At 35.9% G+C, this 121,896-nt stretch overlaps 2 protein-coding genes across 3 annotated transcripts; one reads left to right on the top strand and one right to left on the bottom strand.

Annotated features, from left to right (window-relative positions):
* Positions 1-11,743: 11,743 nt before the first annotated feature.
* IFT57 (intraflagellar transport 57) lies at positions 11,744-61,167 on the bottom strand. Of its 2 annotated transcripts, none has more exons than XM_081759084.1 (9): positions 61,030-61,167; positions 50,354-50,580; positions 46,174-46,336; positions 39,869-39,987; positions 34,539-34,704; positions 28,250-28,364; positions 23,499-23,695; positions 20,376-20,520; positions 11,744-12,054 (listed from the first exon to the last, which is right to left on the bottom strand). In XM_081759084.1, the coding sequence occupies exons 2-9, from the start codon at positions 50,524-50,526 to the stop codon at positions 11,882-11,884; spliced, it is 1,251 nt and encodes a 416-aa protein (XP_081615210.1). In that variant the 5' UTR covers positions 50,527-50,580; positions 61,030-61,167; the 3' UTR covers positions 11,744-11,881. The 2 variants fall into 2 exon arrangements, with proteins under 2 accessions (XP_081615210.1, XP_081615209.1); XM_081759083.1 differs by lacking the exon at positions 61,030-61,167 and adding an exon at positions 60,899-61,026 and having other exon boundaries at positions 11,745-12,054.
* Positions 61,168-61,236: 69 nt separating this feature from the next.
* On the top strand, positions 61,237-98,936 carry LOC145686114 (uncharacterized). Its single transcript, XM_081759081.1, has 6 exons — positions 61,237-61,461; positions 68,377-68,528; positions 73,247-73,533; positions 74,827-74,994; positions 79,221-79,444; positions 98,237-98,936. Exons 1-6 carry the CDS (start codon positions 61,386-61,388, stop codon positions 98,767-98,769), a joined length of 1,440 nt encoding a protein of 479 aa, XP_081615207.1. The 5' UTR covers positions 61,237-61,385; the 3' UTR covers positions 98,770-98,936.
* The last annotated feature ends 22,960 nt before the right edge of the window (positions 98,937-121,896 follow it).

Raw genomic sequence — 121,896 nt, 5'->3', positions numbered from 1 at the left:
CACTGTGCTCAATGATTGAAGCAAGTCAATGATAATAGAAGAATTAATGGAATGAAATGTGGAAGGAAGCGGGAGTACCCTGACAAAATCCACGGATACGATATTGTCCACCACAAATATTTCAGGCAGGGGATTGAAACAGAAAGGACCCCACGCACCAGAGGAAGCGTTCTACCACTGAGCCACCGTAACCAATGATTGAATCAAGTCAATGATAATAGAGTTGCTGGAATGAAAAGTGGGAAGAAGCAGAAGTACCCTGACAAAACCCACGGGTACGATTTTGTCCATTACAAACTTACCAGGTACTTGGCCCACCAGAGGAAGCACTCTACCTCTGAGCCACCGCGCCAATGATTAAACCAAGTCAATGATAATAGAGGAATTGGTGGAATGAAATTTGCGAGGAAGCGGGAGTACCCTGAAAAAAACCATGGATACCATCTTGTCCACCACAAACTTAACTAGCCAACCATAGGAAGCGCTCTAGCACTGAGCTTCTGCGCCCGATGATTGAAGCAAGTCAACGATAACAAAGGGGTGCAATGAAATGTGGGAAGAAGCGGTATTACCCAGAAAAAACCATGGTTACGATCTTGTCCACTACAAACTTAATTGGCCCACCAGAGAAAGCGCTCTGCCAGTGAGCCACAGCGTCCAATGATTAAAGTAAGTCAATGATAATAGAAGAATTTATGGAATGAAATGTGGGAGGAAGCGAGAGTACCCTGACAAAACCCACGGATACAATCTTGTAAACCACAAACTTGTTTGGCCACCAGAGAAAGCGTCTTACGACTTAGCCACCGCGTCCAATGATGAAAGTAAGTCAATGCTTATAGAAGAATTGGTGAAAAGAAATGTGGGAGAAAGCGAGAGTACCCTGACAAAACCCAGGGATAAAATCTTGTCCACCACAAACTTACTTGGCTCACCAGAGGAAGCGCTCTACGACTGAGCTACCTCGCCCAATCATTAAACCAAATCTATGATAAGAGGAATTAGTGTAATGAAAAGTGGGAAGAAACCGGAGTACCCTGAGTAAACCCACGGACACGATCTTGTCCACCACAAACTTAATTATCCCACCACAGGAAGTGCTCTATTATTGAGCCACTGCGCCCAATGATTGAAGCAAGCCAATGATAATAGAGGAATTGGCGGAATGAAATATGGGAGGAAACAGGAGTACCCTGAAAAAAAACATGGATACGATCTTATCCACTACAAACTTATTTGGCCCACCAGAGGAAGCACTCTACCAGTGAGCCGCCGCGCCCAATGATTAATGTAAATCAATGATGAGAGGAATTGGTGGAATGAAAAGTCGGAAGAAGTGGGAGTACTCTCATAACAGCCACGGATACAATCTTGTCCACCACAAAGGTACTTGGCCCACCAGAGGAAGCGCTCTACCACTGAGCCACCGCGCCCAATGGTAAAACCAAGTCAATGATAATAGAGGAATTGGTGGAATGAAAAGTGGGATGAAGCGGGAATACCCTGAGAAAACCCTTGGTTACGATCTTGTCCACCACAAACTTACTTGGCTGCGGCTGGAAACAATAAGGACCCCACGCACAAGAGGAAGCGCTCTACCACTGAGCCACCGCGCCCAATGATTAAAGCAAGTCAATGATAATAGGGGGATTGGTGGAATGAAAAACCGGAAGAAGTGGGAGTACCTTGAGAAAACCCACGGATACGATCCTGTTCATCACACAACTTACTTGGCTGGGGTTCGAAAAAATAAGGACCACACGCACGAGAGGAAGCGCTCTGCCACTGAACCACCGCACCCAGTGATTACAGCAAGTCAATGATAATAGAAAAATTGATGGAATGAAAAGTGGCAAGAAGCGGGAGTACCCTGAGAGAACCTACGGATACGATCTTCTCCACCGCAAACTTATTTGGCCTGGGATCAAAACAGTAAGGACCTCACGCACCAGAGTAAGCGATCTACCATTGATCCACCGGGCCCCACAACAAGAACAAGAAAATTGGAAGTTACTAGTAAACATTTTAAGAAGCAATATCTTTCAATGGTAAAGAGCACTACCCGATGATCGTCTTTTAATAACTCCATGAGCAGTAAAGACTGATACGTCCTTCTCCTATATTGTCTTTTTTAAAACTATATACGTTATCCGGATATTATCCTTTATTTGTCATCCGGATGTAATCAGTTATCCGAATGATCTATTATCCAGATATTACCGTTATCTTAATTTTACTAATTATCCGGATAAATCCATTATTCGGATATTATCCGACATCCGGATATTATCCGTTATCCGTCATCCGGTTATAATCCGTTATCCGGATCTTATCCGTCATCCGTTAACCGGATATTATCCGTCATTCGTTATCCGGATATTATCCGTCAGCCGTTATCCGGATATTCTACGTCATCCGTCATCCGTTTTGTTAGCCGGCAACCGAATATTGCAAATCCGGATAAGTTTCTATCCGATATCAGAATAAAACATTATCCAGATGTGGCTATCCCTTATCAGCATCGTCAGGAGCATACACGAACTAAATGTCTTCAAAGTCTGCTACACAAGAGCAGGGCGGGATCCAGGGGGCGATCATGGCGATTGCTCCCCAGAAAGGGAATCTTTCTTATTTTATATATAAATAAAACCCATTCCAGAGTTTGGAGCTCTAAGTAGGAGTATTATTGACCACTGAGCCCCCAGAAGTCCATCGTAGATCCGCCTCTGGACAAGAAAATGGGAAACATTATTCACATTCAGTTTGCACATCTCAACAAATAAACAATATTTTCATTCACTTCCATCTACTACTGCATTCTACTGAACTGTAACGACTTTTTATGTTTAAAAATAATTATTCATTTTTCAATAATTGTAAATGTTTATAAGTTCAGTAATTCACCATGAGTAGAGTCAACTAGAAGTGTTTTTGTAACGAATAAATAACAACATGAACTGCGAAATATCTTCTCAGAAATTGTCGAGAGTTGAGAGTCGACAAACTTTACTCTTTCGTTTACTGATTACCTCGAAACCGCGGTAGCGAGAACTAGCCCAGCATAGGGGACTTATATTAAGAAAATGAAAATCTCAGGAAAATGCAGAAGTCTTTTAGTCTGAGAGAAAAAAGGAATGAAATCTCTAATTTCTAGTTCTGTTAGTCTTGTAGCTCAGTCCGTACCAAAGTACTGATAGAAATATGGCCAATGAATTATGACTATTTTGTAGAACATTCCACTTTAATATCACAGGAAATTCATCTTCCGGCTTGCTTGGTTGTGAAAAGTTATAGAGTGTATTGGTATACTATGTAAAGTATGTGTACTGTCGCTGATTTGTGATAACAATCAGAAACAGAAGTAAAAGGTAAATTACAGTAATAGTTTTCTGTTAATTTTTGTATTCTAGGGGAGACGGAAAACCTACTTTTATCTTAACATTTGTTTTTTCTTAAAATTTCTATTCGGGTTCACACTCTTCCCCCTCAACATTGAATACGGAAATGGAGAACTTATTTAGGATTTGATTGTTGATTCCAGTATATTTCAAGCATCACTTCTCGGACCTGGGCCTGTGATATGTCGATACATCGCTATCGTCGATATCTATATTATCATATATCAATATTCGATATCGCGAATATGTGGACATGAATATATCATTCTAAATTTTCGATATTCGGGGGGGGGGTCGAGGTATAAGGGGATCCTAAAACTTGCGATGGATGAAGAAATTAGGGTGCGGTGGGGGAAAAGAGAGAAATGCTTTCTTCTTATATCTGTTTCTTACCATTCATCTTGTTTGAACTGCTTAAGTCCTTTTGTAAGTTTTGATGTCATCCAACTCCGTCACAATAATAAAATTGTCATTCTTAACAATTTGATTAATTCTTATTTGCAGTTTTCCACACTGATATATTTGTGACAAAATTGAGGTTTAGTCCAACGCCTTTCGAATTTGCAACCAACCCAACCGCCGAGCTTTTTGGGTTGCCTGCTATTACAGGAAAAGGAGAATTACAGGTGGTAATGCACTTTTTGGAGTCGTGTATACAATTTCAGCTGAACGATCTGGTACAAGTTGTGGTACCTTATTTCGGCTGCTGTGAGATCCACTTCTTGAATCTGTAACAATAGTGATTCATCTTCCTATCGAATAGGTGATCCTTTAATGGCATGTTCAGCTGTCCTAGTAACACATGTCATAGTGTGTCCCATGAAACATCCTTTCCCCTTTATCATGAGATCCTCATTTTAGCTCTATTTTTGGTAAAATACGCGCTGCTCATCGTTAAACAGGACGTCTGCTACATACTGTCGTGCGCTCCTAAAATGGTGAATTATCAACTAAGAGTGTACAATCCCCCCCCCCCCCCACACACACAGATGATGAAGCAGACTAACTTAGCAATCGTGGTAATTTTGTGAAACTTTAGTAGTCCCAGCGATAAACCGTGTTTGTTTGTATCGTATTCTGTAGGAATTTGGATGCAAATTGATGTTAAGTGGTGCACTTTTGTAGTGTCAATCTCTTGCCGTAGTTCTTTGACCTGAAAGTTTTTATAGAAGCTTTTTCCGATGTAATTTGACGTCCTTATGTCAGTTTCGTTTTATGCGTAGTGTGTTACACAGAGTTTTCGATTTTTACAGCAGCAATCCCTTTTCTTGTTGGAATTGTCTGTCTGACTGGCTTCTTCTTGTTTGGTATTCTTCTTCAGAGTAACTGAGAACACGTTGATTTCAAGGTGAATGTGCTACTATTATCAACTTACAGACAGACAAGAACACAATGAATATAACTGAGATGCAATTTGACTAGACTTCAACTTAACTTCCAAACCTGTATGGAAATAGTCACTTTTTGAAATGCTCTTTTGCACTACGGTTTAAAAAATATATACTTAATAATGTGGCCTGGGTCGCCACCACGCGTTCTGACGTGGAAAGAGTCTTCACAGAAGATTCAGGTAAGTGCCGAGATACTAAGTGTAACAACAACCAGGAAACAATCACATCGCGCGAGACACTGAACACTGCGACTTCGCTATTATCTGTGAATTATATATGTATTCATTAATTAAACTAATAAACATTAAAGAAATCAAATGTCACAGTAACAGTGAGACAAATTTATGTTCTAATAGAATTACAATAGCTTCTTGTAGAGATAGATATAAATTTACAGATTTCATGATAAATGTTCTGAGATTATATTTTGGCATATAACATCTTCGAGACTTCACTATAACCATTTCTCAAGATATATTTCAACTCAAATTTCCATATTTTGTATATATATATATATATATATATATATATATATATATATATATATATATATATATATATATATATATATATATATATATATATATATTATGCGTTTATTGAAAGTTATTCCTTATGTGTACAGCTATTTGTGTAAGCAATTATCGGTATATAGATCTCATTTCTCTTTGTTCAACTTATTAACAGATATCACTGTAGTATTCCGGAATTATCACTTCGTCATTGTACAGCAGATCTACCGGGCGTTTAATATATTCTATCCTCATCATATTATACTAGGGATGGCCAGATCCGGATATTTTTGGATCCGGATCCGAGATTTCGGATCTTGGATCCGGATCCGAAATTTCGGATCTTGGATCCGGATCCGAAAAAACGGATCTTGGATCCGGATCCGAGAAACCGGATCTTGGATTCGGATCCGAAATTTCGGATCTTGGATCCGGATCCGAAAAACCGAATCTTGGATCCGGATCCCAAAATCCGGATCCGAAATTTTGGATTCGAAACTCCGTGTCAGAAAATTCGGGTGTTCCGAATCAGCAAAATTTTCGAAATTATTGACAAAGTGATTTTCATTCCTATGCTTAAAATAAGATTTTAAGACACTTTTGGTATCTGATCGTGTGACAGCCTTGCGTTCTCTTCATTCTGTTGATATTTGGTTTTCGTGCCTTAATATGTCACAATTACTCCAAATTTGATTGAGTAAAACTGTCGACTTAGGTGAGAGCAATCTCATTGTCAGATTCTAGTGGAAATACTTGACCGAAAAGGTAGTAAATCTTTTTTAAAGCGGTCGTCCTGATGAAAATTTGTCCTTTGTTTTCTGTAACACTAGTCAAATGCTGGGAAGAAACCTTAGTCTCAAGCTTCTTCATTAGGCTCAGGCTGCTTACTTTTCTAATTCTTTCTGAGTTATTGTGGTCACCTAATGAGGCCATTTCCTAGTCGTGATGGGCTAGGCCATTGCTAATGGAACAGCCCATAAAATATAGATCAAATCAAATTAAGGATCAACTTCCTTTTCTTGCTCTTGATGAGCTTTTTTTTTTCCTTCTTTAAAATTACGTTTCTCTGTGACCGTACCACTCCAGTTAGAATTAAGAATTGTAGTAGAGATGAAGTTCTAAATGGCAATTAATGTATCAAAATCAATGTATTAATGTACTGTATGTGTATACAAAATACCATATGGAGCCTCGAGCAGTAACACGTATCTTTGTAATTAGTAATCCACTACTATTAACTCTGCATAGGTTGTATAAGGAGCTATATCATTCATGTAAACACATAGGCGGATGCAGGGGGAGGGCGTAAAGTCGTTCGCTCCTACCCAGCGCCACCATTAACAGTGTACTTTAGTAGTAATTTGTGGAAATTTCAGATCATCTAAGTAATTTTTCACTGCTAGCATCCCCAACCAGCCCCTAAGAATCCATCCCCTCCTCCAGGAGTCCGTTCTGGATTCGCCCATGCGCAAACATAATATACAACTCATTCAAGAGTACATTTTGGTAGCTTTTTAAAATTTTTATCTTAAAGGATTGTCATTTCTCGTGGCTACTTATGCAATTTTGTCCACAGGCATACATGCAATTTCCAGTCATTACGCAAATACATTTATATACTTAATAGACCTCGGCTAGTTGGGGGCTTCGCCACTAGACCCCCGTTACTAGGGCCTCGCACCACAAAAGCCTCTAATCATAATCAATTTAAAAAGAAATGTCTGGGGATTTGCCCTATCTCATTTGATCGGCCTATGACCTCGTACCTCGTAAACCTACAACCATACCTAATCTCAGTTCAAATATCAAATTGTATGTAATAACATTCCGGTATTCCGAGACATACCGAATTTCAGTGCGAGTACATGGGGGCTTTTCCCCCAGCCCACACATTTGCTCGGTCTACGGCTTCGCACATCATACGCCTGGAAACATAACGAATTTTTAAGGGGCCGCGGTGGCTCAGTGGTAGAGCGTTCACCTCCGGTGCTTGGGGTCCCTGGTTCGATCCCAGATCGCGCCGTGTGGACTTTGTGATGGACAAACACTGTGCTCGTGGGTTTTCTCGGGGTTTTCCCGTTTCCTCCCACTTTCTTCATTTCATTTATTTCTCATAATCACCGTCTCCTCTAGCCTAACCGGCATAAACGTGGGACGTAAAACTCAAGGATTTCATTTCATAACGAATTTTTGTTCAATAAGTTTCATTTCTCTAACATTCCAGGATTCCGAGATATAAAAGTCTTTTCTCCCCGCCCCTTTTCTCCTCTAAGACATACATCAAAAAACGCTTAAGAACATACCTAATTATTTCAAATGTAAAGTCCAAATACCAAATTCTATGCTCCTAACCTTCAGAGGTCCCCAGATATCGACATGTTATTATAATAATTACAATCCCCACCCTCTTTCCTTTCCATCTCTTTTCTTTTCCTTTTTACTAAAACGTCAAAAAACATTGAAACACATGTCAAATTATTTTCAATGAGAAATGCAAATACCAAATTTCAAGTCTCTAACCTTAAAGGATATAACATATTAATACAGTAATTGTAATCCCCACTTAATTAAGCTTTGCTATAAACTTTAAGCAATCAACTGACTGATCTGCGTCTATATGTAGGGTCTATTATGTAAAATACCGCTTATGATATATATTTTGCTCGTAATAAAAAAAATAGAAATGATGACGAAAATTCAAAGGCATCCATGATTTTAGCGTAATGCTGCAGGACTTCAGATCATTGAATTAATCATAAGAGCCGACTGTATAAGATAGACTACATTAAATTCCAATGTGGCACAAAGAAAATATGCAGCATTACTATGTAGTTTTTCAACGTTATAACTCATACTGAAAATATTATCATAGGTCTCACAAACAATCGAATTTTAATCCTAACTCGATTAATATATAACAAAAGGCAGATATATACAACTACTGACTTGAGATGAAAGTGGCATACTTGTAGTACGTTTAAAGATATACTAAAGTCTAAATGATGGGGTGTGCGCAACAATGGTCTAACCCCGAAAAATGTGAAAATGACATTTTGATGTAATCTTTTGTCATTTAAATTGAATTGTCTTCCCACTGACTTAGATAAAATTCACCTAGTAAATTTTATACATATGGATATTTTAGTTCTGGGTCTCAATCTAAGGCCTAAAATATTCAAAACAGGAGTCCGAATCTGAACTTCGAAATTTCGGGTGTGGATCCAGGAACCGGATATCCGGATCCGGATCCAATATTCGAAACTTCGGATCCGGATCAAAGATACAAAACTTCGGATCCGGATCCAAGATCCGAAATTCCGGATCCGGATCCAAGATCCAAAATTTCGGATCCGGGTCCAGGAACCGGATCCAAGATCCGAAATTCCGGATCCGGATTCAAGATCTGAAACTTCGGATCCGGATCCAAGATCCGAAATTCCGGATCCGGATCCAAGAACCGGATATCCGGATCCGTCTGGCCATCCCTATATTTTACATCCATAGACATGGTCGGGTGCCGTTTTATGAAATCATTATTTCATCTAATATCATAATCAATATCTTCATTTAAATATTACATACTTATTCATATCTCATTATAACATTATCATTCATAACAATAATTTTAATTAATATAATCCTGTCTAGAATTCTCGTATCGTAATTAGAATAATATAATCATATTTGTCGCCTCTAAACCATGAATACTGCTGTTCACAAAGTCAAATCTGATATCCCGTACGAAAGAGGCAAATTCTAAGCTCATTAACATTCATTGTTTTATACCGATAGTTACTTATAGTAGTTTGAACTGTTACATAAGGAAACTATGCTCTAAAGATATGAAATTTGTGTATAAACGGCCTCTTGAAACACACAAATTTTGATTTGAAGTTTAAATTAAGTATTATGGATTATTTCTACATTTTTAATTTGTCTAGGTGGACTACGATATGAAAGAGAAGGGCCTAAGCCCCTAGAAAAAACTTTCTAGTGTGTCATGTTGATTGCTTCTTTGTCTGTCATCGTAATTAATTATAAAATTTCAGCAATATTCATCTTTACGTTCGGACTTTGAAGATTGACTCCTGTCTGTTGTTTTGTATTAAAATTGGCTTCGGCATTTGAATTATTTGACACCATTGACACAAAGTCATACTCGTACTTCCATGAAAATCAATTATTATGAACCCTGTGAAGACTATATATATATATATATACTAGCAGCGTTCACCCCGCTTCGCTGCGGTCACCCCGGAACGCAATAAACTTTGTTACTTAGATAATTTTTACTTTTTCGCTTTCAAGTGATATGATAAAAACCATAGAAGATTGCAGTAAATGTTAACATTATATCGCCTGTCATTTATGTTAACCCGCCCCGCTTCGCTGCGGTCACCCCGGAACGCAATAAACTTTGTTACTTAGATAATTTTTACTTTTTCGCTTTCAAGTGATATGATAAAAACCATAGTAGATTGCAGTAAATGTTAACATTATATCGCCTGTCATTTATGTTAACCCGCCGAGTGACACGGTCATGCGGGTTGCATATAAATACGTTTATTTTTACCTATGATGAACTAACAAAGGATTTGTACGTTATGGACACTTGAATGGTCAATTATCTCAAGACACTGGTAATTAAAAATTAAAGTGATATGATAAAAACCATCTAGGGTCCAAATCCTAATAACCCCCCAAAAATGAAAGAAATTGGTTCAGCCGTATTAGCGTGATGAGGGAACAAAGGATTTGTGCGTTCTCTTTTATATATAAGATATAAAAAAACATATTTCCTCTGCTGCTATTTGAAGGCTCTAGACGAAATTTTCAGTTGAAGTTGAACATAAAATAGGACACATAAATGCATTTTTATTATTCATCTAGTTTGCAGTGTTGCCACGTAATAACTAAAAGAATCGCGAGAAGGGACTTTTTCTAGGGAAATTTTCTTAAATATCCCTCACTTAGTTTTCCTTTGTACACAGAAATGTCCGGTTCATTACGTAAACTGAATGCCTACAATCTTACAAATCGATCGAGGTATAACTTGTTCCAGTGTTCCACTAACGGTCTGATCTACAGTCATTTAAAAAGATTCCATCGATGTCTGTATATATACACGGGTGCTAAAGGGTTAAGGGCCCCAGGACCCAGGTGTTGCACTTATATGTTGACCAACAACTATTTTTTTGATTCTAAGGACCCTAAGGAACATTTCTAATATAGTATCAAAAGTTCCCTAAGGGGGGAGTTATCACCCTCTTGGCCCTTGGTCTAATATGTTTCGATGAGTCTATTTCGGATAGGATCAAGTTCCTTTATCTTGACCATGCATGCCCGTCTTTCTATAGGACGTTTTAAAGCTTTCCACTGCGTACTGGAGATCCCAAGTTAGAAGCAGCACTTTGGAATTCCTTCAAAAACTTAATTTACTTCCCTCCATATTGCTTTTTCTGGATGGTCTGAACGAGAGATGGTAGCATAGTAATTAATGCACGTACAGGCAAACGGTAAACACTGCCTCGATTTTCGGTAGTCTCGCATTTAGATTTATTCGAACACTGTTTTATCCTCAATTTCCTCCAAGTTTCCCAATGTGAAAAGGATTCGAAGACGTGACGAAAACACAAGACATCTTAATCTGCCTGGACTGAACCATGAAATGGTGTTGCGGTATAGAACACAACTGGAAACCTTAACGGCTCCAATCTATTGATACACTTTTTGACAATGGTCAAAAGCAATAAAGACTACCACAGTTTGCTGTATGTTTGGAGAAGTTACTTTCAATGAATAAATCTTACTCATTCTCCCTTCAGTTTACTGATGTCCTCAAAAACTCAACAGTAAACGATATCCTAAGAAATTATGATCTTATGGGTGTTAAACATACATAAAAGAACTTAATATTAATGACTCAAGAACAGTATTACTTCAATGCGGCCAATTTCCAAGATAGCTGTCAACTTATAGGATAATAAATAATGTATGTCTTATGGGAAAATGCAGGTTCTGTAGGAAAGAGGCCAACATAGACAGGCGGTCAAGTTTAAAAGGTTTCAAAGTTAACAGGTTTTATACTATAGTAGTACAGCAAAGGAAGCTACATTTTTTGTAGCACTCCTAAGGCACTGTACATCAAAAGTGATACGCTATATGTACTGTGAGTTGGCTATCCCAGTATAGCGCAACGGATGGGACGTGGATTGGCTGGGCTGAAATTTAGCGTTTCTTTCAATAGCGAGGTTATATTAAATGTGGACCTATAGGTTAAATGGGATCCGAACCACATGAGCTCATTGAATTCGGATCTCCCGCCTCAAAGGCGAGTACGCTAACCATATAGCCACAAGAATGAGACACAGTTTGCAGGATTTACAAAGGATGCACCATACAGTATATATAAAAGGTTGAGAATCCATGTTTTAAAGTAAAACATATTTATTTGATTTTAAAATAAACAATATTTACACAATAAAACTTGCATGAAGGCACAAATGAAATATGCACAATAGTTTCACCTGCGGTGCTGTGACAATAAATAAATATGAGCAAAAAAGAAAACTTAGATTTTCTAGTAAACACCAGGAAACACTGGAATCGGTGTGTTCATATCCTGTTGCATATGTGATTTGTCCCTCAATCGAGATTGAAGTAATGTATGTTCCACAACTCCTATTCTCACATCCATAGCTATTATTTCGCTCTTAATTCTTGCCAAAGCCTTCTTAATGTTCACCAAGGGAGCTGAAACAAAAAATGCAGACATACAATGATAGTTGTTGCTAAAATATTTCTGAATAAAAATGATATTCTATGTCAAACTAATAAAAGCTCACTAGTATATCCTTTCCACGGGGAGTTCACAATGAAATTAAATCACTAACGTCTCACGATTATGCACTTTAGGTTAAAGGAGATGATTGATGACAGAGCAAATTTATGGAATGATAATGTGGAAAGAAATGGAAGAATCCCGAGAAAACAAACGGACCGTTCGTACCAGAAGTGGGTGTTGTACCACAGAGAAAGATTTAAATTGACAAGAAAAGAATAAGATTCTGAATTAAGTCTATGTTTAGAGTATGTAGGTTTTTATTTTTTTTTCCTTCAGAAATTACTGATTGACCTGAGTGCAGGATTTAATCCTGAATATTCCTAAATTCGAATGATTATCGCTCTGTGTATACGTGGTGTATTAAAAGTCCGGGGCCACACGCCAACTCAGTTACAAGCAAGTACACAGAGAAATTAAAAGAGAGGAATGTTGTTGGGAATTGGTGGTTTTTAATTCAAAACAACGGAATTTTTCAAATCTCACCTGCCGTTTGAGTTCCACATTAGCAAGACGCCCCATGTTAAATGAATGAAAAAAAAATTACCAGTTTAGCAGGCTGTTCCCTTGGGCTCTCACCATATTAACAATACAGTATTGCTGGAAAACGGATTCGAGATTTCCAGGTTCCCTTACACAATAATGTAAATGTTCCTCGTGTCATTTTTTTGGTCTCCTTATGTTCCGTTCGAATAACTTTTTGAACTGAAAATCTCGCTTTTCATTTACCATAGGGCGCCTTACCGGTGTGATACCAAATGGTTGGTGCAATTGGAAAAATTCCACAATTTTAAATTCAAAAGCACGTATTTCCAACAACATTCCTCTCTTTCCATTTTTATTCATAACGGTCTTGGCCTATGGACTCAGACTTCTGATACACTCGATATTTGTAGTATACAAATACTTCTATTCTTCCTCACGTTACTAATTGCTTTGCAAAACCGGACCCGACCCGGACCGAACACCGGAAATTCAAAGTCATCATTCTTCAGAAAAGGCTTACAGGTGCGTTCATTTTAGCTCACTGTTAGAGCGCGGGATTTCTTATCGTCAGGACTTGAGTTCAAATATCATAGAGATTTTTCCTTTATTAGCAGAATTTGACAAAAATATGATACAAGGAGTGATTGCTACAATAATTTTTTCAGAAGAGTTTAGGTAGCCCTAAAATGGTCTGTTTTTGGGAATTGAGGTGAGGACACTAATAGTGTGTCCCACACTCTTCTGCATTTATTACACGTTCCATTCTTCTGGGCATGGAATATATTAGATAATCGACAAATATATATCCTTCTCCTACCTCCAACCATGATTCGGAAACAAGAACCCCACAAGTCATCCCGAATTCTTCGTGGATCTGCCTCAGGTCAACTGTCCCTTCTATAAATTACTAGTCTGACCTCTGAAGATTGTAACGATCTCTGTACGCTATTATTACAATATACGGGATCTTATTCATGCAATTAATACACGTCATAAAGAAATCAATTTATTCATATCCTATGATGCAGCTAATAATGTATGCCTAGTAAATCATATCAACAAGGAAGTCCAGGTTTCTGTACAATTCTCACAAATGTTAATATAATTCTTGGATCTGAACAGAAAAGTGATTTTAAAGATACGCAAAAGGGACAATATATTCCTGATATACGATTCAATTTACCATACAAATGTATGTCTACTGTGACATCATTGAATCTGTCATCGTTGGAGATACAATGGTACCATTACTGTTGACTGTCAACATGGATCCTGTCATTCATATATCTGAAAGTCACGCAGTGCAAATATTTAATCCTGCACATTATGTCCCGGTGGAAAAATGGATTTTGAGCAAATATAAATCGATTAAGGGACAGTACAGGTATTGTATGTCATATGCACTCTTGGAACTATTTGTACAAACCTACACTTCCGTCGTCATCGTCATGACAGATTCGTATTCACAATACTACCAAAAACAAGCGTTATCTGGCATAGGAAACGTCTACGTGGGAAGTTCTTATCAAACAGGACATGTTATTGGTAGTCTCCTTGGTGGCTTATTTCGTTCAGTATCAGTACTAGTGAAACAACGAGCTAAGGTTGCAGAAAAACAATTATTAAAATCAGGTGCAAATATGATTAATGATACTGTTGTACCGAATCAATCATTGAAATAATCGTTTCATCAATGTATGCATGCATCAACATACATGCAACAGGAAAAATTAAATTTACAAGAAAAAGCTAAAAACTAAGTTGAGAACCATGCTGGGAAGTGGATATGATAAACGAAAAGTGGGACGACTGCTCTCAGTTTGAGGTTGACCTTCCAACAATCAACAGCAGCTCCAATCATATTAAGAGAAATAAGTTATCACATAAGAAGGAAAAACAATTAACCCCATTATCGTCACCAGACATTTTCGATTAATTCAAGAATAGCTTTCCTGCATCATCAATTTCGTTAATGTGTAAAAAATGAATTGGACATTTTTTTTAACGTTACCCAAATGCAAACAAATGCTCTCGACAGTCATATTATTGGTTACAAATCAATTAGTTCGGTAGATGAAAATTTACCAATAGAATTTGTGGTGAGTGATAGCAGTGGTGAATACATTGATTTGCCACAAATATTATTATACATCCAAGAACAAATTTTGAAATTGATATTTCCCCATTCACTGAAACGGATAAGCCAAATGTCATGTTTAGTGAAGTACAAATCTACCTGCCCAACAAACTGATTTAATTTCCGTCACAAAATCATACGTATTGTTCGTATCTGGAAAAACTGCTATATTATGATGATGAAGCTCAAATTACACATTTACAAACAGCAATGTGGTTCCAAGATGTTGCCAGTGATATGAACGTAACCACCAGTGAGAACAAAGGATTTTACCAACGTTATAAACTAACAAAGCAGATTATAAAATTCGATATGATTGGATATGTTCATGTGACACTTTTAACCAAGATACATTTTTAATTCATGGAGTAGAATTACGTGTGAAACTTATCCCCGCGAAACCAAACTTTTGTCTCATGGTCAGTGAAAGGGGTGTCAGTGACAAAAATAAATTCCTAGATCAGGATTCCTACTGATCTAGAGAAACCTCTTTCCCTGACTTCTCCCTGACCTTTGGCAGGAAATTCCCTCACTTTCAAGAGAGGTGTCGGATCACGTTGACCTATAAATAAAGAATAAATAACGGTGAATATTTATATATGAGAACATTTATTCTATACAGACAAATAATAATCAATTGTTCATACGTACATTCCACTTACCACCCACAAAATCTTAGATACGTTCCATACTGTGATCATTAGTGGTTGGCTAAGCTGAAAATGGTGGACAATTAATATTAGAAGAAATATATTTTATAAAATTTCCCTGACCTTCCCTGATTTCCAGTCTTTTCTCCTGAGTTTTCCCTGACTTCCCTGATTTACCTGACCAGTAGGAACCCTGTAGATGCATTGTTGCAAGTAAAAATATGTCAGCATTAGTCCTAGTGTTCAGTTGGCACAGTAAAATTCCAAAGTTCTCTCACAAGAGTTCAAGTGAAATCATTTACCACCCCGAAAGATACACAATCCAAAAGTTCAAAAGTTTTGATGACCTGTTTATGGGAACATTGCCAAATCGTATTATTGTGGGATTTATATCAAATGAAACATCCAGTGAAACAATTACCGGAAATCCATTTGAATTTAGACATCTGAACATTAATTCCTTTACATTGCACGTAGATGGAAAAGCTGTACCTTCAAAACCATTGCAAATCAGCTTTGAAGAGAATCTCTACATTTCAACTTATCACATTTTGTTCTCAGGATCAAGAATACATTTTATTAATACTGGAAATACAATTTCAAGGAAGGACTACAAGAATAGATATACATTGTTTGTAGTCGACTTTACACCGGATTCTTCTGCTGAAGATTGTCATTTTTGGAATTAACGACATGGAGCCATCCGATTGGAAGTACATGTCCAGGAGAAATTAGAGAGTCTGCAAACTGTATTGTGTATGAGGAGTTTTCATCACAACTAGAAATCGACCACTAGCACAACATTATTCTGCATTTTTAAATATAAGATACATACACGTTATTTGTCATTTCAATTCATCATGTTAAATACATTATAATAGCTAGTGCCTTAAACGGAAGTCCATTATTTAGAAATCATTTTACAGGAGTGTTTGTTATAGCACGGCCAACAAGAGATGGTCTCTGACGTTTCTTATCACATGCAGTGGGACATTGCACTCCCTACTTTGATACCAGTGTTACCAATCACGATCACTCTGTCTTATACCATTAATTAAATTGCCACTACAGTTGCACCGAAAAAAACCTTGATACGCGTGTAGTGGCAATGCCACTGCGAACTGTCAGAGACGTTCTCTTACTGGACGCACTATAGTAATGAATTGCTCCTACATATTTCTCTCCTGTCAATCACTGTAAATAAATATCCATCAACAAAATTAGGGAGCCATTGGATTACGATTTATATTGATAACACTAGTTGTGGAGAATATTTTGATAGCTACAGTCTTCCTCCCTACGTACGACAACGCGTTGTATTCTTAAAACTTCATTACATTTTTTATAAATATAACAATATTCAAATGCAAAGTCTGGGAACAACAGTATATGGCTATTATGCTTATTACTATTTATGCTGTAAAGCCCAAGAAAAATCCTTTCCTGAATTTCAGAACATGTTTACAATGGCCCCCCTTGTGAATAACCGTAGACTACTGCAATATACCTTCCAGGTACATTTATAATATATATCTGTGAGAGAGCATTTTTATATGTTTTGTTTTTATATAAAAATTCACAACTGTACTGCGGGCATAATGTCTCATTCCTGGTTGAAGCTTTTATATATATATAAAAGCCGTTTGAAAAGTCTAAAAGTACAGTAATCCATGGGACCAGTATCTGGTCTCTTAACGGGAATGTCCTTGATTGGAATGGTATAGACACCAATTGCAGCTCCATGCGTCAGCAGGTTATATCTTCATCATCATAGGTATTCTGCCATTGTTGGCAGGTCAATTGCCGCAACTGAGAAGCATCCACGCTCCACGGTCTTCCACTAACCTCTTTGTTCTTTATGTTCATCAACTGTAGCCTCCTTCGCCTCCTCCCTCTCTCTTTCCTGCTACCATACCCTCTAGCACGACCCTCATGATGCAGTTCCTTCTTAGTCAATGTCTCAACCAGTTTCTCTTCTTTTTTTCAATAATATCTAAAATTGTTCTTTTCTTCACCATTACATCTAACATCCTCATTCGTTTTCTGCTCGACACAGCTAACTTCCTCCATTCTTCTCCACATCCACATTCCCAGTCTTTTTTTTAAATATCCCTTTTGCGTAATGTCTATGTTTCTGCCTTATACGGTACAATACTCCACATGAAATATTTTATGAGTATTTTTCTCAACTCTTCACTGAAGATCCTACAAAATAAACTTTTCTTCCTCCTAAAGGCTACTTCTATCATTCCTAACCTTGTTTTTATTTCACGCTCGCACTTCATATAATCACTAATAATACTACCCATAATAATATTAATAAAACTAATAATTTATTTTCTCCCCTCCTACTTTTATATTTGACACCAACTGCTTCATTCCAATTACCATGGCTTTTGTCTTTCTAGTATTTATTTTTATACCTTATTCTTCACAGCCCTTCCTCAAGTTTTCTAACACCTTATTAATTTTCTTTCAGGTTCCGCAACAAACGCCATATCATCTGCAAACCGTATACACCTAATGATTCTACTCCTACCTATATTCCATCTTCATTATGAAGGCTCTTTTTTACTATCTCTTCTAAATAGATATTTCATAATGTAAGCGAGAAGCATCATTCCTGTCGAACCCCTGTTTCAATTGCACTCTCCTTTGTCACATTCTTCCCTATTCTAACATTTACTTGTTGGTTCATATATTAAGTTTTTTATAGGTCTTCGATCTTCCCATTCCAAACCAACCTTCTTTAGAACTCCCAACAACAACTCCCAAATCACGCGGTAAAAACTTTTCCAGATCAATAAATACAATATACACGTCTTTCCCTTTTCCTATAAACCTTTCAGTCTACCCTTAATGAGCCAATTGCAACTTGTGTGCCCTTACCTCTACTGAACCCGAACTATTCTTCCTCAACTTTTTTTCATTTGTTCTTCCATATAGCCTTTTGTTCAATATTCAGAGGAAAATTGTTCCTGCTTGCGATATGGGACTAAGTTTTATAATCCTCACATCTTTCTGAGTTCGATTTCTTAGCCATCGGTATCATGATCGTCTTTAGGAAGTCTTTCGGCCACTCTCCTGTTTTATATATTTCATTGGAGAGTCGGAACAATTATTTCTTGCCCTCGTCTTCCATATTCTTAATGAATTCGATTGGTATATTATCTATCTCAGCTCCCTTTTCATTCCTAATCTCGGATATAGCTTTTTCAAACTCATCCTAAAGAATATTAAACCCTTTATCATTCTCTCGTACTTCGTTTTCCACTTCAACAAGGTCATTTATCTAGCTCTACTCTCATATAAGTCTTCAACATATTCTTTCCATCTTCCTAAGACTTCACTTGTCTCGCTCACAACCTCCCCATTCTTATTTTTTACTGCCATCATAATATCCCCTTGTTTCCTCCAAAGTTCTATAGATTTCACCTCCTTGTACTTTTCCTAATATTTTTCAACTTTAATTCTTCTGTCCTCACATTTTCTTATCTAAAACTCTTTTCTTTCTCTGTCTGTTTCCCGTCGGTAGATCAATGATATTTTGGCCGTGTGATTTAAAGTTTTGTTCTGGTGCAGTTCCGCATGATATACGTCATACCTCTGGTAGTTGTATTATCTGCATAAACTGGGAACAGAACTGAAGGGTAAGAGGAAAAAAAGAAGGAATGTCACAAAACTGCATTTTCGAGAAAACGGCGTTTTAACATTGAAAACCGCGTACAATATGAATAGGGTTAGTCAAATCTTTTGCCCCTTTTATATGGACATTTCTACATCTACTGATGCATGGCATATACAATTAAATAGTACCAAGAGTCATCAACAGATAGAACAAAGCACCCGATAAAGCACACACATGGACATTCCTCGTTTTTTCCCCTTACTCCTTCAACTGTTCTTTCTGGTAATATGCAGCGCTGATTTAGACTTTTTTTTCGACCTTATGAATCTTGAACTATCCTCTGCATCAAAGGCCAGAAAGAAAAAATCCAGAAATTTTCTTTCCATTGACAGAAAGTTACGTCGGTCTTTTCCATGAATACTTCTATAGCTGATGGCCCAAACTTTAGGATTGCCAAACGTTCTCTTTTCTCTGGACGTATTTCAGGAAAAGATAGTAGTATGTCCGGGTTTTAACGAAAAATAACCAGAAGAAGGTTATTTATTACAAGTAATATCCTAAATGAGCTTGCGCAAGTGCCGAATACAAACAGACGCGTGTTTAAACAACTAGTGGACTTGCTGTCTTTTGAGGTAAGTACTATTGATGACGTCATACGACATGTTTTATCTTTAGTTTCATATTATTTTTGTTGAGTTCAGTGTTTCTATACTGAGGGATAAATCTCACGGGCTAGGAGTTTTTCTAGTGAAGAAGAATTGAGGGATTATATAATGAATAATTATTTTACATATTTATCAATAAGCGATACAGAGCATGCTTGAAAATGAATTAGTCATTCGCGAAAAATGCTGCGTTAGTTAAGATTAAAATCTCCCAGTTTAACCTGGCATATTATCGTCCTTACATTGCTGGACATACTATAAATATATTGAGATTATAATTCGTTGATAAAGACATGTGTTAACGGAATAGTCAATTTCTATAGCTTTTTTTTTTTTTTTTTTTTAATCTTGGAAGTACTCTTGCCAAAGGAATAGTAACATTGGTTATGTCTGATTTAATGCTTCTAGGATGCCAGGATCTTAGCATATCACATGTTTATGAATGTGAAGTTCTCAAACAAGCATAAGACTATGGAGAAATATGGGACGTAATAGTCGTACTAATCTGTACTCTCTATTTTTTTTTTTTTTTTTTTAAATACTGGCGTGGAGATGGAGAAGAATATTAAGACGACTCGTTATTATCATAACAATCCTAAATTCTACATTACTCTACTTTTTATTTTATCTTTTGTTACATCAAAGAACGATAGGGAATATAACTTACTTCCGTCCGTCATACTGGAACCTTGTTCTTCCATTTCTTGCTTTACCGATTCAAGCTCTTCTGTAATTTGAGACAGAATTTTTGATCGTTCAGTCACTCCTCCACTCACTTCACGGTAGTGCTCCCTCGTTCGAGCTAGTTGGTCCTTAAAATATAATAGAATAAAAGTAACTACATTTCAGTTTCTTTTTTTTTTTAATGAGGTCTTTTGTAAATATTTTTTGTTACATTTAACACACAGAAAATCACTCCAGTAAAAAATAAAAATTAGACGTATGACAATAACTTACAAACCAATGTCACTAAATCAAATTCAAGCCAAGTGAAGGTATAGAATTACAAGAAGGAATATTACGTAGTACGTTAAGAATCGTACTTTTAGTCATACTCTACATGCTTATATATGAAATAATGTGTGTATCTTTTTTGTGTGAGAGTATTATCAGATTTTCACATAGAGAGGAGTAACCTAGAGCCATGAATAGATAGATCATCACCAGATCTAATTCTGTACGAAGCCCTTTTTGACTCAGAGGGGGAGATTTAAGGAGGAGTGAAGATGTATCAGTTTCTAAGAATGCCTTGTACATATGCACCTCATATTACATCACGGCCATGCATGTTTACATGACACCAGGGGACTGGTGAATGGAGTAAAACTATTTTTTCTCCTCTCTTTTATTTGATGTTCTGAATAAAAATCCGACTATGACAGGTGCTTACAGCTATTAAAGAATAATACTTCTTATCTATTTACTACGAAAATTTAATTTATTCTTCGTAATATTTCGGTTGCATATTCTACCTTAAACGGTAGATTGAACAACTTGTTACATCTTCCTGATTGTCTTTTTTTTCTCTAACTATGAAGTGCCCTTTACAAGTAGCATGGAGAAATCAAACAATAACTGGGAGCCGCAGTGGCTCAATGGTAGACTGTTCACCTCTAGTGTGTAGGGTCCTTGGTTCGATCCCAGCTAGCGCCAAGTGGGCTTTGTAATGGACAAACGCCGTGTGCGTGGGATTTTCTCGGAGTCCTTCCGTTTCTTCCAATTTTCCTTATTCCCTCATTTCTTTCATTTCTCATCTTCTAGGTTTCTTTTAGCCTACACGGCACAACCGTAGAAAGTAAAACCACATTTCACATGCAGTACACAAATAAACAAATTAATTATTCCAGCAAAATAAAAACTATCAACTGTATCTGAATGGCAATAAAAACGTACTTTTTAATGCCATAAAAATGACTTTCTCGAAAACTACGCATGAGAATTTATTCTCAAGCATGTCACTTTGCTTAGTTTGATAGATCTATCGATAGATATATGTCTTGTCTTTGGACAATATTATAGTTCAACAAAAATCAAGATTTACGAGTTAATCACAATTTTCAGCTGTATCAGTATAGTCGTTTTTGGAGTATCAAAATGAAATACCTAATCAGTGTATACTTCAGTATCAGTTTCATTTTAATAAATGGAGTGGTGGTGGAGTTTTAATAAGTGTGTACAGCAATTACAAAAAAAAAAAAAAAAAGTTTTTTCTCGAAAACTACACATGAGGTTTCACATTCACCCATATCATTTTATTAAGATTGATGCGACTTATCGATTGGTATTTGTCACAGCTTTGGACGATTTTTTCCTGTTAACCTTTAAACCCCCATTGACGCTACTGCTGCGTCAAGGTTTTAAACCTCAATAGTTCAGCTCCTAATTACGCTAGGAAGATAATTTTGGTATGAATATATTCTTGAAGGATGAAGCATTCCGCCGATATGCATTTTATACATGTGGGGTACCACAGCAGAGAGAGGAAGGTTAAGTTCTTGTTTCTAGCTTTTTTGTATCAGATTTTATGGGGGGCCATTCCCCGCCCTTGGGGGATACACTCACAAAAATTGGTATGTGAAGCAATGCATTAGTCCACTATATAGTAATACCTTGTATGAGTACTTGTTGTTTATATGGTGGGAGAAGGGGCGTCAAAAGCATCTCAGTTTCTTGACGTAAATTGCATTTATTTTCAGGACGGTTCCATATAAGACAAGATATCTTTTCGTTGGAATCTGTGTTATCTCGTTGGAATCTGTGTTCCATAAACTTTTGAACAATGTACCACTCATGACTCTATGATAATAGGGGGTCAATAGAGCCGCCAACGCGAAGGTCTCCAACAGCCCTTAAAAATGCTATAGAGGGCGTTTTTATAGGAATTTTGTTCTGAATTTTTATCTCGCTTTGTACTGCAGCAATGACTACCATTTTTTTATATTATTGTCACAAGTGGGTTGCCTACACGTTAGCATCACTTTGTCAGAATAGGGTGACTGCAAGGGTTTCCACAGAACTCCAAATTCTATTTTTTTCATATCTTTTAGGACTTTTGTTTCATCTTCTTCTTCTACGAATAGGGCGGGAATTGCATAAATATTATCTCTTGGAATCTGTGTTTCATAAGCTTTCCACGGGGCGTCAGGGCTCTCAACGTGAGAGTCTACGATTTCATTCAAATCCCTAGCGAGCGTAGAAAGGTTAAATATCAATGTTGTAGAATTTACAGATAATCTAAAGAAAATTACTATGACTAATAAATATAAATTTTTTTAGAAGAAATATTTTTAACACACTATAAATATCAGCAAACACTGGGCAACATCTTACTTTACTTCAGTGATATTTAATACTTATAAATTATACTAGTTTTCTTTAGGTTATCTATAAATAAAGAACGCTTCACAATTCAAGAAGACGTAACAAGTTACTTGTTTAATCTACCTTTCGAGGAAATAGCCTGCAGATGGTTGGAGAATACTCGACCAAAGTATTACCAAAGAGATATTAAATTTACGCTTTAAACAGGTACAAAAGAAAATGCTCTTTATTACAAGAGGGATTACAGTTGTATGAGCACAAACTCCTGTAGTACAAAATCGGTCTTCTCGGAATACAATGCTAGTATAGCACAGCTTTTATACTCTAACAAGAAATATAGAAGAATTCAAGTGTTCGAAAACAAAACTTTCAAAATACAATTAGAAATTAAGATCCATACATAAGTCATAGAACTCTCTCAATGGAAATAATACATTGAACATAAAATATCACTTAATTTTCTTCTTACCTGCAAGCCTCTGTACTCATTCAGTAGTGGCTCCAGTTGTGCATTTAAATATTTCTCCCTACTTCCTATCTTTTCTAGAGTTCGAGCAATATCCGTATGTAATTTGTCCAGATGGCCTTTTGTAGTGGTTAGTGATTCTTCTATTCCACTCCGGTGTTGATGCATTTGTTCTAAATGAGAGCGCCAATCTCTTGTGTCTGATAAGAAAAAAGAAAATAATATTTTCACTATTTAATAGTTTAGCCTATAACTCCATTGAAAAATAACAATAAAGAAGAAAGGCTCTCTTACAAGTATTGTGAAACTTTTCGCAGACATTATTACAAAGAGTACTAATAAGTGTAAGCCTATATATAACAAATTATAACATCCAGCATATTCATTATGCATTCAAGAGATACACACAATGCGCCAGTTCCCAGACTGATTCTTTTTGCAACCGAGCCTATTACAGGAACAAGTGCCGCGAAAGCACACATCTGTCGACTAGTTGGAGCAAGTTTCAACACTTTCTGGCTAGCAGTCGTGCAGCAGAGTTTCACATCACTTCCATGTTGCGCAGTAACTAGATCATTTTTTCAGCATGGAGCAGCGCATTGCAACCAAGCTTTGTGTATAAAATTGAAAAAAAGCAGCCACAGAAAACCACGGTTTGCTACACAATGCTTATGGAGATAAGCCATTGTATAGAACAAGCACACTTGAGTGGCACAAATACTTTATTGAGGGCAGAAAGTTTCTGGACGATGGAAAGAGGACAGAACGTCCATGCACAAGAATAGATGACGAAAGTGTGGACTCCATTAGGAATCTCCTTGCTGATGACAATCAACTTACAGCCTCTTTGCTTGATTTCTGATCCATCGTGCTTCACGTTACCGCATGTCATCTCGGCGATTCCATACAATCCCGTTGATCTCAAAAACGACATCCAAACAACGCTAGTAGGCTGTCGCAGTACTATGTGTAACATGTTAGATATCAGGACAGCTCTACGTCGAGCAATATAAGCGACCTCTACGAAGAACTAAAGCTTTGCCCGAGTAGTTACTACTGAGGAATTTTCAGGTAACAGGAATATGTAACAGGTTCATCGAAAGACACTATCGCCCAGGGTAAAGAAAAGTAGATCACATCACACACTCTAGTGTACCGTGTCGAATTCGCAAAACTCGTTAACGTCGCATAAGAATTTCAACCCATGGACATTTCTGGTTATAAAGGACGTCTTTCCGTTATGTAGATTACTTCGAAAATAAAAAATTAGCATTCCATAAATGTTGCAATATGCTGGTACACAACATATCTGTATTTATTAAAGTACAACAACAGCTGGTTAGCATTCAAAGTACAACTCTTCGTGTTGGACTGTCTGCAGCCACTTTCCAGCAAGTTCCTCGATTCCACGTCGATACCACATCTTGTCCTTAGAGGCAAATAAGTCAGTTATTGCTGTTTTCACCTCCTGATGGTTGGTGAAGCACTGTGATTTCAGAAAGTGCGCCATGGACCGGAACAGATAGTAATTATAAGGAGCAAAGTCAGAATTGTAATCTGAGTGTGACAACAGTTCTATACCATCACGTCCCTTATTTTTTGTTGCATTTTTCGAACCGAGTGTGGTAATGTGTAGCAGGACATGCTTTCGCTTCATCAATGCAGGATATAGTGCAGCATACATTCGGTCCAACTGTTCAGAATAAAGGACGGCATTGATGCTACGATAGTTAGGAACGAAATCGAATTATCCTCTCGTAGTTCCACCACGCACGCTTTATCCTCGAAATGTCTCTGTTTGATGACCGGTTCTGAAGTTGGTCCTTGCTCAACCATTGTTTTTAGATATTTGGCTTTCGGAAAAACACTGACTTTTCGTTACATGTAACAATCCATTTCAGAAAACGCACATCACACGAATTTTGCAGCAGTTGTCGGCACACATCTGCTCTCCTCTGGGCCTGAGCTGGAGTCAACTCATGTGGCACAATCTGGCACCTCCTGAAGGTTTTCCCGAGTTTCTGAAGGTGTTGCATTGCAATAGACTGGAACATGCCGAGTAGGTTTGACAGTTGTCATATACTAGTGGGTGGAATTTCCTCACTGGCGTGTCATACATCAGAATCTGTTCCGCTGGAGCGACCATGGCTGTTCTTTGCATTTTCACAACATGCACGAAACTTCTGGAACCAGTGGCGGCGATTGACGTTAAAAGTAGGGGGGGGGGGGGGAGACATGGTCTGAATATTTGTATATCATTGTTAGTTTTCCTGGTTGTCTCGAACACTTTGTTTGACGAAAGGTTGTATAACTAATACGATACTATCTTTATCAGTTAAAATACCGTATGTCGTATTTCATATTTTATTAATAAATTGATAAGAGCAACGCAAGTAGGTACTAGCCCTTTGTACTCTTAAACAACGAAAGTGTAAGAAGAGATTTGATTTCTTGCTCTTGAACATCTTAGAATTCTGTGATCAGATTATTTAGTAACAAAGTTGCAAAACAAATAAATATAAAGGACAATATTAATCATAGTGATGAATAATGAGGCTTCTTTTGTACAAGTTACATTGAAACTGGGGATTAATGGACAACTTATATTTTTAATTTCACACATGTCATTAAATGTATGCTATTATTGTTAGAAAATGAAAGACAGTAAATACTAGAAGCATATGATACGACATTTTAAGAAACACGCAATTGCCATATTAATTGCTTTGAATTGCAATTAAAACGCAATTCCTGTAGCTTTCTTAACTTCATGGAAAAACAAATAACCAATACATACTCACGCAACGGCAAATATTATATGGCACCATTTTTTCTATGAACCAGTAATGCAAGAAAAAAACAATTGCTTAATTCACGAAATCGACACATCTATTACCCGACACAAAGGAGTCAAAGCATAGAAGATCCCAACTCTTCGAGCAGAGCTTTAATATGCAATCAAATTCACATAAATTTTCGTACCTTACATGTACAGCCGAGTTCAAACATTTTGTCCACCTATTTCTCTTTTAATGGCTTTCTACTCACAATCATATATCTAGTATTTTTATACCTAAGGTCTCAAAGATTTATAAATGATAAGTATTTAACTTGATTCCACTTATGAATAGCAATACAGGAAATATCGAAAGGAGAGGGTTGATCAGGAGTTTCTGAACTGGATGGTTGGCAATAAACTTTACATAACAGAGAACAACTACATTTACATATAAGTTTTTGCATCATTCAATTCTTGTTGCTAGAAAGTATAAAAACCATAACAGTATCAAAACGTTACGAAGCTACTTCCTCCACCACCATCATAATCATTATCACCATATTATTAAGCAGATCGCCAACAGATGACTGCACGTGAACGTGTGCGACATGGTTGGGACAAGCGCCTCCTTCACTTACTGCGCCAAATAGCACTTACTGTGTGAACACTGAAAATTGCACAACGTAAGTGTTCCTGACTACGTGCAAGTCCACATTTCTAACCTCAATATGGACGTGAAACTAAAACAGAAAGCAAAAGTAGAGTTTTGCATGAAGATCAGTGTATCTGCAGCAGAGAGTTCTGAACTAATAAGACGTAGGTAAGAAAATGTGGGCTGGAGTCAGACAAGGTATTTTCAGTAGGACGCGCGCTTCAAGAAAAGCAGATGACTTGAAGATGACGAAAGGTCAGGTCGATCTTTCACGTACTCAATATCTGAAAATGTACAAACAACTCGGCAGATTGTACATGAGAATCGCTGAAAAACTATTAAAGATTGATACAATCGTGCAGGCAATCATCCGCATGATTTGAACAGGAATCGTGTTGGTATAAAGTTCATGCTCAAGTTTCTTTTCCATGAGCAGAATAATTATCGTACTGAAGTTTGTCACGACCTTCGTAGTGTCCTTTTTGTCAAAAATCATCATTGGGGACGAGAGATGGGTACGATAAAAAAGCACAGTGACAGTCTTCGCACTAGATCTCAGGATCCTCAAAACTAAAGAAGGCTCGCAAAGCCGCAGGCACCAGCAAGAATTTTTTTTCCGATATTCAAGGAACTATGAATCACGAATTCACTCCCGAAGGTCACACCTTGAATGCTGAGTTCTACTGCAATTTTGTCGCCGTCTTGGAGAGGAGATTTAACGAAAGCGACAACAATGTATTCTCTCATTGAGTTCTCACAATGCTTGAGTTTCTCGCTCGCAACAGCATTACCACATTTTTATAGTGCACATTCAACTTGGGGTCAATACCTTGACATCCAACGCTATTGGTTTAATCTATCTTGAACAACAATCTGTTATTTATTTATTCTACTAACTTAACTTTCTACTTGTTTTCATATTGTTTTGCAAATACTAAAAAACCTTAGGCAATAGCTGGAAATCAAATCCAGATTGGAAGCGTATGTAGTATATGAGTGATATTATTCAAGCAATTAATTTGCATTTAAATAGACAAAAGTATATTTTTTAAAACCCAATATTCCTGTTAAATAATTGGGCTTTTCATGTCAACTTAATGATTTTCTTTTTAAGCGTAAATGGAAGGTTAACAGTCCCTCTAAAAAATTTTCTCAAATTACAAACGAGAAAATGGTATATTTTTTCTTTCTTTTGTTAATATGCTTTAATTGAATTTAACACTTAAAGTGTCAATCACTCACTTAAAATAACAGAAAATACTTAAATTAATCCATTAACTGACAGAAGATTATATTATTATGAAGATTGTAACTATTTCTTACCTGTTTTAATAGTGACTTTCAGTTGAGGAAGGACACGCTCTAATTCCAGTTTCCATGCATCTGCATTCATTGTGGATTCTAGAATTTCTTCTGGTTTTTGAGACTCCAGCAAATCCTATAAGCATACAGAGCACAGATATACTGTCTTATTTCTAACAACAATTTTACAAGCTGCTAGAATACCTTTCACGATTTATCTTTTAGTTAGTACTTTACTTTTATAAAAGGGTTACTTTAAAAAAAAAAAAAAAAAAAAAAAAAAAAAAAACTTTTAATATTTCTTTTAAGTATGTATGTTTTCCACCTTAACTAAGTGATTCACTTTTTAACTGTGAATAGATGCTTTTACTGAGTTATCTAGAGATGGTTATTATGGCTACCTTATGCTCCCAAGCAACGTACAGAACAAGGCAGGATCAGATCCAACTCAAACTTCGCCCAGAGGACACATAATAAAAAAGAAGAAAAAATGCTAAATTTTAGCTGCCCATATCCAGAAACACCGGAGATATGCTCCGCAACATAACGCACCACGCGACAATATGATATAAGGTAAACGTCGCAAGATACCCATTTATGCCGAAAACGGAAAGCATGGGCAGCACCAAAATGATATCAAGATATTTGATATGTTACAACACTGACTTGGCAGCCAACTTGAAAACCGCGATCTTGGATATAGCGTAAGGTATTGAAATGAGAAGCGAGATGTGTGATATATCAATGTATGGTAAAATGCAAAAGGAAAACCAATGATGTAACCGCGAAAAAAATATGTGTAATGGTGTGGACGGGACGAAGTGTGGAAGACTCGGGCAAAACAAACGTGTATTCGAAGGACAGAATAATAGGGTAAAACCCCTACGACAATGATACGCGACAAGTAACTGCAACAGTGTCTGTGCATGAAAGTGCATCCGCCTTGACAAATTATGCCTTTCGAGGATATTGGGATTCCGTTTGGGACAGTGAAAACCACAGTTACAACCCGCGATACGAGCGCTCGTTTGGAGACAATATAAACTACAAAAGACTATATCTTATGGAACAGTAATTCGGCAACTCGCTCCAGAGTGTAGAAGATATCATCTTGGATTGGTGATCAAAAGCACGAGCTATCTGGGATTGAAGCCCGCTCCTGGACAACGTTTTGTATGTTTCTTGTTGAATTTTCTTGCTGTTTCGTGTAAACAAGGTACATTTCGGCCCACATATTTTTAAACAACACTATCTGAAGCAAAGTGTGTACGAATGAGAAAGCCCAGCCATGTTCTAGCTTACATTTCTTTACGAATATTTCTTTTTCTTTGCGCGGTTTGCTACACTGTTTCGCGACAGTCCCAAACAGTCAGAATATCAGGGAAAGGCAGCGTTCTGCATTGACTCGATGAATTCCATGAGTTGTTGCAGTCTCGCACTAGAAGGCTAGTTTACCACACAATGAGACGACTCGAATTGTGTCTACTGGTTTCACTTGCACATATGGAACGAAGTGATCGTGACAGCAGGGGCCGGCCAGTGAGAAGTGATAGTGTGTTTGTGGCATACACAAGCCAAAACGCGTAATATTCTATGTAGTGAATGTGTCCGTAGTATCGTTCATCTACAAACACCAATGTAGAGCTGCAATGGCGAACCCTCTCAATCTCGTGTTACTGATGCAAAGTGTACTTCCAAAACAAGTGTACGTCCAATCGACAGAACCGACAGTGGACGGACGACAAGCAACTGAACACATGCTGGAGATTTTGAACAACCACGATGTAACAAAAGTGAATGTGGATGAAACTCTCGAAACCAGTAGACACAATTCGAGTCCTTTCATTTTGTGGTAAAAATAGCCTTCTAGTGGGAGACTGCAACAACTCATGGAACTCATCGAGTCAATGCAAAACGCTGAATTTACCTGATATTGTGACAGTTTGGGACCGTCGCGAAATAGTGCAGCAAACCGCGCAAAGGAAAAGAAATATTCGTAAAGAAATGTAAGCTAGAACATGGCTGGGCTTTCTCATTCGTACACACTTCGCTTTAGATAGTGATGATTACACAAACGTAGGCCGAAATGTCCTTTGTTTACACGAAACAGCAATAAAATTGAACAAAAAACATACAAAACGTTGTCCAGGAGTGAGCTTCAATCCCAGGTAGGTCGTGCTTTTGATCACCAATCCAAGATGATATTTCCTACACTCCGGAGCGAGCTGCCGAATTGCTGTTCCATAAGAAATAATCCTTTGTACTTTAGGTAGTCGCAAAACGAGTGCTCGTATCGCGGGTTGTAATTGTGGTTTCCACTGTTCCAAACCGAATCCCAATATCCTCGAACAGCATAATCTGTCAAGGCGGATGCACTTTCATGCACAGACACTGTTGCAGTTACTTGTAGCGTACCAAGTCGTGGGGTCTTGCCCTATTATTCTGTCCTTCGAATACACGTTTGTTTTGCCCGAGTCTTCCACGCTTTGTCCCGTCCACACCATTACACATATTTTTTTCGCGGTTACATCATTGGTTTTCCTTTTGCATTTTACCATACATTGATATATCACACATCTCGCTTCTCATTTCAATATCTTACGCTATATCCAAGACCGCGGTTTTCAAGTTGGCTGCCAAGTCAGTGTTGTAGCATATCAAATATCTTGATATCATTTTGGTGCTGCCCATGCTTTCCGTTTTCGGCATAAATGGGTATCTTGCGACGTTTACCTTATATCATATTGTCGCGTGGTGCGTTATGTTGCGGAGCATATCTCCGGTGTTTCTGGATATGGGCAGCTAAAATTTGGCATTTTTTCTTCTTTTCTATAATGTCCTCTGGGCGAAGTTTGAGTTGGATCTGATCCTGCCTTGTTCTGTACGTTGCTTGTCAGTAGATATTATAGAGTCGATCTGTTTTGCGCCCTTAGGTCGAACTATTTTGATGGGTTGTTAACAGCCGTAATCTCAGTTTCATCTTGGTTTCAATTTTTTTCTGGGAAGGGCGGGGGGAGGTCCATAGCGCTTGTGAACTACTTCTAAGTAATCAAAAAATGTGTCATTTTTTCTTTCTTTTTTAAATTTTATTTTTAAACTAGTCGCACGAGCAAGACTAGTTTGTTCCAGTTTTCTTATTGAAATGGTTTTAGAATGTTTTAAAAACAGTCACATCCACTCTTCACCACCAAGCTTAATTGGGTCCAAAGTTGGTGGGTACTTCTTATTGACAACAGTGAATTTAAATGCTAGATCTCTACCCTCTTTCTTAGTGAGTCCATAGTTCATTTTAGCGGTAATTTTAGAAATAAAAGCAAAGATAGGAATGGCGAAACAAGCATTTAGGAGGGAAAAAAAGTCTATTTTGTGGGATCTTGACTAAAGAACTGAGAAAAACTTATAAAATGCAACTGTATGAGTCAGAGACATGGACAAACGATGAAAAACGACAGGAAGCTTTCGAAATGTAGACGTGGAGAAGATTGAGTTGAGTTGATTTTAACTTTAACGTCCCTTTCAGCAGCGAGGCTATATGAGACAGAACCTACTGATTAACGTAGAATCCGAACCACAAGAGCTCCGCCGGGAATCGAACCTGGGTCTCCCACGCCAAAGGTGCGTGCGTGGAGAAGAATGGAGAGAATTAGCTGGATCGTGCAGAAAACGAATGAGAGAGTGTTAGAAATGGTTGGGGAGAAAATAACAATTTTAGATATTATGAAGAGGAAATGAAACTGGTTGGAAGACTGGCTGAAAAGGAACTGTATCATGAGTGACGTGCTAGAGGACATGGTAGCAGGAAGGAGAGGGAGAAAGCGAAGGAGACTACAATTAATGGACGATATCAAAACAGAAAAAAATCGTATGATAAGACAAAGAAGTTAACGGAAGACCGTGGAGCATGGAAGCTTCTCAGCTGCGGCAAGTGACCTGCCAATAATGGCAGAATACCTATGATGATGATGATTTATGTATTCCACTAAATTAATTTCTTCGTCTGCGAATACTCTTTTAACATCATATTGTACTGTATACTCATATTGTTCCATGCCAGAGACTTTGAAAAGCATTTGGGTTTCGAACTAATGTTGCAAATTTTACATTATACACCTTGCACATCTCTCTTATTGCCATCTTTTTTATCAGGTGATGCTGTAACTGTTTGAATAGCATTTTTTATTGCTTCAGGATCTACAGGATTACTTTTTCCCCATTTTACTTCATGGCTTTTTTTCTGTAACAAAGGGAAATAAATAAATGTAATATTATGTTCCTATAACCAGTAATCAGTGGTACACGACGTTATTGTACAGGAAGGTGCATTTTTGAAATCAACGCTTTTTTCCAACTCCAGGAAATTGACTGTAAAATAGTTAATGCTGTTTCCTGGTGAACAAAGCTTAAATTAGTGTAGCTGTTATTCCAGAGGTAGCAATACATGTAAAGAAACCATTAGGTGATCACATCAAAACCTTACTTGATAAACGTCCAAAATTAAAAATAAAAAAAACTAAAGTTTTATATGTTATTCTTTTTTACAGGATATTATTCCGTATTTTAAGAAACATGGAAGGATTGGGTAAAATGGATTAACGTAGCTGTTGACTTAAAAACCATCTGTGGCAACCAGCTGTTGACACATCCAATACCAAATAGCCACGTGGTGTTTAAGATTAGGATTAGGAATTAGATTTCTGGGCTTTCGGCATCTATGGCTATGCTTGCTCGTCACGTATTGAGGGATGACGTCCCTCGGCGATCACACTATCGGAGGAAAGGGAAGGAAGGAAGTGACCTGGGAGCTTTATATGAGGTACCATCCCGGCATTTGCCTGGTGTGAATAAGGAAAACCCACGAAACTCTTACTCAGAATGGCTGGCCTGAAAAGCTTTTACACTTTTTCGACCGAGTGTCCCTACCGGGGTCGAACCAGGGATCACTCGCACCAAAGGCGAGAGCGTCAGCGACTACGTTACGCGGGGGCATCACGTGCTTCCCAGTTAACAATCCAGGCTTATCTTTAACAGCAAATCCTTCCTTGTCTCTTCAAATTTCGATAATGTTTCCCGACGAAGATCGAAATCAAATTATTATTTGAAAGTAATAATATAAACCATTTAAAAATTAAGATATTACCATCACTGCATTATTATCATGATTTTTTAAGTGACAGAGAACACTACACATCAATAAAAAGGGGCTCAGTAATTAATTTCAGTTCAAAAATGAATGCTAAATCAGACTTTTCCTACAAATATTTACATTAAAAGGCTAATGGAAATGTTTAGAAATACAAATGAAGAATTTCAGTAAAATAATTAGTGGTAGGTAAAACTGGAAAGAAACTCCAGTTAAATTTTAGGAAGTATCTTAAGTGCAGAATGAATATTCCGATAGAGACCGTTAATTGTTTCAGTAATTCTATATGTACAATGTCAACAGAATAGCAGCTAAATCATCAAATAAAGCAGTATGGGAAATATTCAGTAAAGCGGTGCTCAATGTTTTCGAATCTATATATTCAGTAATGTTATTCATATCATGTCAACCATGGCATTTTACTTAGCTTTCCGGCATTTATTAATCTAAGTGTAATTACTTAAATATACACCAGGCTTCACAATTCATATACACCAGGCTTGACACAATTTCATGCAATTTCTTTGCAGTATCATACAAAACGCACGAGCATGACATTTTGTAGATTGTCATTCAAACTTCATAGATTGATAGCAAACTGACTTTTCGCTCCAAATTTAGCACTTTTATCACTACATCGCCAAAACTTACGTACTTTACAACAAGAGATTATTTTGTACATTCCATAATTTATATCAGACTGATGTTCAAAAATTAACTCCAATTCACTATAGAAAAATAACAGGCCGTTTTTGAAACGTCTAACTCTTAAAAAGGAAACAGAGGGGACGGATGAGAAACTTTTTGCCGGAAATAATTTTCCCCTAGATCTCGGCTGTAATAAGGTGATAACCCACATATCACAAAAATTTTAGTTCTATGAATGAACAAGATGACAAGCCTCTTCTACGTCTGTTCAAGGTGAAAGATTTTTGATTTTCATATATAGATGGCAGGGAAGGGCATGGTGACATGCCACTTTGGCGAATTTTACGCACGTATAAGGTGACAACCTGTAGTTCATTCACAGAACTAAAATTTTTCTGATAGGTTGGTTATCATCTTCTACATCCGACGTCTTTTAGCATTTTCAATAACCGTATTGAAGTTCACGCATAACTCATAAGAATAATGTTACTGAAATAATCACATATTAGTGTTGTTATATACCTTCCTTCCTGTTTCGAGAGCGTGAAGATCATTTATATGCAGCAAATTCTCTTCTTCTTCGTCTGAAGAGGCAGCAAACATCTCTTCTTCCACCTTTTCCAACACAAGTTCTGCTTCGTCTTCTTCTGGCTTTTCCACTTCATCAACCTCCTGTGGTGGAACGGGTCTAGGGACGAAAAATAAATTATTTTAAAACTCCTGCCTTGGACATGTCCACAGTATACATAATATACATAATGCAACTGTATCAATATTTAGTATTAGGTTCAATGTTTTCTAATCATAATGGAGAAATTTACAAAAGTTTTTCTGTTATATATAACTTTGTGCACGTTTCTATTTACTCACAGGTGCATTAAAATAGAAATCACCCACTTCAATGGTTTCATGGTCATTGATCATTGTGCCATTGGATCTTTCATATTCTATGGAGTTATATTAATAAGCACCTTAGTAAACAACTATTGCCAACCCTGCACTTATTAACGAAATTGCACACTGTGTTTATACTTAAAGATACATGAAGATATTTCATATATAACATGAAATTAACTATTCAACTTGTGCTCTTATACTTCATTACGTGTTTTCATTATAAATTATAGCTTTTTGTACACAGGAAAATTATTTGTAGCCTCTTCGTATAACTATTATTATGGTCAAACTAATATTATGCTTCACGCACAACCCCGTGTGGATTTACTTTCCTTTTCCGTCGCCTCTAGAGCATATACGAAGTGTCTGTTGTGAGAAAAACACAATTGAAGGGGTAATTTGGATAAGGGCGTATCGACCTATTTCCGGTAAAATGAGATATACATATTGTCTGCAAGTTTGAGCATGTCCGTATGTGTCTAGGTGGTGTTAAGGTAATATCTCTACTCCGTAGCGATCGCCTGTTTCCAAAAATGTTGTGTGAATATGTTGGTTAAGTGGATAAGGGTGTTTGTTTTTGTGCTCTCCTGAAAAATTGAAAAATTGCTAGTTACGCCCTTATCCAAATTTACCCAATTTATCTGCATCTTGCACGTTGCACTTTAAGCTTATAAGCTTTTTAAATTAAAACCTTCATTTTCATTTACCTTGTTATTGCAGAGGTCCCTTAAAATGGCAATGGAACACTCAAGTAAAGATAAAAGTCATATATTTGACAATTAGAATAGAAAGATAAAATCAGTAATAATTACAGGATTAATATTCGAATATTGGGAAAATAACTCAGGAATGTACAAGTAATTTGTTGCGTCGTAATGACAGGGGATCATAGATTATTGACTGCAGACTTCAAGAGGGAAAAAAGTAGCATAGTACCAAACAAAAATGGATAATACAAGATCAGAGACGAGTTCATAGAAAATATAAGTTAGAAAAAAAAAACTAAATCGGTAAAGAGAAGGTGGAATACATTTAAGAAAACATTAAGATTAGAGGTGGAAGAAACGTGAAAGAAAGAAAAGAAAACGAAATTAGGTGGTACAATGAAAGAAATCGACAGGTAATGAAAGATAAAAACAAAAACAAGACCTGAAAAATATAACTTAGGCCCCTTTCAGACTATGCGGCTTTTGCCGCGTGCCGCAAACGGCACGGCGCCATGATTATTTGATTACCATATGAGGCTTTTCAGATTATCCGGTCACGGTGTTTCGCCGCATGCGGCCACCGTAAACATCACCGCGCCCTTCAAGACAGCACGCGAAGTGCCGTACACGGCGTGTTGATTACTATTGTCGTTTATGCTTCACTGCAGACTAGACGGCGTGCGTCTGACAAAATTCTATACTTTAATCTTATAATATTGATACTTTGGAGAATGTGATTTAGATCCTGTTTTTTTAAAATTAAATTTGATATTGTATTACTTGGGATATATATTTTCAAAACCAGTTACAACTGGATACAAATGTGTAAATATGAACATCAAACATTTTCGAAACGTAAAATTTCCAACTATACGTAAGAGCTACGGCAAGTCTTTCAGCCAGTGAAATGGCATGTCTTAAGTGGGTATTTTGCCTTAAAATTTGTCCTTTTATTTTCTCTAAAACTCATCAAAGGTTGCTATCGACATACGAAAATAATTTTAAAATTTCGTTTCATCACTTCTTAAGTCACTAAATAATAGCACAAACGCACCAGCTACAGATCTTTGAAAATGAAATGAAATCTTTGAGTTTTACGTCCCACGGTTATGCCGGTTAGGCTAAAGGAGACGGTGATTATGAGAAATGAGTGAAATGGTGGAATGAAGAAAGTGGGAGGAAACGGGAGAACCCCGAGAAAACACACGCACACGGTGTTTGTCCACCACAAAGTTCACTTGGCGAGAGCAGGGTTTGAACCCGGGACTCCATGCACCAGAGGTGAACGCTCTACCACTGAGCCACCGCGGCCCCTACAGGTCTTTGAATATTCAAGAAATGAACCCATTTTCTTCCTCTGTGCCTTCGTCTTTTAGATTTTAAATAGAACCAGTACAAATATAATAACTTATCTCGATCATCCATACTGCCTCTATCGTAAAAACGACAAATCAGTTTGACTGAAAAGAAAAAGCTGTTGATATGTTCAGGATAAAAGCCGTATGTTTCACGGCACGATCTTTGTACACACGGCGCGGCGCCGTTCACAGAACGGCGTGTGGTGTGAAAGAGGCCTTACAAACACAATCCCGAGTACTGGCGACAATAAAAGCAATGAAAAAGGAATGTAAGGCAGTAGTAAAAAAAAGACACGGAAAGGAGTAGCCTGAATTCAGTACAAACCTGGAAAGAGATATTGAAGGAAACAAGAAAATACTATATGGTTTTTGGGCAGTCTAAGAAGACCATGGGAGCATATACCAGTGTATCAACATTCCAAGCCATAGGTCAACTCCGTTATGAATAAAGATATGAAAAAATGGAAAGTTCCTGGAAATAGGTAGTTTTTAATCTAAAAAGGGTGGATTATTTCCCAATCATACCATTTGTTTGGACTCCAAGTTGGTACGGAGTCCTATGTTAAATGTACCGTAACGTTTCCAGTTCAGCAGAGTATGCAAAAATGACATGAGTAATGTGCACATTGTTGTGTGACGGAGCCCAAGAACACCTCAAAACTTTTTCCCAACAATACTGTATAGTTAGTATGGTTAGGGCCCAAGGAAACATCCTGCTGAACTGGCAACTTTGCTTTTACATTCAACATGCGGAGCTTTATCAGTGTGGCAGGTAAATGGCTGGTGTGAATAATAATCTATATTATAAAACTGAAAAGTGACTATGTTTGTGACTCTCAATCTCTTGAACAACCTGATCGATCTCGATCAAATTTTTTTGACGTGGATGCGGTTCTGGCCTGGGAGTGTTTTAAGCTATTTACTTTGACGGTAGAACTTAGGAGTAGGGGAGGGGGGATTATAACACAATAAATAAAACTCAATAACTCTTGAACCAAACGACCAATCTCGATCAAATTGTCAACATAGATGAGGTTCGTGCCTGGGATGGATTTTACCATTTCACTTTGACGGAACAACGTAGGAGAGGGGGAGGAGGAGGAGATTTACAAAAATCAATAAATATAAAAATAAAAGTGAACATTTTCGTAAGTTGATAAGTCTTGAACACAAATCGATCTCAATCAAATTTTCAACATAGATGAAGTTCGAACCTGGGAAGTTTTTTTATTATTTCATTTTGACAGTAGATCTTAGGGGAGGGGGAGGGGAGATGTTTGAAAATGAATAAAACTTAATAATTCTTGACCCACCTGACCTATCTCGATCAAACTTTCAACATAGATAAGGCTCGGATCTGGGATTTATTTTTTTAATTTTACTTTAAGGGCACAATGTATGGGAGGGGGAGGGAGGACATATATGTAAAAAAGTGAAAATAAAAGTGATTGTCTTTGTGACTTCATCACGTTTAAACCACCCGACCAATCTTAATCAAATGATTAACATAGATGAGTTTCGGACCTGGGGTGGTTTTTATCATATCACTTTGACGGTAAAGCCTAGGGGAAGCGAAGGGGAGGGGAGAGATACATAAAAATAAATAAAACTTAATAATGAAAATGAATAAAACTTAATTCTTGAACAACCCGACGATCTCGATCAAATTTTCAACATAGATGAGATTCGGTCATGGAGTTTTTTTTAAATATATATATATATATATTTACTTTGACGGTGGAAACTAGGGGATGGGGAGGGGGAGGGAAGATTAATATATAAAAATAAATAAAACTTAACTCTTGAATCACCCAACCCATCTCGATTAAATTTTCAACATAGATGAGGTTCGGGCCCGAGATTTTATTTATCTATTCAGTTTGACGATAGAACTTAGGAGAAGGGTAGGAGTTAAAAAATAAAACTTGGTAACTCTTGAACCAAAAGTTCAATCTCGATTAAACTTTTAAAATAGATGAGGTTCAGGCCTGAGATATTTTTCATCATTTCACTTTGACGGTAGAGCTTAGAGGAGGGAGATGGGAGGGGAGATATATAAAAAATAAATAAAACTTAATAACTGTTAAACCATCGGACCGATCTCGATCAAATTTTTAACCTAGATGAAGTTCGAATCTGAGATAGTTTTTGTCATATCATTTTACGGTGTAACTTAGGGAAGGGGAGAGACATTTGAAAATGACTTACATTAGTGTCGAATCTATAGTTTTTGGGGTCGCTGAGATGAACAGTGACACTTCTGATGCCGTTTAATTCCAAAATCAGCCCCGTAACTTGGGGAAGGGGAAGATATATAAAAATGATCGAAAAAAACTATATGAGTGTCGAATTCATAGTTTTTGGGGTCGTTGAGATTAACAATGATACTTCCGATGCCGTTCCCCGCAACATGGGGAGGGGAGAGGAATATATAAAAATCGTCGAAAATGACCAATATCAAAGAGCGCTTTAGTAATAGTAAAAAGTGCCTAACTAATGGAACATATCACTTTTTATCTTAATTTAACGGAGCGAAGCGAGTAATTGATGCTAGTAATAATAATAATAATAAAAAAATAGATTGAAAACCATAAAAAAATCTTGCAACGTGTCCTACCTCTCTGTAGAATTTACAACAGATTCCGAAATAGACGTTTTTCTGCAGTCGACCGCGTGAAGAGACACGATTTAGTCGTTATATAGGTACTCATCTCAAGTGGAATTAACAGACTAATAGTAACATACATATTAATGCCTGAACGCTAATATAATGCAGGTTTCATAATGATAAAAGCAATAAAAAAATATTTTTACTACTAGCTGTATTTTGCAGCCCTGGACAGCTGCACATATTGCACATGCCTAAATACGACTCTACAGCAATACTTACTTATGCCATGTGAAGTTGGTTGACCTGAGTGCTGCATCGGCTAATCGATCAAGAACATACACAACATGTTCTCCGAAACCCTGCTTTAACTTGCTTGGTGGAAAATCCACAGAAACACCCTGAAATAAAAATCCACAATTTTTAATAATATAACAAGCTATAAACTTTAAATACACTTTCGTAAAGAAATTCTAACATTACTCTTTCTAAATTTGTTTTCCCTAAATTTAATTATATTACGAACTGTAATAAGTAACTATCAAAGACTCAATGTTACATGAGAAACAAGCAAAAAGTCTAATACTCACAGCAAAAATAGCAGTTTTCTTATACATGTAAGAGGCGCTTTCGGAAGAACCTTCTTCCATCATCAGCTTGCTTAAAATTCGAAAAGGATTTAAAACATGAAGGAAAAAAAAAATGATTAAAAGGATTAAGAAATGTAAAACACAAATCTCTTGTCAAAAATTAAACATATGGGAATAGGCACTTACTGTCATTGTACACTGCAGTTCACTTTTTTCTTTTCTTGCTTTCCAAATGGCGAAAGTATGTAGCGAAAAGATTACTCCAAACCATATTAATTTTTCTCATATTTAAATTAAGTATGGGTTTCTCTTTATGGATGTAATACGATTCTTTGATTTTTCGTTTCGTTGCTGTTTTCGTTTTCTCAATTAAACATGACTCTGCGATGTTATGGTTATAATCTCTAAGATGTGTTGCTAAACCAGACAGCTATTGCGGGCTCCGAGACTTCGAAGTACGAACATATTCAGTTATTCTAATACAAACATTCCTCTTTGTTTGACTTATGTACACTTTATCACACTGACATTTCACCCGATAGACGCCACTGCTTTGTAAAGGGTTAGTAAAAAATGCCTTAAAATTTGTTATGTATTTGTCTATGGATTTAGGAGGAACTTCTGAAATTTTGATGTTGTGTCTTTGCAGAATCTTTTTAATTTTTGCCAAGAAATGTGGAATCAGAGGAACACCAATCCATTTGTCAGTGACGGCATCTGTTCTTGGTTGATGGTGGGTGCTGACAATTCCCTGTTGTACCTGTTTGTACCATTTTAATAATAAAGATTTTTTGGAAACCATTTTTCTGTCCAATTTCTAATAAATATTGGAATTCCTTATTGAAATCATCAGGGAGGTCTGAAAGTAAAAGAGCTCTCCTAAAAACACATCACAAAATATGGAGAGCTCTCCTTTTACTTTCAGACTTCCCTCAAGATCTCAATAAGGAAATCCAATATTTATTAGAAATGGTTTAAAAGATATTTATTATTAAAATGGCACAAATAGGTACAACAGGGGATCTTCAGCACCCACAATCAACCAACAACATATGCCGTCACTGACAAATGGATTGGTGTTCCTCTTGTTCCACATTTCTTGGCAAAAATTACGAAGATTCTACAAAGACACAACATCTTAAGTCAACATTTAAAAAGATAATAAATGCTACGTTGCTAAATATCCATAAGGAAAGTGAGAAAAACGACAGAACCTGAAATTAGGAAACTGTTCTCTACAGATAGAAATAACTACTAACTCTTGAAAGATAGAAATTAATATGTTAGTAAGAAATTTTCCCTGCAGTAACAGGCAATTGCTGATATATATTAATTTCCAGTTTTGTTATAATCCTACCAAGCGAAATATTGACACATTTCGACAGTATGATCTTACCGATTGAGATCTTCTCGATAATTTCTACAGAAAGGGAACTTCAAGGGGTCAAAACTCGGAAAAGTCATATATTTCCGGCAACTAATTTATTCTGCTGATAAATCACCTTTAAGACAATGGTAGAAAAAGGATATTAGTAGGGAATTGAAAAAATCTGTAATTTTTGTTTGTAAATTTTAGTAAATATATACTTAATGAACGAGGGCCTCTTCAGATGTTTTACACAATTCAACATTTTAAAAGTACACTGTGCTGTGATTGAAATATACGATACAGCATGGAGTTTGGAAGACATTCTACATAAAAAATGTTTCGTTCAGGAATAACGTCGTGATGCATTACATTTCTAGGCGACTATCACATACATTGTGTTAAAATCGGACAAAGACGCCTCAAAATAAAATACGAAAAATTCAGGCCCGAAAGATTTTCCACTATGGATTTAAATTGGGACATGATTCGCCTCAAATAATTAAAGCAAGGATTTTCATCAGCCTAAGGAAAGTGTATTATAAGGTTTTATTTCGTGGGCACTGAAAAAAAAAAAAAAAGTGTTCCGAACGCATACATCTGTGGAACTCAACATATGTATGATGGATGTAGAAGGAGCTCTCTCATAGCTAAGCGGTCAGCGCACCCGCGTTTAGTGTGGGAGACCTGGCTTCGATTCCTGGGGGAGCAGACGTAGTTTCGATCCCACGTTAAGCTGTAGGTCCACGTCTCATATAGCCTAACTGCTGAAAGGGACGCTAAACTGAAAATCATATCACATTAAATGGGTGTAGGACAGGAGTAAAGAGCGCGTGTGGAATAACAGAAGAATTCACAGTGAGTAGGGCTTCGTCAGGGATAAGAGTATTAGCCCATACTTTTTTGCAGTTGTCACGGACGAGCTTACAAAGGATGTCTAACAGTTAGCACCTTGGAATATGTATTTGCGGACATTGTTTTGATGAGTGAGACTAAGGCAGTATTGCACGGGAAATTAGATTCTGGAGAGAAGTATTGGAGACCAAAACGCTTACAAGTTTAAAAACCAAGACAGACTATCTACATTGTCCATTCAGCAAAAATGTATTCGAAAATATAATACATTGGATGAAGAAGAGGTGCTAATGACGGAGAAATTTAAATACTTGGGATCAATACTACAAGAAAATCCAGTAATAGAAGACGTAAACAGCAGAATTAGCAGCGGGTGAATAAAATGGAGAGAAGCGGCAGGAGTATTGTATGGCCGTAGTGCACCAACATGATTTAAACGAAAAGTTTACAAAACAGTAGTGAGACCGGCTATATTATATGAAGCGGAATGCTAGACGACGAAGAAGAGAGGGGAATGAAGATGCTGCAGTGGATGTGTGGAGTGACGCAGAAGGATATAATTAAGAATGAAGTGATCCGAGGAATAGTAAAGGTGAAATGAGTAGTAGAAACACTGCAAGAAAGTAGATTTAGATGGTTTGGGCATGTAAGAAGATCTTCAGAATACGTAGCTGAACATATGGACGCTATAGAACAGAATGGAAAACGAGCGCGACGATCAAAGTGGGGAGATTGTGTTAAAGAACGATATGATGCAGTGTGATGTCAGTGAATGAGACACAAGATAGAAATAGGCGGATGACCGTGATCCGAAAAGTAGACTGCAGCTAACTTAGGAAGTAAGGGTTTCTTGCGGCAGAAATCCTTGAAGAATAAGGGCCAATGGCAGATGATATCAACATCAAGTTAACAAGTGTTACGTGTACACCGCATGAAGTTTGTACAGCATGACATTTTCTCAATTATTATTAAAACCGGAAGTGGTAGTACATTTCTACCACTTCCGGTTTTAGTGCAGAGATTAGATTGGAGATGGAATATATTTTTGGGACGCTTAATTGATTGCAGAAAACAGCTTCTCACTATTTATTATCGTTTTTACTCTATAGTGATTAACGTTAAAACCGGAAGTGGTTGATTTCTGCCATTTCCGGGTTAAATAGAAGTTTAAAAGAGAAAATGGCATCTATTCTTAGAACGATAAATCAATTCTTAAAAAGAAAGAAAAAAACGCTTCTCGCTATTTCTTATTGTTTTTGCTTATGCAGCTCAATTCAAAACCAGAAGTTGTAGTGGATTTCTATCACTTCCGGTTTTAGTACAAAGGATGGAGATGAAATGTACTCTTGCGACGCTTAATCGATTGCAGAAAACAGCTTTTCGCTATCTATTACCACTTTTGCTTTATAGCGATCCGATCAATGCTAAACCCGGAAATAGTTGATTTCTACCATTTCCGGTGGATAGATCTCCTCCTCAACGAACCCGATTCTTAACTTTTCCCCCTCTACACTCTGGCCATAGTTGATGATGATATATTAAGTAGTCCTTGAGGGTTTTTTTTTCTTTCCGGACGGATAGGGTAAATATATTTGGCATCAAACAATGTGAAAAACGTCTTTCCATTATAACTCTTACAAAAATAATTTGATTTATATGTAAAATAGTGTCTATTTGCTTTAAAACTTTCTAATCATCGCCATTGCTTGAGGCTGAAACCAGTCAACAATAAGGGAATGCTTTTCTCACCTTAAAAGATGTCTTAAAATAAGTTTCGTAAAAACATTCCGGTTTTCATGAAACATGCTTTCTTTACGATTTTCGTATCGAACAATTGATTGCGGTTGACTGATTGACTTATAAATCCTTTGTCAGCAGTGAGGCTTTATAGTACAAGACCTACAGTTTAAAGTGGGATCTGAACAATTGTATTGCGTTCGATGCTTTTCAACGGAATCTCGTGCACCAAAGGCACGGGCGTTAGTTATTATACCAGATAGCGAATGAGAGTTAAGCTTTCTCCCATATGAAGAAAGTGTTTGAGGATAACTTTCAAAAAGAAAGGAAAAAAAAAATCCTTAAACATACCGAGGCTTAAGAATTATTCCCATACTTGAGCTTGAAATGGGTAAAGGTGGTGAAATCCCACACTAAAAATATCTTCTACAGTGCATGATAATACTAGTACAGTGAAACCTCTACTAAGGGATACCTCTATAAAGCGAACACGTCCCATAACGGACATATTTTGTAATCCCCAAACACTGTAATAGGAAAAAAGATATTGGCAAACCTCTCTAAAGCGGACACTCTCTAGTACGGACACTTTCTCTAGAAACAGGTTGGAAAGTGCAGTAAAAGTACACTTTTAGTAATTCATACGTATGTCACCAAGGAAGAACATGTGGGTGTGACAACATTTTGCCTCCTCAACTGTCCGTTCAGCAACCCAGAGGAAGGGTCTCTGTTTCACAACACCCTTATATCCTTTGCTTGCATTCCACTCCCACCCAACCTATTTCAGAAACAAAAGTGATTGACAGTTGCCAACTGTTTGGAATGACATCATTCTAGCTGTCCCGCTGGAATCTCTAACCAAACTGAAGACAAGTTTGGTATTTTTGACCACGGGTATGCATATTGTCTTTTTAAAAAGTCATTGCTGGACTGCAATTAACTCTCAAATTAAAGCAACACACCGAAAACGTAGTAAGTAGCGGTAAGTGCAAAGTGCAAAGAACTATAACATCTTATTCCCATGTTGTGCCTCGAATTGGATGGCGCAAGATAATGCAGGTACAGTAACATTTTGGTAATATTTATAAATACGTGATTCATGCAGATATATATATATATATATATATATTTTTTTTTTTTCTAATTGCATATTACCTTGTTTATTAATTTACGTAAGAAAATATTGAAACCTCTCTACGGCGGACACCTCTCTATAGCGGACAATTTTTGATTCTCCACAGCTGTCCGCTTTAGAGAGGTTTCACTGTATTAACACAATAATTGAAGAAGGTGAACACACCAAAGCGCAAAATATCCGTAAAGAAAGCAAGCGAAAGCAGCAGCCAAGTATATACGGACGAATCTTTATATTGTAATGAATACGGAGAATAAAGAGTTTTCGTGAAACAATCTGTTATAAAGAATTCTCTAGCCACTTATTGTACAATTTAGTAAATAAGATGAAGCTATTTCTCTATTCCCACTTCAACTTAAAAGCACCCTTCTGTCACTATCATCTTCCATCACGAAAGAGCTTTATCTAAACATAGGAGTATGCAACAGGAGAGTATAAGTAGCAAAACGCTAGTAACATGGAAGAAGAAACTTACAATGTTTTTCCTTAAAAGCCTTCGATTGAAGAAAAGTGGGACAAGAAGAGCCCGACACACCCATTCCACATTGGTCGTCGGTCTACTCTGGAAGTGAGACCTACTGCAAAACACTACCTCGATTACAGTTTCAAGTCTATGAGTGCAAGCTGTTATTTCTCCTTGAAAAATCGACAAATCACTCGAAACATTACTACTTATTAAATTGTATTATTAACTTAGTTACAGTATAACTTGGTAATGATTAAACAGTGCATTTTTGTTTGCTGCAATATGCTAATTGTAGCTCGCTTAATTCCGTAAATTTTTATTATATTTTAGAGAGCCCGCATTACACCACTGTCGCCACCAAACATTCAAATAACCATAATTTGTCATTAATTAAATAACTGCCCTAGGTAGTATCCTTTAAGAGGCAAATAAACTCACCATTTGTCTCAGATGATCAAGAATTGTCGAAATTGTAGAATTTGGATCATCAAATTCTTGAGGCTGTTCCATCTGTCTCCCTGCCTTTCTAATTAACCATGCACACAAGGAAGTAAATAGATAAAATTGTTCACCTGGATTAGTTTGAAGGGCAAAATAATGTCTGAAATATAGAGAAACACTTGCATGTAACCTATTATGTCATAGTACATGCATTGATTTACACGAACATATGCATCTTGCACAAATAGTATGAAAATGAATTTTAATTTTCACTGAAAATTAAAATACATCGAAAGAATTATTCTCAATATCAAAAGGAAGACACATACTATTTTCGTTTTTACTAAAGATGTACACAGGATTTTTGCTTGGTTTTGTTGTACTTATATAACAGGTATTAGCATTTGATATAATACACCGCTGGACGGTTTATTTGCCTTCATTTATTTTGATCAACTATGTAAAAATAAAAGAAGGTAAAACAGAAAAAAAAAACGTATATAAGTCAAGTATTTTACTTACAGATGATATACGATACGTACTAAAACCAATGAATAAAAATAAACTAATCTCAGTATCTATTTTAAGTTGAAATTACCGGTACATTAGATCATTTTGACATTTGCTGTCACCTTCAACAAGTAGTTCACCTAGTACATTAACCTTACTGAGATAACTCTTGAACAGTTCAAGAAACGTGAATATCGGACAACAACTGTGGTTTTAAGTATAAACATAATTCCAGATAATAATTCTGGACTGATTCACATGCCTTTAGCTTCCTAGGATTATCTCCCTTTAGGAAGATTATTTCAAGAAGTTTATTGTATTACGCGATGTGTTACCGATGAAGATGCCAATAATTTTAATTTCAAACAATTAGTACATTTTCATTACATCAGTAAGTGTTAGAAAACAAAGTTGGATATTAGGGATTTACCAATAAGTGTTTGAAGTCATTTTACTTTAAAAAAAAAATTAAAAAAAATTAAAAAATAAAAAATAAAAAAAAACAGCGAATTTTTAAAGTTAGAGAACTTATTTCGTTGTCCGTCCGAAAAAAAAATATACGTTAATGTTTGAATCTTTAGGTTCTTCGTATGTAATAGAAGTAAAAATGAAATTCGTTACCTAAATAGTGTAATTTGCATTTTTGTCAGCAATATTTCGTTTAAGAAAGTCCTGTAATAAGGTATGTTGAATACTCCCGTACTTCATAATGTTTTATGTCTTCTTAACTTGATCTATAACATATCGTATTTGCGCGAATATAGGCCGCACCTAAACTTTTGACACGAGATTATACAAAAAAAGTAAATCTCGAACATAGGCCGCAGTACTAAATTTACGAGGAAGTTCAGTTAGACAGTATCTTGAAATGTATCTTTTTCTCCCTCTCCTTCTTTAACTCTCGCATAACTTAGGGTGACTCATGAAGATGACTTTCTTTGTGATAGTGACTCTGAGCAGCATTTTGAATCATTTAGCGAGGGCGAAGAATCAGACACTGGTGATGCAGAGATGGTGGGAGGTGATTATGCTTGATTTGAGTGGGTACAAACAAGCTTGACACATTTTGCGAAACAAAGTTGTTTTTCTTTTTTCAAGAACAGTTACTATACATAAACATTCCGTATATATTATATACAGGGTGTCCGAGAAGTCCTTCCCTGATTACAGACATTGATAACTCAGGCTAGAAATAAGATAGAAATATGAAACTGGTGTTGAATTGTTTACAAACTATAAAAGTTTTTGTCTGTGTTAGGTTTGTTCTGACGGTGCACCACCTCATTGGGGTTTGGACGTCCGTGCCTATCTCGATAGGACATTTCCTGGGCGATGGATTGGTCGTGATGGACCAACAGCTTGGCCTCCACGCTCTCCTGACATAACCCCATTAGACTTCTTTTTATGGGGTTATGTCAAGGATGAGGTCTACCGAACACGTGTACCAGATAGTGAAACCCTGCAGCAACGAATAACCACAGTCGTTGCATCGATCCCTCCAGTGATGTTGGCTAATGTGTGGATGGAAATTGAATATCGCCTAGATGTGCTACGTGCTACCAAGGGTGCTCATGTGGAAGTGTACTGATGTGACCAAAACTTTTATAGTTTGTAAACAATTCAACACCAGTTTCATATTTCTATCTTATTTCTAGCCTGAGTTATCAATTTCTGTAATCAGGGAAGAACTTCTCGGACACCTTGTATATTCTACTGTATAACAAAGATATGTATTCCTGTTAATAAAAGTATTAAGTGTACGAGTGTACGGTGTTACCGGTAACCAATGAAAGTGGCAGTTTTTGCGAACAAGGTAAGTTTTTCTGCGATTTTCTTCTGGTTTACAAAAGTAACTGCAGAAACTTATAATGGTATTCATTTCAACCCATAAGATACCTATACATGTCATTTTTGAAGTTGACGATTTGTGATCTGAAGGGAAAATTTTCGATTATAGGCCGCATCATGATTTTTGAAGCCAAAATTTAGGGAAAAAAGTGCGACCTATATTAGTGCAAATACGGTATGCTGTCTTTTGTAAATCTCCACTAGACAGCTACAGTAGCCAAAGAAACAACAGTTTGGAGATAAAAACGTTTCTTACCTTACACTATATTGTTTACAGTAAACGACTTCCATATTGCTGAGAAAAATTACGCTATTCAGGTAACAAATTTCATCTTCACTTATCTCACACTATGTACTGTTTAGAAGTCAAACAAAGCAGTCACGCTTATAGCCTCAAGAACTAGTTTAGAGGTACAGTATATATTTATGATAACAGATGTTGAATGGAACTTTTTCTAAAAGAAAAATTAACATCTTAAGGGAACGATACAAAAAACGGAATGATATTTTGGAGGAACTTCGTAAGGTCGAATTAATTTAACTGAATCTAATTTAAAATTGAAAGGACAATAATAGCTATTCAATGGAGGTTTTAGACTTATTTTTGCTATCGAGTTAATGAAGACTGAATGAGAGCACGTGATATCTATGTCATAAATATGCAAGCACATAAAGAAGAAACTGTATTAAAGACAATTTCTTCGAAGAATAGGAACATATTTTAGCTCAGTTTCTATAGTCTGACATGATATATCAGTATTACCAATTTGTTACAAGATCTTGTCCCAAATTCTTGTAGCACGATTGATCTCGAGTAAAAAGACTGATAGATTAATAACCTGGCTTCAGATTTAACGGATAAACACCGGAGCAAATTATTCTCCATCAGAGTGTACAGCAGAAGAATAAATTTAAATACTTTAGATGTAGTACTAATAAAAAGAGAAAATAAAATAAAAAGTAGGTTAAGGAAGCTTTTACCCCAAGAATATTCTCTTACTGACTTAAAAAAAAAAAAAAAAAGCAATCTTTGTCAGCAACAAAAAGGTGTAATTTCATTATTTATTTTACTTACACCCAATTATAGATCCGCACTCCCAGATCCACCAACGTTTTCAGAACGTGTTCCTGTTTAATCCTATTAACCGCTGATTTAAATGAATGAACTAGAGTTATAAAGTCAATCAGAGTGCATCAGTGTATCTACAGGGTGTCCGAGAAGTCCTTCCCTGATTACAGAAATTGATAACTCAGGCTAGAAATAAGATAGAAATATGAAACTGGTGTTGAATTGTTTACAAACTATAAAAGTTTTGGTCACATCAGTACACTTCCACATGAGCACCCTTGGTAGCACGTAGCACATCTAGGCGATATTCAATTTCCATCCACACATTAGCCAACATCACTGGAGGGATCGATGCAACGACTAAAACAAAAACAAAAAAAATTGAGACTTGGTAAAACAGAACAAACCTAACACAGACAAAAACTTTTATAGTTTGTAAACAATTCAACACCAGTTTCATATTTCTATCTTACTTCTAGCCTGAGTTATCAATTTCTGTAATCAGGGAAGGACTTCTCGGACACCCTGTATATTTTACTACGGTTTTTGATATATTATTTTCAAACACTAAATTTCCTTATAAGGAAATACATCATATATTGTCTTATAAGGATTTACATTGTCTTTCTATTAAATTACCCATTGATCTTCAATTAGTAAAACTAAAAATTACAAGTAAAAGTAAGATATTATGACTAGAATACCTCTCTTATACAATTCAAGTATCATAACAAGTTATCACACTCTTACCTGTTCAAAGGTTTCATCTTCATTTCTTTCACAAATTCCGAATCATAATTCATTAGTTTTATTTTATCCAATAAATCTTCCATAGCAACAAACGGCTTATAGACAAGACCGGGACCTCCATCCTGAGACTCTTCGCTCAACATACTCCCACGCTGATATTCTTCGTCTTTCATTTTATATTACATATAATGATTACATCTGTTGAGAAAGGATTAAGCTAGCGTGTCCTGAAATAAATAAAAAAAATATATATATATTCATTAGAAATAGAATGTGACGGGTTATTTTTACGCTGTGACTTCCGAATAAACAGAGAAGAAGATAATGAAATAACAAAATATTGGGTTGATGAGATTGAAGTGTCCGTCTAATGTATATCATTTTCAGAAGAAGGAAAAATAAATAAAATAAAATAAAGTCAATACCTGGTTAATCAATGTAGTCTCCGGCTGCAGACATATACTTTTGCAATCACTTAGCAAGCAATTGTCATCATTCCCGACGATAGTAGTCATCTTTTGGTCCCGCTTCTAGTACTTAATCGTCATCCTATGATTCGATACCAGTTACTTCACGGGACAGAACGTTTGGGCGCGAGGTACATAGTCAAAATCACAATTTACGACATATAAAGTAAGCTAGGCACTGAAAACTAAGCGCGAATCAAGATATATACATTTCCTACACTTCTATCTTTATCTCACCTCATTTATCTATCTATTTTCTATCTCTATCTTATTTATTCATCTAAATTAAATAGTTTAATGCGTTTGTGGCATTTGTTGCCTAATCTCGTCATGGATTGATTTTTCGCTTGTTCACGATTCTTGTACTTCTCATCTAATGTTGATCTAAATTTGTATTATATAAGAAAGCTAGGAAATGAAGGAATCAGACGAACTGTTAATAATTTTATTAATGTTAATTAAAACATATTGATTTAATTTTTGTATTTTTTTAAAGTTAATAATTACATACTTATGAATAATAAAATTTGTTTTCTTTCGTATTACATTTGCCAAACTCTTCTCTTCCTTAAGTCCAATAAAGAACTACCAATAAAAGGTTTCCGCCCACTCGAGTTGAGGGAAAGATGTTAATACAGGCTGTCTAAGACATTAAGTTTAGGAACTGCAGTATGCCGTATTTCTGGTATCACTTTTATTTTATTAACATTCCAATATAAAAATCAAAACTTAACACACTTTTTTTTCCCGTCCCATGGTAAACATTTTATCTTTATTAAGGAAAGTGACGAAAGGAAAAAGAACGATTTCAAAGCGAAAAATAATAGTTAAGTGTACATATGTTGATCATTTAGCTACTAAAAATGTGTCTGACATTCGCACTAATTACATAACTACAGTAGTAGGACTGCTTTAAGTTCTTTAATGGAATAGGCTCACTATGTATGTAATATAGTCAATCATATCTAGTCTGGTCTACTTATCTTTGGCTTGAAAAGTTATCAAATAAAAAGCACACTTAACTTTGGTTGAAACTTAAATTTACAAAATTTAATTGTTAATTAAGTTTTTAGAATTTTGAAATTCCAGTTTTTCTAGTATGTAAAACAAAATCCAGTATAATTCAAGGACTTCCACTTGATTCGAACTTAGTATTCAGCGCCTAACATAACGACTTTTTAATTTAACTCGCGCCCAAATGGCTTCGACTAGTCATTATATAAGTGCTATTTCACTGTTCAATGATCTAAGTGTTAAAGTGTCAAATTTAGTATATTTCAGTGAACGGTGATTAGTACTAATCGATGGAAATAGCAAACCATAAGTGCATTAACATTATACTTGGTTTGTCAACAATTTACGATTACTACGTATGAGAAACATTCTATGTAAAAACTAAATTTTCAAAAAGACTAGCAACACTGGAACGTTTATTGTTACTTCACTCGATAAGACAGTAAACAAAGTTCGTTGATGACAAACTAAACAATTAACATCGAGTGCAATGTATGTAGACATTTTAAAATGCTTTTCATAAATGATATAGACATTTAGCTTTTTTTTTTTTTTTTTTTTACAACAGAAATAAAGGATGATTTTTTTTTTTCAGACAATCGATCTCTACATATCATTGCATATATATATTGGCATTTATAATATTAATGGAACTATTTGGAAATGTTAAGTTTTCGACTATGGTGTTTATCTTTGATCGAATTACATTCAGAATACTCTATTCATATACGACTCAGATACCAGAATTATTCATTTATATATTGGAACTTTGTATTTATCATATATTATTGCATATTATTTTATTTTATTCGTTGGTGATTGTATCCATTAAAATATTGCCTTCCGAGGCAAGCTAAATTTTGACGTCAGGGACGTGGACTTAGAAAGTAAAAATAGAAATCAACATTTTAATTTTATAGAAATCTTTATGTTTATATCACACATGTGGACTTCTTAGTTTTTTTTTTTTTTTTTTTCTATCCGCTTATTAAATTTTTCATACAAGCCGGAAAAGAATAGCGTTATGTCTACGTGCATATGTGAATTATGTTGTTTGTCTCCATTGTATAACTTCCGTATCATGTAAAACTGTGTAAGGAACAGATTGTAACAAACTGCAAGAACTTCTTAGTTACTTATGCTGATGAACATATTTCTCTCAAACTGATATTTTTCTGCATACATCGAGACTTTGGAATTGAGAAACCATACGTAGTACTTTTTCACGTTTCCGTACTATTTCTTCCGTTTATATAAACTGAAGACTTCCTAGTTTCATTCATTTCGGTTTCTAGTACGGTATAGTCACCCGTAACTAGTGCACCAACACTTTAACCTTTAAGGAGATAAACAGCCGAGTCCACAACGCTAACTCTGAACTAAATTTATCCTATGAGAAGTAACACTCTCAATTATTAGCCATCCTCATTCTAAATTCCACTTGATAAATACTGAATCCAGTGAACTTTACGTTTAGTCTCACTCTTCGATCTACAAGGACGAGCCGTTTCCAGTTTCATAAGAGGGAAGCCATCTATATCAACACCAGGTCAGTGAGAGAGAAATATGTTCCTTGAACACACAAATTCACTACACTACATTAAACATTCTACATGTTCAATGAAACACTACTAAAGTCAGATATAAAACATACTCCTATGTGAAGCAATTCATTTCTGCGAAAACGCTAAATTACCAATAGGAAATTGGTAAAGTACAAGTGTCTTTCTTTCTTTTCTTTCTTGAACACTATTATCAGTGATAAAGGGGGGTGCCGCAGGCGGGACGCCGAAGTGGCCACAAGTGTTCAAGTAGAGAGAGTGAAAGTAAGGTAATTGTTGTGTTCCCAATAGGGAGGGAGGAATATTTCAGTCGCCAGGTAAGTGTCCACAACAGTATAGAACTGCCGAAATGGATGAATAGCGAGCAATGGCTGAAAGCAAAGCATGGCGAAGTAGAGAATTCCTCCATAGCAGTCTGGCAATATTTACGACTGGACAGATACGTCCTGCGTATGGGTCATGCAAATATTTACGACTCGGCAAAGAATACGTCCAGAAGGAGCTGATAAAATGGAAGCCTGAGCAGGAGATTCGAACAGAAAGGTTGTTCAAAGGAAAGAACAAGTGCTTAAGTTATATATGAAAAGTGGATAGGGAAGAGTAAGTGGGAAAGAGAAAATTAGAGAACAATGCCGTTGGAGAGGAGAAAGTTAATAAGTATTCGGATAGCAAACCAATTGTATGTTGCAAAGATGCACTGATAGGAAAAAGGACCCAAGCCTAGGTACAAAAAAAGTCAGTTGCTGGAGGAAAGAATTTCGACGTTGATTCAGAAGATCACATGTAAACAAAAGATGGTTAAGAGTCGGTGGGACTCAAATGACCTTGACAAATCGAAGATATCAGCCTTCCTCAGTGCAAAGTGTTTCCTTATTTTGGCAACAGATGGGGTTGCTGAAATGCCGTCAAAGCAAATGGCACCCCTCCTTTTCCTTCGTTTTCCCCTGCATGTGGTCAAAGTTGGACAGCGCAGGAGGGGGATGGTTACGGCTGTAAATGGGACAGAAGAGTGAAATTCCTTTCTTTTGGCTAAAAGAGAAACATAACTGAAGAAAAAATAAATAAGAGGGACCAACATGATATCAGCCGTCAGCCCCGTGTCTAGAGAGCCACTCAAATATCTACAACAATCACAAACATACCATAGAGAACTAAAGCACTTGTCGCCTGTCTCTTTCTCAAAGGATTCTACCTATGGTAAATAACAGAATAGTGCGGGAAGAGTCTGATATAAAATGAAGAACCATACTAATATTTAAAAAAAAAAAAAAAAATTAAAAAACACGGGAGAGTCGATATTCTAATTTATTTAGGGCCTTCGTGGTAAAAAAAAAAATCCATTAGTGGAATCCATTTCCTTATTTTCTTTTCAAAATATGACCACCAGATTTACCCTCTCTCTCGCCTTCACATTCGAATGATCCTGGGTTCGATACCAGAGGCTAACCATCCTGAGTTTTTCCTATTACAATAGGAAAGGGCCGTAATATTACATTCAGCCTTGGGGACCGGCTTAGAAGGGCAGGGGGGAGCATATGCCCTGCTGGTGTTGGTTTTTATTTGGGGAAACAGACCACTTCATTAACAATAGAATTAAAAGATGTGTCACCTTCTTCAGGAAGGTACACTCATGTCCAAAATTATTGTCGCATGTCTAGAAATATGTTATTGTAGGAATATAATTTGATAACGAATTCACCCGGTATTTCTCATGATGTTAGTATGTGTACAATCAGCAAAGACATGTATGTGGCAAATTTCATGTCAAAAGAGCAGTAAATAAGAACAATAAAACGAAAATAAAACTTTCATGTCAATTTAGCAACATTTTGTTTTACTCATTCTAATTTTCGTATTTATAATTATTTTCCTATGAAATTTACCATATATACATTTCCCGATTTTACAGATAGTATCAGTATTAAAAGTACCCAGCAAAATCATTATTACATTATATCAGGGTGGAAAAAAATCATGATTTTTTAAAAAAAATCATTTTTGTTGATTTTTTTGATTTAAATCGATTTTTTTCATTTAAATCAAATCTTTCTTCTCGTAAATTACAAGTGGCGAACTGAAGAAAAAACATTAGGAATTAATATTGAATGCTAATTATGCCATTTAAGTGAAAGTATTAGGGTTGAATTTTCAATTAATCCCGAATTGTTAACCTCTATTAATCCCAAACAATGTTTCTTAACACTTTTAAATTTGGGCTTTTTTAGAAGGAAAATTATGGATAAGCAGCTATATCATCATCCCTATTTTATCCTAGGATCATGGTTCATACCTCATTCTCTTCAGAATAGAACAGCCTTTGAAACGGTAACATTCACATTTCCCTATCATGTCCCTGAAGCGGGAAATTTTGAGAGAAAATGGGATCTTTCTGATTTTTTTTTCAAATTTTGATCTCCTCTGGACTCCCTTGTGTTAACGCACATATCTCAAAATCAACTGGGAAATACTAAGGGGTGTACTAAATGTGTGTATAAAATCCCAAGCTATCTTGAATAGTAAGGGCGGGGAAAATATTTAACAATGAGCTAAGAACATCCCCACAATGCCCCAGATAACCCCTATGTAATAAAAAAAAAAAAAAAATCCTCAGACATCTCTATTTATCCTAGGGTCGTGATGTGTAATATAAAAGATTTTCAATCGTACCATTCAAATGTCTCCATCGTGTATCTGGGGCGGAAAAATCACGAAAAAGAGATTTTCTGTTAAAAATATCCTTTTTTACTTTTTATCCCTCTGGACCAACCCTCTTGTTTTAAGGTAGAGATCTGAAAAACTGAAAAATACTAAGGGGTACATTGAATAAATGTGTAAAATTTCAATCTTCTAGGTGCAAAAGTAAGCCCGCGAAAAATAATATTCCCCAAAACAGGATCCGTATAAAACAGGATCTCAGGTAACAGTTTCCTGAAACATCCCTATTTATCCTAGGATCATGGTTCGTACGTCCTTCTCTTCAGAATAGAACAGCCTTTCAAACGGTACCATTCATATGACTCCATCTGAATACCGGAGAAAGCTATTTTGTTAATTTTTCTTTTTTTTTTTTTTTTTTTTTTTTTTTTTTTTTTTTTTTTTTTTACATTTTCCCCTCTAGACCCCCCTGTTTTCAAGCAGAGATCTGAAAACATCTGAAAAATACTAAGGAGTCCACTGAACGACTGTGTAAAATTTCAGTTTTTGAATGCAAAATGTAAACCCGCCAAAAAATAAGAATAATAGGCATAACAAAAAAATATCTTTTTAAGTTTATGATGTCATCACATACTATGTCTCGACGCAGAAAGGCGTCAAAGCATATGTAACATGTTCTACAATGCCTTCAATTTTGAAAAAAAAATAAAACGAAGTAAAAAAGTTTATTGGTACTTTTTTAATCGAGCAATGAAGATTCGATTTTTAATAGAATAAAGATAGGTAATATAATTTAAATATTAAGCATTAAGGAAAAAGTATAGCAACGTTTATCAAAATGTCACTTTTTTCACAAAAGTTACTGATATGAAGTTAGTTTGGTAGGGGGCATATTTTTAAAAAAATTGGAAATAGCTTAAGGCACGAAATGCATAAATTTCGCCTAAAGTTATAAATCTTTAAAAAAAATCGGAGAGTGGATAGGACCCCTCTAAATACGCCCTATTATCTGGGAACAAACAAGCAGACGCGCACGCGAAAGAATTTCCGTCTTAAATGTCGATGGTGATTTCCCCATTGGAATAGTTAACGATTTAAAAACCCAAACCCATTGTTACGAAGAGAAGAAAGCAGCATTGCTCCGTTACCCGTTCAAAACCGGATTTTCCCTAATCATCTTGTGCATGACACTTGTTTTCATACTATGGTGTACATACTGTACATTTGAGTCTCATTGTATTATGATTATTAACTTCTGTAACCGAAATAATATAACAGAAACGGAATTTTACTTATTTTCATTTTAAATTATTTTATTTCGGAATTTGATTTAAATCAACGATTTTTATTAAAAAAATCAAGTGATTTAAATCTTGATTTAAATCGTGATTTAAATCAGACTGATTTAAATCAATCCACCCTGCATTATATTCTTACAAGAAGACAGTTATAGATATGCGACAATCATTTTGGACATGAGTGTACAAGGAGGACGTGACAGGTGTTTGTTTCAAACATTAAACAAGGTTCGTATAAATTGAACTTATTTCCTGACGTCATAGAATTAAGAACTGTTGCAGAGCGACGTAAGTCCGGTGACGATACAATATACCATTGTTACTTTCATACTTTGCAATATTATCTATTTATTTTAAAAGCAAATTTTAATATGTTTATATTTTCAACTTCTTTATCCTAAAATAAATACTAGCCTTTAACCAGTCCTGGTTTCCATTGTTGCATATCACTTTAGGATTTGGAAAATGTGTCGAACGAATAAAAAAAAAAAAAAAAATGATAAAACACCTTTTAAAGACATTCTTTTGTTTATCAATTCCCACTAAAAAGTTAAAAATAATTTTGTTTATGTAAGACTAAATAAAAAGAATGGGGCGCGTGATTTTAAGAATTTATAAAGTAACTGTAAGCCTATATTAGAGCGCATACCATTTTTTTTTTAGTCATGTATAAACAAAATTGTTTTTTACTTTTAAGTGCGACTTGATTAATGAAAGAATGTCTTTAAAATATTTATTATTATCTTTTTTTATTATTGTTAATGTTTGCATCCTTGGCATAGGGTGTTTATTTTGGTAAGGTACCGTATGGTGCGTTTCTACTAGGGTATATTAAAATTTAGTTTCCTATGCGTTACTACATACATTAAACAGCACTTTCTTTTTAAGAATTACTACCGAATTAAGAATTACTGTTTCTCCGCTAATAAGAACGAGACAGATTGAGGGTACCAAACACCCCTACCGTTGATTGAGAAATATTTAGTTGTCGACACTGATGAGCAACATCTACATTTGAATTTGAATATTTTATGGGCTTTAGACAATTGATTCAGACCGGGATACATGGGAGACAGAATGTTGGAAGCAAGTAGTCCAGTCCCTAGTTTGAATGGCTGGAATGAGTAAGGACTCTTCCCCCCTTGGTAAAACCTGCCAGAATTGGAAGCAATATCAAATAAACACTGCTTCGAAAAGAGAGGGAGCAAACATGCAAATAGATAGTCAGAGTCGGATTTAGGTTTAGTGGAGCCCCAAGCTGTTGAATGTAATTGGGCCCTTTATGTGTCCAGATGAACATAGGCACCCTACATACAGAAATGAAGAAATTAGAGGTAATTTAGGAAGCAGACTAGCAGGAGGAACCACATTAATTACATGAACGTAGGCTACACAGCAGGAAGCACTGTTACTACGTATATATAAATTTTATTTAATTTTGTAAAAATTTTCTTATATTTTAGAAATGTATATCCAGTTTTTCTTTATATTTTTGGACTTTTTAGCTCTTTTCCTTACTGTAAAAAATCAGAAGACTTTTCCCTCTAATTTTGAACATTTTCTTATGGGAATTTGGATTATAATTATCTGTATTTATAAGAAGAAAATATCACGCACAGCGTTCAAATTGCACCTTGAAAATGAGATGCATCATATTGAGTGAGCTATTGAGACATTTTTGCGAAAGAACGAAATGAAACCATGATTTGACTAAAAAACTGGTTGAGATCCCATGTTAAATTGAACACCAATATTCCGGCTGCTGTGGCTCACTCCTTCTCCCTCTTAAGGGTGCCGATACCCTTGTCGCACCAACAGTGATAAGTGTCTTCAGAGCACCAAATATTGAAAGCTCTACCTTCATCCCTATAACAGTGTCATTATCGCTTGTTGTCACTATTTTCAAAGAGCACCCTGTCAGGAACATATTAGCAATAGTAAATAACATTTCATCACAACTATGTTACAATGCGGTGCTATTCTATTTTATGGGACCACAGTTTTTGTAAAATTTACGAAAGAAACATGAATTCTAATATCGAAAGAGGAACATACAAGAAATCGGAATATATGTGGATCTTACACTGTAACCCGATGGCAGAACTTTCTTTGTCTTTTTGCGATGAGCTTTTGTAAGTCAAAACTTTTCTGCACGAATTCCAAAATAAAAAATTAAGATGATACTATCATGGTTTTATTACAGTGTTACATGAAGCATGGTAAATAGTTTTCGGTTCTAGTTATAACCTGTAAAGTCACATTTTTTGAGTTTTGCTAAAAGAAGCAGATTCAAAATATTTATCGTCTGTGTATTTAAAACATCTACACATAGCAGGCATGTTTTTATACTTTTCTTTTAGCTGTTTTTTCCCCCCTCTGTCATTTTTTTTTTTGTTTGTTTTTGCACAGACGCGGCAAATTTTCTGCGATCACATCCCAGATCGCGGCACATTCTGCTATATGGCACTGTAATATGCGTAAAACGCGAGAATTTCTAACACAAATTCTGCATATCTAAACACATAAGAAAGTGATCTTTAAAGATCGAAATAGACATCCGAAAAAGATGTCCGACTCGTTCCCATGAGCAGTCTGAAGTAACCATCATAATCATAATCATAATTTATTGCATCCGTTCATCGTCATACAACGAAATTGGACATGTCATTTATATACGTGCCATAACGTACTGGCAGTGCTCATACTGCCCGAGAACAGTGTTAATGTATAGCGGACTGATGAATGTCGTGTTAAATACCGTATTAAAGAACATTAAAACAGCAAATTGAATTACTTGACGTCTGTATACATAAAACACTGAGATTTCAAGAAATTCCTAGGAAAGGGGTGCTGGTCAAGTTTTGGCATACATTTTGGAAAATTTACAGGTAAAATTCAATACTTTGCATGGGAAGACATATTTATAAGCAACAAATTTCTGCAGGTGACAGAATTAAATACAAAGTAATACAGCCGTATTTTTGGTCAAGTGTAGGATAACTAGTATAAAAACATTACAAGTGTTTTACGATAGACACAATAAATGAGTGCATATGAAATATGACTGTATTAGATAATACTTTCCACCGGCGTAGTAGTGCTGCACAATGTACAAAAGCTGTGTCTCACGTTTACAAGTGGAGCGTTACAACTTAGCGTGAAACTATGGCAAGTGCACTGAAACTCGTATCATAGCCAAAAGCCACTTGTTTTTGCTACTCTCGTTTACACGTATACACACAGTCGCTGATGCACCCCGCGTTACCGCTGAACCTCCTGCTGCACTCCTGCCTTGACTGTTACATGGCATTCTTGCTTTTTAGTGACTACCTAATACAAGCTGGTTTGTGTTTTAAAGTTCGTTCAAATCTTATACTCAGCCCTCCGAAAGTGAATCTGCACTCTTAATGCAAATTCTCATATGAGAAATACTATCTAAGGGTGTAAGAGTGCATTTCATGCTAAGAGAAGTTTACATTTCAAGAATATGCATATGGCTCCATAAGATAGGATAGCACGTAATAGTATATATATATTTTATGTACATACCGTATATGTAGAAATTTTTGTTATTTCTTTCATACACATATTTCACTCGTCAATTTTCTCCTAAAGTATGTTAGTAAACATTGCAACGTTACCAGATAATTACAGAAAAAATATAAGGTTTATTTTCTTACGTAAGTAAGTTCTATGGCTTGAAATATCCATTAGTTTCATGAAGAAATACAGGATTGTGTAGCAAATAATCTTCTACTCTACTATGAACACGAGAATAACTTTTAAAATATATAAACACGTACGAAATATGTTTTTCAATGGATTTCTTTACTGTTTGGTACCTGGCACTACTGTGCAACCTAAGAAAACGAAAGAATGAAAAAGAACATAAGCATAGCGTTATGCGCACACCTGGCTGCATGAAACGAAAATGTGATAAAGCATGTGTTAGAACTTCGATGGATAAAATACGAAGATTTTTTTAAGAGTATGGGAACGAGTTAGGATAAGGTGATGTTCAAACATATAAGTAAATATGTCATTGCTTTGGAATGTAAGAAATAAACCATCACCTCCAATTCTAACTATAAGAACGCTTTTGCCGAAGTCAGGCAAGTATAGAAGTAGTCTTATACGTTCATGAAATGGGTAGAAAATTCTAAAAAAATAGTTGTGAAGTTAGTATTTACTAATCTAGAGGTATGTTTTCAAAGGATCTGTGCAGCTTTTACTAGAAAAGTTTACAGGGGAAAGATGTTACGAAGCCCACAGGGATATAGTATACATGAAGCTGCATCAGTTCCCGAAGAAGCAGGACGCTCATACTTTTAGGGATTATTCATTGAGTATGTACGAACTTACAAAGGGGGGCAAATCTTTAGTTTAGGCAAGGCAGTGACAGGAACTGATTGCATTAAGTACAAGGGCAATATTGTAGTAAATTAAAGAACCCTTATTACTGCCTTTTTAAGGTCGTACATAGTCTATGAATAATCCCTAGCAACAGAAAGGAACCAATGAGACCTGTGATTAATACTAACAGTGACGGGATATCACTGCCTTGCCCAAAGTAAAGAGTTACCCAAAGGGGGTAACAAAGCGACTTTTATTTACTTATCGACTGATGCGAAAATAAAAAAGAACGTACCTGTACTTTATATCTGCATGTGTAGTTCCCTTGTACTTTAACTATGTGTGTCTGGGAGGGGGGGGGGGGATTTAACGCATATCACATGTCTTGTGCACATGGATACTTCTTACTATTGCACTACGTAGAGAATTTATGGTATTTCATGTAGAAGTGGTAATAGAACACAGAAGGAACGCAGATCTGGGGGTTCTCATGTATACTATTACCCTATAATTAATTTTTTCACTAATTTCGTTCTAGTTTCCTAAAAGATTTGCGGTGGGGGATATGAAAATGGCATTACTCGACTCGAAAATGGCAGACTGTTCTACCAAATTTTGACAGATTTTTTACTTTTTAAGGTTAGGTTAAAGCTTTCAGGTTGGTTATATCAAATTTTGATAGATTTCTTACATTTTCAGGTTAGCTTAGAGGTTCTAAAAGACTTTATTCCGAAGATGGTCGTCTATCTAGTTTTTGGCTAAAAGCGTAATAATTGGTTCCTTTCTGTACCATAGTTTAATATTAGATTCACACAGTATTGCCGACCGAAGGTTAGCGAGTGAAGGTAGGTTAGAGCCCCGCAGGGCACATTGTTTTGTCTTTATTACAGCTAAATGGGAAGGGGGACCTGTGTTGTAGAACCTTGCCGCCATGTTGATTATATTACTTATCGTTACATTGGAAATTATAATTTTCTCCTCATTTCTTTACAGCTATTTGCTTACCACATTTTCTACAATTTATTTTTAGATTTATTAAGCCATGACTTTTACTTATTTTTGATAGATTTTCCTGATCATCACCTTATTGTTTCACAAACTGTAATAATGTTATCTGATATCCAGGAGCCCTGTTTACAAAACAAATGCTCATTACATTCCCACAATCCTACCATGCAGTAACCTTGCGCCAAGTAGTTCCGACCGCTGACCAAATAGTTCTATATTTACAACCGCTTATATAAGAAAATAAACACAACTTTTCCACTCCTTATACACTATCAAGCGCAGAAACAAGCAAATTTATCCATTTCTTCCCGGTAAATTTTCAAAATTTTGCTAGAAACGGACCACCAACTTTGGAACTTAACCCTTCTAAAGTGCTGGTAATAATTCTTACCTTCAAAAGTGTTTTACTGCTTACGAAATTTTGCCGCTGACAGAAGTTTACCCACACCTTCATTCCTTCACGAAAAATGATTCACATTGTATTTTACTTATAAATTTTCTATTTGGTAAAATCGTCTGCCCGAGTGAACCCATGAAAATATCTCACTTGGCGTAGATAAAATTCAAGGGAGCCACTGGAAGTATTTGTTGAAAAATTCTTTTTCGATTTGCGTATAAATACGACTTCCAATTTATGACTGCAGTACATAAACAAACCTGCGCTAGGTAGCTACTAAAAAGCACAAATGTTATGTAACAATCAGGAAAGGCGAAGCTTGTGTGTCCGCGCGATATCTCGGAAGAGTATCCGAAGGGAATAGTCGCGTTAGCAATGGTGAGTACACGTATAAGCGAGGGTAGTGAAAAAAAATGAGTTTTGGGAATGATACGAGTTTCAGTGGCACTTGTCATGTTTTCTAACCAGGGTCAAACAACAGGGTGTCTATCGCTCATGAAAAGTCACGAAATCAGAAAATGTTCATGAAACTCAAGAAAAAGTCACGAAATTTAGCTTTTGGGTCACGTTTTTTTTAAATCTGTACAAATATAAGTATATACTGGAAAATTTTGTTCTATGAAAGGTCGAAATTTACCACTAAAAATGTTTATGGTCGGCTTTAGACGCTACCAAATCGCAAACAAAGCACGCTTCTATCGCATGCATGAAAATTTGACTCAATTCACACCCAAATTGGCTCTTGAAAATGTTACTAAATTTTATGGTTTGGGAAAGTCACGAAATTTCATTTTGTAATTTTAGTAGACACCATGAACAAGCCCGCAACCTCTCCGTAAGTCAAGGGGATGGCTGGGGGTGCTTCAACGCACCCTTTGCTAGCCCGTAACAGTTCCTGTTGTATAAAATGCATATGCTCCGTGCTAGCTAAATATTTGAATATGTTAAGTTTATTGAGTTCATTAAGCTGATTGCGCGATAATAAATAACATATTTTGATGACAACCAGTTAAAAGATATATACCCATTCTTGAAAGAAGATTTCAGGATATTTTGCGGGATATATAGGTTGCTGTGCTTTTAAATGTTTCCATAACACGTTTGTGCTACCTTTGTTCTTTATTTTATTTTAACCTTGCAATATTTACATGTTGCACTTTCTGTCGAAGTCCCTTTAGTAAAATGTTTCCAAGTTTGACTTCTTCCCATTTCAAAGTATAGTGAATTGTCTGAAAACTGATGTAAATGGTAACAAATTCTTCTGTTTAGTTCCTCTTCAAAGCTTAATGTAAGCTTCACATTGGAAATATTCATTTTATTCGTAGAAGATAAACTTTAATATTTTCTCATATACAGATTAAATATCTTTTAGATAAGGCCCTTCTAATCACAGGAATATTAGACAGAACAAACTCTTTATTAATTGTAGTTTCTGATTCACTAGAGTCCAACCATCAACAAATGTAAATCTTTCACTTCGAAGGTACAACAAAAAAAATATAGACTAGTTGACGTGGCACAACAGTAGATTTTTAAACATACACACGAGAATTTCAGGAAAGCGATATGGTTGTGTAGTATTATTAGTATTAATAAAACTGTTCGTGGTATGACTTTATCACCTAACTTATGGCTTGCCCTTCTGAGGTCGGGGTTTGTTGAAGGAGTAAATAAAAAAGAGATTTCTGTTATTTTTTCTTCACCCTCCAGGTTTCTGTAATCATACATTGCAGGACATAACCAAAACATATTCATGGATCGTATCATTCAAAGTGTTTTGTATTTTGTATATTAAAGTATTCAAAAATATTTGACATATTCGCATTTTTCATGTGATCTCAGGTTCAATTCTCGGTGGGAACGTACATGAGACAATTGAAAGCTAAAACAATATGAAAATAGTATTTAAAAGTCAGGAAATTGATATTAAAACTTAAGGTATGTGTTGGGACTATAAGGCTGTAGTTAAATTAACCCACACGTTTCGTGAAGATATATTATATCGTTATTGTTTATTTACTATAAGCTACCAGATACATCCTCAAAGGCCCTTTACACTAGGAATGGAAGAAAGGTCTCCAGAGCCTTAGATTAAGGTAGTAACCTAGCATTTGCCCAGTATAACTGAGGAACAACCGTGGAAAATCCTCAGTCAGGATGACTGGTCTCCGAATTCGAACCCGATATTACCCAATTGCGAAGCAAGAATCCTAACAACTAGCCTAAGCTCGCTCCGTATTATTATTATTATTATTATTTAGCTAATAATTAACGTAGTGTTATAAAATTAGTGCAAATTAAACCCTACTTTCTTTATTGTTGATGCTATAGTTAAGAGTCCTACATGAGACATCAGTCCCCCATTAAATAACTTTTATTCAAGAAAGAATACTAGAACTGGAATTCAGGAAGCGGGGTGAAGAGATTAATGAGGCTGAGGAAACTATCTACGATGCAAAACTGAGTAATTATGACTTCATTACAGATATAGTCACTTACATAGGTAAAACTAGAAAAAAATAGGGAAAACGAGGGGAAAATGATAAAACGCCCTTCAACTTGAAAAAAAAAAAAAAAAAAAAAAAGCTAAAAATAACTAAACTTAGAGCTACGAAAAACGCGAGACGAATTTTATTAAAAAGATTGTTTTTCCTTAGTGGTTAGTTGTGCTAACTATGAACATGTATTAAAAAGATAACAAGTAGCTAGGTCTGAGTTTCGCAAACCAGTTGAAAAGAAAATATTGGATAAAATTTAATAATAAAGAAGGCATTTGTGATAAACAAACTGAACACTTGGTACGACAGTCCTTTGGTTCCTACCAGCGGGCTTAGTTCAAAGTGGGAATGTGTAGTCAACGCATCGACACCCGAAGTTCCTAATACCGGCTTTTTAGATTGGAGTCCGCTACCTCTTACTTCAGATAACTCTCCAATTGCCCCCACAATGCTGGGTCAACATCGAAATTGTTGAGTGCCTCTCCGGAAATTGAATCCATGACCACGGGCACCGAAGGCACGCGCTAACCACTGTTTTTTTATATATGAAAAGATAACAGCTTTTTATCAAATTATTTAACCTGCTGAACGCTTTCCACGGATTACACTGTAACTATCACTACGCCACACAGACATAAAAGTAAACGAGAAAAGTTAAAAACACATATGCCGGAAGCGGGATTCGAATCCAAGACATTCACAGCAAACGATCCACAGCCTAATGCCGCAGACCACTCGGCTATGGCTGTCGGGTATTCTCGGCTAAGCAGTAGCACATTTAAGGTAACCAGTGGCGTATTTAGGGGGGGTTCCGGGCTTAAGCCCCCCCGAAATCTTACTATAGTAAAGTATATGAAATATCTTGCAGAATTGTCACATTTTCAGGCAAAGCTCCCCCCCGAAACAAAATCGTAAATACGCCACTGAAGGTAACTGATTATTTTAAAAGTTGCTCCTAAATACTGACAATCTAAGTCTTATGTATGAAATATTTCCTACAATAATACCATACAGTCTCCGTCTTCTATAGACGAAAAGCTATAGTTACTCATATTATCTAGTACAGAAATAAGTTCAAATTCTCTAATAGCTGCTGATGGTGATAGTCAAGGTTCACCGAAGCATGATCCCCAAACCCGAACTGAGATATTGATGTTACTGGAACGGCTGAAAAGTCATCGTGGGCAAGTGAATTGCTTACTTGTCGGGATGAAGGGCGCTTGTGATGTGAAATGCTGTCAGAGGTACTACTTATAATTTTAATAATTGAATTTATAATTTTCTATGCTGCTGTAAACCCTCTTCAAGAAGATAACTGTTAATCTTAGCTTTGAAAATGTTACATAAGGAATTTTATTGCTATCTTTAGGTTGCATATAAATCTCTTCATTCCGGAATTATCGGATTTATTTTAACGCTTAACTTTCACATCTCTTCTGATTTACGAATGTTTAAATCGCAGTTATCCCCTTAAGGTCAATTAGTGATATTTTAAATCATTTCGAACCAACTTTATATATGGTTAGTCTTGTTATATGAGAATAATTGAGATCAGAAGCAGTCTACAGGCTAAGTCCAAAAGAATCTTGGCTGACCTCCTGATAAACCACGTCTTTCAGCAAGGTGAATTGTGGCAATCCGGTACCCACATGAGGAAATCTTCCGGTTCAAGTGAAAGCTTCCATAAGAATCAGCACCCTAATCAGTGGAATGTGTCTTGCTAATTTTTCCCCAATGTGAAAGTACCTAACTTTATTGTTAAAAATGAAAAGGCCTTTATTTCAAACAAATCGCCATTACAGTTTTCGTATTTGAACACAACACTCATGAAAAGTCATGTTAAAGCGCGACTTACCCCTAAAAAAGAATATCTGTTCTCAGTTTCTCGTGTACCCCAAAGTACATGCGGAATTAGTGCAAGTGTCTTGCGCTCGAATTACAAACGGTTACGATCTTGGTACTAGCACATGTTTCGGTTTCCAGATCTCTAATATTTATCTTTCAGCCTGATTCTATGTATGAATTCGAAATTTCAAATCTAGATAAGGGGCACCAAAATTCATAGTTTATCCTCGGTGCTCATATTGTGATTTACTCTTTAATTATTACATCTAATTGTGAGGTATACATTTGATTATTTGAGCAGACGGAGCAAGATAAGTATACGTAAAAAGTAGTCAATACTTGTCTTAGCTATGTATGTTTTTTTTTTTTTTTAACTGTCAATGAAATAGGCCTCTTGAGGAATTTTAAATATTCGAGTTTTGTATTCCGGTTTCAAATGTATGCTAGTTTCAGATGTTCCAAATCCCAGGTGTGTATCTCGGTCCTGGAACCTGGCGGACCTAGATTGGACATTCAAACTCTCATCCGGATCATTTTTTTTTTTTTTTTTTTTAAGTAAGGCAAGCATTTGATCTTTAGAGTAGAATGAAGGAGGTAAATAGACTTCCAGATCCAAGATCCGGATCCAAAGGACCCGGACCCATTCAAATCCGGATCTTCGGATCTGACCATCCCTACTTTGTGGTGGACAAACACCGTGTGCGTGAGTTTTCTAGATTCTTTCGTTTCCTCCCACTTTCTTCATTCCACCAGTTCATTCATTTCTCATCATCATGGTCTCTTTAGCTTAGCCGGCATAACCGTGGACGTAGAACTTAAAGATTTCATTTCGTCTTCATTTTAAAATTGCATTCTACTTAATATATTCGTAACTGTAAATTATGAATATTTACAAGTAATATTTAAGGTTGTATTTTGTTTTTCAGATATTAGAAAGTTGCGAGAAGTGTGTACGAAAGCGCAAAATATTTTACGCAATCAGCATGGTTTACAGCTTGAAGCAGCGATACTTTCACGGGCAATTTATAAGATGAAACAGAAGTTCATTTACGATAAGGGATTTATGTACATGGAAAGGGTAAGAATAAATTGCACATTTGAAATAATGTATGTTTATTTGTTCATTTGTTTTGTTAGGTCTGTTTAAAATGCATATCTTATAAATAAAATAAAATTCTAAATTTACATTGTTATTATGATAAATAGAGTAACAACAAAGTTGAACTATCACGAATTCGTCAGTAGGTTCGAATTCATTGATACATGACTCGACTAGTGATTGAACACGGGTCTCCGAATTACCACGTTGGCACGTTAACCGCTACATTCTGCAGTCCGCTTCGTGAACCGCCATATATTTTACAACTCTTGAGGTCGATGTTTAGCCACATAGACCACATGAACTGTAAGTGCCTGCGTAGCGTAGTCGCTAACGCTCTCGTCTAAGGTGCGAGCTGTCCCGGGTTCGATTCCCAATGTGGACACTCGGTAAAAAAGTTGTAAAAACTTTTTCAGGCCAGCCATCCTGAGTGAGGTTTTTTCTGTGTTTTCCTCATTCACACCAGTCAAATGCCGGATGGGTACCTAATTTATAGGTCCCAGGCCGCTTCCTTCTTTCTCCAATGGTATCTTCCTTCCCTTTGCTCTGATAGTGTGATCGCCAAGGTACGTCGTCTCTCATGCTTGAGGGGCTAACATGGCCATAGATGCCGAAAGCCCAGCCATTGGAATTCCTAAATTTCCAATGGATTGTACCACAACTACTATTGTGCGTAGATAACTCAATGTCTGTATTACAAAACACCTCCGACGTTTAAATTATATGTTGCAATGGGGGAAATACCCTATTTTTATATACTGGGAATCTAACCTGGGAGCTTGATCTACATCAGTCATTATGGGTACTGTCTATCGAGATGTGACGTAAACCGCTCGAAAGCGTTGTTTCGTCTTCTATAACCACACTTTCGTAAGTTATGAAAAGTGATTTCGTTTAAATCAAGAGCAGAGAGACAGGAGATATCCGATTAATACAGAGAAAACAGTAATTGACTATAAATATATTCTGTTAATTAGAAACTCACTCAGGTATTTTCTTAATTTTCTTGTGTAGTAATTGGAGAAGAGTAAAGTTTTTTTTTTACAGGCGAAGAAAGAAAATTAAAGAGACGTGGAGACAAAACATAATCAAATTTCTCTTATCAATTTATATGAAATATTTGAAATACGAATAAGAAATTATTCTGTTAAAAACAAAAATTCAGGAATCAGTAGATTTTATATTGTTCAGTTCATATTATTTTATTTTCCCTCCTTTTCTCCCCCAGAAATTCTATTCCAATTCTGTTAAAACTATGAATGTAATAATTCCTATATACAAATAACAAATAAAACACAGTTCTGACCAGAGCAGAATGAAATTTATTAAAAACTATACTTACAATGTGTTACAGTTTCAAGGACCTAACGTCCTCTTCATCAGACACAAATAAATAACGTATATACATATAATAGAAAGCAACGTAAAAAACAAAACTAAAGTGTATGTAAAGAGAAAGAAAATTAAACCATGTTAGTTGTATCCATCCAAACATTTATTTCAGCAAACACAAGTTTGACATACGTTTTGTGTAAGTCATCATCTCAGGTTGAAATATGAGGGTGAATCGTTCTTTATACACATTAAATCAAGATCTTAATACAGGTAAAAGAAATTTAAACGAAGATTGGTATATTATAAATAAGTAACTTCATTAATAAGAATTAACGTTACAGGTTATTTCTACCACTAACTGAGCTCCCTTATTTTACAGTATTGTCGACATTATTTACTTCTATAACTTGACAGTACTGATAAAAGTTTTATTAAGAAAATGAATTTGTCAGCTACTACGAGATTTGATGATGTTGAAGTTAAATTATATTTAGAGTAGCAGAATCCTCATCTATGGGAAGAATAAGGTTTATGGTAAATATTTGAAAGCTGAGTATAGAATATTTCTGGTTTCAAATATTTCTCAAGGCAAGTTTTATTCCGCTGAAAGTATTCTCACAAGTGTTCCTAAATAACTTTTCACTGTGTCTAGGCTGAGTAAAGTAGTTTTATCCAGAAGTAGTGGATATTTATAGAAATTATTAGGTAATTTTTAGTCAATTGCCGTCATCTCGGAATATAATTTTAGAGGCTCATATTTTATCAAAACGTTATAAAATTGCTGTTTCACACTCGAAATCGAAGATTTTTCTCCATTTCATGGAAATTGTTACTTAAAATTTATATCCTTCAAACGGATAATTAGCCAAATTGTCTTCTTGTGTGAGATATTCATATTATGTACACCCTTGTGCAGATCAGTGGAATCAATGACATTTCGTACTGTGGATCATATAAAACACAAATTTAGTTGAGTTGTACCATTTAATATGTGCGCCATTGACGTGAATAAACATTCGTATTATCTGTGGCATTGAGTTCACAACCTTTTTGTACGTTGCCCCGAATGCGTTATTGTGGAACAACACTTTATGTAGAACGGAAACAAGTTTGTCTTTTGTTGTGCAGTTCTTCTTCCTAATTCTGTTCTTGGAAATAGGCCATAAATTTTCGATCGTTTTCATATCAGGTGAGTTTCCAGGCCAGTTCGAATCATTTACTGCCGTTCTCTTCGATTAACTGTTTGATTTTTTTTTTAGACATATGACACGGTGTCAAGTCTGGCTGGAAAATGACAAATCCATCCCGTTGAACTTATTGAGTTCTGGTACCACTTTGGACTGTAGCGCATAGATGTATTTGTTATTGCTCATAATTCCTTCAGTAGAAACAAGTACTCACTGTAGGAAAGCATCTCCAAAATATCGTCTTTACTAGGTGTTTCACAATTGGGTGAAAATATTTTGGTGAAATGCGTTCGCCAGTTCCCGACGAGTCTGTTGGATCGGCTCCTCTTGAACCAGAAAGTGGCTGTCAACAGAGAACCAGTCTTCATTTGTCCAATTTCTCTCTCTATCTCTATGTATATATATCTATATATCTATATCTATATCTATATATCTATATATCTATATCTATATATCTATATATATATATATATATATATATATATATATATATATATATATATATATATATATATATATATATATATATATTATATAAAATTGGTCTTCTTGCCTCACGGCTACCTTTCAACAAACGTCGACGGATAATTGAGCCATGAAAGTGAGTTCCTGCACGAGCAAAATCATCTTGAGGGTCAAAACTATTCTTCTGTAGATCAGTTTTACTTGCCTGTAACAAATAAGAGTTGTCCTTAGCGGTTGTTGCGTGTTTCCAATCGGATTTTCCTTTCCAATATATGAACAAACATAACTCGTTTCGTTCTTGAGCTTAAGAACTTCACTTACAGCATTTTAGATAGCCCTACACTTAGCAGGAATCTCTCTTTGGGTTAGAGAAATGTTTTCGTTTAATTGTACAGTAGCTTATATCTTTCTTAGACTAATATCCATCTTTTGCGTGGTAGATATAAAACGTAACATGAAATGAGAGGGTAATCCTTGACGTACCAAAGTTTACCAAAACTCACCCACAACCACATCTAACCACAATACGATGATCTAAAAACACTGCTAAACCTAGAATTTCCTGAAAGAAACAAAATAATAACGTATAATAGTGTTAGAAACTGCAAGAATGTGATTATGTTGCAAATTGAAGTTTTATTTTGTTAATTTGCACAAGGGTGTATGTCAAAATATGTAGTATACAAATTTTATGGCTGTATGCTGAACATTTCAAAAGAAGTTAGTAATAATTAATCTAAAACTTTTCAATATAGCCATACACCTCGGAGTAGAATTACTTAAAGCTTCGTCTTCAATTTCTTCCTAGACTAACAATAGGTTTATCTTTTCCGCCCTCTTACATCTCGAATTTCAGAAGTTTCTATCTTATCCGTAGTCTAGAGTCTGAGAAAAACAGTTTTAGAAATTCCAATTACCTATAACCAATTGTTTTGGAGGTCTAATGAACAGCGAAAAATAGTCCAAGCTTGCTGTTTCCCCGTAGATTCACTTTTCGCCAAACTCCATGCTATCCTCAGCCTATGATTCCATAAGCAAATTGTATAAAATTTCAAGTTCTACGCCCAAGAGTTCCGAAGATATGGTAGAAGTTGAAGGAAGGAAGACCTTAAACCTTTTTAAGGTCTCCTTCTCCGTAAAAGTGCCATTGCGTAATATCCTACATCATCTTCGACCAAGATTCAAGGGGAGCTCCTCCGTGGCTAAGCGGTTAGCGTACGCGCCTTTGGCGCGGGAGATCCGGGTTCGATTCCCGGCGGGAGCTCACGTGGTTCGGATTCCACGTTAATCAGTAGGTCCACGTCTCATATAGCCTCGCTGCTGAAAAGGGACGTTAAACTCAAAATCAACTCAACTCAAGATTCAAGGGGAATATTTGTATAAAATTTCAACTTCTTGTCTCCTAGAGTTCCAAAAATGTGGTAAAAGTCGAAGAAGATATTCATAGTGTCCTTTCAACTTATGAATCATCCTTGCTTTCTCAATTTGTGGTACATTGGAAGGTTTTACGCCTTATAGTTTCTCATATCTGGATAATGGCAAATAAATAAAATAATAATAATAATATTGTATAATTATGTAATTATTTGTATTGTATATTGTATAATAATTTATAAAATGTAAAAATAATAATATTATTTTTTCATTTTGAAAATTTGCACGAGTATAATATGAACAAAGGGATTTAAATTTTGTATTGTTTCTTTCCAGGTTTATCGATGCCTTTCTCAGTACCTTGTTTTGGATTTAGCGTCTGCTTATGAAAGATTCATGTCGTGTCTTCCACTAGAGACCGATTTGGATTATGAAAATGATTTGTATCTACCGACGCGACAAATGTTGCAGTTTCTTCTCCTGAGAACTCAAGGCTTCGCCAAACTTTTTCATCAAAGCGTTTGCTATTGTGAAGCAGGAGCTCATTACATGAAAATGCGATTACGTGTGGGCCATAATTTGAATTTAACCGTGTTCTCACTTGGACTTTTAAGTAGGATATGGTACGTTTTTTTTTTTTTTTTTTTATGTAGTGACCTTTATTTTAATTGGGGTATATTGCGAGAGGTTTTGTATTTTAAATATAATTAATTCTTTTATATTTTTGATAGAAGATTTATATAATATTAATTAAATTTGGAAATTTTAGGCGTGAATAAAAGATATAAGCTTTAAATGTGTGATTGATTTTAATGTTTTAGATTAGTTACGTGGTGTTTGTGAATTGGATTATGTGTAGAGATATTTTTGGTAGTTGATAGAGTTTTTAAGTATATATTTAAGCTTTTTGTTGAAGGTATTGTTTTGTTAGTTATTTGAGGTTTAATTTTAGCATAAGTTTTTAATTTGGTTGGGATTTAGAGAGAAGTATGTTATTTGATAAAATAGTATTTTTTTTTTAAAAAAATGTATTTGATGTAGATTATGATATTTGGAGTTTGAAGATAAAATATGTTTTTAATTTTTTAGTTATATTGAGATAATTAATGATATAATGTTTGGTAACATTTTTTATTTTGGAAATATTGTGATATTATATATATATATTTGTTAAGGTTGTTATTTAAAGTGATGTAAAATTATGCTATGATTTAGAAAATTGGGTTTATGTAAAGTTGAAATTTGGTTTAAACGAAAAAATTTGTTAATGTAAATTTACATAATGAGAAAGTTTATTATGTAAGTTAAATTATTTTTAGCATATAAAATAAATTTGCAGACAAATTACATAATAATTTTTAACATTTTATAACTAGATTTTTAATTTGAAATTATGTAAAAAAAAAATGTTTTGTTTATTTTTAAAAATTAAATTTAAAATTAAAGTACAACAAAAATAAAAAGTTTATAATTGGTCAGTTACAATATATAATCTAAAAATAGCTGATAATTACAAGAGCTGCTTGCAGTGCTGATTTGTATTTGGATTGAGTTTTAAATTAAAACTTGTCATTTTATGTTCGATTAATTTTAAATAGAGGAGACTTGTAATAGTATCAAAACTTTACCTTTTCTTAGATCCTTGTTATACCTAGGAGCTCCCTCGTGTCTAAGCGCACTCACCTTTGGTGTGAGAGACTGGCGTTCGATTCCTGACAGAAGCTCATGTGGTACTGATTCCACGTTAAGCTGTGCTTCCAAGTCTCATATAGCTTCCCAGCTGAACGGGATGCTAAACTCAAAAATCCAATCAAATCAATCTTATTATACATGAACATTCTAATGTTTTTATTTTTTAAGATCTTTTACTCTTTGTGTCTTTAAGATCTTACTTATTAACTTTTCTGCTTTTGCAGGGGCCTGTCAAAACTTTTAATCAAATTTTCTTGCGAATGGTATGATGAACTGTTTCCGTACTTAAGAAAGCTTAAGATACATGGAATACCGTTTTTGACGGAAGATTATACTTTCCCGATAGACTTAGCATCATGGCTTGGATGGAGTGAGATTAGACAAAAGAAAATGTAAGTTGTTGCATGCTATACTTAAGATTATTCTAATTCTGATATACGTATGTTTGTAACTAATGCTGAGTGAAGTCTTTTATAATAACAATAGTAATAACATCTTTCCTGTTGCAAGTCCACAGCTAAAAATTGTAATAGGTTGAAATAAATAACTGCTACGCACAATAGTACAAATAAAATCCTAATATGTCATTTCTATGTGAAACATTTTCGAGGGAGGAAGAAAAAGTCAGTAAAAGGATATAAGTACAGAAGTATCGCTTTGTCAGATCGCTGTGATTGGTGTATGCACATACTACTCAGCCCGTCAACAAGATGTGTCCAATTTCTGTGGCACTCTGGTCTCAGTTTAGAAAGAAGAATGTTGGAAAGATACCTTCTGAGCCCGAAGTACCACAGAAAATGAGCACATATTCTCTGATCTTGTTGACTTGCTGTGTAGTCTGTGCAAGCAGAAATAATCTTAGTTGTCTCAGGTAAATATTATGTTACTCCTTTGAAGTGAAATATAGTCTCAATTTAAATGGAAGATGATAGTTGGATTAATCGTATAATTACTTTCTTAAGAATAAGTGCTCCGTGTGATATAAATAATCTCAAGTTAATAAAAGAATCACTCGTAATTAAGATTCATGATCCTTGTGAGTGTAATTCCTGTTAAGGGATGCAAGCATGTCAGTACCAATTAAAGAAATCTAAAACTACCAGCATAGCAGATAAGCTAAATAGAAGGTAATAACTAGTACGTTGTTAAGACACTGCGGCTTGTTAAGACAGTGACTGGATAGATATACAGTAATCACTCTCAGTAACAAATCGTATAGGATCTACATCGTGCCATGATTGATATAAGATGGTGTCACAATTGAATGATATGAGTTACTGATCGTCATGTGCATGCTGTTCCCTTTTTAAGAGTTACATCCTTCTGGTCAGTTGAATTATGTTGTATAACAACACTAAATTGCATGTTTTCGTAGCGGACAAAATAAATACTATTGTGTAGAGAAAATACTAAGCATTGTAGGGTATTATATAAAAATATATTGCACAGAATCATAAACTGTATTGCTACACGAGATTCTTAAGAGTAATCGGATGTGCACTAAAGCTTTATTTGTGTGTGTATTTTCATAGTTTATAAATAGTAGTATCACTTTCTGTTGACTTAGGGTATAATAATGTGTAACTGTCAGTGTTGTTAACTATCGTCACAGCGAATGTCATCTATTCATATGCAACGTAACTAATATTATTATTTAAGAAACACGAAGATCCATCTCCCAGACAGAAGTTCGCCATTGGATAGTATTCTGTGCTAGGTGAAACAAACCATGAATGCTATTTACCACGTCTTATTTATTTGTTAAAGATTCATTTTTATATTATTCTCACTCCGTTTTCTTTGTCTAACCAAAGGCTTCGTCCTCATACACATTTTACCTGTAATTTGTGCTGCATCTTCACCCATCTTGGACATCTCGGTATTATTATTCGTATGTCATACGATTACTTTTTCCATTCATATGCTTGTTTATCTATTGCAAGATTAAATGAAATCTCGAATTATTAAATCCTTTGCTTTCCTTATTGAACTAACTAAAATCAAGGGCAATTGACTTGATTTTCCACTTGATTTAACTCTTTAGAGACGAGTTTGCCATATAAACACATCTGTAATTTTTGCGAGGCGTGACGACTACCGTGCTGATCAACAGAGTTTGTGGCAACCCTAGTTACCATCTACAGGGCAGGTAACTCATACAACCAGGCATACAGTTTACCCATTCTGAATAAGTTCTTTATTCATTCCAAAACACTAGTCTTCTAAGGAAAATCATGTTCATATTGGTAACGAAAGCCTTTGTACAGTTATTGGCATCTTGGGCTCTACATACTACATTACACCCTCAGCTTTCAGCTTTTGTTTGTGATGTCGTTATTTTCATTTATTTAGTTAGTTTAAACAAACGAATCTCAGAGACAAAATACTTAAATGAAAAATAATGAAAACAATATCACACAACACTAAAGACGGTAAACTATAAACTATTTTGCTAAACGCTTCATTAGATAGGGAGGAGTAAAAGTAGAAGAAAAGAAAACCTAAAGAACAAAAACGTATCTGTGAATATTCCAGTATGGCGCCCAAATGGACGCTTCACAAGTATGTATCAATGTTTTAAAATTTTCTTTTCTCCTCACTATCTGATGAAATTTTTAACGAAAAGACTTATAGTATATCTTCTTTAATGTTGTATGATATTTTCCACAATTTTATGATGAAAGAAACAAAACCTATGTGCATTAATAAATAATTTGCGATCACAGTGAGTGACAGACCTCTTAAAAATCACAAAGAGGTTGGAGAGGGAGTATATATGTTTTTATAGGGCTCAAGCTATTTTAACTGCCCATTAAAGTGCGTAGCTAGTATAAAGCAGGACTTAGTTGTATAGCGGTGAGGTGGAAACTTTGGTTCAATCGCCGGCCTGGTGACACTTTTTATCCTTTGAAATTAAATGTGAAAAATTTGTGTGTGTAAATATATCTTTGCGGAACAACTTACTTTATTTAAAATGAAGAGGCATTAGTGTTCTTAGACATGAAGTTAAGGAATAAAGAAGGAAAAATAAACACGGAATGGTACCAGAAAAGTTGTGCATCGGGAAACTACTGCCATGCGATGAGTGATGTAGACCATTCAACGAAAATAAACTTCATTAGTAACACGAAGAAAAGGATTAAGCAGACGAACAGGGAGAGAAGAAAAGCGGTGGAGGGAATAGAGGCATTCTGTGAGCAGTTAGAGGGAAATGGTTATGATATAAGGAAACTGAACACAAAAGAAAAGGAGAAAACAGACATGGAAGACTGGAAGGAGAAAAAGAGGAAAGAAAAATGTGGGGGAAGAGACGGAGGTCATAAAAAAGAATGTTTAAGAAGATTGGAGGTATTTCTACGTACAGAAGAGGAAGCAAAAGGTTACTAGAGGTACTAAGGGAGAAGCGAAGAAAGAGGAGAGAAAAAGAGGAGGAGTAATAGTGGTAAAAGAAGGAGTAATGTATGGAATCTAGTGCGATGAGTGTGATATGTGCTATATTGGGGAAACGGGAAAGAGATTAAAGAGTGAATAAAACAATATAAGGACGACGTCAGGATGGAGAGAGACAGAAATGCAATCTACAGGCACATAAGATAAACGGGACAACTTTAGAAAATGGAAAGAAGCAAGGTTTATTGAAATAGAAGGCGATAGAGTTACGAACTAAAACTCTGGACTTAAAATTGATGAACAGTGAAAAAAGTTATTAAGGAGTATTAAAGTTTAATTAATTGTACAAGTTTATTTTTGTAAATTTAGTATTATTTATTTATTTATTATATTATTAGTATTTATTTAAGAAGTTAACTGTAAAGCTTATTTTGATAATTAGATTAGGCTTAGTTTTTAGAAATGAATGTGTATGGTTGTCAATAGGGGGAAGGGAAATAACGACTTTTGTTTCTGTTTTTGGTGTGTGATGAAAGGGATTGGCTGTTGTAGATTTGACTAGCCAATTAGGATTCATGGATTTTTTTTTCGCTGTCTCCTATACTTAGTTCTGTCACTATCTTTGTATTCATTGTGTCTGATGAAGCCAAAGTGAATAGTGGGCGAAACTGTTACACGTTAGTAATTTTTACAATAAACTTATGGTAAGCAAGCTGTACAAGCAAGTAGTTCAAATCAAATTTAGTTGATAGATGTTATGAGTTTAGTCTATCTATTAAGTGTATTAAGCTGATCTTACATCCAACACTTGGTGCAGAGCTACACCGCCAGAGGTCAGCTGAGAATTTCAGTTGAATACGTTGTCCGTTCTGACGAAGGAACTTAAAAGTTCATCCGACTTTACAAATTGCTAATTGATATGAAATACAATTACTTCCACAAGGAGTTTATTCTGCGCTTTTCACTTTGAAAGTTCTGGCTGCTATGCTATCTTTGTAGCTATAGATTGTAAGAATGTACTATACATAGATTATATCAATCAAAATACATGCATAATCAGATAATAATAGATTTGTACAGACTTGCTTAATTTGGTTTCCCATCCTAGAAGCATTTCTTAGCTAAGGGGAAAGTTAAAACTATTCGCATTATAATAATGAAAAATGTATCGAAAGTTAATACGATTTATTTATGTACTAAGTAGCAATTTTATTGAATCTATTTTCAGATTTGATACCAATTATCATCCGAAAAAATCTGTAACTCCCGACGCAGTATTTGGACTAGTTTCGGAAGATTCTCTTGGTATTGAAGAAGTAGAGGATGAAAGTATGCCTCATGACAAATCCGATAATGAACAAAGGGAAGAAATAAAGAAGGAGAAAGACAGTGATCAAATACATAATAGTGTTTTACCTAAAGCGTATGCAGATACTATGGATGATATTGGAGGTATGGAAAAGTTTTCTATTAATTGTTTCCATCGCTAATTTGGGTACATGCTCGGTTGTAGATCATGTACTTCTACTGCGAAAGTTCGGAGGCTAAATCAAAGGTTTAGTGGTCTTAATGGTGAATAAACATCATTTATTGAGTATTCTCGTTTCACTTACTTTATTGTCATTCCAACAGTTATTGCATCATCATTCTCTCGCACTAGACATGTATCTTTTTTTAGCCAATAGAACTTTGTGAAATCTGAAACTACAAATTTTAATTTTATTTTCGTTAATATAGGGTGTATACAAGAAGCCACATACAGAGGTAGTTATTATGTATAGAACTTCTTACCCCATAGCAAGGACGGGCTAAAAATATTGTAAGAGTTATTATGATGTGAGTTGGTTATAGGGAATAAATTCACATTACAGATAACTTTTCTCACGTTGATATTGTTTTGAAATATAAAATTTTTATTGTTGACTCGTGTGTTTAGTATTAATCTACTTCCATACCTAACGATTTTCTTTCTACAAGTCTATTTAACCACACTTAGCGTCGTTGACCTCAAAAGAGTGTGGTAATTGAACTGCAGTTCCTTCCTTTAAGTGTAAATTATCAATAATACATACTAAGGTAAGCCACGTCTGGACCAACTAAATCTGAAGATAAAAATCTAGTTTCTACGTAGACTCCATGCAATCTTGTGTCAATAACTGTTATAGATGCAATAATAAGTCCCATTTCTGGCCTATAACTGTAAAATTTAACACAAAATTTAAAATAAAAATAATAATTGTGAAATTGAATTTGGTGCATCACTACTATTAATGTTCCATGCTACCAGCCACATTTTTTTAGCGTGGCAATTCATATATCTGTCGAGGATCCTGTTTTAGGTAGGAAAAATTACCTAGAACAGTAAGTGCTGCGTTCGAAGTACGAACCTAAGATATATAATTAGCAATTATTATTCGTAATTCAGAATTTTATGATATAATTTCATTGCTCATCCAGTGTTCGGCTTTTCTGGTTTAATTTAGATTCCGTGGACCTAATGAAATATGATTCATAAGTGTATCTTTCAATTTGCGGTGTAGTCGTGTGAGTATAATGTGCTTAGTTGCCAATAGTTGTTTAGGTAAACCATATACCGCTAGATCATTTTCTTTCGAGTTCCCGATGTTCCTTAATTCTGGTTACATCATCATCATCATCATCATCATCATCATCATCATCATCATTATTATCATTATTATTATTATTATTATTATTATTATTATTATTATTATTATTATTATTATTATTATTATTATTATTATTATTATTATTATTATTATTATTATAATATTCATTCCGACAGATGTTAGTTGGCATTTACGTGTCACTTGGGAAATTCTCGCAAGTACATTGTGATACTCAAGTTTTTTAACTCTTATCAAAGAAATAAATTCTACAGTTACTGTTGTGATTCTTTCACTTCTCTCCAGATCTGGTACCATAGCAGACAGTGATTTGCAAATTTGACTAATGGTGCTTCCTGGCGTGTGCAAATGAAAATGCAAAGCTGTGAAATTATACGTGTGTGTTAGTAAAGGTTTGGGGAAAAAAATAACTAAATATGGACACACACGTTGTGGCGTAGTCTCAACCCAACGATGTGAAGTTAATAAGTGAAATACTGTTGTTTGTTGATCGCTAACGAACACTTTCGCATTTCTGTAAATAGTGTAATCGAACTATTTTACTTGCAGTGAAATTATGTTTCTACAAAGTTCACAAGATTAATGTGTTCTAAGAAACTTCTAGAAACAGTCGTTCCCAATTACGCAAAAGTTGAGAGGGTATTTGTCTGTCAGGGTTGTGTAAAAGGAGGATAGTAGACATGCATTAGGTTTTGTGCTTGGCAAGATTTATAGTTTTAGCATCTAAAGGATCTTCTAAGTAAATAATTACACGCTGAAAGATGAAATAACTACGAAATGTTCCTAGTAACATTAAAGATGTAACACCTTTATTTTTTAAACAATATTAGACTTCCATACAAACTACGTATTCACGTTCCATCGTTCCCACGCGTCGCGTACAAATAGAGGCAAAGGACTGAACTCAAAAACGAAAATAAGAAAAATGTGAAAGTTTTATATGCTTTAATGCCTTACATTTTTACCAAAAAAATAAAAAGATAAACCGTAATGCTTTGTTTAAAGGGCGCTTTCTATAAGTACGTAGTTGTAAGGCGTCGAGATTGTGGAGTCGACATTACACCATCGTACCTTTATAGTATAAGGTTGCATATTGGTCCAATATTCTCCCTATCTCTGGTAGAAGTATAATGGGAGGTTACGATCTGTGAAAGTGAGATATCTGAACTTTAGGGATATCTCCACTTTTGCATGTTACCGTTACCGGCAAATAATACAACACCTGTTGTATTATTTAGTGGGCAGGAGCAGACCAAAGCTGGAGGACCTATTGAAGTCAACGTTGAGTGTTAGGCTCTAACCGAAGGCTTTCCGAACATACTTGAGACTTGTAAGGAAACGAGATCAGTAAAATTTTCTCTCCAACCAAATAGTCTCGGACAACTCTAGTAAACGGCATTGGGAAGAGGCACAGTTGTGAACCAACCATCAACTTTTTAACAACTCCGCTAACTATATAGTAGTTTTTTATATTCAGTTGAGTGCTTTTCTAAATTTGTGGGAGATTTTAGAGCTACTCAGAAACTATGGTATAGTCATCCAGTTCTAAGTTTTTTTTTTTTTTTTTTTTTTTGCAACATTTGTTTATAGATTCTTTTGTAAATTTTTAGTTCTCGTGTTTTCTATTTACCGACAGCTAATTTTGAGTTCCCATTTAGGAAACCTATATTATAAACTAATCTTAATTATTTCTATATTTCATGTTTCAATAGCTTGTAAAACTGTGGAAAAAGTTAAACCAGACATTTGTGTTAGCTCATAACGGATGAGTTCACTTTTTGTTAATGTAAAAATTACTGCTGAATTTTGTAATTAAGCTTGCCTCGAACATGTTCTCTCGCTTTCTTTACGCGATCTCCTTCGTGGCTAAGCGGTTAGTGTACACGCCTTTGGCGTGGGAGATCCGGGTTCGATTCCCGGCGAGAGCGTGTTGTTCGGATTCCACGTTAATCAGTAGGTTCCCTCTCATCCAACCTCGCTGCTAAAAGGGACGTTAAAGTCGAAATCAACTCAAGTCGCTTTCGTTACGTCGAGTGCTCGTTTGCACCGACTTTTAGATCGTGGTTATAAGCCTGCAGAATGTCTTTAGTAAGCACTCCCTCGTTCAAGACATTCTTGTTTGTGACACCATCAGCTAAAGCAACAGGGTTGTGTCGTTGTTGTCTACTGGATGCCAGGTCATGTCAGCATTCGGAGAAACGAACATGTTGATAAGAGCTGCCAAGAAGGCCACCTTGGCCGGGGTTGTGTTGGAGCATAGTCTTCCTTGTTCCGATCTTTGTCACTATTTCTCCAGCTTGATGCGCTCTCATTGGCAAGCAGATTGGGACCATGCAAATGAAAATAAATTTCATGCAGTTAAGTAGCTCCTTGGAGATTGGCAGACATCCTCCCCCCCTTGTTGTCGAGATGAAGTGCTCCTGACACATTTGTGTATCGGACACTCTTATCTGACGCACAGTTATTTGCTGCGTGGTTTAAATCGGCTGTTTTGTCCCACTGCGTATTCAGCACATTCTTATCGAATATCCTGAATACTCACACGGGGAGGTCCCACAAGTTGTCGCTCAAATCTGATTGCCACATAGCACATCTGATACAGCATTATGAGAAATAAAAATGAGCAAAATTTAAAGTGCTATGGATCAAAAGGATAGGAGTGACGGGGCTTCAAAATTTAAATATCCAAAAAATTATATCATGGAATTATATATGTTTAAAGTAAATATCTTGAAAACCGTTAAAGCAATCACAACAGAAGTTCCACAATATAATGAGAACAAAATAACCTATCGAAAACTAGAAACAGTGTTGCCATAGGTAAAGCAGTGTAGCCAACTCATCGTAAAAATATTTTGTTTGAAATAGCACTATATACAAGTGTGCACATATTTAAAATGTACTATTATTACTAAACATAACAGTGAAGTGTAGTGGTACAGTGTTGCACGCTGTTGGAGCTACGTGTGCTGAAAATGTACAATTGAGAAGTCTGAAATGTGGCAGCGGCAGGGTTGGCAAAAACCATGGTTTTTATTATTAAAAAAAAAAAAAGGTTTTTTTGGTTTAAACCAGGTTTTTATGGTTTAAATAATTTGCTCTATATATTCATATCATATATGGACAGAAATAAGTTTGTTTCGCCTTGATGTTATTATGCAACAACCGGGTTATACTGGAAGGGGTCACATAAACTTAAAGCGGAATAAAAACCGCTTCTCGAGTTACATCCGAGAGAAATTGTCCTCCATTTGAACTCGGAACCAGGACTAATTAGCCACAAATGCGATACGTCTGCCGACTCACTCACGAAGGAATCCTGATAAAAATACGTTGTATTGATCTTTACATGCTTCTTAATATAACTATCAAGAGTCATTTCAGGACAAAAAGATACAGTTGCACAAGTGAAACCATTATACAGAATTACATATGAAGAATTTCAAAGTACTACGGAGTACAGAAGAACTAATTTAGTTCAAGTTAGTTAACAACGACTTTTATTGGTCCAAATTAAAGAAATACACCGACTTAATCTGCATATCAATAAGAAAAGTGAATAAAGACACGAATTATTTGAGTCCAAGTAGTAATTGCCCCACTTGACCGCACTCTTAATAATCCAATTTGGGTCCCCGTGCACCATAGTGAATGAATTAGGGATGCTTTGGCCCGGGATTACGTCACCTATTGAAATTTTGCTTATGCTTATTCAGGGGCCATGCACGATGGTACGAATGAATCAGCGGTACCTTGGCCAGGCTATGACGTCATTGAATTGGGAGTATTGGATCAGAGGTCATGATGATTCTTTAAAATTACTAAAAATATGATCTTGATGATTCATTACGTTATGAAATAATACAGGTTTACGAATGCTTTCGTTCCCTTTTATGGCATAAAATTTGGAGATTGTTATATCTTTGATGAGATGGACTAACACTTGTGCAAATGAAATCTTTAGTTTTACGTCCCACGATTATGCCGGTTAGGCTAAAGGCCCATACAGCAGAGGTGAACGCTCTACCACTGTGCCACCGCACCTCTACTGGTATGAATGAATTAGAGGTAGTTGGTTCGATCTAATATGTTCGTTTGACGTCACTGAACTGGGATTTTTAGCTTGGAGCTTATGATGGCTTGTTTCGTTCCCTTTTATGGGTATAAAATTACCAAAACAAGGGTTGATCTCTTTCTTGATGATCTATTACATTATGAATTAGTAGACCCCAGTAGTAGTATAAATTAGTATTAGTATTAATATGAAACTCGAAAACTTTGGAGTTCCTTTGTGGCTAACCGGTTAGCGTATGCGCCTTTAACGTTGGAGACCAGAGTTCGATTTCCGGAAGAAGCTCATGCGGTTCGGATTGTTATCCCTTTGATGAGATGGACTAACACTGGTGCAAATGAAATCTTTAGTTTTACGTCCCACGATTAGGCTAAAGGAGACGGTGACGATAAGAAAGGAATGAAAGTGTGGGAGAAAAATGGAGCATAATGTTGCCCACCACAAAATTACTTTCGCAGGGCTTGAACCATGGACCCCATACAGCAGAGGTGAACGCTCTACCATTGAGCCACCACGTCCCTTATTGGTGCGAATGAAGTAGAGGTATTTGGTTTGAGGTAATGTGATTGTTTGACGTCGGGGTGACCCTATTTCACTTTTGGGACCCCCCCCCCCCACATGGACCATAACGAATGAGTTAGAGATGTTTTGGCCCGGGATTGCATTACCTATTGAAATTTTTGCTTATGTTTACTCAGGGGCAGGGATCACTCAGGAGACATATGATCACATTGATTTACATCAGGAGTTGGGGGGAGGGGAGTATCGCACCTCGTACTCTTTGATGAGTATAAAAATATTAAAATTTGGACGTTTTTTAACTTATCCTATTATCTTTCACGAGACATTTTCGTTGTATAATAGAGTACAATGATTTATTTTTGGGGAGTTATCGTTCCCTTTGGAGCCTTATTACGTTATATGGAGGCATATTTAAAATGATTTCCTTAAATTTGATAAGCACTTTGTGATCCATTTTGTTCCGCTTCAGGTGTGAACATGGATACCTTGTAATTGTCCCGAGTTTGATTCTTGGAAATTTTGAATTTAACGTCCCCGCGAAAGGATGAGAAATGATAGGACGAAACAGGGGAAAACATGTTCCCTTTTAGGGGTACAAAATTGCCAAAATATAAGCGTAAGCAATACGTTGTACCACGTGTTTGGTCTTTTGGCCCAATTTATCCTTTTGGATGAGGTCCTATTACCTTATATAGTTATATGGACATATACAGATGTACATTTCCTATTATAAGACATAGGTACGTTTGTGCACCCCTTTAAAATTTGGGAGGAGTACCATAGCCCACCCCTTAAATTTTGGAAATTTTCCAGTTTAAGCATTCGGTATTATACTACTGGACTCTAATATGTATCATGATAAATTTGGGTGGTTCACTTCGTTCCGTTTTAGGGGTACAAAATTGCCAAAATATAAACATAAGCAATATGATGTACCACGTGTTTGGTTTTTTGATCCAATTTATCCTCTTGGATGAGGACCTATTTCCTTATATGGTTATATGGTCATGTATAGAGGTCTATTCCCTATCATAAGACATAGGTACATTTGTGCATCCCTTGAAATTTTTGGGAATGGTACCTTGGCCCACCCCTTAAATTTTATAAATTGCCCAACCACGTGTTTGGTCTTTTGGCCTAATTTATTCTCTTGGATGATGTCCTATTACATTATATGGTTATATGGTTATATATAGGGGTCTATGCCCTATCATAAGACATAGGTACATTTGTGCACCCCTTTAAAAATTTGGGAGGGGTACCCTGGCCCACCCCTTAAAGTTTGGAAATCGCCCAATTTAAACATTTGGTATAATAGTATAGAACCCTAATATAGATCACTATAATACCCCTATGCACTCCTCTTAAGCTTTTTGATAAGAGAGAACCACGATATTTTAAGGTTACCTTCTTGGTCTTGGTGTTAGTTCGTGTAATTTATATCTTAAATAACATTGACGGTTTAGTTAAAATCATCTCAAAATATTTTAGCCAAAATTTTTCAGTGAGTGCAAAGAGGGAATTGTTTCGCGGTTAACCGCCAAACGTTATCCGGTTTTTTAACTATTCGATTAAAAATTTATCGGTTTTTAACTATTCGATTAACAAATAAACGGTTTTTAACTATTCGATTAAATTTTGAGTCCACTAATTTCCAGTTATTACAAAAGTTCAAGTGAAAATTTGAAACTAAATTTTTTCGAACTCAAATTTTTCAAATCAAAAATATTCAAACTGAAATTTTCGAATTAAAAACATCAAACTAAACTTTTCGAACAAAAAAGTTGAAATCAATATTTTCGAATTCAAATTTTCAAACAAAAGAAAAACTGAAATTTTCGAATTATAAACATCGAACTAAAATTTGAAATAAAACTTTTCGAATTCAACTTTTTAAACCAAACAATTTCACACTGAAATATTTAAATTAGAAATTCTAAACTAAAATTTTCGAATCAAAACATTTCAAACCAATTTTAGAACTAGAAAGTTGAAACTAAAATTTTCGAACAAAAAAAATTGAAATAAAACTTTTCGAATTCAAATTTTTTCAAACCACACAATTTCACACTGAAATTTTTGAACTAGAAATTTTAAACTAAAATTTTCGAAAAATGAAATCAAAATTTTCGAACCAAAACATTTCAGTCCAAATTTTTGAACTAGAAAGTTGAAACTAAAATTTTCGAATTCAAATTTTTGAAACCAATCAGTTTCACACTGAAATTTTTGAACTAGAAATTTTAAGCTAAAATTTTTCGAAAAATGGAATCAAAATTTTCGAACCAAAACATTTCAATCCAAATGTTAGAACTTCGAATTAAAAGTTTCAACCTGTTTTCGAACTAAAAAAATTTTTATAACGAAATTTTCAAATCAAATTTTTGGATCTAAAATTTCAAACCAAAATTGTCGAACTGAAAGTTAAAGTTTCGAACAAAAGAAATAATTCGAAATTTTCAAACTTCTTGAAAATATTTAACCATAGCCGTTTACTGATTTTAAAATTTAATTGTCTTGAAGAAATATTTGGGACTAAGTTTTGAGAGATGAACCGTTTGGTAAGCCATAGCCAGACCGAGACATTAATATTGCTTGAAATGAAGTTTAATCAAGCTTTATTTCATCAGACAGTACTAACTTACGATCCGTTTTAGTGCATTTTTTGTTTCAGATCAACGGCCAGCCATAATTGGACTTTTTTTTTTTTTTTTTTGTATCATCATGAAAGCACGCCAACCTTCTTCTGGTCATAGCCGCTACGCTACGTAAAACTCTGAATCCCTACCACAGAACAACCATAAACGCATATTTCAAGACCTTGAATCGAACCTGGGACCATTTTAAGAAAAGGTTACTTACCACAGCGATTCCCATCTGATGAGATCAAGAAACCTTAAAATCAATCATGCTTGGTACTCCTTAGAACAAAACAAAACAAAATGCTAAGATGTTCAACAGGTTGACATTAAACATCTACCGCTCTCTCTCCCTCTCTCTCTCTCCCTCTCCCTCTCCTGTAATAACAAAGTACAACTCAAGATAGGCTGAATGGTTGGATTTCGTAGTGAAAACAAATGCGACTTCCTGTGGCAAGGTCGGTTAAGATGATTTCTGCAAGTGTCAGCATCAGCTGTACGATAACGTTTCATGGAAAGACTGACGAATGAAGTTTACGCACTGTTGTGAAACAGCGATCCTTAATAGTAGAACGGCACAACACTGGTATCGTATCTCAGGGAAGAAATCAAACTAACATCACAAACACGTTTTCAAGAAATCCTATTGCAGAACACGAAGCAAACTGAGCTTTGAATGATGTCGCAAAACAAATCTGCAAATGCTGCATTCTTTACCGGTGACAAAACTGAGTGATTTCAAATGCAAAATCAAGATTTCTTTAAATTGAATGTTGATTAGTTTACAGTATAATATTGTTTCAAGAGATTGGCTGGGTCGATTGATCTCATCAGATGGGAATCGCTGTGGTAAGTAACCTTTTCTTAAAATGGTCCCAGGTTCGATTCAAGGTCTTGAAATATGCGTTTATGGTTGTTCTGTGGTAGGGATTCAGAGTTTTACGTAGCGTAGCGGCTATGACCAGAAGAAGGTTGGCGTGCTTTCATGATGATACAAAAAAAAAAAAAAAGTCCAATTATGGCTGGCCGTTGATCTGAAACAAAAAATGCACTAAAACGGATCGTAAGTTAGTACTGTCTGATGAAATAAAGCTTGATTAAACTTCATTTCAAGCAATATTAATGTCTCGGTCTGGCTATGGCTTACCAAACGGTTCATCTCTCAAAACTTAGTCCCAAATATTTCTTCAAGACAATTAAATTTTAAAATCAGTAAACGGCTATGGTTAAATATTTTCAAGAAGTTTGAAAATTTCGAATTATTTCTTTTGTTCGAAACTTTAACTTTCAGTTCGACAATTTTGGTTTGAAATTTTAGATCCAAAAATTTGATTTGAAAATTTCGTTATAAAAATTTTTTTAGTTCGAAAACAGGTTAAACTTTTAATTCGAAGTTCTAACATTTCGATTGAAATGTTTTGGTTCGAAAATTTTGATTCCATTTTTCGAAAAATTTTAGCTTAAAATTTCTAGTTCAAAAATTTCAGTGTGAAACTGATTGGTTTCAAAAATTTGAATTCGAAAATTTTAGTTTCAACTTTCTAGTTCAAAAATTTGGACTGAAATGTTTTGGTTCGAAAATTTTGATTTCATTTTTCGAAAATTTTAGTTTAAAATTTCTAGTTCAAAAATTTCAGTGTGAAATTGTGTGGTTTGAAAAAATTTGAATTCGAAAAGTTTTATTTCAATTTTTTTTTGTTCGAAAATTTTAGTTTCAACTTTCTAGTTCTAAAATTGGTTTGAAATGTTTTGATTCGAAAATTTTAGTTTAGAATTTCTAATTTAAATATTTCAGTGTGAAATTGTTTGGTTTAAAAAGTTGAATTCGAAAAGTTTTATTTCAAATTTTAGTTCGATGTTTATAATTCGAAAATTTGAGTTTTTCTTTTGTTTGAAAATTTGAATTCGAAAATATTGATTTCAACTTTTTTGTTCGAAAAGCTTAGTTTGATGTTTTTAATTCGAAAATTTCAGTTTGAATATTTTTGATTTGAAAAATTTGAGTTCGAAAAAATTTAGTTTCAAATTTTCACTTGAACTTTTGTAATAACTGGAAATTAGTGGACTCAAAATTTAATCGAATAGTTAAAAACCGTTTATTTGTTAATCGAATAGTTAAAAACCGATAAATTTTTAATCGAATAGTTAAAAAACCGGATAACGTTTGGCGGTTAACCGTGAAACAATTCCCTCTTTGCACTCACTGAAAAATTTTGGCTAAAATATTTTGAGATGATTTTAACTAAACCGTCAATGTTATTTAAGATATAAATTACACGAACTAACACCAAGACCAAGAAGGTAACCTTAAAATATCGTGGTTCTCTCTTATCAAAAAGCTTAAGAGGAGTGCATAGGGGTATTATAGTGATCTATATTAGGGTTCTATACTATTATACCAAATGTTTAAATTGGGCGATTTCCAAACTTTAAGGGGTGGGCCAGGGTACCCCTCCCAAATTTTTAAAGGGGTGCACAAATGTACCTATGTCTTATGATAGGGCATAGACCCCTATATATAACCATATAACCATATAATGTAATAGGACATCATCCAAGAGAATAAATTAGGCCAAAAGACCAAACACGTGGTTGGGCAATTTATAAAATTTAAGGGGTGGGCCAAGGTACCATTCCCAAAAATTTCAAGGGATGCACAAATGTACCTATGTCTTATGATAGGGAATAGACCTCTATACATGACCATATAACCATATAAGGAAATAGGTCCTCATCCAAGAGGATAAATTGGATCAAAAAACCAAACACGTGGTACATCATATTGCTTATGTTTATATTTTGGCAATTTTGTACCCCTAAAACGGAACGAAGTGAACCACCCAAATTTATCATGATACATATTAGAGTCCAGTAGTATAATACCGAATGCTTAAACTGGAAAATTTCCAAAATTTAAGGGGTGGGCTATGGTACTCCTCCCAAATTTTAAAGGGGTGCACAAACGTACCTATGTCTTATAATAGGAAATGTACATCTGTATATGTCCATATAACTATATAAGGTAATAGGACCTCATCCAAGGTGATAAAATGAGCCAAAATACCAAACACGTGGTTGCAGTAAAATTTGGTAATTTTGTGTCCCTAAAAGAAACGAGGTGGACCACCCAAATTTATAATAATATATATTAGAGCCCTATACTATTATACCAAATGTTTAAATTGGGCAATTTCCAAAATTGAAGGGTGTGGGCCAAAGTACTCCACCCAAATTTTAAAGGGGTGCACAAATATACCCATATCTTATGAAAGATAATGAACCCCTGTATACGCCCATATAACTATATAAGGTAATAGGACCTCATCCAAAAGGATAAATTGGGCCAAAAGACCAAACACGTGGTACAACGTATTGCTTACGCTTATATTTTGGCAATTTTGTACCCCTAAAAGGGAACATGTTTTCCCCTGTTTCGTCCTATCATTTCTCATCCTTTCGCGGGGACGTTAAATTCAAAATTTCCAAGAATCAAACTCGGGACAATTACAAGGTATCCATGTTCACACCTGAAGCGGAACAAAATGGATCACAAAGTGCTTATCAAATTTAAGGAAATCATTTTAAATATGCCTCCATATAACGTAATAAGGCTCCAAAGGGAACGATAACTCCCCAAAAATAAATCATTGTACTCTATTATACAACGAAAATGTCTCGTGAAAGATAATAGGATAAGTTAAAAAACGTCCAAATTTTAATATTTTTATACTCATCAAAGAGTACGAGGTGCGATACTCCCCTCCCCCCAACTCCTGATGTAAATCAATGTGATCATATGTCTCCTGAGTGATCCCTGCCCCTGAGTAAACATAAGCAAAAATTTCAATAGGTAATGCAATCCCGGGCCAAAACATCTCTAACTCATTCGTTATGGTCCATGTGGGGGGGGGGGGTCCCAAAAGTGAAATAGGGTCACCCCGACGTCAAACAATCACATTACCTCAAACCAAATACCTCTACTTCATTCGCACCAATAAGGGACGTGGTGGCTCAATGGTAGAGCGTTCACCTCTGCTGTATGGGGTCCATGGTTCAAGCCCTGCGAAAGTAATTTTGTGGTGGGCAACATTATGCTCCATTTTTCTCCCACACTTTCATTCCTTTCTTATCGTCACCGTCTCCTTTAGCCTAATCGTGGGACGTAAAACTAAAGATTTCATTTGCACCAGTGTTAGTCCATCTCATCAAAGGGATAACAATCCGAACCGCATGAGCTTCTTCCGGAAATCGAACTCTGGTCTCCAACGTTAAAGGCGCATACGCTAACCGGTTAGCCACAAAGGAACTCCAAAGTTTTCGAGTTTCATATTAATACTAATACTAATTTATACTACTACTGGGGTCTACTAATTCATAATGTAATAGATCATCAAGAAAGAGATCAACCCTTGTTTTGGTAATTTTATACCCATAAAAGGGAACGAAACAAGCCATCATAAGCTCCAAGCTAAAAATCCCAGTTCAGTGACGTCAAACGAACATATTAGATCGAACCAACTACCTCTAATTCATTCATACCAGTAGAGGTGCGGTGGCACAGTGGTAGAGCGTTCACCTCTGCTGTATGGGCCTTTAGCCTAACCGGCATAATCGTGGGACGTAAAACTAAAGATTTCATTTGCACAAGTGTTAGTCCATCTCATCAAAGATATAACAATCTCCAAATTTTATGCCATAAAAGGGAACGAAAGCATTCGTAAACCTGTATTATTTCATAACGTAATGAATCATCAAGATCATATTTTTAGTAATTTTAAAGAATCATCATGACCTCTGATCCAATACTCCCAATTCAATGACGTCATAGCCTGGCCAAGGTACCTCTGATTCATTCGTACCATCGTGCATGGCCCCTGAATAAGCATAAGCAAAATTTCAATAGGTGACGTAATCCCGGGCCAAAGCATCCCTAATTCATTCACTATGGTGCATGGGGACCCAAATTGGATTATTAAGAGTGCGGTCAAGTGGGGCAGTTACTACTGTCCACTTTGGCTCAGACTCATTTATACATAAATAGATACCAAAGATACTTATTTCACTAAATGCCTCTCGTGGGGTCTGTATGACCCCCCCCCACACACACACAAAAAGTATGGTATTTTCGATGTATTTTATCAATAGTAAACATTGAAACGAAACAATATTTAGAATTTTTCTTCGATTGCAATTACATAACAATAATAACAACTACAAAAAATCACAAAATAAACATTTATAAACTTTATAAAAAAAGTTGCTTTTGTAGTATAATCAACCAGCTGGTTTAAACCTTGGTTTAAACCAGCCAACCCTGGGCAGCGGATAGTAATAAAGGAATCTGGGTCTCATACTATGAATTTAGTTCAAATGCGTAACACCGATAATATAACATAGCAAAATGTCAGCAGTGTCATAAAATATTGATGCATTCGAAAAATGAAATTGAGTGATGCTGTTTTTACGTCCTGTGTCAGCTTTGAAGCTATATAGAACGGAACCTGTAGTGTAAAGTGGGATACGAACCACTATGAAAGAGAAAGATAACAATTAAATGTAAAGTGAAAAGTACAACATGTCCGAGGCGGGATTGTAGGCCCGCGATCCCTAATATGTCGGTTGTATAGCCTTCTAGAGCACACGGCTTTCCGGGCCGACAAAAACGAAATGAAGTAGTAATAAAATAATTATATTTCCAATTTAAATGTGGTAATATTACAGTGTACAAACATAATCATATGGTATGTAGGAGAGGAAGTAAAAGAATATGTCACTTAACACGAAAGACATAAACCAAGAAAGTACTCTTCCAAATATTGATAAGATAATCTGGAGAACCAGTTTATAGAATTAGAAAACATGTAGTATTTCTTTCCTCGCGTGTATCATTTTGTTTTCGCGAGTTGTCTGCTTATTCACCGGGGCTACAGAAGTATAACGCAAAATCCTCACTTTTTCCTATTGCATTCCTCTGTTACCGTCTGTTACCAGTTACCACATATCAGACTTCTCCATCCAACATTTTCAGCACACGTAGCTTCAATAGTGTGCGACACTCTACCAATTTACTTCACGGTTACGTTTAGTGATGAGTTTAGTGCATTTTAAATCTTTGCACACTTGTATATGGTGCTATTTCAAACAAAATATTTTTATGTTGAGTTGACAACGCTGCTTCACCTATGGCAACACTGTGTTTTCGATAGGACATTTTGTTCTCATTATATTGTGCAACTTTTGTTGTGATTGCTTTAACTGTTTTCAAGATATTTACTTTAAACGTACATTATTCCATGATATAATTTTTTGGATATTCAAATTTTGAAGCCTTGTCTCTCCTATCCTTTTGGTCCATAGCACTTTAAATTTTGCTTATTTTCATTTCTCATAATGCTGTATTAGATGTGCTATGTGGCAATCAGATTTGAGCGACAACTTGCGGGACCTTCCCGTGTCGGATGTCAGGTTTTGTTTTGGTCAAGTGTTGGACGATAATTTCCCTAGTGTTGCTTATGTTCTTGTTTTTATTCGTGGTATAAACTTATATACCGTTCTCTGAGCTGTTTTATCATTAGTCTTTGTGTTTCTTGCCTTTGGTTTATTTTTTATTTCATTTTATTGTTTTTCTATATATTGTTATCGGTTTTCTTTCCCTCTATTATTTTACGTTGTTTTTCCATTTCCATTATATTGTTACTATTGTTGATTTTATTACCGCTATTTATTCTTTTACCTTTGTTTTAACGCTTTAGTCTTGTAACTTTCATTTTTAGCGTATATTTGTAGACAGTCTGTGTTATTGAGTCAGTTGTTTCCATCGTGACGAGGACAAAGGTCACGCTGCTGATGTCCCTATTATCCCCCAATCAATCAATCAATCTAATTCTGCGGTAAATCTGATGTTATGATAAATTTTGTTTAATTCCTGAAATAAGATTCCGAGTTTGCTTCCCTGTAGATAAATAAGATATGACCAGTAAATCTATAATATTTTACTGAATTCTTCCGGCGTAACATTTCAGTTTGTAATTATTCATTATAATGTTCGCGAGGAACTGTTAAAGGGATTTCCATCGCCAAACCTTTAATTTGTTCGTTGTAGTTGAAAATAATTAGTTTGTAAACATAGCTCTAAAATTTTAGTATTTTATATATATATATATATATATATATATATATATATATATATATCCAAATCATTAAAGGTACGATCTCGTACTTTCACGGACCCAATATTGAGTACAAGTAATCGGTAAACTTAATGGAGTAGAGGCAAAACATATCCTCTATGTTTCTTGATGCTAATTTTATTTGCATTTACTGATGAACAAATATCCCTTTGTAATTCACAACTACTGCTAATAATAAATTGGGATTGTGTAGTAGTGATTTAATGAGAGAAAGATGGACGATTGAAGAGAACGGAGAAAATCTTTCCGAGGAATTATCCGCTTCGGAAATTGCTTGTTAAAAATTTTGATGCTAATTTTATTTGCATTTACTGATGAACAAATATCCCTTTGTAATTCATAACTACTGCTAATAATAAATTGGGATTGTGTAGTAGTGATTTAATGAGAGAAAGATGGACGATTGAAGAGAACGGAGAAAATCTTTCCGAGGAATTATCCGCTCCGGAAATTGCTTGTTAAAAATTTTGATGCTAATTTTATTTGCATTTACTGATGAACAAATATCCCTTTGTAATTCACAACTACTGCTAATAATAAATTGGGATTGTGTAGTAGTGATTTAATGAGAGAAAGATGGACGATTGAAGAGAACGGAGAAAATCTTTCCGAGGAATTATCCGCTTCGGAAATTGCTTGTTAAAAATTTTGATGCTAATTTTATTTGCATTTACTGATGAACAAATATCCCTTTGTAATTCACAACTACTGCTAATAATAAATTGGGATTGTGTAGTAGTGATTTAATGAGAGAAAGATGGACGATTGAAGAGAACGGAGAAAATCTTTCCGAGGAATTATCCGCTTCGGAAATTGCTTGTTAAAAATTTTGATGCTAATTTTATTTGCATTTACTGATGAACAAATATCCCTTTGTAATTCATAACTACTGCTAATAATAAATTGGGATTGTGTAGTAGTGATTTAATGAGAGAAAGATGGACGATTGAAGAGAACGGAGAAAATCTTTCCGAGGAATTATCCGCTTCGGAAATTGCTTGTTAAAAATGTTGATGCTAATTTTATTTGCATTTACTGATGAACAAATATCCCTTTGTAATTCATAACTAATGCTAATAATAAATTGGGATTGTGTAGTAGTGATTTAATGAAAGATGGACGATTGAAGAGAACGGAGAAAATCTTTCCGAGGAATTATCCGCTTCGGAAATTCCTTGTTAAAAATTTTGATGCTAATTTTATTTGCATTTACTGATGAACAAATATCCCTTTGTAATTCATAACTAATGCTAATAATAAATTGGGATTGTGTAGTAGTGATTTAATGAAAGATGGACGATTGAAGAGAACGGAGAAAATCTTTCCGAGGAATTATCCGCTTCGGAAATTGCTTGTTAAAAATTTTGATGCTAATTTTATTTGCATTTACTGATGAACAAATATCTCTTTGTAATTCATAACTACTGCTAATAATAAATTGGGATTGTGTAGTAGTGATTTAATGAGAGAAAGATGGACGATTGAAGAGAACGGAGAAAATCTTTCCGAGGAATTATCCGCTTCGGAAATTGCTTGTTAAAAATGTTGATGCTAATTTTATTTGCATTTACTGATGAACGAATATCCCTTTGTAATTCATAACTAATGCTAATAATAAATTGGGATTGTGTAGTAGTGATTTAATGAAAGATAGACGATTGAAGAGAACGGAGAAAATCTTTCCGAGGAATTATCCGCTTCGGAAATTGCTTGTTAAAAATTTTGATGCTAATTTTATTTGCATTTACTGATGAACAAATATCCCTTTGTAATTCATAACTACTGCTAATAATAAATTGGGATTGTGTAGTAGTGATTTAATGAGAGAAAGATGGACGATTGAAGAGAACAGAGAAAATCTTTCCGAGGAATTATCCGCTTCGGAAATTGCTTGTTAAAAATTTTGATGCTAATTTTATTTGGATTTACTGATGAACAAATATCCCTTTGTAATTCATAACTACTGCTAATAATAAATTGGGATTGTGTAGTAGTGATTTAATGAGAGAAAGATGGACGATTGAAGAGAACGGAGAAAATCTTTCCGAGGAATTATCCGCTTCGGAAATTGCTTGTTAAAAATTTTGATGCTAATTTTATTTGGATTTACTGATGAACAAATATCCCTTTGTAATTCATAACTACTGCTAATAATAAATTGGGATTGTGTAGTAGTGATTTAATGAGAGAAAGATGGACGATTGAAGAGAACGGAGAAAATCTTTCCGAGGAATTATCCGCTCCGGAAATTGCTTGTTAAAAATTTTGATGCTAATTTTATTTGCATTTACTGATGAACAAATATCCCTTTGTAATTCATAACTACTGCTAATAATAAATTGGGATTGTGTAGTAGTGATTTAATGAAAGATGGACGATTGAAGAGAACGCAGAAAATCTTTCCGAGGAATTATCCGCTTCGGAAATTGCTTGTTAAAAATTTTGATGCTAATTTTATTTGCATTTACTGATGAACAAATATCTCTTTGTAATTCACAACTACTGCTAATAATAAATTGGGATTGTGTAGTAGTGATTTAATGAGAGAAAGATGGACGATTGAAGAGAACAGAGAAAATCTTTCCGAGGAATTATCCGCTTCGGAAATTGCTTGTTAAAAATTTTCCAAGTTATCTAATCGGAAATCGAAATAACATTTTCCGTGTCAATAGGTACTTTGTCTTCTGGAAGTTAAGTAGTCTCTTTCAGTGAATGAGTAAAGACAAAATAAATATTGTGATTCTATAGAAATGAGTTTTATCGTACTTGTTCCGAATGTTTACCACATCTGTGTTTGATGCATGTGACCCTATTTCTAGTAGGTACTTTCTATAAACAAGCCATTATCGTGAAGCAATTCGAGATTCACTAAACTTAACAGCTACCAAGTTCCGATCTGGAAAATAACAAGTAACTGCAATTGTAAAGCTACACTTATGGACTCAGCGATTAAGCCGTCTATCCATTCAAAACCCATCATTGCTGTAACATAGTATTTGAGGTTTAGTGCTTTAAAAAAATAAATAAAAAAAAAAAAAAAAAAGGTGGTTTTATAATGTGTATTGTTGAAGTTCAAATTCTTATTTTGAAGTGCCTATTTGTCATGTTTGAAGTGTTTACAGATGTCTTTCTAAGTAACTCTAGCGAAGTTTGTGATATTTCTGTTATATTTTCAGAGCCAATATCACGATTAGAAGCAGAAGAATATGTATCACGGATGGAAAATGCCTTTATCAAGAAGGAAACTTCGGACGATACTACAACAAAAAATATCCGTTCTGCTCCTATTATAGCTGAGCCGTTAGACATAAAGAATGATTCCGATTCATCACTTGAGTCTGCTAGTACTTTTAATGTGGGTTACCAGTCACAGAAAGAACAGAAGCATTTTCTGAAAGCGATTTTTACTATATCTTTGGTGAGTTTGTTAAAGACTGAGATTTGTTTTCGAAAGAAACAACAAAATGTATCACTTACGGGCCATTTAAGTGAGAAACAGTGGCTTACGCTGAAGGGAAGACTAAGAACGGTTGTGAGGAGGTTGAGAAGGAAACGACCATCAAGTCGTCACATGTCCTATAAACGATACATAAATTGTGCCAAATCGATTTTAAAGAAATCATTGCTAAGCCACTGTAATAAAAATGCTAATCAGATCTCAAAATTGTATGTCAAAACGCTGAAGAGGACAATTAAAGAATATTCTTGACGAAATTGAAGAAAACATAGAAAATTAATATATGCGTATAGAAAAACACATGTAAATTTATATTATACTGTTTTATCATATACTGTATTTTATTATTTAGGTCCTAATTTATGTACAATTTAAAATGACAAAATATGAGATATAAAGTAAGAGCAATGCAAAAACTATATATTGCAGTATATTATTATTAATATTTTTGAATTATTTGAAATTTTGTATATGATAATAAAAATCCCCACAGCTAAAAGAAAATAAATGTGTCTAGCACCTCGTATGGCCAAATGGCTAACACTTGTGCATTCAGTATGCGTAATCTCGCATTTGATTTCTAGTGAGGATGCTTTTCTTCGAAAAATCGACTAGTGGTTCGAATTCCACATTAACAGCAAGTTCCACCTTCTCCACTACTCCACGTGTAGCGCGTGCGCGCCTTTAGTACACGGGGACCCGGGCTCTATTTTCCTTGAGAGAGCATTGAACGCATTACAGTGTTTTGAATTTCATCTTAAATTGTAGGTTCACGTCTCATATAGCCTCGGTGCTGGAAAGGGAAGGTAAACTTCAATAAATATATAAACAAACTTTGAAATTCAGTCTCATATTTCTTTGATGTCGGAAAGGAACGCCAAACTCCAATAAATTAAATATGTATAATATTTTTGTAATTCGTGAAATGTGAATCACTGAACTGTGTTCAGTGCTCTTTGACCCTGGATCACGTATAGCACCGAACCAACGCGCGCGCACTAGCCACTGGACCAACGAAAACAATTTGATAACATATTTTGAACTGGTCTTACAGTGTGGAATCTAAGTTATTTATTTTAAAATGCCAGCTGTGTAGGTGAATTGTCTCGACCGGACTAAGAAGTGTATCGGTCAATAATGAGTCATGTCTTTGACATTTGAGTTTATGCTTATCATTGTTGCATTCTGCATTTCACAATGATAATTCTTTTTCCAACCTCCCTTCTAAAATGTAGGAAACAACTGTTATAAAGTATAAGACAATCAAATTGCTTATGTTACAGTCAGCAAGAAAATAGTTCCGCTAGGCTATTTTGAATCATACACAGCGTGTTGAAAAAAAATGTCGTCGTAGCAGACTTTCTTCCAGAAAATTTTTAAGAAGGCGGGAATACGTAAAATCAAAGTGTGAAGGAGCTGCACAAATTCACTTACATGCTGAAGGAAGCGCACAAGTAACATGCAATCGAAATTTAAATTATCTTAGCTCATGGGGACAAAGCTACCCCAGTAGCATACCTGGAGGAAACACTGCTAGTCAGTTAAAGGAAAACTAACTGCCAAGTATCCAAATATGGGAACGCTGTGTTAATTTGGGATTCAGGCTAGTGGTAACGATAGTTGACTAAATAAACATAAATCGCATGTAATATTTTCCATAAGTAGAAGCTTTGCTTTGTATATACTTAAACAAACTATTTGCTGAGCAAAACAATATATTCACATAATAAACTACATACGTGTTACAGTTTCGCCAACTAACACGTGTGTCGAGATAATGTCTGATGAAGCCAAAGTGTTAGTTGGCGACTGTAACACGTATGTAGTTTATTATGTGAATATATTGTTTTGCTCAGCAAATAGTTTGTTTGTGTTTAAATAAATCGCATCTCCACAGGAGAAAGGTGTGTATCGTGCAGCATACAAATTTAGGATGTGTAACTCTTCAGAGCAGTTGCTACCGAGAACCTCCAATACGAAGCAACATATAACAATCAATAAATAAGGTTAAAGAAATAATAAATGTTGTAAAGAGTAATAAGTGTTGTAGTGAACACCCATTTCATGTGAACGTGCTGAGGGAATGCATAAGGTGTTTGTAAACAACCTGAGTAAATTAATCCGTATTGCCAGTTGTGAATCCAATATTCCGTAATGAACTGTCCACAAAAGTTATTCGCAAACGTCTCCGTCTTTATGCATATAAATTGCAGTTACATCACAAAATAGAGCACGTCGACGTCGATAAACTTTTGCTGCAGCCATACTTACTCGTACTGAGGTGGATCCTGCATTTTTTTTTTTCACTAATCTACTTTAGTAATTAATCAACGTTTTATGTTTGTGGAAAAATCAGTGTTCACAATTGTGAAGTATGGGATTTCAAGGAACCCCATGTTACTATAAAGCAGGGATGAGATAGCTCTAAGATTTATTTAGTGTGATCTAATAACAGACAATGTGATAGGACAGTCTTCCTTTGCTAAACAGTCGATTGCCGCGGTTGTTCGCAAAACTTTTTTAAAAAAGGGATTGTCTAAAAGGAAATCTTACACAGCAATCACTTTTGTTTTTTTAAGTTAGTTTCAGTTGTAAACTGATTTCGAATAAAAGAACGGAAAAATATCATTTTCGTGAAGAATGTGAACACTGTTTCTCCTTTGTTATGCCAAAGGATAAATGAGTGTGTTTGTTGTGCAACACCTTAGCTCTGATAAAGAGAAGGCACTTTGAAAAAGCATTACCCCAGTTTGCAAAAGAAGACATATAATTCCTAATTCCCCTTTGAAAGTGAATTAAGGGAAATGAAAGTGCACTGCCATAAGTCGACCGCCGAAGGACAGGGGTAGTAGGTCACTGAATCAAAATCATTGGCAGCCCTTGATGTAATGTATTGACCAGTGGTAACTTGTGAAATGTTTTGACAACACCGATTGATTGGCAAGATTAAATTGTGATAACTATATCCAGTAGTCTATGGCAAATTAACATTGAGAGATACAGAAGGCAACAAGGGATAGAAATCATTCAAACTTGCCATGAAAACCTCATCAGTCTCTGGACTTATTGCATGAGAAGTTCCCAGACGCGTTCTGTTGAGAAAAGGTGATGTGAACTGCCCGACCAAATCATGTGATCTCTCCTCCCTGAATTATTTTCTATGAGATTAACTAAGATCAATGAAAATAAGCCACGAACAATTAGTAAATTGAGAGAGAACATTGATTGTATCATTGCGAATATACCACGCAATATGTGTGCAAACTTGGACATTCAGAATTAATTCTACCCAACGATGCAGAGAACAGAATGGCATTATCTTCAAAGCATAATATTACTGATTGTTTTTCACTATATACGGACACGAGGGGCGTCCAAAAACTTATCTATCTAGACGGAGAGAGGCGGAGCATAACGACGCCTGACACGAACGCCAAGGCCATTGTGGGGAACCCCGCCGCGCAATTTGAGGTCTATCGGAGCAACACATTGGCCATGAGCAGTGTGTTTTTGTTACACCGCGAACAATGGATTTGCAGAAGTTAAGTTACTGACGGTGGTTTTCAAGTGTTGAATCACTCTCTCTACAGTCTGGACATGGACTAGTGACCTCTTTCGAGACCTGAAGAAACACCTGCGAGGACAACGTTTTTCGTCGGACAATGAAGCCTAACAGGTTGTTTTCCAAGGTTTGCAGGCCATGATATAGAATATTTTTCTCTGAGATTTCTTTGCTGCACACAAAGTGGCGACGGTGAATTGAATATATCTCTATGGGGACTGTATCGAAAACAATGATGACCAGATGAGCCTACCTGTATTCCTTTATGTCTAGGTAGATAACTTATTGGACGCCCCTCGTGTATATACACACACACATATATATACAGGCTGTTTCAAACCAACATTGACAGTTGGGAGGTGATTCCTGACACCAAAATAAGACGAAAAGTATAGACCAACCTGGGTGCACAAATGCTTTCTTTACGAGTTATAGGCTGCCGAAAACGTGAAAAAATGAACTTTAAAGGCCCATAGCTCCAAAACTATGGGACTACCGTAGTCGGGTCAAGACTTTACTTAGGAACTAATATGTGCTCTATCCAAATATACATGCTTCAGAATCCTGAAATACTTCCGTAACGATTTTTATAGAGGTAGTTGGTGAGTATTTCAAATTATATGCCCGTAACCAAACTGCCTGTATAAGAATTATTGCGTGAGTACCTTAGATTTCTGAAATATGTATTTTCGGATAGGCCACATATTAGTTTCTAAGTAAAGTTTTTACCCGACTACGGCAGGTCTCATAGTTTTGGAGCTATGGACCTTTAAAGTTCTTTTTTTTTTATTTCATATTTTCGGCAGCCTATAACTCCGAAAGGAAGCATTTGTGCACCCAGGTTGGTCTATACTTTTCGTCTTATTTTGGTGTCAGAAATCACCTCCCAAACGTTGTCGGTGTTGTTTTGAAACACCCGGTATATATATATACACACAGGGTGTTAATGAACTATACCGACAAACTTTAAGAGGAGATTCCTCACATCAAAATAAGAGAAAAAGTTTATATGGACCTGTGGGGAAAAGTGCATAGCTTCAGAGCTAGGGCTGTCTAAAATCGCAAAACAGTCAAATTTCAACAGGCCCTATTTCGAATTGCAGAAACTGTGAATGGTGGTCCTTATCAGCGTAAAGGAAGTCACGTATACGTAATCCAAAAATGCATATTTCAGTGGGTGTACAGAGTATTTCCATACAGGGTGAAATTCCCAGACATGCCATCAACCGAATTTTGAGATATGCTCTTGATTAGTCAAAAGTTAAGTCTTGATAGCAGTGAACACATAATCCTTTGGCCTGATGTCGGAAGTGTTAAGGATCCTCAGCAGCACGGTTTTTCGTACTCTGGAAAACGCATGCTGCAGTGTTTTCTTTCACGCTTATAAGTGAAGAAAACGTGAAATTTACCTTGATGAAATACATCGCATCACACATGATTCCGAGCACAAAAAACATGGAGCTGCCGGTTCCTAACACTTCCGACTTCCCTCCGAAGCATTGGATGTCCATTGTTGTCAAGGCTTACCTTCTGCCTACTTTGAACTCTCCTTGAAATCAGGGTATATTTGAAAACTCTATTGAGAGCATATCTGAGAATTACACCCTGTATAGCTATTGAAAATTGACGAAATATGCACTTTTGGATTAGGTATGCGTGGCTTCCTTTACGCTGATAAGGACCATCATCCACAGTTTCTGGAATTCGAAATAGGGAGTGTTAAAATTTGGCTTTTTCGCGATTTTGGACAGCCCTAGCTCTGAAACTATGCACTTTCGCCATAGGTCCATATGAACTTTTCCTCTTATTTTGATGTGGGGAATCACCTCTTACCGTTTGTCGGTATAGTTCATTAACACCCTGTATATATATACAGAGTGCGGCACGTAAAACCGGCCCGTCGTAATATTCTGGTATATTGTGTTTTTGGCAACACTTAAATAATCTACCTTCCTACCAAGAGATGGCGTGTCGAGGTCGGGTCGACTTACGTGACCTGCAGCAGTCACGTGCAGCCGCAGCCAGTGAAACTTGTCGAAACCAGTTGAGAAAAAGGCCTCGTTGTGTTAAGCCGGGTGAGTGTCAGTGTGTGATAATGCCGTATTCGATACCAGAGCGTGTTGCCATTGTTGAAGGGTTCATTCTCACTGGATCTTTTGTGAAAACAAAGAATTTGTTTCGGGAGAAATTTCCAGGACGTTCTGTGCCAACAAAGAGCACCATTCAGGAATTGATTGAAAAATGGCGGCGTACAGGATCGGTTCAAAATGCTCCCAGGAACAGACTACCATCTGTCTGCACACCTGAATTAAAGATGCAGGTGGAGGAGATAATGACAAGAAGTCCTCGAAAGTCAACCAGGAGATTGAGTCAACAGGTTCATGCGAGTGAGAGAAGTTGCAGACGTGTTTTAAGGGGACTGAAGTTAAAACCGTACCGGATAAGTGTTGTGCAAGAACTGAAGGAGCCTGACCTGCAGAAGAGGGTGCATTTCTGTTCATGGCTGTTGAGCAATGTTGCCAGTGGTTTACTTATGGGGACTGTTAAAGGGTATACGAAACAAATCCACACACAATTGAAGAACTCAAGACCAGGATCCAGGATGTCACCAATAGCATTACAACACAAGAACTGACAAGGGTATATATGAATCTTCTCAATCGTGCTCACATGTGTGTTGAAGTGGGAGGAGGACACTTTCAGCACCTGCTGTGAAGGTGAGTAGTCATATTCAATACATTTCATTTCATTTATGTGTTGTAGTTAATCATATTCAATACATTACATTTCATTTTATGTGTTCACTTTACGGGCCGGTTTTACGTGCCGCACCCAGGCCCCTGTATATCTGTAGGCAGTCTCCATGTTTTATGAGGTGCTAACATTTTTCATTTTAATTTATTTGGTTATAAACACGCAACACAAATATTCGTTACCCCTGTAGAACTTACCTAATACCTGGTAACAGTGTCTGACTTGGATTGTTTCAAAGTGTTCTAAATATGACACATCAATGTGAATCCACTTGTTCATCAGTAGATTTCGTAGTTCCAGCAAAGTATGGGGATGCCTATTTGTGCGTTTCGCCCGCCGCGCCTGAATAGTCTCACAGGCTTTCGATTGAATTTTTTGATTTAAGCCTGGAGACTTTGCAAGCCAGACCAAACCGGACAGAACTTCATTGAGAGATCCAGTGATGGTGCTGAATATTTTTCAAACTATGTGCAAGCGCTTTGAGCGCTATGAAAATAGCAGTTGTCAACTTCGGAAGATGAATGTCCGCTGCATATTTGTCATGAAGGTGTTCCAAAAATGTTCACATTCACCTGTATAAGTGAGTGCAAGAAGAACACTTCCGTTTAAGTCATATAATCGCGTCTTCAGCTAAATGCAGGTGGAGAACTTGAGTTTTCGGTGCACTCGAGGCCTTGCATCATTAGAATATAGGCAGAAACGCGGCTCATCGGACTACACTATTCGTTTTCAGTCCGTTGCAGTCCAGTGTCTTTGTTTTTCAGCCCATTGAAGATTTCCAGGTTTTTGCCCCACAATGAGAAATGTTCTCTTTCGCCACACTCGACTTCAGATTCCATGAAGTTTCTTTCACAATGGTCCTTCGGAAATTACGACGAGACTATGGGCTGTAGCAGTTCCTACCAGGTTTGACAACAATTTATTTTATCTTGACCAGGCGTGAAGCTCGTTGACAGTTTTTCTAAGTGAGGATTTTCTAGTGACACATATATATCTGACTCCATTTTGTGTTGACGTGCGTGTTAGATTCTTCCTTGTAGATACATTGAACAGTCCGCTTTGATACAAAAAATCTTGTAGCATTATTTATTGTGTACCTATGGTTTATTGGGTACCTACCTTAATACAATGGTCCCTTTCTATTCTCTTACACCTTTCCTTCTACCCATCTTCATTGTTTTCTATAAAACCGAATGGAGAATTCACTCCAATCAGGGTTGGCTGGTTTAAACCAAGGTGGTTTAAACCATGGTTTAAACCAAGGTTTAAACCAGCTGGTTTTTTCAAAAAAACCAACTGGTTTAAACCAAAAGACAAAAAAATGTTCGTAAAAGTGTAAGTGTTTGTAAAATCTTGATGAACACACATTTGTGGGTTATCACGTTTCACTCCCTATATTATTCGTATTATATTCAGACCTAAATTCCCCAATCATTACTCAAAAAGATTATACTACAAAAGCAACTTTTTTTTTTTACAAGTTTATAAATGTTTATTTTGTGATTTTTTTGTAGTTGTTATTATTGTTATGTAATTGCAATCGAAGAAAAATTTTAAATATTGTTTCGTTTCAATGTTTACTATTGATAAAATACATCGAAAATGCCGTACTTTTTGTGTGTGTGCGTGTGGGGAAGTGAGTCATACAGACCCCACGAGAGGCATTTAGTGAAATAAGTATCTTTGGTATCTATTTATGTATAAATGAGTTTGAGCCAAAGTGGACTCAAATAATTCGTATCTTTATTCACTTTTCTTATTGATATGCAGGTTAAGTCGGTGTATTTCTTTAATTTGGACCAATAAAAGTCGTTGTTAACTAACTTGAACTAAATTAGTTCTTCTGTACTCCGTAGTACTTTGAAATTGTTCATATGTAATTCTGTGTAATGGTTTCACTTGTGCAACTGTTTATCTTTTTGTCCTTCTGAAATGACTCTTGACAGTTATATTAAGAAGCATGTAAAGATCAGTACAACGTAATTTTTATCAGATTTCCTTCGTGAGTGAGTCGGTAGACGTATCGCATTTGTGGCCAATTAGTCCTGGTTCTGAGTTCAAATGGAAGACAATTTCTCTCGGATGTAACTCGAGAAGCGGTTTTTATTCCGCTTTAAGCTTATGTGATCCCTTCCAGCATAACCCGGTTGTTGCATAATAAAATCAAGGCGAAACAAACTTATTTCTGTCCATATATGATATGAATATATGGAGCAAATCATTTAAACCATAAAAACCTGGTTTAAACCAAAAAAACCTGGTTTAAACCAAAAAAACCGGTTTATTTGGGTTTTTTAATAAAAACCATGGTTTTTGCCAACCCTGCTTTTCTTATTGATATGCAGATTAAGTCGGTGTATTTCTTTAATTTGGACCAATAAAAGTCGTTGTTAACTAACTTGAACTAAATAAGTTCTTCTGTACTCCGTAGTACTTTGAAATTGTTCATATGTAATTCTGTGTAATGGTTTCACTTGTGCAACTGTTTATCTTTTTGTCCTTCTGAAATGACTCTTGACAGTTATATTAAGAAGCATGTAAAGATCAGTACAACGTATTTTTTTATCAGATTTCCTTCGTGAGTGAGTCGGTAGACGTATCGCATTTGTGGCCAATTAGTCCTGGTTCTGAGTTCAAATGGAAGACAATTTCTCTCGGATGTAACTCGAGAAGCGGTTTTTATTCCGCTTTAAGCTTATGTGGCCCCTTCCAGCATAACCCGGTTGTTGCATAATAACATTAAGGCGAAACAAACTTATTTCTGTCCATATATGATATGAATATATGGAGCAAATCATTTAAACCATAAAAACCTGGTTTAAACCAAAAAAACCTGGTTTAAACCAAAAAAACCGGTTTTTTTGGTTTTTTTAATAAAAACCATGGTTTTTGCCAACCCTGACTCCAATTAACTGTAATGGTCATGAGTCTGCGATGTAATGATGTGTTACCAGTGAAATGCCATATGAATATGTAAAACTGATAAAAGGCACGTTTTAACGGGTTAAAAAAAATAATAGCGGAGATGGTAACGAAAATGCAATTTCGTGTTCAAAAGTCGTGTTGAAACCTTTTAAGCAAACAAGCGTGCAAAAGAAAATGCAAATCATGTGATTATTATTATTATTTAATTATATGAAACATGTTTTCTTGATTTCAAGTGAGCAATCTGCATATATATTTGTGTGCAAATCAACTTTTTCATTAGATGTTGAATGAATCACGCTGGTAGTGTAATAAAAATCTGGAGATACTGATTTCTTATGCTTCAAAGAGCTTAGACGTGTGTCTTCTGAATGTATTATACTGCATGTGCAAGAATATAGATAGCACAAAGGCCATGTTTGGGTATTTTTCTATATGATGAGGGAGCACAGGAGGGCTCAGTGGTAGAGCGCTCACCCTAGGTGTAAGGGGCTCCTGGTTCTATCCTAGACTACAGAATTTGTAGAAGAGAGCATCCGTAATTTTATCCAGATTCTTTCATTTCCTCTCACATTATCATTACTTCACTAATTCTTTCACAATCGTCCCCCTTAATCATTCATCTGTCAGTCTAAAGGGCATAATCATGGGATGTTAAAGTAGAATTTCAGTCACTCAGGATACAATTGAGACAATTGGTCGAAGACCACACAATCTAAATTGGAAGACAGCTCTTAAAATATCTTCTACAATAAATTTCGTAAAATTATTCAATTTTTACAAATAAGAGTATAAAGGATTCCTGAGACACACAGTTACCCTTGCTGCTGGCATGGAAACCGGAAGAGGAGGTGAATCCATCAAGATTTTGAAAAATGTGTATAGAAATAACTCAAAAATACTCGATTTTCATTACTTCACATGTGCTTTCCTTGTGGTTTCTCAGTGGAGCCTATTACTTGGATTGACATCAGCTGGGAAAAAAGGAAAAAAGGAACCTTCGGGTTCTTTATTAAATAGTAGATGGTTCGTAAAGTACAAAACATTCATAAAAATTACACTTACCAAAGCTGCGAACTCATACGCATCATATACCTAGGTATATTTCAATATTTTTCGTAAATGACAAGTCATACACTCAAAGGAAGTATCCATCGGAGGGACAGTTCTTCCTCTGAGAGTTTATTCTGTACTGAGACAAAGTAAACCAACACTTGTTTGGAACCATGGCATCCAAATGTGAATGATCCATGACCACATTTATCTTCGCAATACGGTGAAAAATCACCCATATCAGGTTTAGGTGATTTAGGAATGGGTTGAGCAGATTGCTCATTGCCAGAGCAATCGTCCCCTTCTGCTTCGGGCTCTTCTCTACATACGCTCATTGCCAGAGCAATCGTCCCCTTTTGTTTCGGGCTCCTCTATATAGACTGTGGTCCTCCTTGCCACCCAGTACAAGATCACTGCCGTCACCCGAGTCGTTATTGTGATTGGTTTCTATAAGATCGTGTGACAGCAGATTTCTAAGAACACCCACTGGAACTTGGTCATCTTGCACTGTTTCAGGGTTAACTTGCCATTTGCGAGCCTGGTAAATGTTGATACAGTTCTTGTAAAGGATTCTTTCAGTGGGTGGATTTTCAGAACCTATGCATTGGAGATGCCTTTTGCTCCCATCAGTCACACCGACCACATTTGCTTTATTGTGACAATAATTGGGGAGGTTAATGTGTGAAGGTGTGGTTGGTACGGTTAGTATAGCGCACATTAACTTTCTTCTTCGTATCGCACCCGACACATTTAGCGTGAAACCTTATTAACACTGAAAAGGTAACACAGTGGACACACAGAAAATGATTTGTTTCCTGAAAAAGTAAATAACTCGCTAAATCAGATAATTATTTGGACAATGCATGAAAAAGCATCTGCAAGAAATCATTTGGAACGATGTATACTCAATTGTTTACACCAACAAGAGTGAACGCTCGAGGAAAAATGAACTGTTGGTGCATCGTGATAAAAAAGGGAAAAACCGCGTCTGTCATATGCAACAGTTTCCACAAAGCAGCAAATCACATACTATAACAACTTGCACAGCAAAGCGAGGGCGCCTAATCTGTGCACATTAACCAATGTAATGATAGACATTTCATGGATATTTGTATCTTTCGAATTGCTGATATCTCTCTCTCTTTCTCTCTTTTAATATATATAGCTGAATTGATGGTTTTATTTCGCGCAAAGAGGTATTGAACTTAAGCCACAGCAACGGTTTGCGACACATTCCAAAACTTTGGAGACCGATTTCTGAGGCTTCAGCGCATGAACTCGATTTATGACGTCACCGCTGTGCTCAGGGAACACGGACCTTTCCAACACCACTACTAGCATCCAACAACTCCATGTTTAAAAGAGGAATAGAAGGGAATCGAGCCAAAAAGGCCCAATTTCTGACATCACCGCTGTGCTCAGGGATTCCGGAACTTTCTAACGTTACCACCCGCTTCTAACAATTCCATATTTAATAGGCGAATAGAAAGAACTCGAGTCCAAAATTCAGGACACCATTTCTGGAGCTTTGGGATCCGGACCCGATTTCTAACATTACAACTGTGCTCAGGGGACCCGGACCTTTCCAACGCCACCACTTGTATTCAATAACTCCATGTTTAAAAAGGGACCCGAGCTCTAATTTCGGGACCCCGTTTCTAGGGGCTTCGAGGCCAGGGCCCAATTTCTGTCGCTATTGCTGTGCTCAGTAGACCGGACCTTTTCAACGCCACTACCTACGTCTAACAACTCCATGTTTAATAGAAGAATAGAAGGGGCCCGTGGCCAATTATTCGGACCCCATTTCTGGGGTCTGGGGACGATTCTGACCACTGCTGTGCTCAGAGGACCCGGACCTTTCCAAAGTCACCACCGACGTCCACTAATTTTATGTCTACTGTAAAACGGTTTCCCTACTTGTAGGAGAATCGGCTCCATGCTCTTTATGTAGGGGAGAGTATTGTACCTAGAGCATAACGTACCTAGGAACATTTCTAATTTCTGGTAGATGCTGCAGCCTGTCAGCTTTCTGCGATACTATATAGAGAGGAAGATACCAGATGTGACTGCAGTGCGTTTGTCTGGGACATTGAGCAAAACTTGCGGTCGTGAGAGGTGATACAAATTTTAAGGCGTGCTTTGCGAATATTTTCGTAGTAACATTATTGTGATTTAGTATAAAACGTTGATGAATTTACAATCAACAACATAGTCATCGTTTTCAATGTTTCTCGGTAAGGACAATACACTACTTTCTCCTTTCTGTAGTTGTAACTTATACGTTTGAAAACAAAATTTCTGAAACACGGCGTCCTGTTGCACCAAGAACACAAGTACATGACAAACCTTGGAACATGTTCCTAGGTATATCAGTACATTTATTTTTTATTTTATTGCAGTTCACAATGCATGAAGTAAATCTGGTTTAAAGAGGATGCCTGTCGACCCGGAAACCATAAAAAAAAAAAAAAAGCTATTGAAGCTGTTACAGCTAAACCTGGTACGAAGATCTCAATTAGGAAAGGCTGCTAAGTATACAACATAAGCTCGTACGCTTTCTAGGAGTTTGTCCAAGTTTAAGAAATCTGGCATACAGCCTCAAAAATATGCTACAAAATTTTCATGTGAAGCGGTTGTTCAGTCTCCACAAAGAAAATCTATTAGTGGAATACATTTAAAAAAAGTTAGAAAAATGAGTTATGGTTTGTCAAAAACGGTGTAAGACTATTGTCATATAAATATGCAGTTGCAAATGGTAAGAAAATTCCTGACACATGAAATGTAGAGTAAAACGCTAGGGAACAATGGATGCGTGGTTTCATGCAAGGCAAGGCAACGAATTGTCTATTTAAAAAGCCGGAAACTACGAGTTTGGCTCGTTCAACAAACTTCAACAAAGCAAATGTTGACAGCTTTTTCAAAAATCTTGAGGATGTCCACAATCGTTTCGGTCTCATTCCCCAGAAGACGGGTCTTTACCTTTGTTTTCTGGTGATAACGAAGATAGTGCGGACGAAGAATGCATATACTGCAGACAATCTTCTAGCGAAGATAAAGGCGAAGAACAATGGATCCATTGTGTGAACTGTCTTCGATGGACTCACGAACTTTGTGCCGATTCTGACAAGAAGACTTGGAAGACTTACATCTGTGACTTTTGTAAGGCTACTCATCCCTAAAAGTAATTTCGAATCTGAAAGAGAATAGCTATTAGTTCTTAAGTTGAAATATTTCCTGTATGCTACTATTTATTATTTGTAGACTATAGTTAATCTAAGCTAATCTGAAAAGCTTTTTCTGAAGAAACTTATTATATTATTTCGCAGCGTGTTCATTATATCTATTCATTTTAATAATTTTTGCCTAGATCGTAAATACATGTATTTCTGTTCATATTTCCTTTCTAATTTTTACACAAGTGCTGTGTTCCAAGGTACAAAGGGTACTGTTCCATGGTACGTCAACATGTTGTACACACCTGTTCACAAAAAGCTGGAAACTCGTTCAGAAACTAAGTCGGAAAAAGTGAGCCTAGTTCCGTCACAATTCCCGCAGATCTATACACAGGGAACTGCATTTTCCCTCCGTTCTTTATATAGACCATTGAGATAATATAACGACCTAGAGGTGCCCTAACGCAAGATCTTTGATGGTATCGAACTCGCATATATCGAATCGATCCGCCATATTATGTAGGGAAAAGGAGACGTTTTCACGTAAAATTCAATAATAAATCATTTTTGTGTTATTTGTTGATTATCTGTGTTCCGAAGAGAAATTTAGGGCGAATGAAATCGGCTTTCTTTGGAATTTCATAATATTTCAAATTTAAGTCAGATCAAAGCTTGAAAAAATGTATTCACAATCAATTATCGTAAATAGATGTCAACACGTCAGTACAATGTTATGTTAGCATAGCCAAGTCCCTGTGATTTCATCGGCTCAGATATTTAACTTATTTAGTCGAGCTAGGAAATTTGGTAGGAGAAAAAAAGTGTGAGGGAGAGCAGAAACCTACAACTGAATAACAGAGTATTAGTGTTACTTCAAGCAGCGCTCATAGATTGATGGGGACTTCCCTAATTTAGGGAAATTTGGATTTAGGATTTTAGATTTTTGGGCTGTCGGCATCTCTGGCCATTTAGCCCGTCACGTTTGAGGGATGACGTCCCTCTGCGAGCACACTATCCGGGAAAATGGAAGGAAGAAATAATTGGGGAAGGAAGGAAGAGGCCTTGGACCTTTAAGTTAGGTATCACCCCGGCATTTGCCTGGTGTTAATGAGGAAAACATCGATTTGGGTGTCTGGACTGAAAAAGCTTTTTCTACTTTTTCGACCGAGTGCCCCTACCGGGAATCGACCCCAGGACCACTCACACCGAAGGCGAGAGCGTTAGCGACTACGCTGCTTGGAGCCACTTAGGGAAATTTGATAACAATGGAATGAAATTTTGCCCATTTAGCAAATAGGCAAAAAGAGAATTTTTGAAGCAAAATTTTGAAATTCAGGGAAATACCTAATTGATAAAATCTACCTCCTACCTTCTATTGATAAAATCAATAAACCTAAATTCTCTTCAGCTTCCTTCAACGTTTTCATATCCTGGTGTCCTTAGCAAATGAACCAGTCTGTGTCTCCGTTCTCCTGTCACTACACTGGAGAAAGTTGACAGTATTTAAGGATGAGACATATCGAAGGGATTACTTAAGATCATAAGCCACTCCCTTGTTCAATGTCAATGTTCTTTTCCAATAAAGAAACATTCAAGTAAACTACTTTGTGATTATCCAAAGTGCAGAAAGACGGTCATTTTACAAATAAGTCAAAATTTAACAGAAAAAAGAATTTTTTTGTTGTTCATGGGAAATTTGTTCCAGAAAATTTACAAACGATAAACCTAACCTAACCTAAACTAACAACCAACACATCTTTGCTGTTTAGATTGTTTTTATCACCATGTTGATCTGTAACAAAAGATTCAACCATACTGCATAGGTGTTCTTCACTTTGGTTGCAGTAAATGACTTAACGTCTGTGGTAGAATACTTATACCATACCAAGTTGTGCATAAGAATTGGAAGTCGTACACAAAGGGCTCTGTCCACCTGTCTGTCGACAGATATCAGAGTTTAAAAAAAAAAAATGTCGAGAAGCGGCTTTTAGAAATCGATTCAGCGTCCCAAGAATGGGTTCCATCTTATCCGTTAAGCCTTTATTTGTAAACCAGAAATGGTAGAAATTAAACATTACCGATTTGACGTTGATCGCCATAGAACAAAAACTGTAATAGATAGCTACAATCATTCTTTTTGAATCTATTCAACATCTCAAGGAAAGTACCATCTCCATCTTTATATCTCTTTACTAAAACGGGAAGTTGTATACATTTTCGAATACTTCCGGTTTCAATTAGGTTTCCAAAGAACAAAAACGCTGAAATACCGAGATTTTTAAAATGGATTGAACGTCTCAAGAATAACGTTCATCTAGACCTTTCTCCCTATATGCAGACTAGGAGTGATGGAAATCCGTTCTAACACTGATCACCATAGTGCGTAGATAGCGTGAAGCAGTTTTTCTTAAAAAATGATTTCAGTACTGTAAGCATAGGCACTGACTTTCATGTTTCTCAATGGGTGCTTAGCCTTGTAACACTAGTTTTTTTTTTTTTTTTTTTTAAAGTAGATTCAATAGATCAATGGTTTCCAAATTCTTTTCGAGAAGCAAGAAAGACTATCAAGACTTACTGAAATGAAATGAACCGTGAAATTATTTTTAAATTACAAAGACAATTAAAAAAATATATTTTAATTTACTTTAGCACGCTTTCATAAACTTTACCCTAACAATTAAGATTTTGTTTGTGAATTTCAAACGTGTTTAGCAATATTGGCCAAAATGAGGAAACAGAAAATTATTAAAATAATAATCATTACAGTCAAACCTTTATAAAATTTGGAGATAATTTAAATGAAAGTAGAAAACGATCCAACTGTCTTGTAATTTACGTAACGCATTTTACATTTTAAAAAGTATAAATTATCAACATAAAACAGCAAGTTCTTTAAAGAAATAATTATACAAAATTACACTCACGGATTATTATTATCATTGTAATGTTATTTGATCTAGGAATTAATTCGTGCGGGTGGACAAGAGATGGCGCAACGAACGGAGCGTCCCACAGTTCCGTGTATCCACACATGTGTTGCAAACCCCTGTCATCGCGTATCGTTCGTAGTATAGGGCAGTGGATTAAAGCGTCAACAACACCAGTTTGTAGTTAAGTGAACATGGCGCAATTTGTGCCTGATAAAGTGTTTTTGCGGGGTGTCCTGCTGCATTACTTTAACATGCAGAAAAGTGCGACTGAAAGTCATCGTATTTTGGTGGAAGTGTATGGTGACCATGCTCTAGCTGAGCGAACGTGTCAGAAGTGTTTGGCACGGTTTAGAAGTGGTGATTTCGGCTTGGCAGACCAAGAGCGAGCTGGACAGCCAAAAAAATTTCAAGACGAAGAATTGACAGCATTGCTCGAGCAGGATTCGTGTCAAACGCAGGAACAACTTGCAGCAGCATTAGGCGTTGATCAAACAACAGTCTCCAAACGCTTGAAAGCCATGGGAATGATTCAAAAGATGTCACATTGGGTTCCACATGAATTGAAAGACAGAGACGTTGAAAGACGAAAAACCATTTGCGAATTGCTGCTTCAACGACAGAGCAGAAAGGGTTTTCTGCATCGAATTATTACGGGTGATGAGAAGTGGATCAATTACGAGAACCCTAAACGAAAAAAGGCCTGGGTGAAACCAGGTGAACCAGGTCCATCACAACCAAAACGAGATATTCACTGTGCAAAGGTTATGCTGTGCATATAGTGGGATATGAAAGGTGTGGTGTACTATGAGCTGCTGCAACCGGGTGAAACTATGAATGGAGAACGTTATCGACGACAATTAATGCGTTTGAAGCAAGCTCTGGCCAGAACACGACTAGAATGGGAGAACAGACATGATAAACTTATTGTTCAACATGATAACGCTCGCCCACATGTCGCAAAACCGGTCAAAACCTATTTAGAAAATGTCGGATGGGAAGTTTTACCCCACCCGCCGTATTCACCAGACGTTGCTCCTTCGGACTATTACTTGTTCGATTGCATGAACAACGATTTGATTGGACAGCGGTTTACTTCTTCAGAAGATATCGAAACATGGGTCTCTGACTGGATCGCTTCCAAGGATGAGGACTTCTTTCGCCACGGAATCCGTACATTGCCTGACAGATGGGCGAAAGTGGTGGCTAGCGATGGACAGTATTTTTCTTAAGGTATTTATGTATTTTGTGTTTGTACTACAGCTTCAATGTGTGCGTACCAACCGCACGAATTAATTCCTAGACCAAATATATCTCTCGATCCTCGATATGTTGTAAACTTGAAGAGTCTAAAAGAGGTATTGATAAGTGGTTATTCAACACATATGCATCTCTATCTAAAATTTAACCTGGGATCACAAGCACTATAGTTTCATTTTATTCACCGCATGAAAGTGTAATTTCGAAGTTGATTCGAACTCAAAATTTCAGTGGGTGCTCAGCATCCTTTAAATACCTCCAATGCGTACTTGGGCCGGGGTGGCTCAGTGGTAGACCGTTCACCTTTGGTGCATGAGGTCCTTGGCTCGATCCCAGCACTTGCCAAGTAAACCTTGTGGTGTGCAAACACTGTATGCATGGGTTTTCTCGAGGTTCTTCCGTTTCCTCCCACTCTCTTTATTCCACCATTTCATTCATTCCTGCGTGGGAGACTCGGGTTCGATTCCACGTTAATCAGTAGGTCCACATCTCATATAGCTGCCCAAAGGGACCTCAAAATCAACTCAATTCATTTATTCCTCATCATCACCGTCTACTTTAGCCTAGCCGGCATAACCACGGGACGTAGAACTTAAAGATTTCATTTTCGTTTTTCCCAATGGGTACTTGAGCCCCGAGAGCACCCACGTAGTCGACGCCTATGACTGTAAGAATAGGTTCAATTCCCGACTTTATTCCTTAATTAGAACCAAATGTGATAGAAAGCAACTACGACTTCTGGTTCTAATATTGATTTCTATTGAACGAGAACAGTAATAGAGGACGACAAACTGTTTATAATATGGATTCTGAATCCCAAGAATAGATTTCAGTTTTATTCATTTTTCTACTGAAGCCGGAAGTGTTAAGAAGTAGTACAACTTGTAGTTTCAATATTGAATTCCCATAGTTTGGAAGTATTTCGACTCGCGGTTTCACAGTGTAACACAAAACATTATTATTATTATTATTATTATTATTATTATTATTATTATTATTATTATTATTATTATTATTATTATTATTATTATTATTGACTTCTGTAATTTCTTTCCTTTGTTTTTTTATTTTACAGGCTGTTAGCGATATTCTGTGTACAAATTAAACGCAAAACATGATACGTTTCTTGTATTATAATTTTTATGGCTACCACACTTATAGCACAGGCAATATTTCAATAAATCATTAAATTCCAAACCATGTCATGTATTATACATTATTTTTCTTTTCTTTTCACTTTTAATGTTCCTGCCTTGGCAACAATGTGATGAACACATAATCACACATGGTTGGGGTTGGTAGTGTTTGTGTGTGTATGTGTGAGAGAGAGAGTGATATTATGACATAGGTGTTCAACATGTTACACAGTTTTATACACAGCAGACGAATCAGAAACAACCTTTGATAGAAAACGAAGAAGAGGGGGAAAGAAGTGTTAATTTACGGTTGAACGTGACTTAATGGGTTGATAATATCTTGTATAGTTTTTATTTTGCTTTCGCTTCGGATTCTGTATAGTTAGTTAGTTGCAACGCAAAGAAACTCAAGTTGAATCCCAATATAATGGGGGGTGTCGTCTGAAAAAGTGGGGCGCGGGGGGAATTAAAATTCACTCTTTGTGACCTCGTGAGTTGTCCAATCATCAACGAAAATTACCCTCATTTCAAGGCGATAAAAATTTATCACTTAACATCTGATAAGGAGCTTCTTTTAGAGGGGAAAAAAATCTTTACATTGAGCAGCAGGGTTCGTTTTTGTTTATCTTTTATAGTTCATATCTTCACACCCTTGTATGGAACTGCATTTGTTGTATTACAGGTGTCTATTGAGATGCAAATTAGTTGCAACCACTTAAAACTTTCTTCTTTGTTATTTTTGGTTTACATTTGAGAGGTTCCTGATGGTTAGTCTGTGTGTTACCTATCTTTCAGCCTGACCATGGACAAGTAGATATATATTTTATACAAGCAAGGCCTTCTTCACAAGAAGTTAACGTACTAAATTGGCGCCATCTACGTGTTATATCTACAAGAGATAACCTCTTGTTTGGACCTATCTTTTTTTCACCTCCATCGTTGGTTATTTCGCTTATAAGAATAGGAAGTCATGTTCTGGCATATTAATGCTTGTTCACAATTGACTTCTGGAAGCAACGTCTTAGCTTTATTCCAAGTGGAAAAATTAACATAATATTGTTAACACTAAAGTGGGCCTGCTCACTGATAGTCTGTTTGCTTTGGTATCGGAGAATCTTACTTCGGAAGTCAGAGATAGGCAATGTTCTTATTTGGATGTATTACAGAACTTCTCTTTATAGGAATCTAATAAAATTACCAATTTTATCAATGCACTTTTTTAAAATTGTAGCTTGTATCAAAGAATACATTTTTAATTAAATAAAAGAAATGTAATATTTATAGAAATGTAAAATAAAAGTTGAATCTTTTGGAGTGGAGGCAGTATTAGTAGGTTTCCTTATAAGAAATTTCCCTCGACTGACACAAAATATTCCCTTTTTAAAAATAAAATTTTCCCTTTGTTTTTTAAGTGTCTAATTCCTGTGACAGAAGTTATTTGATAAGATTAATTAAGCTATATGAAAGAAAGTGTCAAGCATATTTGTTTTATTCATTTGCGTTTTGCTTCTATTTTTATTTTTCCTTTACTTTTTTTTTTTTTTTTTTTTTTTTTTACTAAAACAAATTACATACAAATACACCCAGCCATTACTGAGTGCAAATTATACTACTTTGAGCACACATACAGACACACATATACGTACATACATACATACATACACATGATTGCTATTGTATTGGGTTATTTCTGAAGATTAATGAAAAATTTGAGCACTTATGTTGGTTAATCAGTCAGCGCGAGAATTTCCCTGGATTTTCACGTTTTATCGAAAAATTCCCTTTGTGCTTTTTACTAATTAACCTACAAAATTTCCCAAGATTAGGGAAATTTTCCTCAAACTACGAACACTGGGTGGAGGTTTTACTAATAAAAAGTTGTCATTAAAAAAAAAAAAAAGAGAGACAAGTAAATTTTAGCTTTCTTGCATTTTATAACTTTCATATTCATATACTACTTTTATTTCCATGTAGTGGATTCTAGTCTAGAATTGGAAAGTGTGTTTAGAACATTGTCAATACTAAGGTTAGTCTGGACTGGGACTGGCTGTCTTGATTGGCTTACAAACTGGCGTAGCATTAATTACCAGTAACTACGTTATAAAGCCCACCAAATCACTGGAATTGTTTTGGTTGCCTAACCATCCTACCATCTGCCTGGGAGTTATACATCTTGATATACCCATGTTTCAGAATCCCGCGATATTTCCGCAACAATTTTATAGTGGTGGTTGGTCAGTACTTCAAGTTATGTGCCCGTAGCCAAACTGCTTCTTTAAAAATTGTTGCGTGAGTACCTTAGGATTCTGAAGCATGTATTTTTGGATAGCCCACATATTAGTTCCTAAATGAAGTCTTGACCCGACTATGGTAAGTTCCATAGTTTTGGAGCTATATATGTATGCTATACTGTTTGTCTAAATTTAAAATGGCAGGCAAGAAAAAGGTACGAACTAAGAAACAGTTACAAAACCATTTTTGGTTTGGTATGAAATATCGCTTACATCGTGTTTCTCGGAAAACACTTTGCTCTGAGCTTCAAATATTCTATTAGAATCTACTAAAATGAGTGTAAGTTACAAAATTTAAACCATAAACGGCTATGTTGTCCATGATGTTAGTTTAATATAGTGGTAAATTTCATTACACATATAATTCCTTTTTTACTGCTACGTTCTGTCCAAATGCTTGAAATTAGAAATGTATGGATAGCGTTTTAAACTCTATCCCTCTCGAATATTATTAATGGCCTCATTAAACATTATATGTTATGTACGTTGTTATAATAAAATTTCAATTTATTCATAAATTTTAAATTATAATATTGAAACACGAAATACTCTTCAGAATACTTTTTTTTAAATTTTTTAATTTTTTTTTATTTTTTTTACCAGCCCACCATCGGTGAGCAACTACCCGAAGAGGGTTACGCCCTCTGTAGGGGAAGAGTTGTGAGCTAAACAAGAATGGTTTGGAAACAATTGTTGTGGGGAGCATAGGGGTTTATACACATTTTATTAATCATCGGCTTTATTAATTATATTACATCATTTGGTCATTATGATCTTGTGATCATAATCATGAGGAAGGGTAGAAGCTAGGGGATGAGAATGAAGTGCACTTTCACATCACACCACAGGGGTAAGTGTTAGATAGACAGATGCAGGTTAGCTTCTCGCCTAGGGGCGACACTAGGCATTGATGAGAGACAGTGGGAGCCCTGTTAGATACAGTAGGTGTCACTGTGCATGTGATGGCCAAATGTAAGGAAGAATTTCATCGGAGGAATATGGCTGGTAGTAAGCAAAATCTGGGTGGTCTGGAGGAAGAGTAAAGCGATAAAGTGTGAACAGTAAAGCAAGAGGAGTAGGAATAGCCGGTGTAAGCAGTGGAGGGGGACTGCGAGCATGTGCTTCAAAGATATCATGGAGAAGGGGTTGATTGAGTGCAAGGCGGCGGCAGATGTATTTCGTGCGAAGGTCTTCAAGATGGTATAGGATGTGGGGAAAACTGAGTCGCCCATAGAGTTCTCGGGTGGGACTGGGAAGCTTAACTCGATAGGCAATTCATAAGGCATGGCGTTCAAGAACTTTGAGTTTTTCGTAATACTGAGAGGAAGCAGACAGCCAGGCAGTGAAACCAAATGTGAGGATTGGACGGAGGAAAACTTTGTACGTTTTCAGAAGCGTGTCGGCGTTAAGTCCCCAAGTAGTGCCTGTCAGACTCTTCAGTAAGTTGAGGCGGATATATGCTTTAGTAGTAATGTCTTTTAAGTGAGTTTTCCAAGTGAGGTGATGATCAAATGTAATCCCAAGATATTTGACTGTTGTTGTAGGTACTAAGGGTGTGCTGTCAACTGAAAGGTTGAGAAGAGTAGGGTTGCGCTGGATACGGGAGCGAGCGTGAGGTGGAAGGAAGACGATTGTTTGAGTCTTAGACGCATTAATTTTCAAGCGCCAGTGGTGACACCACGTGACGAATATATCGATGGCTTGTTGCATATAGACATTGATCTGATTAACAGTTTTGTACGTGGCTAGTAGGGCAGTATCGTCGGCGTACTGGAACAAATGGACATTCGTTGGAAGAGGGGGAAAATCAGCGACAAACAGAATATAAAGAAGGGGAGAGAGTGCAGAGCCCTGAGGGACACCAGAGTGGATGAATATAGGAAAAGACAAGGTTGAGTTAATGCAAACGTAGGCCAGACGACAGGTGAGAAAGTTGAAGATGAAGCGGATGTAAGATATGGGGAGTTTAAGCTTATTGAGTTTATAGATCAGTGCAGGATGCCATACCTTATCGAAAGCCTTTTCGAGATCAAAGAGAACTAAACAGGAAGGGCGTGAAGTATTATAGTGATAGTACTGAGCCTGAGAAGTTGATCGTTGATACTATAGTATGGACGAAAGCCAGCTTGTTGAAAGGGGAGTAGGTTTCTAGACGACAGAAAGATATGTAAGCGTTTAACTATGATACGTTCGAGTATTTTACTAAAGGTAGATGTGAGTTGGATTGGACGGTATGACTTAGTGTCGGCGGGAGGTTTCTGTGGCTTCAAAAACATGAGCGTCTTGGAGGTTTTCCAT

The sequence above is a fragment of the Thermobia domestica genome, chromosome 5 (assembly GCF_964235325.1).
Source record: "Thermobia domestica chromosome 5, izTheDome1.hap1.1, whole genome shotgun sequence".
NCBI lineage: Eukaryota > Metazoa > Arthropoda > Insecta > Zygentoma > Lepismatidae > Thermobia > Thermobia domestica.
Note: the sequence above shows the minus strand (reverse complement) of the source record. Positions and strands in the feature narration are given on the sequence as shown.

Bases quoted from the DNA above. Each gene is read 5' to 3' on its own strand.
- IFT57 (XM_081759084.1), bottom strand. From the start codon at position 50,526: ATGAAAGACGAAGAATATCAGCGTGGGAGTATGTTGAGCGAAGAGTCT. The intron at 28,365-34,538 runs GTATATAACAAC...GTATGCTTATAG, and splicing joins CTCTCGAAACAGGAAGGAAG to GATTTGCTGGAGTCTCAAAA. The intron at 23,696-28,249 runs GTAAGAAATAGT...TTTTCTTATCAG, and splicing joins GAAAGTCACTATTAAAACAG to ACACAAGAGATTGGCGCTCT.
- LOC145686114 (XM_081759081.1), top strand. From the start codon at position 61,386: ATGTCATTGCTTTGGAATGTAAGAAATAAACCATCACCTCCAATTCTA. The intron at 61,462-68,376 runs GCAAGTATAGAA...TTTGTTTTTCAG, and splicing joins AACGCTTTTGCCGAAGTCAG to ATATTAGAAAGTTGCGAGAA. The intron at 79,445-98,236 runs GTATGGAAAAGT...TTATATTTTCAG, and splicing joins TACTATGGATGATATTGGAG to AGCCAATATCACGATTAGAA.